This window comes from Grus americana, chromosome 14, assembly GCF_028858705.1.
Source record: "Grus americana isolate bGruAme1 chromosome 14, bGruAme1.mat, whole genome shotgun sequence".
Classification (NCBI taxonomy): Eukaryota; Metazoa; Chordata; class Aves; order Gruiformes; family Gruidae; genus Grus; species Grus americana.
In genome coordinates this window covers 759337-900058 of record NC_072865.1, presented here as the reverse complement: position 1 = coordinate 900058, position 140722 = coordinate 759337, and the positions used below count along the sequence as shown (strand labels likewise).

The window sequence follows — 140722 nt, the reverse complement described above, 5'->3', positions numbered from 1 at the left end:
TTCAAATATCAGTAAAAAAATGATCAGGCAACTGAAAGCCATTCCCCCTGTTTTGATCTTTCTTGACCCTAAAAACGTTAGAAAAAGGCTAAATACTTTGCCAATTTGGGACAAATTAGGCTGGTGTGCTCCACGTGGCCCACACAGACAGGCAGCATCGCAGAAGACTTGCTCATGACTGAGTGACATGTTTCTGCAAATACCATACATGCAACCCCCTGCAGTTTTACATATACACCATAACAAGCTCTTCTCCTGGGAAATGTTCCCATGTTTATTTTACTCCTCCAAGTAAAAAATGTAAATGTCATTTTTTCCCCTACTTCTTCTGTCTTTGCTTCTCTGTATTTTGCAGAGCATCTTGTCGCCGTGCTGTGTATCACGGCAGCACTGATCTGTAAGTATAATCCAGCCTGCTTCGCACGGGGTGCCAGCCTCAAAAACCACCGGATAATTCAGGGAAGAAACAGGCATCAGAGTGAGTGCTCTGGAAGAACTGAATTCCCACATGGCAGAGTGAGAAATCTTCTGGTTTGGAAAGCAAAAGCCTGGGTGCTGCCAGCACGCGCTCCGGGCGCAGGACGGTCCTGCTCCTGCTCCTCCTCCTCCTCCTCCTCGGCGGCAATCCCAGCTGTAAAGGCAGAGCTGGAATCCCAGAGCGGGGCGATGCAGGGAGAAGCTGGGCTTGGTGGAAATTTATAAAACCCACTAACCACCCACGTTTTGTCATCAGCATTCCCTCCCTTCGTCCCCTTTACCTCTTCTGAAGAAGAAAAGTGCCTTTCCCTTCAAACTCCCAGCCAGCCTACGAGCTCTGCTGAGATGGGAAAATACCCCACTGCAGCTCGTCCCCTCTGCAGCCATCCCCGGCTTATCTCCAACCCTTTTTGGAGCAGGTCCCTTCCTGGAAATGCATCCAGCACAGAGGCAGCGACACCAGCACCATGCGAGCCATCGCCGTCCCCACGCGTGGGCGGGTGCCTGGAGCCGGGCAGATGCCCCAGCTCCACTCGGGCGGTCGCTCTGCTGCTGCTGCAGGTCGAAGAAAAGCTTTCCTCCAGCTGCACAACCCCGTAACCCACTGGGGACTGTCTGAAGCGGGGCACTCCCATCTCCTGCAATTAATAATGGGCTTTCTGAAGTGATTTATTTCCATAGATTTGGTGTCAGCTCTGAAAAGATACAGTTTAAATTACTGCAGGTCTCCAAAGCATCACCCTGACAAAGCACCTCAGAGACCTGTTTAGATAAACTTTTCTACTTAAGCAGAAGGCTGGGTGGAGACTTGCTCCTCCAGATACCCTGGAATCACGGAGAACATCATGCATGTGCCCCCAAACCAGCGCAAAGGGGAGCGGTGACGACGCTGCCCTACACGTCCCCAAACTCCCCCCTGAGCTCCTCGTTTCACCGCCCTGGGGGAAGCACCATCCTGCAGCTCGCGCAAGAGAGCAGAGAGGGACCCAGGATCGGGCTTAACTGGCGGACAGCCAGTTAGCTGGGAAAAAACCCAAACTCATTAACTGAAAAAAAAAAAATGTCCCAAGCTGTCATGTTTAGGGGTCACAAGTGCTTTCAATCACAATCGCTTTCCGTCTCAGCAGGAGCGCACACAGCTCAGAAAGAGACCTGCTTATCAGTGAGGACAGCAGAGGTAAATCAATAAACGTCTGGGTCTTCATTAACTCTGGGACCGAGCCCTTTGGCGTCACCCGCGCAGCCACCAGCAGACCGCGGTGAGCCAGAGCATCCTCCGCGTTAAAGAACCGATCCTGGCAGTCGGCTCTGCCGAGCCCCAGGATGCGACAGGGAAACGAAGAAGCCAAATCCGAGCCGGGCTTCCACCGTGTGGTCCCCAATGTCACCCAACTCCTTATAGCCAGGCTGGCTACTGCTAAACAAAACCAATTTACAGAGACACGCTTTGGTGACCTCACAATATGCGTCATTGGCTCTACATCAAACACCATTTCCAGTTTGTTTTTCAAGGAAATCTTCCAAAGCGCATGCTTTCAACCCAATATGAGCAAGAAAACTTCTGAAATCTCGGGGACGTATCAGCAATGGGAAAACTACAACCCACAGGTTTGGAGCCAGTGCTACTTTTCACTTTCTTGAAGCGTGACAAGAAACAGCTCCTAGTTTCTGGTTCCGAGAAAAAAATTGATATTTTAACATTGGCAGCTTTCCGTGTGGCTGAGCTGCGTGACACGACACAACTCTGCGTAGTTATGAAAATGATGAACGAATACGAAATGGAAGGAGCAGCAAAAGTCATTTTCCCGTGGCCCCGAGATGAAACGGAAGCTAAACTGAAAAGGTGCACGAGGCACAGGTCTTGGGCACAGCGACAAACCTCCATCCAGGCCTGTGCACAGACAGAACGGGGGGTTATAATACATCCTTTAGAATATATCTTTTGTGAAGTGAGAGCTGTAATCCAGACACAAAAAAATCCAAACCCACGCATAGATAAAATCCAGTCTGCTCAAGCTGAAACCCCCACGACTTCCGCGTTGCTTTGCGCTCTCCTCCTATGACATCTGTGCTGGTAGCGCTTGTCCTGGAGACGGGGGGTGCTACCAATTTCACAGCTGTTTCGCACCTCTGGAATTTCCAGTCTGTATGAAACCAGAAGGGAGTAGAAAAGAAAACCTCCTTCAGCAGGGGTGTGGGAGCACGGGTACACGGAGGGGAAAACCTTCTGGAAGCTGCTAAAAGGTTTGTTTATAAAATCAGGAGGGTGTTCTGGTATGAACCCAGGCAGGCGTTCACTGAGGGTGATCTCCTGCCTAATCACACTGCTGTCGTTTTGCAGAGAAAGCTGCTGTGCTGCAGATTGCACCTCTCCATGGCAAGGGCTTTTGCAATGCAGCAAGCAAAAGATGAAGAAAAATGCTGCATCGCTCTGTCTTTTACACTCTCTCCATTATTTACTTACATCATGACTAATTTCTCTACTAGAAATGAAGTGTTGAACGCTATCAGGCCAGAACTTCCCTGTTGCTTGAAATTGCTTCTCAGCCACTCAAAAAGAGAAATTTCAGAAAGAATGGCTCCTACGGCCCAATCCATCGTCAGATGAGAACCCCACCGCTTAACCGTTATGTATCTTACCTAGGCAAATGGTAACACCTATCTGTTGTTTTCCTGATGCTGCAACGAAGGGACGGCTGGGCACGGAGATGTTTCTTGCAAGGCAGGTTGCCTACGTTTAAGAAAAACAAGAGAAAGAAACAACAAAAGGAAAAGGCAGCAGCAGGGCAGCACTAACCGCGTTGTTGTCGACACACCGAGGTACTCCCTCTCCTTGGTCAACCTTGTGGAGTTGAACACGAGAGGACTACTATATTTGCTTAAAAATACACTGAATTAGGACTCTGATCATTCAGAACACAGTGTTTTCTGATGTGGAATAACATGGGAATGGGGGGGGGGGATCAAACCCAATTTTTTCTTGTTAGATTTAGGGAAGTCTTTAAATGGCAAAGGTAACTGTACCCTTCGACACGGCCAAAGCGCCAGGCAGAGTGCAGAATTTCCCAGTAGCAATGGGACAGATAAACATTGAACTTTGAAATCCTGAACCGTCCCTACATTTCCCAGCTTTTTCCCATAGTGAAGTCTGCAGCACCTTTCAAAGCTGGAGCACGCACCGCAGAAGATTAATCAAAGATACAAATTAATTTGCTAAACAGATTATCTGTGTTTCATCCGTATTCTAGAGACACAGAAAACTTGGTATCCAGACTCATGAGAAAATTACAGATTTGAAACATCATGAAGAGCTTTACCAGTATAGCTGTGGTTGATTTTCACGGATGCAATTGTGCTAAAACCCTCCGCGTTGTCTCAGAAATTAGGAAACGCAGCATTCAGTGCAGGGGAGCAGCAGCAAGAGCACACAGCAGCACTATTAATAGCATCATTCCAGAGCAGAAATGTATGGAAATTCCCAGAAGAGAGCATGACAGAAATTCAGATCAAAAATGTGAGGTAATATTTGAATGCTATTGAAGAAAGACCTCATCCAGTGCCTTTGTGACAGAAAACAGTTCCTACAGTTCGATAAGAAGCTGAAGGCAGCACTGCAGGGCGCTCAGCGTTTTGGAGGTGCAGGTAACTCCCGACAGCTTCTCCTGGCTCCCCTCACACTCGGTGGAAAGTGTAACTTTCATTCTCAGCTATTTCTCTTTTTCAGAGTTCATAAGCACGCTCTTTTACTAAAAGTTAAAAGCAGCGCATGAATTTGGTGCTTTTTCTTGAGAGGATGAGGTGGGGTTTAAGCTGCAGGCATCTGTGACATTAGAAGGCAGTTAACTTCAGAAACCTTGGAGCAGTGCGAAACAGCTGCCAGCAAGAGAGGATGATTTATTCATGCTCTTACGCAATGAGGGAAGTTGTTCCTCTCCTTTCTCTCCACGCCGCGCAATCTGCCTTGACACTTGACCAGTCGAAAGTCCATTAAGAGGTGCTTCATTATTGATGCTGTAAATTGATTTGAGATTAAATTAATTATACATGCTCAGCCAAAAACTATTGCAGCATCCCATCAGCATCTCTCCTGGACGGTTTTCCTGCAGCTGCCAGCTCTCCAGAGACGACCACAGCCAGTCAGCGAGGACATACGTGTAAATAAGCCATTTGTTCCATACTGTAAATATCTTTTGTAATGCTTCGGTGTGTTGCGTTATTTTTAATATAGAGAAGTAATTGCACACAAAACTTTGTTCAGTGCTTGGCAGTATTTCGGACCATTAGACACAAAGCCTCGTGTAACAGTTGCCATTGTTTTGCTTTTATGTTCAAGATATTTTTCCGAGTGGTTGGGGGTTTGTTTGCATGGACTTTTTTTTCCTACTCTGAATCTGTTATTTGCCCCCAGCTGAGGTTAATAACAGTATTTTATCACATCACATGTACTCATCAGCCTAGGGAATACTCCCTGATTTGTTGTTTTTTCCCTCTTCTCTCCGATAAAATGCTCCATCAGTTCTGATGATGTAAAAAGTTTTTCAGAAGCCAAAATTGCAGTTAACGCATTATCACGCTTCCCATTCTCTAGGACGAAGTCTAAGTATTGATTCCAGTTATTCTTGCGACAGAAGATTTGCTTGAACTCCTGCTCAAGTCAAACAAAGGACGTCGTCCTGGCCCAGGACTTTTGTGAACAATTTCCAGCAAACTCCACAGGACTAATTAAATTTTTAAGGTCAAGACTTTTCCAATGGCCAGGTGGCGTTTCAAGCGGATACCATTTTTCCACAGAAAGAGTTTCTGCAGGAAAACGCTTCCTGCTTTACTGTAGGACGGCAGCCTGAGGAGCCACAAACATTGCCATGAAGTTCCTCCCGCAGAACGGCTCGGCCGCCTGCGCCGCCGCCTCCAGCCCGGCTCCCAGCCCGCGTGCCCCGGGAGCCCGGAGCTAAGCTCTCCTATCGAACCGCGGGCCGAACGGAGCAGCGTTAGCACGCAACCTTTTTGGACAGCGTGCAAATTTTCCGTAGCTACGTCTCTGCTCTCTGGGTCAGCCCCTCTCCTCCAGCTGCAGCGAACGGCCGCGGGCTGGAGCACACGCTGGGTGCGGAGGTGAGCCTCACCTTCTCGCAGGTAGGTCAAATTGGGCTTGATCAGGGCACGGTCGGCAAGTACCTGCGCGAGCAGCAATCCCTTTTTAGATAAAAGCGCGTATTTATGAGGGTGCCGTTCGTTAGCTGCCGTGCTTCTGCAAGAGGAGCACATACATTTCATTTTTCGATTACCTTTTTCTTTTCTGCGCAAAAATAGTCACCGATTTCAGTGAAATCTTCCACACAGATAAGACAATTTGCTACCGCCTTGTAGTGCTGGTAATCCTGAAACTGCTAAAAAGGGGAAAGAGAAAGAGCGAGGCAGTAATTGAGAAGAAAGCCCCTCCCGGCCCCACGGCCTCGTTAGTGGTACGCCACGCGAGGGCTGCGGGAAAAGCCGCCAGCAAGCTGAAAAACGAGTTTGTTAAAATCTGCGTACAACAAACAGTCCATATGAGGTATGATTTATAAAGTGTAGCAGCACTCTTGAAAAGGCTTTTAATTTCAGAAAACCCGCTGAAGCAGGAAAATCCGTGCTATTTAAGGAGTACAACAGCCCTATAGGCAGGAAAGCTCTCAGATAGGAGTAAAGGGGCTGTCTGGCACATTTGCATTTTGTAACTGCAAGTATAAGGGGCTGATGAGAATAAGAGCGGGGCAGGCAAGAAAATAGCAGAAGAGAGAATTTATATTCCATATAAATACCCCATAAGGTAAAGGATAAGCTGTGCAGGAAGAAAGGAAAATAAAAAAGGTAGCAGACAAGCGAGATCCCGCCTGCGCGAGGGCAGCAGCAGCCCTGGCTGAGCCTGCTCCGAAAGCCGCAGTTCATGTTGGCTGCTACATTATTTTTATTTAAAATTTTGTACTGTATTAGCTCCATCATTTCGCTAGAGAGAAAAGCACCGGAGAAATAGCGATAGTAACGTCCCACACGTAACCTGCATCTGTCTGTATTTCTAGAAGAATAACGTTAATGATTATTTCTGACAACCGGGTTGTTGAACAACTTCACCCGATGCATTTCCACGTAAATCTGGGGCAGGAGCAACGGTTCTGCCCAGCAGTGACTGACCCGTGTCTCCACACCACGTTCTGCCCAGGCGTGTGTGCATGGTTTATACTCCCACCCTGGGCAGGGTCGCTGCTATACACAACCGCTGCATCCTGGCAGCGTTCCCTTGCGGTTGCAAAAGCAGATTTCTTCGGCGTTACCTCCTGTAGATTATTAATCAAGAACTTCAATTGCAGCAGACACTCCAGTAAAATACATGGACAAATAAATTCCTTCCATCAATGAAAAGTGATTCATAACCACTTCTTGTTTGTATCCACAGTAATGGAAGAAGATGAAGTTCAGCTTTCTCCAAGTACTTTTTCCTAATGTTATGAGGCAAGTATATCGATAGCTACTTTCTACATTGAAAGTATAAACACAGAATAAGCAAAAAAAAAAATATCTGTTTTCAGAGTTCTTACTGGGATTTTAGTGAATTTTAAAAATCCCCATCTTTGAAATGATAAAATTACATTTCATGTTATTTTTTCAATTTGGAATGTTTTCAAGGGACCAGTTTCGTTTTTCTGTATTTTCCACAGTCCATCAAAAAATGCCATCAGAGCGATGCCAAAGTTTTATTCTGGATTTCAAAGCAACTGACTTGTAATCTCCATTGCACCACTGATCTATATCTCAGCAATTCAATTAATTTCCCCGTGTGTTTTCAGTCCTTTCAGTTGTATACCTTGCCTACTTTAATGTTAAAGTTTTCCAGAGCAGGGAATATCACTTATAGGATTTATGCAGCACCCAAAACATCGAGCCCCTTATCTACACACTAACACAATGCAAATGGCTTATTTCCAAATCTTTCGTATATTACAATGAAAAGAAGTTTTCAATAACGTATAGACAGCTGGGATGATTAAAGACTAACTCCTGGAGAAGGACAAACACTGCTTCTGTCTTAAGGGATGCATTTAGAAATTATAGCTCCCTTTGGCAGCTGCAAAGATACTGGAATCTATTATTCATCAATCAAGTTGTCATCACCTAGAAGATTAGATGGTGGCCCATGAGACATAGCCAATATAAGTTTACAAATTTTTCAAGAATAACTAATAAAATTAAGCTTAAGGAGGATTTGGTCAGGGAAGGGAAGATGAGGGCATGGGGGAGGGAAGGCACAGGAGGGGCAAATGACCTCATCACCGAGGCAGCAGGAGATACGGCGTGTCTCCGAGAGCAAGGCTTTATACGCGGGTCCATAAAACAGTCTCGCAAGTAAAACTCAAAAAAGCGTAGTTAAATAAAATTAACATAACGCGAGTATGAAGTGTGCTGAAAATCACCAAAGAGTGGTTATTAGCATCCCTGCGGAGACGAGAGGACAGCGAAGTGGAGCCCACGGCGTGCTCCTGCTCAGACTCAGGGGCTGGAGTGGAGAAGACACTGACGTAATTAATTCATGGGTGACAGCAAGCTGGGAGTGGCTGCAAGCGGTCCGGAGAACAGGACCGGAATTCAAAATTCCCTTGACAATGGTGGAAGCGCTAGGAAATCAGTAAGGTGAAATATTGTGAAGGTGGTGACAAAGAGTTATGCTTAGAAAGGAGGAATCAGCTGCGCAGCCAGAAGATGGAGAGCATCTGGCAAAGCAGCAGGATGGCAGGAAAGGCTCCTTTGACACCTGAATACACAAGAGCAGTTAACTAACAGAGTCTCGGCCGGCCACCCGATAAAGACTGGGAGAGGGCTTTTGGAGACCAGCTGCTTCAATAGGTCTGGAAACAAATCCCTGGTCGGTTGTCACCCAGATGAAGTACCTTTGCGACTGGGAATGTTGCATCAGTCCCTGGTGCCGGCTGTGCCCAAAGACATCCCTCTCCCCAAGCTCAGCGCTGCGTCCTGTTTACAAGAACTGGGGAACCAGCGATTTGGGACTGCTGGAACCAAACCACCCCCTGTGAACCGGAGGCTCTCACGCGCCCTCACGTTTTTCCCCTGGTAGTCCCTTGGGTGAGCCCAAAGTGGCTACTGATGCCTCCTTGTCCTAAAGCAACCGCAGGTGCCCTCATTTAACAGTGGAACAGAGGAAAAATGGGAGAAAAAGACTGCTAATAAGGTGTATTTTTAGCAAATAGGTAACAAAAGCATTTCAGATCATTTACTCTGAGTGTCCCATTATCAAAATATGTATAGTCATCTCTCAACCCTTAATACAGTTGAAATTATCTTACCTGTCCTCTCCATTATTCTTGGTGACAAGTGAACAGTATAAATGCCCCACAGCTCTAGGATAAATATATTTCCCATACAGATTAGGTTAGATGATATAGTGCTAACAAAGATATCCATGAAAAGAAAATAGACATGTTTATCTATAAAGATTTAGGTGAAGGAAGAAGCCATCAATCTGTCAAGAGTTATCAGTTTGTTTTTCTTGCCGCGTTACTACAGTTTTCTTTTAAAAATATCTACCCTTGCTACTCAGGAGATTATGCATGAATTGCAGCTGGAACACAGTTTTTTTCCTAAAAAATTGGGTATTTACCAAAAAGGCATCCATGTCCCAACTGCGGGAGAGCACCCTGACAAGGAAACAGTCTTCTCTTTGAAACTTTGATTTCCCTAATTAGGAAAGCTCTTACTATGCATTTACCAGCATTCCAGCACTTACCAAACTAAACAAGAGCGTGGCTTGAGAAAAGCTGTGCCGTACGTACGTATAAACACTTTGGTCTGGTTTTTGTTGTTGCTTGAGTGCTTCTTCACATTCTCTCTCCTCTTTATCCGAGGAGACATCTGGTGTTTCCTAACCGACTCAACGCTTTGTGATTCAGGCGGTACCAGCACCGGGCACTGCTCTTCACAGGACGGGTCACCCCGTGCACCAGGGGAAATGAGAAACCCAAAGCGGCCTCTTGGCTCTTCAGCCCCAAGACCACCGGCCCCGGAGGAGCCTCAGCCCAGGTCACCGTCCCCGACCGCGGGGCTCAGCACCCCTCGCGCACGTGCGATCCCAGAGACACCGAGGGGAAATGTCGCTGTCGCCTTACTATGCCCTACACCAGCTGAAATTTGAGACAGCCAAATCAGCAGAACACAGCGTAAAATTGTTTTAAAAGCTACAAAAAACCCCTTTTCTGCCAGCAACCTCTGCCCCTTTCAAGCCTGACAGAAATTTTAACCCCCTGGCATTTCATTAAGCTGAAAATAGGGAAAATTATTGTGCTTGCACAAAGATTGTCAGCTTGCATGGTGATGCTGCTGGCTATTTCAGTACTCAGCCTGAAGGACTCAAAAAAAAGGGACAATCCTCTGTGTCCCCTGAGGCACGGCACATCCCTGCCTGGAAAAACATGCCAGAGACCATGTTCGATGGGGGTGGAACTACAGGGAACTTTAAGGAGAGGGATCCAATTTCCAAACAGGAATTTGGCAGGACTGTGGACTTTAAAGGCTTCCAAAGCAGCAGAGCCATATCCCAGCCAACACGAAATACAAGGCGTTATTTCAGCCAGTCCACACTCTCTGTATGACCCCAGAGTCGTATCAGCAAATCTTTAGCATAATTTTTTTTTTTTTTTTTTTTTTTTTTTTGCTCTTTGCTGATATTGGTTCCATAAAGCCAGGCAGCTCTGCAAGACAACACCGCAGTCATCCACCACTAACTAAAGGATTAACCAAATTCTAAACACAGGGTGTTTCTGACTGATGACGTCTTACCTGGAAGGAGGCCAGCATGAGACTCAGCCTGAGCTTGCCAGTTAGGGAAGAGAAAAACATGGGCAACATTAAACAAGAATCTCACATTGCCACTGGTGGGAAAAAATTCATTCTTTTTATTGCATTATGCTGCTTAAAAATCTGCCTTTTTCTGCATATGTTAAGTAAGTGATAATTCACATCATGTTTTCTTTAATGAATGAGATAGCAGTGCCTTCTATTTCTACATAAATTAGAAGCATTTATACTCTAAACAACTGAACAGTTATTTGCTAAATTATAATGCTGCAGCTCTAGTCCAACTGATGTCAATAGGATTACTCATGTGAGTGATTACTTGTCAATGTAATTAAGGGGTCACTCGCTAATGGCAAATGAGACAGCGTTTGCAGAACACAGCTATAAAAGTCCCACAATGCTTTAAAGATGACAGCCAGCTTTCCACGGTTGTTTCCCACATTGATGCAGGGACATCTCCTGGCACAGCGGGTGCTGCCCTGGGAGCACCGCGAGCCCTTGGACACATGGTCCCCCCGTCCCTCCCCCCAGCAGCTGGGGGATCCAGCCCCGAGCACCGCTGTGCCGAGGTGCACGATATTCCCTCGGGAGAGGAAGGAGTCTACGGACACGGCGTGTGCAAAACAGCCCGTGCCGCTCTTCAGGTGGTTGTTAGAGATTTCTACATGGCCCAACGTTTATACGGTTACCTGTTTTGTACCTGCACGCCACACCGTGCACACAGAAGTCACTGTCAGCATCTCACAACGACCTCTGCCCACAGACACGATCTCCTTCTCCATCCTTCTCTGCAGTGCTGCAGCTGCGCACAGAAAACCTCAGCGGCAGGTTAGGAGAGAGTAACAAGTAATAAATATATTGAGAGATCTGAATGCAGGATTAATCACATACATTTGATTTTGGCCAGGACACGCCTTCTGCGGTGCACAGGAAATCAGACCGTACGGCCACATTTTACGCATCCTCTGCAGATGGAGCCCGTGGCGTTCCAGCACCCTGGCTCCACGCTGGGGCATTTGTTCAGCACTGACTCATAGCAGAAAGTGCCATCCTCAGTCACAAACAACTCCTCACAGCATCATGAAATTCCTATGAAATCTCGCATCCAAGTACTGGCCAACCTCCAACCAGCTTAGTCTGCAAGATCTGATAAGATCAGAGACTGAAGTGCAATAGCCCTAGGCGACAGGAAGTACAAAGAAGTATACACCTCAGTTCAGTGAATACTAATTCTACCAAAAAAATAAGTCAGAAAAATAGGAAAACAACATCTGCATCTCTCTATGAATACTCTAAGGTAACCCATAAATTATATGGCTACTCCAGAATAGACATGGGCATTAATTTATAGGGTGTGCTATATTGTTCTCCACCTCCCTGAGCACAGACAGATATTTTTTACATTAGTACTCACTGCCTGTGTTTTCCACAGCGACATATACAGGTTTGTCTCCCAGAAATTTCAGAATCCTTTCCTTTGTGATATCCTCGTGAATAGCTTTCGGAGACTTCACTGAGGACAAGCGGGATGTCACCGAGAAACTCAGTATGATATCCAGTCCTATCGGCAACCATTTGTACGTAGAATATTAAGTTTCTGTCTGAAAAATGGCTATTGTATTCAGATACTGCTAAGTTCCTGTAGCTCTCAGAGTATCTGCTCTTGCTTAAACTGGGCAACAACACTCCTAATTCTCATCCTTCAAAAGGCTTTGTGAAGGTGAAAGAAGGGATTTAAACATTTACACCTTTTCCTTACACAATAGCAATCGTAACGTTAAGCAATAAATGCAATGCTCCCTTTTGACAGAATGCCCCAATGTTCTCCAGCAGGAATAACAGGGAAGGATAACTGGAGTAACCAAGAAACAGCAGGAAGGCATCGGGACCGAGCTGCTTTCCACTGCAGAAGAGATGCCCATATTTTCAAAAACTACCAAGTTTTGAAGAGCCGGTGAGTAAAGCCTTAGGTCTCAGCCACGCACACGAACCAACAAGGCTCGTGAGAACTGCTCCCACTAAACAGGCAGAGTCTGTTCTTCATCCCTAGGCGACGCCAAGAGGTGTGCTCCCACACGAGTGGTTTCCCTCTCGGTGAGAACACAGACAGCACCGCACGAGCCACGGGGATGAGCCTGGACCTGCAGCAACCCCCGGGGTGACATGGGGAGCCAGGAGAGAAACCTTCACTCCACTCCATCGTGAGTCCCTTTTGTATCAGGGGAGCAGTTACAAACACCACCAATTCCTTCACGCCACTTAAAGTACCATGTGGGATTAGATACTCCACTGATAATTATGAGTTGATAAGCGGGTCCTGAACCTTTCTGTTATCCCACCACATGGCAAACTTGGCCAAGAGCAGCATTTGTTGGGCTCCCACTCGGGAAACACACACTCCCAGGCTGGCAAACACACACAAAAAGGGTTATGTGTCTGCAGACGACCAGGATTCAGTCAACAGCATGGACACTAGCACAACTTACCAAACTGATGGCTTAGAGGACCTCAGTTTGTCCACTGGCTTTTAAACCCACTTCATGATAAAACAGAATTCCTGCTGAGGCTGCTAACCTGGTTAGTACGCTTCTCCAGCTGCGCCTGCTTCGGAATGTGAAGGATGTTTCACTTGGTTTTCCCCTTTGTTTACCAAATAAAAAAATAATCCCTTTTAACTCAAAGGAACTTAATAATAGGCAGAGAGTGGACAAATCTTCACGCATTTAAGTATCCATTTGACAAAACAGAGATCAATTAGATCTGCCAATTTCCTCTGCAATTCTGCCTTTGGGGACCAGCAATAAGATGTGATTAAATGGCTTCCTTGCTGAAGACAAGCTCTCGTGGTCCTAATGCACAGCTGATACACAGAGAGGGACCTTCAAGCAGGATGTGAAGGTAGCTAGTGCAAAAGATACAGAAAAAGGTATCAAAGTCTTACTTGGTGAAACCCGAAGTGTATAGTTTCTCCTGCTAAGGGAGCTATTCTGAGAAAAAACCCACACAATTACAGAGGAGCAGTCTTCTGTAAGAAGAGAAAGCAATAGTTATTTACTTACACATTTCAGCATGTTAAAGCTGTTTTGGTGGCACCTGGGACTCTAGAAATGCTTTTCCACACCGGACGCTTAGAGATAGTCCCAGTCAACTCCAGGATTCAATTTACAGAAGTTATTAGGATGTTTGTGTACCATCAACGGCAACTTGCCCGTAGATCCACCCTATTAAGAGGGTAAGCCGGATGGAGCAGCAAGCAACCTGTTCAAAAGCTTATGGCAAGATGAATTAACAAGGAACACACTGAAGCGATAAGTGATTTCCCCACATTTTGAGAGAGCTGTGAATACTGTCCCATCAGCAAGCAGATGGAGTCATTCCTCCAACAGGTCCCTTTTGTCCTGTGATCCAGCAGGGACCTTGCGGTGGCTTTGATGCTCCCCAGCTCCCACCTGCTGGAGGTGGTGGATGGGTTTCACTGCTTTGCTTTCAACTCCTGAGCCGTGCTCACCTTCAGATGGTGAGCCTTTCGCTGGAGACCTTGCACCAATGCGTCAAGTAATTCCAACTTTCGCCAGAGCAGTGCTCTGACTTCATGACGGCAGTAAATGCGTTTGAAGTCTGCCACAGCCTTTTCGTCAATACCGTTCTCATCACCGCCAAGTCAAGTTAATAAGCTCAGTTCATCAGCCCTGTCCCTTCGACTGCTTCTTTCCTGAAGGGGAATATAATGCATTTAACATGTCAGATATTTAAAGGGTTCTTTCATGTGCAGCCTCAGTTCATCGCTAATAAAATACATTTTACTCTGCTGTTCTGTTCCCTGTGTGCTACATGCTGTATTGAATTAAGATACAGCTTCTCATCACTTTTTTTTTTTTTTTTTAGCTGGAAAGAGTCATCTGAAGATTCATTAAAGCCTTTGAGACTTCCAGTTGCCCTGTGTCAGATGCCATTAAACAAGCACCGTAACGAAGAGCAGCAAGTAGCACAGGCAGGCAGCGCTGGCGAGACCCGTGTGCTGACCCTCCTTTCTCCAGAGCAGAGGCAGGTCTTCAAACCTCCCGCCACGCGACGAACTTTTCTGGCCGCCTCCTTTCTGGCGAGGTGGAGAGCAAGCGGCTCGACCTCCACGGGGCAGATGTTGCGCTGCAGGAACAGTGTGGAGCAGCTGGCTTCAGAGACCAAACTGGTCCCATCTATCCTGCTTTTCCAAGAGGAATTGCTTCCCGAGATGAAAGCATCACCTACTGCCTTTCAGTCTTTGCCTCAGACAAGTTTTTTAGAAAGACACAAACTTCGAGATGTTTGTCCTAAGCAAAATGAACATCATTCATCACCTTTGAGAACCACCAATCACTAAAAGTTAATGCCTCCCAAAGCTTCTCGATTGCAAATGCCTTTCTAATACAAAGTTAAAAACAACCTCTGAAATGCAAATAACCCAGCAACCTACACAAGATGATTTATGCCATGCCATCTTTTTCATGCAAATAAATTAAAAGAAGCAAATGTAATTTAGGGTGAACTGCATTGTATAATAAAATAAAAGAATGACATTATGTCTGCAAAACTCTGAGTGCAATGAGTTGCTGCCATTGCTGCTGGAGGTTTAACCTTCCCAAACATGGAGAAAAAAGATTCTGATTTATTTAGGTTGATTCTGTATACAAGTCCTTTTATGGCTTCAGGCATGTCAGGAAAAGACATTTTAATTTCTTTATGTTGGTGTCATTTCAAGGGAAGGCAGAAAGTTTGATTCTCAGTCAACATTTGAAACAGCAACAGAGATTTAAGAGCCTCCTGTAAGAGCAAACCAACACCCCCCAGATCCCTGCACGAGCCCAGGGAGCACACGGTGCGTTCCTCGCACGCCAGGCTTCCACGGCGGCAAGTTCAGAGTCCGCTGGGGCCACCAACGGGGTTAGATTGTTTCTGATGAGAAACCATTAGAAATGCAACCTCAGAACAGGAAAGGTGTTTTGAACAGACAAGAACTGGAAGATGCTCCATGCTGAAGAAGTCAACAGCAACAAAAACTTACATTATACTAAGGCCAACATTTGGCAACTCTTTGTCCCACTAGCATTAATCACAACAGAGGAGACGGCTTTTTCTGTAGGGGCTGCTGGAGGCCAAACTCTGTAACAGTGAGGACTGGGAGCGCAGGGGAGCTGGTGCTGAGCCCCCTTCCCCTGCCGCCGGGCAGCAACCCCCGGGCAGAGCTGGGGCTCCTCGGGTGCACTGCATCTGGTGTGACTGCAGCTCCCTTCCTGTTACCTTATGGTTGATGTTAACATTTGGATTTTCGTTCTGCTCTATTAAACTTTATCAAATGGAGAGGAAAACTCCATTCTGATAAACTGAGCGGATAGGATCAAGCCAGATGGGGTAATTGCACTCTGTTCAGCACCCCCCCCAGCAGCAGCTTGCCCTTACAGCCACGCTGGCTGCTGTGCTCTGCAGCTCGCTTTCGCCTGGAAGCTAAATGGGAAAGGACTTAGAGATTTGTTTACTATCACTATGCAGGGAGTCAGGCAGGGTGTAAAAGTGCCCAGCTATAAATAACGGCAGGGAGGGGATGTCGGTCCCAGCACAAGGAGGAACGCTAACGCTCTCTCAAAGGGATGACTTGCACAGTGCATAAATCTGAGCCAAGTGATGCTGCTCTGAGCCCCGCTAATAGCAGAGAGCTTGTCCTAAGCTGCGGGCTGTCACCAGACACTCCAGCTCAAGGACACCCTGTTCAGGTACCCGCCACCCCAGCTTGAGTCGGGAGGGAAAAGGCTGCCAGAAGCCGAGGGATGACAGACAGCTTCTGCGCGGAACCTGGATGGAGCCACATAAATTGCCACTGGCAGCTTATAAAATCCAAGGATTGATCTACAAGGCTCTCCAAATTTCATTTTAAATCACAAATTTCATCCAAGTAAAGACATGGGCCTTAGGGATTTTTTAATTAATATTATATCAATTAAATTAATGCTAATATATATTAATAGCGGTAAGAAAAAACTGTACTATTAAAAAGCAACAGCTACTTATAAATGAACAGATCTTTTCTAAATCAGGGCCATTTCTCCTGGTAATAAGACCCTGTCAGGTAATCATAATCCTTACAGGGAAGTGCTTTGCCTTCACTGCTGTCCTCTAAGACAGTAAATCTGAGACAATCTGTCTGGTTCTTAAAATATAATTCCTCTTTACTAGAGCTGATCTTCTAAAATGGGCTGGAGGACGCGTCTTCTCATTCCTTCTTTTTCTCCACATTTTCACTGGCAAAGCCTCAAATCTGCTTAGGGTTGTTTTGTTCATCTCCCAGTATGCACGTCTTTGCAGGAAGGGGAAGTCTTCAAACAGAAAAATATCACAAGCATCAGCTAGGGACTGCAAAATCCCAAGCTCCAACTTGAATTCTGCCAAAGAGACAATGTGTGGCCTTGGGAAAAATCACCTCTCCTCCCTGCAGACTCTCCATCTGCTTCTCGCTAATAAAATGGGATTATAAAACTGCCCCATCCCAAAGGGCAGGTAAAATTTTGAAGGTGAAAATTGTGTTACAAGCATGATACATTATTATAACGCTGCAAAACCCCTTTCAGGGCTCTTTTCTATGCAGCGCGAAGCAGCCACATTTCAAAGTGAAAGCTGTGGACCGGCTTTTCCATTTGCACAGACTTCTTTCAGCAGGCAGCAGATTAAAGCTGAGAGGATAATCCATAGCAATTAATTTATTCAATGAATTTAGCCTCATTTTCTGTTCACAAAATGTCTGCAAGCCATTTACCATTTTTTTCGTGGTTTACTCATTATTCACAATTATTGCGGTGTAACTCTTGGTCTGTAAATTACTCCTGAACAATTAGCTGAGCGTATTTTAGAAGCTATTTGGGTTAGTTTCAATTTAATACACAGGGCACATTGTCTCTTTGTTCTCTGCTCACCATTGAGAATAAGAAAGGGCACGGACGTGGCCGGGATCCAAAGAGCCGCGTTCACCGCCTGCGCCCAGAACCGCCCCGGTCGCTCTCCAAAGGCTGGTCGGGTTCTGCAGGAGAGAAAACGGATTCCTGCTGGATGGTTATCCCTACACCGCTCCCCCACGCAGGGCTGTTTCCACCCCTTCATGGCTCACACGCCCTCCTTAGAAACATGCCTCCAGAAAAAAATACATTTTTTGAGAAGTTGAGGGGGTTTTTTTGTGTCTGGGAATATTTTCTTACATTGGTTTAAGTATATGTTTTTCAGAGGCATTTCCATCAGCATAGAGATTTACTGCAACTTTGACAAATTCCCTTCAGTTTTCACCAAAAAAAAAAAAAAAAAAAAGGATGACTCCTTCAAGGTATGTTACCCAAGAGAACGTGGAGAAGTGGTATTTTAACAAAAAATGGATGGGGTTACTGGCGGGTAAAGGAGTTGCTGGCAAAGTCCATGCAAGTTACCACCAGACTGGCTTCATATAGGTTCAGAGACATTTTAGCATTTTAATGTGCTATTGGCTTAGCAAATAAATAAATTACAAAGTGCAAAAAGAGCTTCTGGAAAATACATTAAGGCAATTTGCAAATAATTGCCGTGAGCTGGGCTATTATGACTTTGACTTCTGAAGTATAAAGTCTCCCAGAGATAATGATGATAATCATATTGAAAATAGTTGCCACCCTTTAATCTTCTAAGACAAAACAGAGATCTTTGGGAATTTGGGACCCTGTCACTCTAATTGAACATCTGACAGGAAAGTAATTAGAGTGGAAAGCGAAAGGGTCACCTGATTGCCCGTGCAGAATTCATCAGCTTCCGTTTGCCATCACACAGGGCAGCTAGCTCGTCTCCTGCACAGGTTTCTCATTTAAATAGCTTCGTTGCCAATAAAAAGGCTGTCAGACAGACTATTTCCAGAACAGATTTGGATCTCAGTAACTCGCACTGGGCACGTAAAGATTCACCATTCATTGTAAAGGCAGCTCAGGAAAAATGGCACCAACGCATTGGAACAAAAGTCATTTGCTGACAGTTCTGTTAAGATGCAGGATCGCTACCTCGAGTTTCATTTTTCTAAGGACAACAGAAATACATCAGAAATGGGCTGTGCAGAGGAAGTGCCACCATTTCCAGCAGACGTATCTTTCTGGCCTCCCTCAGCCCCTTTTCTCAAAGGGCAGTCGGCTTTTATGGCCCATTTCCGTCACCGGTTCAGGCAGGCAGCCAGGACGCTGGCAACTGCTGCCGCGAGGCAGGCGATGCTCGGACACCGATGCTCGGACGCCTGCATCGCATCCTCCAGGACCCCCCAGCCACTTCTGCAGGGACGGCATCGCTCAGAGCGTGGTCTCTGCACCAGCGATGGCCTGGAGATACGAGAAGGGTCCTTGGGAAAACTGCGGCAAGGCTCCTTGGCGAACAGAAAAGAGATTTAGGAAGAGAGGGAAAAATTGCAAACTGCTGCTGTTGTGTTAAGGGAGGCTCTCAGAGCAGGTTTAATTCAAGAGCCTTGGAAGTCAATGGAAAAATCCCACTGGCTTCAGAAAAAACCCCAGACCAAATCCACTACAACCTTTCAGAGCTCAGCGGATATCTGTCAGTCTAACACATGACACGGATGTGCAAAGAAATCAAAAGATCACCCATTCGGTTAATTCAGCAGCCACTCTCAGATGGTTAAAGAGAAAAGTAAGTACCAACTGACAGTCACAACATATTTTTTAACTTTAATTAGCGTGGAGTATGAAGGCGATTTCATCCATGATGTCTATCTTTGGGAAATAACTTAATTTTTTTTCAGTTGAAATGCCTGTATCCCATTATGTCCTCTCAACACAGAACCTTATTGCAACCTGGCTATTTCACGGGGATATTTCCTCTGCTTTTTATATATTCCTTTTAGGTTTTATTTCAGGCTGTATTAGAGAAGCTCCTAGAGGCTACTACCTATTCTTCTTGTTTAATGTATGAGCCTAATTCCCACAGAGAGCAACAAAACATTCTCCACCTCAGGATACAGGTCTCTTGGCGACCTGATCTAGTGGAAGATGTGCCTGCCCACGGCAGAGGGGTTGGAGTAGATGATCTGTGAAGGTCCCTCCCAACCCAAAGCACTCTGTGAGCCTATACTTCATCTGAATATGGTGATTTGGCAAAGCTGGCTCTCATTTCAGTTTAAACTTTTGGGAAAATAAAGGGCAGAGCCCAGGACCCACCACATGCTTAGTGCTGGAGGTGCGGGATAGAAACACGTTGGTACAACTGCACAGGCGTGACAGAGCCCACCGGGGACACAGTGGGAGCGTGACAGTCCAGAGAAAACAAGCTGCTGTGCCAGGGGCGAGGAAGGGCTGGGGCAGCCGCGTTGGGACGCCCATCCCACGGTAACTCACCCCAACAGTCTTCAGAAACTTCTTGTTCTCAGCCAACTCGCAGACATTCCGTCGATGTTGTTTAACGTAGGGTCATTGCTCGAGTCTAACAATAAAAAAGCCTCCCTGCATTTTCAGAGCTCTGGATGAAGTATAAAACCAAATTACCTAGAAAATGAAGCACTTTGAGAAAGTGAACTAAGGTAATTGAAAAATACGTTTGGTGCTCAGCCAGTGTAACATCTGGATTTTGAAATACAACTGATTCCTTATGTGAGGGTTAAGCTCGTATCAAAAAACCTATTTTTCTCCTTCAGATCATCTAAGAAGAGTAAAAGAAAACAAAAGAAAACTCAAGCCACACAGTGCCAGGGGAATGCAATGCAGTACAGATTATCGCTTCCCAAGTCTGTGTTCCATAACTGATTTAATTATATACTTGGATACAGGTCTCAATTAGCAAAACAATGAGACTTTCTATCTTTACTCATGATGAGATATTTTTCAGTCAAGTATTCTAAAAGTCTCTCCAACTTGCAACCAGTGTGTAGGACTACACATTCCTTAGTGCAGGTAACAAGACTCCTGTGATTATAATACGAAATACATAAATATGAAGACAGCGACAGCGATAAGCACTTCATCATGCAGGTACTTCTCTGCATGGTCCCCAGAGCCTTCCCGACTGCCCCTGCTACACTACGGCCTGCAGTTAATTCCTAGCATTAATTCCTTTTATTTCTACCCTGGTTAATCTGGCAAATCGATCTAGCTCGTTAATTCCCCAGCCTGGAAACCTGCCATGGTCCGTAACTCGGATCCAAGACCCATCCACCTTCCACCTGCAGTGAAAATTCCCACCTTCCACCCTAGAGATTGACTCTTAGCCATGTCTCAGTGAGGAACATGGTACCCCATGACCCGTTGTTCTCTTGATGAGACCCCAGGACTATGAGAGGCAGAAAATTCAGCCTTGTCTCCATTTGCTGGAGATCTCGTGCACGTGGGTCTGACAGAAACTTTCCTTGCCGGCGGGTGGGAGGTGTCGCTGCGTGCGGCACGGAGAGCTGGCTGCCTTTCCGTGAGCAGTGCAGGGACGCCATGGAAAGACTCTGGGAACTGAAGAGATCTCCACAGATCTAAGACATTCCTGTCATCTCCGTGCAGTTAGATTTTGTTTTTCCCTTAAGCCTAAACCTTATCACGTGGTATCGCCAGCATTTGAAAATTTACTTTTTCTTAGTATCATACCGTTACTCTCAACAATTCTGCCTGTGACATGCTGAATGGTTCCTCCAATCCTTGGTATTTTTAACCTTGAAACACTCAATGAGTTATACTTCCCCTCAAGTCATCATTTAGCCAGGCTATACATATTTAATTCTTTAATCTTTCCCTATAAATCCTATCCTAGCTTTAATCATTTTAGCTGCTCTTGGAATCATCTCCATCTCCTCAGAACTGGCACGATGAGTCGAGCCCCCAGTAGAGGCTGACAAGAGATGTACATCGAGAGACAACTGCAATTGCTCTGCAGCTTAATACCTGTAATCCATAATTATGTTGTACCTTCATTCAACTATCACTCTTAGAATTAGAAGTTAACCTACCATTAAAATCTTTTTTTTGAAGTCTGTGTTTCCCATGTGGTGCTCCTCCATTATAAGGATTTGATTACGTCCTCGATAGATCAGCAGGAAACTTGAGGAAGCAGCAGCGAGGCACCTCTCCCCTCTTTGCATCTCGGAGGACAAATAGCTGATCGGAGAGCTTGTCTGTAGGGATGGCAAACACTCCCCTGCAAGAGTCAGGTCAAGATAGTGAATTTTAATTCACTTCTACTAAATATCTTCAGGTTATTTTCCCCAAAAGTGGGCTGACAAACTTCATCTGCTTCAGTTCTTTGGCAGTAAAGTCACGGTACCAAATTTGTTGAGCCTTTCCTAACACCTACCAGCTCAGGATTGCAAGGGACCAGCCAAGGTTTATAAAACGTTGGCGTTGAAAGCACTGACAAGCCTTATGCTGTTCTAGAGGAAGGAAAGGCTGCAGGTTTTGATAGACAGATAGATAGATGGATACAGCCATAAATACGTTTAATTATGCAATGCCACATTTCTGAGTTTTTCATTCTGTTCTCCTCCCTTTTTGGAATAACAAAGACAAATTTGAAAACTTGAGTTAAATTACAATACAGGACCAAAACTATTCATTTGGACTATTCAAATGGATGATTTATTCTTCAGCAGATGTGGTCTTAACTATGCAGTACAGCTCAAGTGAAGCTATTAAAATCCTACACCAATTCACTGGTGTGTTGAAAATTAGCCAGCACAGAGCCCATAGCTGCACAGTATTATTACTTAATATATATGATTGATACAGCAGCTCACTGTTATCTGCGATCAAACACAATACCTAGTACAAGTATCGTCTGACATGGTTGTGCTAAAAAAAGTATTTAGGCGTTTGCTTTTAAGCTCTATTTTTATGGGGATTTTTTAATAAACAAGTCAGACATTACGCTGGGTTGTCAGGAAAGCCGCTGAACTTTGCATCTGAAACTAAAATAGAACTGATAAATGTTCCTCTCAAAGCCAGCTTATCTTACAAGACCCAAGGCATAAAACTTGAAAATGCAAAAAGCTGATAAGCTGCAAGAGAAACTAAGTCAAGAAATAGTTTTTGTCTAAAAGAATACACGATCAGAAGAAACAGACTATCCTGCCTTATGAATAAATGAATCAAACCTTTTTCAATCAAGGTCTTGAAGACCCACAGTCAGCGAGTTAGAATTGCCAGATGCAGTCTAGTACTTACTGATCCTTACATTTATACTCATACTACAGTAAACGTTCCACCGGTAGCAGTCACTTCCGATTTCACAGCATAAGCAAAAATGAACGGATTAATAATATTGCCAAGAAGGGTTCGGCCCCGAGCTGGCGTGAGGGCGGTCACGCCGTGGAGGCAGTGCTCACAAGGAATTGCTGTGGGCACACAGATGCGTGTCAGAAGCCCGCGGAGAACTCCCACGAGGTAACGATCAGGTCAAAACTATGCTGAACCAGATTTCCTAGCGATGCACATTGATCTGTATGCCATTATTAAACCCGGGAATGACTCATTGTCGCCAGTTACAACATATTAATATTCATTAAGATGCTTTTCTTTTTATCTCGTGTTTGCCAGACTAGTTTCACCTATAGCCATGAACTACAACAGGTGAGGACGGGAGATCTACCCCCCGTTGTTCAAACCCGAGGAGTAATACCTCTCACAGCAGAACGTGAAGGACCTAAAAGCACCATCTAAATAATTCAATACGGTTTGAAATCACCAGTACCTTTAAGGGAATTTTAAAAGCCACTCAATGTCCTGCTCTGAGCGCAGCAGACAATTTTTATGGATTTCTAAACCTTCACAGTATTAATTATTGCATGCGTCTACTGATGCCGAACGCCCCATCTATCACCGCACTGGAGTGCCCAGCACGGAGTCACTCCTGCCAACCCAGGTCCAGATGTCAGCCCAGCACCCGCTGGTTCATCTCACACCACTGGTGAACGCTCCTCGGACCTACGAGCTCAACACAACTGCCTGTCCTCTGCCTTGGAGGAGATGGAGGAGGACTGAGGGGTAAGCAAGGGTCGAGCTGAAGCACACAGGCTGGGTCCACTCGCCTGTGACTTGCTCAACCCGACAGAGATGTTATTATGCAAAATTAAAGAAGACTCACCTTGTGTATCTTCATGTATTTCATTAATCTTTTATGCCAAGTCTGCTGGAAAATGAATAAAGGTTTTTAATAAGAAGGTGGTAAGATCTTGTGCAGCGATAGCTCTTATAAATTGCTGCTGTTGTCTCTAGCACAGAACTTTGACACTGGCAGAGCAGGCGAATACTCACGGCAAGAACACCGATTTCACAAACATGCAATTTTATCAAATGACACAAATCAGCTAAATGACATGAAAATATATCTGGAGACTTCATAATGTCACCTTACATTCCTGATAGGATTTGACAGATACCAGCTGGAGAGAGCTGCTTTAAGCCGCACAGAATGCTATTACAGGGTAAGATTATTCTATCACTTTAATATCAGCTATTTTCTCATCTCTTTGGGGTTTTCTTTCCTTCTAATTTTACAACTGTTAAACTATCGATATGCTTTTACTATTCTAGTTAAAATTGCATCCCATTCTCAAATCAAAGTACATCTTTGTTACACACCGAGGGAGGAAGTGGAAGAATTCCAGTCCCATCACATCCGATGAAAGAATGGGAAGGAAAATAACTTGAAACCACTTTTCAGTATTTGGGTGGCTTTGACTGGAATATGACTGAGCATGAAAATTGTCTTCCGCTTCATTTTCAACCCTTTCTGAATCTTGTCTCCCATCTCGCCTCCTGCATGGGATCCCCTTCTCTCAGGTCAAGCTCATAGGAGTGAGCGGGGGTTTTAGTGCCACTAATCCGCGTATCTCCTGAGTACTCACACTCCTGCTGAAACCACCACCAGCTTTTCAGCAGCTCCTCAGAACCTTCCAGTGTTTTGCCACAGCATCCAAGACGTTTACGCCCTCATCGGATGAGCACAGAGAAGAGCCCTGGTCCTGCTCACCTGAACCTGCTGGGGCTGTCACCGACCTCAGGTGCAGAGCAGGAGCAGAGCGCAACGCGAGGCTGTCCAACACGTTCTCTCTTCAGGGCTCTACTCATGGCTAACGTGGCAGAGTTGAAAAGGCTTTTGAAAAAAATACAAAATCATCGTTTACCTTCTAAATACTACATTGGTTTCTGACACAAAAGTGTTCTGAACGTTCTTGGGGGGGGTCTCATTTTTCTGATATTTTTCCCCCCTTCTCCTTCTGCATTATCCATTGATAACTATTTTGCTCATCAGCAGCAGCTTCTCCATATTTCTTGGTGTTATAACATCCACAAGCTACATTTCCATACTTCAGCCAAATGTACTAATTACATCTAATTTACTAATTTGGATGCTCCGACTGCCATTAGGCAGGTAAATAAGTACCTGTAGAATCAGGACATTTAAGTGCATCTCCTTTCTGTCCTACCCTGTACGTATCCATTGCATCGCGAGGTGCAGTGCCTTCCTGGGACGCACGGAAGCCGTGCCCAGTTGTGCCCCGCAGAAGCGTTTCGCTAAAGCGAAGACTCAATGAGCATCCCGCAATGCGGTAATGTGCAATAATATCCGAGCCCAGCGTGAAGCAGCAGAACACAAGCCATTAGGGGAAAACAATCCCAAACGTTATCAGTTATCATGCTAGAATAAACTCATCCGCTTGTCCTTCCCCTTTTTCGAAGCAGCAGAGCAGGCAGTTCTGCACGTTGCGGGCTAAAAGCTGATCTTCGTGGCACGGGGCAGAGCGGGATGCGCGCACCACGGTGTGCCCGCAAAGATCGCCTTGCCCTGTCTGCAAAACACAGAAAGGCTCTTCCTGTGCATGCGGTGTGCTCGAGGCCAGGCTGCGCCTTGGTTTCAAGGGATAACAGAATTAAGATTATTCCGATTTAGATCAGAAAAAAAAGAATCCAAATTTTTCTCTTGCCACTTCTATTCAGTTTCATCACACACAAAGACCCCAGTATTTTTAAGAGCTTGACCCATTTTTATCATTAGTATCAAACTTGATCCGCAGCAAATGAAGTCAAATGAAAAAGTTTACACTAATTTCTTATTTGCTTAACAGCGCATTCAGCTCACCCCAAATGCCATGAGCCTAATTTTCCTAATAGTACTTTTTTTCTGTAAATTGCTTTAAAATAATGAGCTGAAATAAAACTTTTCCCATGAAGAGAAAAATTGGAATAAACAGAGATTTAATTGTGCATGCTAATTGTTTGTAGCAGTGCACTTAATGTCAAAGCAACTATTAGTTGATAAAATCTAAAATCTGGAAAAGGGAGTCAGCAAAAACAAAAAACTTGTAAAATTCAAGAATCAGTGTAAAACTTACTCTCTAAACACTAAACTAAGCTAAACTGAGGGGGGGAAACCACCAGGGCTGGGTTTTTCTGTGGTTCCATTGTGCTTCTCCTTACCTACGTTACTTTGGGAGAAAGTTAACCTTCACACAATGCGATTCTGAACGGCAACCATCGAGGGGATTAAGCGAAGTTTCCGACAAGCTGCTGCAGTCTGGAACAGCTCAAGATCTCATCAGACAAGCTGCTGCTCCCGCAGCGTGCCTGGTACCCGCCACCCAAAGAAACCCCCCGTGACGGGCTAGCCGTACCCCGCGGGGCTTCGAATCGCACGGGCTAAATTTGTGCGTCGGGAATACAGCGGCGGGACAGAGACGAGCGGGAAGGACAAGGGACGGAGGGTGCCGTGCCTCTGGCCATTCGTGTCCCCCCCAGCGGGGCCGGTCACTTCACCTCTCCGGTGGGCTCCCCCCCCCCGGCGCTCGGAGGGGATGCTGACAAGCAGGAATAACGCGTCAGCAGGGATGGCATCTGCCGAGCTACACGCTCACAGACCCCGGGAGCTGCCTGGACCCCCGGCCACGACCCCCCGCACCCCTCGTGCTGCGGAAGGTGTTTGCTGTGGGGAGGCTGGCCCTTTGCTCTGCTTGTTACTTGGCTTGAGCTTGCCCCGCTAATTAGTGCTTCCACACCAGCTCCGAGTACAGCACACGACAAGTGCTGCCTGAGACCTGAGGAGTAACTTGCCTTCCAGCTACTCCCTTACCCCACCTACTGCGCCAAGCAGAAGAGATGGGGTTGGCATGTTTTGAAGCAAACGAAAAACCAGCGCGGATCCTATTTGTATCTTCTAAGTTTAATACAACTTGATGTAAGGCTGAACTAGGTTAACATAAAACTAAAAATAGCTGCTCCTGTTATCAGGATTGTTCACTAATTTTGACACAAGCCAACATCTGTTTTTATTAGGAACTCACAGGGGTAATTTATCTAAATGAAACTGCAACACAAAATCAGTATTATGCAGCTGGGCCCGTGGCTTTCGCTGTTTTGAATCTTTACACAGCTTTCGAAGCCAAATAAAGAAATGCCAAACGCATCCTGAACTTTCCTGCTATCGCTTGCTGTGTCAAACATCGTCAGACGAGCAGAGCCTGCCTTTTCCGTCCAGACAAGCAGCACCCGGGTCCTCTTTAACCCTTTGCATCTGGATAGGCACCACATCAGACAGGCTTTACTGATGAAACCCTCCCAAAGAGACGGGGCAGATGTTGGATTTGAGAGCCCAGCTGTGGCTCCGTACGCAGGACGAGCTGTCCGTGGGGCAGATAGCGGGTGGTTTTAACCCCAGGTGACCAGGATGGGGGAGCCCCTGTTCTGCTCTGCTGCGGGGGTTCCTGCCGTGTCCTGCTCCCTCGAGGGGAGTGCTGACGGGGCTCAGGGGTCGCCCCTTCCATCATTTTGTGGAGGGGAGGTTTGGAGAGATTTCACCCAGATTAAAAGGGTGGGGGCACTGTAAAACGAACAAAACCATTTCATACCTTGGTACACTTTGTAAATTGTATTCTAGTGCCCAAGCCATCCCTATCAGCAGCATTATGCCAAAAACCATACTCTACCTTCTTGTACTTCCAGGGTCCGGCGCTCTCCATCTCTCATCTAGCTGATGACACGGGGAAGTCGCTCCGCTGCTTTCTGCTTCACACTCAAGTGGCTGCTCGATCAGAAACAGATGTGCAGCTGCTGGAGAGAGCAAAACACAAATAGAGGTTGCAGGGGAGAATATGTTTATTCAGTCATAAATATCCCCAGCAGCACCCTGGGGAAAGCAAGAACAACTGAAAATCACTTTGCTTTGCTGTGAAAAATGGAAGGCAACCGAAGCAGCGTAGCATTATGGGACCGAGGGGCTTTCTCCCCCTCTTTTCTTTGCACAAGTTATCTTTTTCAAATTGCATCACGCCTGTCATTTGGGTTTCCTGCGTTATCAATCACAGGCTGCAGTCTGTCTTTTCGAGATGGCACCTCTGGGTCACCCGGCTGCTGCCAGATCCATCACCCTTGCGGTGACTTCACCTCTCGAGAGGAACGAGCTGCTCGTGGTTCCACAGCCCGGCTACCCGGTGTCCGGCACTGCCCGCTCGGGGTGCTGTGGAGGGGCCGTGTCTCGGGAGGGTGCTGAGCTGAAGCCCGTGGGTGTGCACGCTCTCACCCACCTCCCAGAGGAGACCGACTTGGAGCCGAGTCCTGTGACAACACAGCCATGGCCTGAGGAGCTCTTATTAAGTACTCGGGGGGGAAAAGCCCCTAAAGTGCCCTTTCCTCCCTTTAGCTCTGATGTGACAAACCCAACGCTGACGTAACAGTGGAGACAGGCCAGCGCTGCGCAGCCCAGAGCTGGTGGCGTCGGTGCCGTCAGCTGTGCAGTACGAAGAGCTCTGCCTTACGTCTGGGATGAAGTTTTCCTCATAAACCTGAGCGCGTACGTAACTCGGTAAAGGCATTCCTATTTGGGAGTGCTTAAACGTAAATGTGAGCAATGCTTCAATTCCTGATGAAAGTGAGATATATTTTACATCTGTGCTGAAGTTCCAGGGAAGGAGGAACTTTGTACTCCCCTTTAATTGAGGCCAGACCTCAATTTGCGCACTTGTCAGAGAAGGGCTAGAACTGGAGCAGGTTTAGGAGCTCTGCCTAACCAAGACCTGTAAAAGTTTGGTCCTAAAGGGCCCCAACCTTCCTGTCAGCTCAGTCCCTGCACCCCTCAGAGCAGCCCGACAGCCTCCGCATCCTGCCCAGCAGCACCGGGGTCCCCGCGGGGCCACAGCAGCGCTGCACGCCCGCCCCGGGGCCAGGCGCCCGAGGGATGCACGGCCAAACCGCTGAGGCTGAGAACTGGCACCTCCAGCCTGTTCCTAATCTGCTGGGGGAGGAGGCGGCAGCTTTCCTCCAAAGGACAGAAGAAAGAACAAGCGTTTTATCTGCATCAGTTACTGGCACGGGGGCTTTTCCCTGCCTCTGTCCCAAAGCAGTACAGTCACTCAGGTCTCATTTAATTAAATTCATCTGAAATACTCACCTTGCACCAATTAGGTAAAACAACCTATAAAACCCCCTCCAAACAAGATAATTTGCTGTTTCAAGTCTGAATCATGTTGGCCTGAGAATACAGCGACTACAACAGCTACGCTAGAGATGTATGAAGGGATTTTAATTGCCTGAAACTCCGGTACTGCAGGACAGGGAGGGAGAAGCCTTTACAGTTATCTCACTGTTATAGATGAGCAGGGTGTCTGAGCTTGAAATGCTTCTACTTGATAAGGGGCTTAAAATAGTAATCAACTTTCCTTATTCAAATAGATCCCTGTTTTTCACTCCCGTGGTTTCTGCATGTACTCTGAGTCAGTAACTAGGTCACGGAGATAGAAGAAGCCGGGAGGAAAATAACTTTTGTATTCTGGGGATAATTCCTGCAGCCAGTTTCCCTGCCGTGCGGGGCTGCGGGCGTAAAGGTCGCTCCGGCTGCAGGAGGGACCCATGGCCAGCGCTGGCTGCAGCCGCCCGGGTCTTGGTGATAGGCACCAAAGGCAACTGCTCTCAGAGGAGCAGCTCCCACCCAGGAACGCCCCTGCGCTGAAGGAGGATGGATCTCATGTAGATTTGCATATGCGGTCCAAATCTAATCAGGAAACTCCAGTGCTTCTGTGGCATTCACCCCAGGGATTCAGGCTATAGGCAAAATAAGAGGCAACACCGAGATTCAGAGCTCTCCAGAAGCCAGGCTACTTGCAGGTGGTCTCCGTAACTTTGATAGTGATAAGAAACCAGCTGTGAAACCACTTTGTGCTTCCACTCTTCACAGGATCCAGCCAGACAGCCCGAATACTGCCATTTGGGACAGCGATGAGATGGGCTAGTTTTATAAGCTACGTCTACCGGTGATTAATAGATACTCAAGCAGTAATGCGCATACATAGAATCATAGAACCGTTTTGGTTGGAAAGAGGGGCACAGTCTGTATTCACCTATACATTTTCTAAACAGAGCTTCCGTTTTTATATTAGTTAACAAACACCATTTTTTCTGCGCCTCTGTTGGCGAGTACCTGTGAGAGCACAGCCCTGCACACACAGGCTGTTGATGTGGCCCGTCCCGGTGCGGGTGCCCCAGAGGAGCTGAGCTGGCCCTGCTCACCACGGCAGGATGCTCTCCTGGTCCCCCGGAGCATCCCCCCAGCTCCGGAGCACGCCTCCGCTTCCCACGGCTGAACCCCTCTGAGCCGGAATGCACACTACACCTTCAGAGAGCAACAAAATGAAGATGTTAATTATGAAAAGAGAAGCTGCCAGGATTATTAGAGATATGTCGAGCAAATTAGAAACTGTTATTCATGTGGAGAAAGGTTTAGCATATGCTTGGAATTTTTTCATCTATTCAAACCCAAGACTCTGATATATTGAGCTGCTTCTTGTCCCCATGATACCTACCTGTGGCAGGCATATCACAGCGAATCCCCACACTTCCAATTTATTTCTCTCTTCCAAAGGCACCTTTTTGGCACAATTACGCACTGAAATGCTGCCAACGATTCCCTCCAGTGTACGGTGACGACTGGGCTGTGGTTCTGAACGAGAAAGTTCTACAGATGGGTCCTTCAGATCACGTTAGCATCTCCTCACTGCTAGCCGACTTTGCCATATTGTAGTTTAATTAATAATAGCCTTCTCTGAAATGTATTCATTAAAACACCCAAAAAGCCCCAAAACATAATGCAACGTGGCAGATCCTCAGCAATTCACACTAACCTCACATGGAAGCAGTCACATTCCTGCTAAAGCAACGGAGAATTTCGATTATGCAAGTGGTGAGACTGTTAGTTTAGAGCTGAAAACGCAACCAGAGATCTTTATCTCAACAATTCCTGCGGAGCTGACTAGGTGGCTTGTGTGCGCGCCTGCGTAAGGGAAAGCACGCACGGGCTCCTCGGCTCTTCTCCGACTGCAAAACATTTTGAGCTCTCACTGTTTTTCAGGCATTTGCATACTTTCTCGAGCATTTAATTTCCAGTTCTTTCCTGAAACAAGCACGCTGTAGCTGTCACAAATCTGTACGCACACATAACCATGCAATCAACTTGTACGTACAACCAAGCAAGTGACTGCGTACGAGCCGTGTATGAGTAAGTGCACGCATACCGACAATATGCTTACACTAGTTATATTAATGCCTGGGTATTTCTAGGTAGGATGTTCCAAATGATTTGCAGTAAAACTGCAAAATAATATAATTTTATTCTTCATGGTCCCTACAGTGGGCTACCTATGATGATATTCAGATATACTGAATATTGAACGTAGATATCCTTTCAGATGCAAAAAATTTGCTCTGTGATGTGCTGGAGAAAGAGGGACAATGCGAGAGTGAGCAGGGACCCATTCAGGCAACAGACGTTTATAGGTCCAGAGAACGTGGGACTCTGTGAGCAAGAGACCCAAGAATCTGGCTGGCACCTGCCTGTCAAAACACAAGTGACTATTAAAGACCACAGCCTTGGAAAAAAGTGCTCCTGAAGCGAAGCTTTTAAAGACAGGCGATCAGCTCTGAAGCACAAAACGCCTGCAAGGTTGGCAATGTGTCAAACAGTTCTTATGTGACATTACCTTCACTATCCAGCTGCAATCCAGTGCAGGTATGCCGAATACAAACATGATGCAATCATTATACAGAGGCACAAAAATTTGCTTCCCCAAAACCCAAGTGAAGCTTGAAGCACATCAACTAGAAATGTCAAAGTCATGAATAAAACGAGGGGGGGAAAGGTTATCTTGAGGTAATTGTAGGCTTTTAATGAAAGGAGTCACGCTAGACTCAAAGCCATGTCACATCACACAGACATGTAAATAATACTGACAGATTAATGCTGAATCCATAAAAGAAATCAGACTCGCTCATTCAGAAGCTTTTAACACGCAGCTGTGGATAAACACTCGGTACATCACCTTTGGACCAAACCAAAGCACAGATGGATTGCAGTGAGTTGCAGGACATCGCTGACCTTTACATCATTTAATCTTTGAGTAAGTCAGTCCCTGTTACCCACAGCAAAGAACCTGAGCAGGCGCTCAGAACTCAGCAGAGTTTTCCACCAACTGCGGGTGGCAGCAGGATGAGCCCCACAGGTACAGACTCGGTCAGCAGCAACAGACGTGCTGTGCTCCTGGTACAGAGCTGGCGAGAAGAAGTCTGAATCCTTGCCTGGAGTTTATTTAGGGTGCTCAACACAAAGGCAGTTGGGATCTTTGCTTGTTTGATCCTTGCCTGGCTTGCTTCACTTAAAGCAATCCTAGGTCATAAGTAACGGTGCTGAAAGCGCAAATGCCTTTCTGCGTAGGAACAGCCGTCCTAAACCTCTGGAGCAGATGGACAGATAAAATAATTACATCTGACAACAAAACTAACGTGTCAGTCCCACAGAAAAATCTTGTACTTTGAAAAACATGCTTAAAACTTAAGCTTAAAAATCCACACACGCTCGAAACCCCATACTGTTTGAACTATGTTTGGTTTGCTTCCCTTTCCTCCTCTTCCCATTTTCCAAGTACTCTGTCCTCCCAGTTTCTAACGAGAAACCATCCAAACTGGAGTTATAAGTGCTAAATGTACAAACTTAGGCCTGCACCAAAATCAGAATTTTTTAATCAGGTGCCTCTCTTACTTGGCAGTCCAAATATAAAAATAAAACATTTATTTTTCCAAGTTTAACTGCACATTCTTGCTTTCTGCTGTTTGCCTGCATTAATTCAGCAGCGAGGTTCTCAGAGAAGAGCTCTGCCCTCAAGCTCTGATGGTGGCTTTCCATCTATTCCAACAACATACATCAAAATTTTATAAAAGCCATAAAATATGCTGCAGTCTACTTTTATCTTCTCTCTTTGAACATGCAAATAATTTGCCTCCATCTTACCCAAACACTCAATAACCGGTAACAGGAAAGAGCAGGATCATTTACTGGCTGGCGCTGGCAGAGGAAAGGGGAGAAGGGGCAGGGGGAGAGGAATGATGCCGCTGCTTTTGTGTGACCAGTGCTGCTGCTGAGGAGCCTCACTTCTCAGTCTTTTATCGCCCCGCACCTCTAGTCTCTCCATTTCTGAGAGGCAGAAAAACCTTCTGCACACGAGCTCCCGCTTGCCACCACGCTGCCGTTCCCAGCTCCGTGCCCCCCATGCCAGCATCCCTCCCCTTTTCCCTTCGCTCACCGAACAGCCTCTCCTCCCGGTCTGACCCATCTTACAGCACGCGTCTTGCTCGGGGACTTGGAGCAACGATCCAGACACAGAGAACATTACGGATCAGAAAGCGGCGCTGTCGAAGCCGGGCGGGTTTGCTGCCTTTGGGCAGGGCGCTCTCCCCACCGAGAGCACGGGCACCGGCCGACCCTCTGCAGCCCGGCTTCGGAAACACCAAGGTGAGCGAGACGCCCGAAAGGTCGGGGACACGCAGAACCCCCCAGAGAGGGCTCAGCCGTACCCTCGGTGTCTGCCTTCGCTCTGATCAGTACACGGCTGAGCGCCGTCTCCAGAGCCAGCAAGCAGTGCCGGGGCCTTGGGCAGCCACGTGCCAAGCCAGAGAGCACAGGGCTGCAGATGTTCTTCACTCGGTCTTGCTGCCCATAACCACGATGATCAATTAATGAACGGTAATTGACTTGGCACTGGAAAAGGACTTTAAAAGGACTGGGACTGGCTGTGCCTGCTGCTTGCCGGGTGTTACAGGACAGCGTTCGGGGGCAGAGCCTTCACCCGACAGGTCTGCGTGCGCACGGCCGCAGTCGGAGGGCTGTCGCATGTGTCCTCAGGAGTCAGCAGCGGAGCTGACGCGGGTGCCCACCTCCAGCACAGCAGCCACCCCAGACAGGTCTCTGCAAGGAGGGTCACGCAGCCCCGCAGAGCCCCTCGCAGCGAGGTCCCCGTCAGCCCCCGACCCTGCGCTCCACGGCGTGCGCGTACAGGCAGCCCGCGGCCGCACAGAGAGCCCAGGCTCAGCTTAATCTGCACGCAGAGGTATCCAAGAGTTAATTGATTTTTTGATTCTGTTGTCCTCTCTGAGGATCAGGCAAAGGAAACAGCGGAAGGCATATGGCGAGAGGGAGGCAGGCTGGCCGGCCAGAATACCCGTAGCAGATCCAGGCGCTCCATGGGCTTGCGTTTTCCAGAATTACTTTCACTGACTTTAATTAAGCTCTCCCCAGACTCACCAGCTTGGAGAGATTAAAGCAAGAGAGAGCACGCCAAAGAACTTGCGTACCACGTAGCTTTCCCTGTAAGCTTTTACAGTTCTGTAATTGAATTCACATACAAATGCATCACAATTGCGCTATGTGAAAAGCCACGCTGACCTACTTTCAAGCCAATTTTATGTACTCCATGGATGCTTTAAGTCACTTTATAAACAGAATCTTTTTTTTTTTGTCTTTGTTAGACAAATGTAACCTCTACTGGCAAAATCAGAAATCCCTCTTGTCCTGCAAAAGAGCCCATCTATTGAGAAGTATCACACGAGGTTTACTTACAAGAAATTATCTTGCATTTCCACATAATCTTAATCACTTGTTATTACTATGTACATAGCAGTTGGTTTTTTTAATTGCAGCAGCATGCAGCAGACAGGCTCCGAGTGCTGCAGGAGGCAGAGGTGCTGTGGGCTTCGCCCCCCAACACCACGAGCAGCGGGACCCCAGTCCTGCACGGTGCCAGCAGCACAAGGGGTCACAGCCAAAAGGCTCCTCTGCACCTCCCCACCGCCAGCCACAGCCTCCTAAAAACACACACCTAACCAGCCTTCAACCCTGAATCGCCAGAGCTGGGAGAGCTCTTCTGGTACCATTTAGTGTTTTCAGTCCTAAATGCCGGAGCTTTGGAATCACACCTGAACCTCAGCGTCTCTTTCTCTGCCTAACAAAGGGTGCAGCCTCATGAGCTGAAAGAGCAGGCGACCCTCTTCTAAACACATTCTTCTCAAAACATCCATGAAGCGTACATATGTGAATGTCCTCATTTTAAGAGTCTGATACGCAGTATTTGAATAATTCAACCTGGTCATGCTGCTTCCTCACGGCCACGAGAGGAACATCAGCAGGCTGGAGGAAGGATGCAGCCACCCCAGGCAGGCAGAAGCCTGTGTAACAGGGGAGGACACAATAAGCAGAGCCAGGAGGAAAACATTCAAGCAGATTTCCAGACAAGAACGACACTATGATGGAGCTTAAACTGCTTGCAAAATTGTATTGCCTTGATTCAGTTACCCACAAAAAACTTCTACTCAACACATCTAAGAAACCAAACTGGAGTAAATACACATTCTGGGAGGAAAAATACTAACAAACCCCCTTCCAGAACAAAGAGTCACTTTGAATGCGCCTTTTCCCATTGCCACTTTCATGTTACCTTTAGAGCTGTACAGTGTTCAGTTTGAAGACCAGAGCTCTCTACCAGCCTACCTCACCCAGGCTCTGCAAACGCTCTTCTCCCATCTCTGCTGCTGTCTGGACACGTGCAGAGGAAAGGGAACAACTCACACCGCTCTCATCTGGGGGCCCAAGAGCAGCGGTGAAGCCAGACCGTGCCACAGGATGGGAGGGATGCGCGAGGGATGCGCGAGGGATGCGCGAGGGATGCGCGAGGGATGCGCGAGGGATGCGCGAGGGATGCGCGAGGGATGCGCGAGGGATGCGCGAGCCGCAGCAGCACCAGCCTGCCGGGCAGGGACACTGCAAAAAGCAGCAGGACCCCACAGCTCACTGCCCACTTCCCAATGTACGTTAGGAGCTTCCTTTTATGCTTAAACCCGAACACCTGCCTGCAGCAGCCGGAGCTCTTTGACAGCAATTAGATAAGGTGGGTTGGGAAGCGAGTTAAATCCACTCACGCCCCAACCCCCCCCTCTCCTTCCCACCCCCCACTGCAATTTTAACAGGTGAGCTTTGTTATGCCATTTAAAAAGTGATAGACTGCTGGCTTTTTATCTTCCGTCTTAAATAAGTCAAAGCAAATCATAATTCTGTTGCCAAATAAATAAAATATTGAGACATGGAATAATTTTGAAGACCCCAAGAAACAAGCTATCTGTAAACAACTCGGGCAGAGCAGAAATCCAATATGCTTAGCTCCTAGAAGGCTAAACTTGCAAACTAATTACTACATGTAGTTACCCGTTTTGGAGGCTTTTGTTAGATGTGCATGTGTGTCTTTCCAGAACAGCACCACAGCTAAGCCAGGGGAGAAACAGGCGTCCTGCACCCAGTCCTCACTGGGTTTCATTTTTTGCTCCACTTCACAAGCAATAACTGTGGCATGATAAGGATTTGCAAAACAAACAGAAAGCTGCACAGTGCTTGTGTTTGGAAGCTCCGAGCATGAAAATCCATTTCAGGGCCTATCTCCCCCCTCACCGAGATAACCCCCCCGAGCGTGCCACATAAATCTCATACCGGCAGCATCAACAGCCCCGAGACTTGTTATTTTCTTGGCACAATTAGCACTCGGAGCACGGGCCCTGAGCGCCCCGTCCAGCTGCAGTTTGCATTCGCACACCTTCTCCTCCTCGTAGCTGAAGGAGGATGGGAATGGATATTGGATATAAAACCAAGCGGTTTCGTCCAGCAGCCTTTCCCCGTGGGACGCCACGAAGGGTTCCCTCTTCCATCCTCTTCTTTTGTCCCCTTTGAAAGGAAATGGTTCCCAGGGTGCAGGGTGAGCCGAGGGTCCCACAGGAGCCGGGGGGACACCCCCAGTTCAGGGGGTGCGCAGGGCAGAGCCCAGGGCTGGCTCCGGACTCGCCTGGCTTACCCCTCCGCCCGGGCACGTAATGTGGCGATGCCGGCCTGAATTTCAGCCAAAATGAAAATATTTTGAAATATTTTGGCAAAGCTATACCGTTGTGCGGGGGGGTGTTTTTCCTCAGGGCGGGGGACCTCCCCACGGAAAGTGGAAACCCATCAGCACCACTTCCATCAGAGAGCAGGTTTTTCACTGATCAGTGTTGATGGGAAATTCACCAGCAGCAGCATTTTTTAATATTTCGTTGAGCACTTTTCCTCGGGAACATACGCTATGTCACAGATACATATGCTTTAAAAATAATTACAAATAATATTTTTCACTATTTTCCCAACACTCTTCCTGGATGAGCAGAAGTACCACTCTCCTTCATTAGTAAGGCAAAACACTCTTCTGTGCATCTAAGACTGCTCCAAATCGCATCTTCCATGACCCTGGGAACACACGTTCTTCGCCCGTTGCTCTCTGGGCTGGGGGGCACCTCGGCGTTACGGATTGCTTACCCCCGCAGTGACAATGCAAGAACCGCTGGCTTCCAGGGCTCGCTGAGCCACACCGTGGTCATCTCCCCCCCCAGCCGCACCCAGGACAAGTTTCATTTCTAATGGGCACCACTCTGCTGGGATTTACACCAAGAAAAGCGTAGCACGCTTTCTGAGGGATGCTTCGTAGCAAACGCTATGCCATTTCATCCTTAGCAAACGCGCCGCAGCCCGTGTGTCCCAGGCAGGCTGCTCCCAGGCGCTCGGCTGCCCTGCAGAGTCCAAGAAAGAAGGTGGAACGAGACAACAGTAATTATCAGCCATCTTTTTTCTAAAGAAAGGTGCTGTTTTCCCGGGGAGGAGGTGCCTGGTGCACACAGACTGTTCCAAGCTCCACCACTGCTCCGCTGCTGGGCTTCCTCTGCCCTCCTCCTCCTCCTCCTCCTCCTCTGCCTGCGAGCGAGCCACGGTTCAGCCTGCTGGCAGCCCCCCGAAGCCGGCATAAAACCCACAGCAAGTGGAACAGCGCTGACCTGCCATACCACCGTCCACTCGGTACCGAAACACGTTCTAATAAGCAGCGGCTGCAGGAGGGTGAGCCGAGCCACGGCGCGAGCCCGCACCCCAGCAGGTCTGTGCCCCCCACGTGCAGCCCCGCGTCCGACCAAGGAGACCCAGGGTTGCTTACGACGGCTTTGCAGAACCCGCGCTGTTTCCCGCGAGGACAAACCAGGTGCAATGCTTCCCTCGGTCAGCAGAATCACGGCCGGAGCAGGGAGAGCCCCCACGACACAGAGCCGTCAGGAGCAGCCCTGCCACCACACCACGGTGACCACGCCACGGTGACCACGCCGAGGCACCACGCAGCTCTGGGGAGCGGCGATACCGGGTGCCGGGGTGGGATTTCTGCAGCGTGCACACTCACGCCCAGGACTAACACCCACCCTCCCACAGCCGCCCAGCAGACACCAGTGCTGGGTTGCTGCACATCTCGGGTGGGTTTGAGCTGGCACCGCGGGGCGGTGGGAAACGCAGGAGGGAGGGAGGGAGTTCCCAGCAGCGCAGCGTGCCGGGTGCTGCTCTGTTTCACTCCGCTCTCGCCGAAGCCCCGGCCCCAGCACCCATCGCGGGGGTCACCAGGGACCGACCAGGCAGTGTCTGCCCCGGCTGCTGCTCCCATCCCAGGCGGCTGCACCGACGGCCTCGCGCAGCAAAGCGCCCAGGCGTTTGTGTGCAGATGGGTGCACACGTGATTGACACAGCCCCGCTCAGCAAAGCACCCGAGTGCCAGCATTCACACCTGAGTGTTTTGCTGAGTGATTGCTTTTCCGTCCAAGAGAAGAAAATAGGTTCTTTCTACAGCGGGAGGAACCGGGGTACGGCTGCCGTAGGGAAAGGCTCTCTCCCACCGGCGATCCCTGCGGCCGTGGCCATTTCTGGCAGGCTGCGGTCGCTTCCAGCCGCGGACACCGAGGGCACTCTCCTCCACGAAACCTCGCAGGACTGCTCGCAGCCAGAAGGGCTGGTGCCCCACCAAGATTGCCATCTTCAAGGGTGAAGCAAATTTAACAAATATTTGTAAAATTTCTCCGTCATCAACAAGCCTTGCTAGCTAAGCACACCCTGGGGGAATAACACTGCTCTGCCCGGGTGAGAAGCCGTACTCGTTTAGACACTAAACTCGTTACCCTTCACCGCAACAAATTGCTTTATTCCAATACAGCCATCTAAAAGCACAGTTAGATTTTATGTTAATTACAGGTAGAGGAGACCGGACAAATACAGCGGAGGGGAAAGCCATTAAGAGACACTAAATACAAAAGATTCTTCTTGCTCTGCAAGTTTCAGGAGCTGAAACCGGTGAGAGGCGGGCGAGGATTTGGGGGAATGTCAGAGATCTGCTTTGTTTCTCCTCTCTGCATCCGCTCACGGCCGCTGCTGGAGATGGGTCCCGCACGGGGCCGGGGCGCGTCCCAGAAGGACCTCCCATGGTGGGACATGGACCCTCGAGCCAAGCGCCCGAAGGGTCTGCAGGGCAGCACGCCGGTCGCCTGCATCTCCATATACGCACACCTTGTTCAGGAGGAGAGCAGAATAAAGCTGTTTGCCTTAAAAACTTCAACATGGAATTTTATTTTCAGAACAATAAAGCCCCAAAGGAGAAAGAAGCAATTTTGTTAACATAAAATTACCCCTTTCAGTCAGAGCCTTTACCATTTTTTTAAAAAGCATATTGCTCTGTCTCTGCCCTGCCAATCTTCAGCTCTCCCTCTGTATTTCTAATAGGTCTAAACTAATTAAATTAATTTCCCAGAATAATAACCTCCCAGGGACGTACAACTAGATAATCCTTAACTCCTCATGAAGTTAGTTTCCTGCAGGGTTGGGGAGCAATTACAACTCATTAGTCATCTGTCGTACGAGGAGACGACAGGGTTTCATATTGATTGTTTTTCCAGGAGCACCATGAGACAAAGCAAGAGCGCGTGGGTGTCCGTGTTAACAAAAACTTTATGGGGAGATAGCATCAAGTAGATGCTTGATGTGCGAGAATATACGCAGCTCTTTAATCTTAATTTGCAAGGCGAATCCTCCCTCCCACGCAGGAGCGGGCGCGCAGCCTGCCTGCAGTGCCGCCGCTGTGATCCCCGTGGGGCAGGCGGGCTGGGGAGATGCCCCCAAACCAGGACCCAGGGCAGGTCCCCCCTAACCCGGCGGGTCGGGGGACACCACGGCCCTACGTCCTTGTGCATCCCACGTATCATCTGCTGCTAAAGCTCCTGCACGTCCCGACTGCGGGAAAGCTGCTAAAACCAGGGGGGTAACTGTCGCCACGATACCAGGGGAGCATCCCAGCACAAAATGTCTACCCAGAAGTTCGCAGGAGCAAAGAGACCGCTGAGTTTCCTCAGGAAACTCCACACAAGCCTCGGGAGATGGGTGAAAGCCACCGGTGACCGCCCCCAGGAGCAAAGCGCTGCTGGCGGGTCCCGCTGCTGGCTGGCTCTGCAGGTCACACGCCGGGTGATCACCCAGTAACTGCGCAGGAATACGGGTAAACCCAGCAACGTCACGCACGGTTATCACACTACCTATGTTGCGTACACGTGTACTGACACCAGCATAACACACGCTATACAGGACTATGTGGTGTTAGTACTGGCCAGTAACTTCCACCAACTGCCTGTGTATCTCTCAGGCTTTGCTTTCCACAGAGCAGGGTGGAATAGTTTAAATAAAATCCAAATTAGGCAGCAATTAGCTTTTTCTGGGCACGCAGCACAATGACAAGAACAGCAGTGGCTAAACTTTTTCAGCTGAAAGGTATTGACTGTATTTCCTGAAGCAGAGGTTCAAAATATTGATCCGGATACCTGGAAAACAGAGGAGTCCGCACCCATGAAACGTCAAACCGTAAGAGAGATATAACCCAGGTTCTCCAAACGCGGGTACTGCTGCTCTCAACACAGCGTTATTTCAGGTTGTGTTCCCTACGCTAGGTGCTGAATTCAGAGTTGCGTATAACGCCGTTCATGGACTGGCAGCAGCAGTAACCAGTTAGCCGGTCGGCTGGCAATAACAAGTTTCCTGCTGCATCTCCAGCTCGGGCAGGGGAAGGAAACTCCAAACCTCTTTAACCGGGAGCACAGGCAGGTTTCCAGCTGAAAAAAAATACGTTCAGGAAAACACCTGCTCCGGGTAGAGCCCGAGACTCTGGGACCGCAGCACACGCCACCAGGAACCCAGCGACCTTTGGGGGACACAGGTACGTCGGTATGCCCGGCTAGCTCCATAATTTACACCTGCAGACTTGATTGGAGCCCTTCATGTTCTATTTTTGAAGTGGATGTCGTATATGTTACAGTGCAATAAATTTGACGTTTCAAATGCCAACAAATGGCTACAAAATTGGCCCCTTGTGAATAATAGCCCAGCAGCATTTACATGTAATTATTTTGCCCAGGAATTTAATTTGCCAGACATAAAAGTTATGCTGAATGAAAGAGCACTGGATAATGATCTTTAAGCACAGGAAAGAGACAGCCGTTACTATAGGCACTGAAACACATGCCACTCTTCTCAAGCCATAAAGCAAACTCCCTGCGGCTAGGAGCATTTCTGCTACAAATTTAGAGAATGCGTTACGATGAATGGCAATACGCGTTTTGCAAAGGCTGTGAGTATGCAAATCATCAGTCACCGCACTGCCAGTGGTACGTGGTTATTTGTTACCCCCATATTAGTGCAAACCTGTGTCCCCCGGGGCCGAGGAGGAGCAGGAGGAAGAGGAGGAGGAGGAGGAAGAGGAGGAAGAGGAGGAGGAAGAGGAGGGGGGGTGCTGTGGCTGCGGAGGCTGGCGGTGCACGTCGGAGTTGAGGGTCCACACCAACACCACAAACGGCTACAACAGCGACAGCCAAAGCCAAAGGAAGGCGTTAGCCCATCGTTAGTGGAAGCCGCTGCCTGACGTACGCCCTGTTCCACCACGGTGATCTCGCTGGCTGCTCCTGGGGAGGGCGAGAAGAGCCCCTCGCTTTCGGCCACGCGCACTCGCCCGTGTGCTTGCTTTCGAAAAAGTGTCCTTCTCTTTTGTGGAGCACACAAGTCCTGTGTTGTAACCGACCTTTCTAAGAGTAGCGTGTTGTGAGCAGTTCCACGTGCATAGTTGAGATTCAAGCAACTACCAAGGGGTTTCCGGCAACTGTATTAGTCAAAATATAACTACTGTTAAATATAACTGTTATGAAACAAAAGATTGTCTTATCATCTTAAAAGACAAAAAAAACCAAAATGAAATTAAACAAAACAATACAGAATAAAAAACAAGGAGAATCTAATGTAGGGGATACAGTGCTAATCCCATATCTGGGAATAATATAGAATATCTGTTATATTTGTATAGATATATAGAATATAGAGTACCTGTTTCACCAAATTTTAAATATCGATCTGGGCTCAGCTCAAAATCAAACAAATCAATTTTAAAAAGTGAAAAACCCAAACAACGACCAAAAAAAAAAAAACCAAAACCCAAAGTTGTTCAGATAAGAAAATTCTAGGAATTTTTTTTTAATGACCCATCAAGGTAAAAGTTAATTTTCCCCTTTCGTGTAGCTCTCTGACACATCCTACCGCCACGGAGCAGCCCCCCCGTCCATCAGGCTCCCCCCGCGATACCGACACCGCGCCCGGCGCAGCCGCAGCCTGGGGAGGACTCGCAGGCGTTGGGTGGTCCGAGCCCGCGGGACGCCGGGCTGAGCCCCGCCGCCGGTGCCGCCTCCCCAGCTCAGCACTTACGGCCTTAAAACACGTAAACCTGCTACTTTCCTCAGCACATATGCATGTTAGAGGACACATTCTGGCACACTGAGGACCTGCACCCCAAGTAAACTGCTAAATTAGGTCTCTTAAAAGCTAATAACAGAGCTACAGGAAATCCCTAAATCCCAGGAAATCAGCCAGAGTTACACACAACTCCCCAAACACACGCCTATTTCCATCCCAAGGAGCACACAATAATCTGAAACAGGTAACGTGCAGCAAGAGGTTGTCTGTTTGTGAGTCACACTCAAAGCAGCGTTCGGGTGCGGTGTTATTTTTTGCATTTATTTGCATTCTGCGGTTTGAAGAAGATGCAAATCGAAACGCGCTGCAGGAACGTTGGATGTGCTGTCAGTGCTCACGTGCCAAACTGCGCCGGGGCAGAAAGAGGCACGTTACTAAGGGAACGTTCAGCAAAAATGGGCTACAGCATCTCTTCCCACTTTTGACACTAAAAACACTAAAGTGAAACTAGATTTGAGTGACAATTCCCAACATTTTAAGGCTAACTAGATAATTTATATCGCATGGCTGTACCTCAGGCTGTGCCAGAAGTGTCCGGATCCTGCAGCACACAGTACTGCGCTGACTTGCACAGGGTGCCCAGCGCCTAAGCGGGACCTACCAAGCTCCAGCCCACCCTTTCCAGACTGATACGTAGCTCTATTTAACAGCAAACCAACAGATTTTGCGTACCGGGGCTGCCCGGAACTATTGGCTTTGGATGACAGTAAGCGCTGACTGAATTTAAAGCAGATGGCATTTGAGAAATCTCATATCGTTTTCATCTTGATTTACTCCAATAAAGTTCTTACATAACTTTGACATTTAGTGGCTTAATCTAGGGAGAAACTTCCCTTTCCTTATCCTGTACTGTCTCTCTCTTTTTTTTTTTTTTTCTTTTTTGAGATTTAGAGTGAAATGTTGATCACGTCCTGTTGAAACAGATTAACTCCTCTAGTCATCAGGGAAAGGTAATCAATGGGGCGTGATGTGAGCTGTCTGACTGCCGCGTCTCGGCTCGGACGCGGTTCGGAAGCAGCGAAGCATCTGCAGGAGGGGAGGCTGCGGCCAGCAGCGCTGTCTGCTGCTCCGGACGGATGTGCGTTCGTTAGCACGGAGCCAAGGACAAGCCTGGAGCAGCTGGGGACTGGCAGGGAAAGTTATTTTCGCTAAGCAATACGAACCAAGTCGCTGCCCGTCCCTGAAACGCCTTTCGTCTCCTGGGGGAAGGAGAAACTGCCTTACCCTCCGCAGGATTTTTTCTGCGTTTGGACTGACCATGGGTGCTGCTTGCTCGGGTTTGATTTCCATGGGCTATTTGGCCTTTTATCTACCTACCTCCCTGCTTCAGCGCCTTCCTCAACCGTCCACATAAGGGAGTTTGAGTCCTGAGGGGCAGCTAGAGCAGCGACGTTCGAGAGCCAAACGGCAGCGGTTTGTGCTTGCTCTGGCCAGAAATCATACCAAACCCATCCACCGGCACTGCAATTCCTGTGGAGCGTCTGGATTGGAGTTTGCTCAGATACGACTACCCGCGTGGGCAGGCTGCTCTGCACCCACTCACAAACCACGGCCACAGCGAGCTGAGACCGGTTTTTGTTTGAGGCAAAGCTATGAAAGGAATTACGAAAGAGCTCAGGCTTAGAGGGAAGCAATGAAAGTGATGTTTCTTGGGACACTGTTCAGCATGGAGCGTGCAAGCCCAGGAACCTCAGGGCAACGTCCACGGACGCCTCACTGCTGGCCCACGGCAGAGCCTGGCCCCAGCCCCCACCCCGGCAGGACTTTGGGAAAGAGTTAACACAGCCCTCGGTAAGGCGGGTTTAGTAGGTACAACCCCCCCACCGTCATCGCCCTGGAATCTCCTTATTTCTCTACCAATCCGTGCACGTCTCCAGCTCCTTGCTTTAAATAATACAAATGGCCAAACTCGGCATCATTAGGGCCAGGATTTTACCCTTAATTGCTTAACCTAGGAGGTTGATGTCATTAGGGTCTCTGCAGGGTCAGTAGAGCGGGAGCAGATGCCTAACTCAGGTAACCTAAATCACCCTAAGTTACAGAACCTCGATGGGAGAGCCAGGACAATTGGCATCCTAACTTGGTCACACCACCCAGCCCGGAGCAGCCATCTACTTTAACCTCATCAGCTTCCTACCACGGACTGCTCCAAGGTGTGAAACTCTGCTTTGATCATCCAGTCTCTTCCCAGGAAAGATTTTCTCCTTTTGAAAGAAAAAAAAAGTCAGCCAAGAGGAGAATATTTGGATAAAATCTTCTTGGATTTTGAACTGGGACACATTTCTATCCAGAACAGATTTTATTTAATAGAGATTGTGCTAGTTAAACTAAGCTTAGCAAAGTACTTTACAATTCAATAAAAGCTGTAGAAAGACAGAAGCAAAGATAAATCATGGGATTATGCACAATGTGTAGAAATAGGATGCTGACAAGTATTCGGTTAGTAAGATTGCACTGGGTCTTGTGGGATCTTAAACCTGCGGACTTGATCAAAAGGACTAAATCCTGATGAACCCGGTTATAAGATATCAGAAATGAAAGCTTAATACTGTGCTTAATTTTGACATTTTTACCTTGGAAATCTTCCCATGTACTTTGCACAGCCAGAGCCAACCGCCTCGGAAAAGTTGTGAACCTCCATTAGATCTTTGTCAATAAATCTAGATGGAGAAATCTCTCAGGTCATTGGAGGAAGTGAAAGAAAAATTCTTTGTGGGTATGCTAAGTACTTCTCTGCAGCAGGATAACTAACTCCTCTCTTTATCTCTGCAGATACACAACAGGTTGTTCGTTATCTCCTTGATGATTTTTAACTAAGAAGAAGCCTCTCTAGTTTTTTCCATGCTGTAGATTGTGAATTCCACATTCCTTTGCTTATTTGCAAACGATAAAATAAGCAGCAAGGCCCAGTTTCGGCGGAGTAGCTGCAGGAAGGACAACCCCCACCGTAGCTGCTGCGCGTTGGGACGCGAAGTTCTGTTTCCATGAATATGTGCACGTACCCTTTACAACAGGCTTTCAGCCAATGTTTGTCCTCAGAGAACCGCACTGTTGACAAGTTTCTGGAGATCTCAGATGTAAAAGAAAAATAGATTAAAACCAATTTCAAGATAGAGTGAACATTTGCACAAAGTTTTTCCCATAAACCTCATATTTTTCATTGAATAGCGCATTTTACAATTTTTACCCCTCCTCATTATTCAAAATAATAAAGAAATACATAAGCTAATCTGCACGCCCATGAGAAATCAAAGCTACAGACATCAATCACGTTGCAGAAGATATTAAACCTTGAGTTGTTTGCTAGAACAACATCCCGTACGTCGGCGGATTTGTGGCGATACCTGCCTGGCGGAGATGGGGCTCGGTCACAATCAAGGCCTCTGAACAAATCATCCCAAACCATTTGCTTGTTTTTTCAAGCGACGTTATTTGTGTAGCAGAGAACACGTGCATGCTCTGACCCTTTCCTCTCCTTGGCAGAACCGCTGCCACCAGTCGACCGCAGCCCACGAGCCTGAAGCCCCTGGAGCTCGTCTCTCCGAGGGGCACCGGGGCTCAGCAATGCGCAGGAAGGGAAACGCAGCAGAAAAGCCAGCCCGTTTATTTCGGGCTTTTGGGGGGGGATTGTTAGTGTTCTCTGTATTCATTCGGACAGTTTTCTAGATTCCAGTCCCTCCAACCCCTCCTGACCTGCAGAAATGCAGAAAGCTGAGAGGGGCTGGTGCCAAGGGCAGGGAGTGACAGGCCAAGGGGAATGGCCTGAAGCTGCAGGAGGGGAGATGGAGATGGGATGTGAGGCAGAAATCCTTCCCTGTGAGGGTGCTGAGGCCCTGGCACAGGGTGCCCAGAGAAGCTGTGGCTGCCCCTGGCTCCCTGGCAGGGTTCAAGGCCAGGTTGGATGGGGCTTTGGGCAACCTGGGCTAGTGGAGGGTGTCCCTGCCCATGGCAGGGGTGGCACTGGGTGGGCTGTGGGGTCCCTGCCCACCCAAACCGGTCTGGGGTTCTGGGATTCTGAGCGTGCTCATTCCCAAATTTGGCACAGCGGACAAACGCGTGGCTGTCCTGTTTCATCCTGCAGCAGGACTGTAGGTAGGCTTTCCAAAACATCCAGCAGCAGTCTGTTTCTCGAAGTAATGTCAGGCATCCCACTGACATCAACAGAACATTAATTAAAGTCAGCATTGGACAGGTCTCCAAACCCAGCCCCAGTGTAACTGTTCTGCAGGTGACAGGGATTACGGAAATCAAAAACTTAACATAGCCAAAACATTTTCAAATCAAAACGTTGTAAAACTATTTAAATGTAGTTATGCTCATTTACACCAGGACATAGCCGATTATCCTAGAATACGAAAGCTTCAAACTAAATCTGTTAATTAAGGATATTAATTCCATTCTCCATCCTAGACAAGCAAATTAACATCCCTTATGGCATCCAGAAATTATCTGTTAAGTATAAAAGAGATTATAAACCCCACTGATGTTACCTCCCTACCTCATCTGCCGGGTGTTTGTTCGCCGCCGCCTCGCACCAGAGAAGCCTCTCGTGTACGGCACCCGTTAGCTGCGGGCTCAGAACAGTTTGGGGGATCAATCCTGCAACCCCGGCCATCTCTGGCTGAAAACCTCCCGCTCTGCCAGCGGTTGGGGCGGCACTGGCATTGCCCTCCTTGGAGCCCTCCCGCCTGAACGCACGCTAATGAGGTAAAACATTAATGACTGCAGAAAAAGCAGCTACCGTTTTGCCATTGTCTCCAGCCTAGAGGACTACTTTTTGTGGCACCAATCTGCAAGACCGCATCTTGCGTTTTCGGTGTCGTTCTCAGCCACCCATGTTGGGTGAGAGCAAGAAGCCCCGTGGCACTGCCAGCCCTCGCTGCCCGCAGACCTGCTCTGCTCACCCCGGCACGACAACACACAAACCACCAGCAACGCTTCTGCAGCACTTTACTTACCACGCTATAGGGGAAATGTATGCGCACCACCCCAAGGTAGGATAGAAACAGCCTTGTTTAAGTGGTACGTCGGTGTTAAGGTAAAAGCAAGCCACGTACTGCACGTGGCTCCAGGAGCCTGGTGGGGACAGAGCCTGGGACAGCACAGGGACGGCACAGGGACAGCACAGGGATGGAGCCGGGGGATGGCACAGGGACGGAGCCTGGGACGGCACAGGGATGGCACAGGGACAGAGCCTGGGGATGGCACAGGGACGGCACAGGGATGGCACAGGGATGGAGCAGGGACGGAGCCTGGGACGGCACAGGGACGGCACAGGGATGGAGCCTGGGGATGGCACAGGGACGGCACAGGGACGGCACAGGGATGGCACAGGGACGGCACAGGGATGGAGCCTGGGGATGGCACAGGGACGGCACAGGGATGGAGTCTGGGGATGGCACAGGGATGGCACAGGGATGGAGCGGGGATGGAGCCTGGGGATGGAGCCTGAGACGGCACAGGGATGGAGTCTGGGGATGGCACGGGGACGGCACAGGGATGGCACAGGGACGGCACAGGGATGGAGTCTGGGGATGGCACGGGGACGGCACAGGGATGGCACAGGGACGGCACAGGGATGGAGTCTGGGGATGGCACGGGGACGGCACAGGGATGGAGCAGGGATGGAGCAGGGATGGAGCCTGGGACGGCACAGTCCCTCTTCCCTTCCGCCCACGGCACCAGCCCGCAGCCACAAAGCACAAAGGAAACAGTGAAACAGGTATTTTCATTGCTATCCAACCATCTTCTTATTTCTAATGTATTATCCTGTGAATGTTGTACAGTATATTACAAGAGATTACCGAGAGTATTAGATTTTATGCAAATTACTCAACGAACCATTTATTCAACTAATTTTAACCCCTTTTCCTTTTTTAATTACCCACTAATAGAATTTGATTGCTATGGGTGCCTGTGGCTAATTCTTTTTAGTGAGCATTTCATGAGATTGCCTCTCAGGTGAGTTGTTCACAGCCAATTCACCTTAACTGTAAATTACTTGTGGCATGTGGCCTCTCAAAATACCCCCTCAGAGTATTCCTGTTGCAGGACTGGAGGAGTGAGGCTTTTACAAGTAAAAGGAATAAAATAGCAATGTTAGAAAAGCATGACGGCTATGCTTCAAAGCATTTGAAAGAAAACACAAGTAACATTTAAAAAAAACATAGAAAAGATCATATGCTAGTAAAACAAATTCGTATTTCCAATTTGATCAAACAACTGTGAATACATTTTAAACAATATTCACCCATCGCTATTGCTAAATGCTTTGTCCTCTAATTGTATGCTACATAGAATCAAAAGTAAATTCTTTCAGAAACGATCCCCTGCCTATTTGCAATGTGAATCTGTGGCCATACGGGTGGTACGTGGATGCGCAGTCAGCTGGCAGCGCTGCCGAAAAGTGCCCGTCGTTTTTCCAATCCGTGAAACTCTTGAACTGTCTTTTGCGAGCGGCAGATCACTCGCAGTAACTACCAAGTGCCGTGCGGAGCCCGGGTCCCCGGCTGCCCTCGCTCAGCGATCTCATTTTGCAGCGGCGGAACCACGCACGACGCCCGTTATCGGGCACCCGCCCGCGAGCTGCGCGTATCTCCTTCTACACCGCCGCGCGCGTGCCTTGGCAGCGATGCAACTGCAGAGCTCTTTTGTCAGGGAAAGGGAGAACTCTCCGCTGCGTCACTCGGTTTTTAAATCAGACACTTCTGCTTCCGTTCATGACAGCTAAGGAAGCTAAAAGCAGCACTTGTCTGTTGGATAGGCTGGAGTTGCACGCCACCTCCTCACAGCAGGAGCAGCCAGGTTTCGCGTGTGCAATGCGTGTCGGGAGCAGCCAGGTTTCGCGTGTGCAGTATTGGCCCGCAGGTGCTGCGCTCCCAAAAGCCAACGGTCCGTCCAAACGCATCTGCGACGGTCTGCAACAGCCTTCTGCAAGCGGGGCTCGGGGCTGCTCCGAGAGCTCGCTGCTAGAATGAATTTTATAGGCAGATGAAAACTCATTAGAAGAGAAAACAGATTGATATTGAGGCCACAGAAGGCTCTCATTATCCCAAGAAATACGAAGTTGGTGAGTTAAACCCATTCTGTCCTCCCACTGTTTGTGCTTCACCATCTACTTTCAACGCGCTCCCGGGTCCGAGCCGTGGAGGAGGCACAGAGCAAGGCTAACGGGTGCAGCGTGTTTGCTCCAGATGACTGCAGAATAGATAATTTGTCATTCGGGGCTTGGTACGAGAGCACCAGCAGCTGCTGCTTGCCGAAGCGGAGCTGGCAGCTCCCGGCCCCCTCCCCAGCCCCCCGCGCCGCTCTCCTCCCCTGGCCCCGGGCCCCTGGGCAGCCGGGCGTCCTCCGCTCCCCGTGGGAAAGGGGCACGGGGCAGAGCTGCAAACGGCTGCGTGTGCATCTGCACAGGCGAAAAACTCCCAGGCGTGAAATCTTCTACGTACGGATGGCTTCATTTTCTTTTATTTGCTTAAAGTAACAGCGTGGTTATTCCCAAAATGAGTTTAGGCAAGAAAAAAAGAAGAGAGAGAAGAAGAAAGAGAGAGAAGAAGAAGAAAAAAGTGGTGTCTGATAAAAAGATGGTATCTTTCCTTGAGACACTCTAGCAGCTGTGCTTTGGGGCAGAGAATTGAAATATTAGTCTCCATGAAACTAGTTATGGGCTATTAGTTACTGGTTAATGGGCTAAATTAGTCTCCATGAAAAATTACCCCATTTGACTTTATCATAAGCCTTTGGCCACATAATCACGCTTAGAGGAGAGAGATATCTATTAATTAATACTCGTTATTTTTGCCTCAGGTGGCGTTAATTTTGCCTGAGCTCAGGCAGTTGGTTTTCCAGTGTAATTATTCCCCACGGAACACGCACGTCCACGCCCGGGGCTCCCAGAGACACCCGAGTCCCCAGGTAGATTTTCTGCCGGCACCCGATATCGTTAATGCCCAGTTTGGGCCTTTTCAGGGCAGGATCCTTCATCTTCCCGCAGCCCCATCGCACGCAGGCTCCGTGCCGGTCGCATCCCCCTCCCACGCGGTTTGGCTGGTGGGGTGTCCCCCCCGCCCCAGATGCCTCCCCGGGCATCTCCCCGTCTTCACGCAGCGCTCGGGAAGGTCTCTGGGGTGGGCACGTCGGTACCGAGAGCCCGAGGGTCCCCCGCCTGCCACCAAAATTCACTGCATTTCCCTGGCGCTGGGGTGGGCGACACAAAACTGATTCAGTGCCCCGTGACGGTAACGACCGACGCTGTCAGCAGCGAATCCCAGGGCCTGGCAATAAAAGGCACCTTTAGAAGTTCATGGTTATTTTCAGGGGAAAAAAATATGAACATTAATACTAAGCATTGAGATAAACAGCTATGCTACATTTAAAAGGATGCTCTATTTATTCTAGGGATTTTTTAATTATAAAATCAATGAAGTGTTAATGATTGTAAGCATTACTTCAGCTCACTGGGAGTTCCAAAACAATTTTTTTTTTAGTCTATGGCATAAATTCATAAGTTGCTCAGTTTGACCAATTTGTCAAGACAATTTCCATTAGTAAACATGAATATTTAATGAAAGGGAAAACTGGCACGAGCAACTTCACTTAAGCGACTAATGACTTACTGGAAAGCAAGTAAGATACTTTAATATGCCACTTCTTTAAGTTTTTGCAGAGCATAACAACCCAAATATTTCAGTAAAACCCTTACTTTACTCTGTCTTTATTTTTCTGTGGATCTACCATTGCCATTGCAGATAGATATGAGCAAATCAGCTCAAAAATAAACACTTTTTTGGTTTAAACTGATCACTGCTTCTTGTTTACGCACGGCTTTCACGAGAAGACCTGAAAGTGTCTTCACCTCTTTCATCGTTAAATTAGATAATTTGTTTGCTTGTTTCTTTAAAGACAAGCACAAAGCCCTTGTGACTATAAAGCGCTTGTTGTTGATGTGTGTGGAAGGAGAGAAAAATACTGCCAGGCACTGAAAATCCAACTTAAGACCCAGGAGTTGTTGCGGAAGATCTTAAACCACAGCAGGCTACGGAGAGCAGGTAGCGGGTACCAGGCTCTCCGCTCTCCAGCCAGCCTTTGGTGCCGCATTCCCCTATGGAAACAGCATCAAAATCAGCCTTACTAAATACACCTCGGGGCATTTTAGAGAAAAATTCCAGCAGAAACAGAAACGCGGGCACTGGAGCAAGACTAATGATGGAGCCCTTTATACACGGAGACGAGCAGCGAACGCTGCCGGCCTTTCTGCACGTGCTGCTGTTTACTGTCGGCCGTGAACTTAACTGAGACCACAGCAAAGTGCTTTGACTTTCCCACTTTTTTTCCCATCGCCAGACCACGCTGCCACGCCGCAGCCTCCACACTGCGGTAAATCCCGCTTTCCTTCAGCCCGCAGGCTTCTCTGCCCGTGCTTCCGAGCGGTAGAGATTTGTTCTCACACGAAGCGTAAGAGCTGGTATCAAAACCTCTGGCTCTGCACGACCTGCTGACACTCTGCCTCTCTTCAGCAAGTCTGTGGGGTTTGGTTTTAGGGGTTCTTTGGTCTGAGATTGCAGCGCAGGCAGCGCACGCCCTGGCAGAGCCAAGCGCATCCATATGCACGGCGTCTGCGAAAAGTCGCAATTCTGATGAACACAATTATATCCGTTCGAGAAGGAAGTCAGCGTTCCTCCAGCAGCAGCTCTCTTCCCGACTGACCTCCCTCTGCTACAAATCTCTTTTGACAGGCGCTCACAATTACTAAAGTGAAAAGCTGTTTCCTTTACTCACTATCCCCGTAAAATACACTGACTCTCTTAATTACATGCTCGGGGCTTTTTCCAAAGGCTCTACCCAAGCATGTAGGCAATAACTCAAGCTCAGAGGCAAGGGACCACATAATAGAGCAAGAGCAGCACGGTCGGGTGGAAAACAAGCCACCCCACGTGCGCCAGGGCCAGGGGGCTCTGGTGGGGTGTGGGGGGGCTCTGGTGGGGCGGGGGGGGGCTCTGGTGGGGCCAGGCACCGGCTGCCCGGGGACACCCGCACACCCCAGCTGGAGCTTGCAGCACAGCGAGCGGTTTGCCACCCTGTTGCTGGACCCACGTTTCAGAGCCCCCAGCCAGCACGGTCACGCACAGCTCGTGTTTTCAGCCGGGTCAAAGCCAGTGGGCTGGCCGACGGGACCGAGGACACGGGGACCCGAACTCCTGCCAGCCTCATCTGTGGCTCGCGGCACGGAGCATCTCCTCTCTGCAGGTGCAGGTCCCCTCCAGCAGCACCGCCACGCCGGTCTGCTGGAAAGTAAAAAATTAATTCAGTGATTTTCACAGCCCCGTCTGCTGCATCGGTGTGTCCTTGGCTCCTCGAGAGGTGGTGAAGCTGGTAAAAGCCAAGCCACCTTCCCCACCAATGTCTGGGACCACCTGAGGACAACCGCTTTACCGCGAAGCTGAAGGTGATCTGAATGTTATTGACAAGAAAGGCACCAATCGATCCATTTTATATCAGAAGGAAGAGATAACTGCTGTTAGCCAGGGCTCACTGAAGATGAAACATTTTTGTTTGTTTAAAGAAATGCCTGACTGAACTGAAAATCTTAATAGATAATCTCTGTTGAGCATTTTTTATGCAGTAATTCGAGAACATCAAAAGCACGCTAGCCAACCCAATTTTACGTGAATTTGATATGGATTTACTCACGGCAGAGTTTGTTTGAAGTCTGCAACAAGACACCTTTATGCTCTTTCACCCCAAAGCATCCTTCTTCCATCTCACAAGGTAGATTAGGAAAAAAAAAAAAAAAAGTAAGCAAAACCAAATAAGAAAAACTAAGAAGCTATTAAAAAGTATTCCTTTGAAAAGCACAAAGTACAAGAAAAGATGGCTGCTTTTCCATACGCTGCCTGTGGTCTACCCAAGCCATTTACAAATTCTGGTGATAATACTTAACTATGATAGTCATCAGGAAACAGAAAATATAGAAAACATTTTAAATCTCTGCATAGGAATTGAAACACTGTCTTTGGAGCAAAACACTAGCTGGGACTGTCTCTGATGCCAGGAGCCAGGGAGAAGCTAAAGAGCAAAGGACAAGACGACCTTTGAAATATCAGAGCTATAAACTTGGATGGCGTTTCTGCAGAAGTTTTGAAAGATGGCAGAGCTGGTTTGAGCGCTTTCCAGCCTGTAACGGGGACTTTGAGGCAGAAGCTTTCACACCAAGTGGTTCTCTGGGGCTCTTGGGCAGGTTTTCAGTGAACACACTCTTTTAAAATACCTTGCTAAAATGCTTTCCACTTCCAAACACTCAGGCTGGAATATCTTTTCCCGCAGTGCCTCAGAGCTACTGATTCGCTATGCACCGGCGGGAGCAGGATGAGCCCTCAGTTTTCCTACCAGGGAGAGCTCGGCACCTCCCCGCCGTCAGCATCCGCCTCCTCCTGCCGGAGACCCTGCCAAAATCGGGGAAGAACAGACACACGGAACATGTTCCCCAGTTCCCTGCAGAAGATGAAAGTGAAGAACTGCTTTTCCTGTGTTATTCCACTAAGACCCATGCCCATATTACCTAGAGATCCAGTGACCTTCCATAGTATTTTCTTCCTTATCGCTCAACGCTCAGCACAAAAAGGGTTTATATCTGCATACATTGCACTAACGGGATCAACTTAAACCTTTCACCCTCCTAACGGCACAGCTCGGAGCACGGAGAAAGCGCATACGGACATCCACATATTGACAGAGAAGAGAAATCAAAACTTGTCCTTCTGCTGCCAGTGCACGTCCAGAGTCGTGACACCGTTCTCCTCTCACTGCTTAAATTAATTTGAGGATAGCTGGGGAGGGAGCGAGGAAGGAAACAGAAGCAATTTCCCTGGAGCACAGAACCACCTCGTCTGGTTGGTGATCACGGGTCACCAGAGTCATCCATCTTTTCAAAGAAATCTGGGTCAGTTTAGGCTTGTCTTGGGGCGAGCGAGCCTGCCTGGGTACACGGCAGCCGGCACGTTCCCCGGGTAAGGGGGGCTTGTGTCGGACCCGCGTTCTGCAGAGAGCAACGTCAGCCCTCATTGCAAACCTCTGCCTAGAAGTTCACGCAGCAAAATAAAATAAAGAAAACCCAAACCCTCTTGAAGTCAGTACTGTTCACTTCAGCGTGGCCGGACAATCACTCAAAAAGGGCAGGCTCCCTGAATTTCACCACGGTTTGTTGTGGGCTTTTTTCCTGCTGAGGAATCGATATAAGAATGATCCATTGGGCAAGTCACCAAAAAATGGCACAGCGTTGGATGATTTTCAGCAGCTGGAAGATGCCTTCCTTCTCGCCTGCAGCCTCTCCATCGGCAGTCCTGCAGTGACGCTCCGCACGCGCAGGACGGAGAAGAAATTCATTGACTCCGGGCCTCGAGTAGCCACTTGCTGCTGGATGATGTTCACGTGCTGGTTGGGAATTGTTTGGTTGTTTGAACAAACAGCGGGAAATTTGCAACATCAAGTTGCTCTTCTCACGAGGTTGTTGGAAACTCGGGACAACTCCAAAGGTATTTCGTGCTCTTCCGTTCACGCCGCGCATCGCACCCCTCAGGCACACGACACACCCACGGCCGCTTCCGTCATGGCCAGGTTTCGCGTCGCACGGTGGCGCAGGGACGACGGCGGGAGCGGGACACTGCCAGAGCGACACTCGGCGAGCCCTGGCGTGGGGTGTTCAGTGCTGCTCGTTACTGGGAACCAGGGATCTATTTTTGATCTTCAGCCTAGAGAGAAGTAAATTCATCCCACGTTGAAAGAGAGGGGAGGGTAAAAATAATTGCAATTTCTTTGCCCCGGGCAGAAACTGCAGTGAGCGGTAACGGACCCGCTGCGGGGAGGCACGCAGTCGGCGCTGGAGGGGACCGGGCAGCCCGAGCCCCTCGGCCAGCAGAAACCTCCACGTCCAAGTGTGCCCTGGAGAAGCCCCGCAGGGACCCAGCCCAAGCCCTGCAGAGCAACCTTCCGCTTCTAACAGCAGCTTCACAGCGTTTCATCAGACTGCAAAGCATCAGTCAACCCAAATGAACTTTAACTTTGCTCCTCTGAGAATTCAGAAACAAGCTTATTTTACAAGTGCTAGAAATAAAAAGAAATTTCACGGCTCTCCCAAGACCACTTCCCAGTGCATCTGAGGACCTTGTGCAGAACCACCAGCCCTCATCAACTGCACTGGCTGCTTCCATAGTTAACCCACGGGTGTTTAAATCTTGGGTCAAACCGGAAGAACACAACTTCTCTGAACCATAAAACAAAGTCTTGATTAAAAAACCCAGATGCAGAGTATTTTTTAATACCAGTTCTCACCTCCTTCAGAGCAAGATGGTTATGAGAGAGATGGAAGAAGGAAAAAAAGCGAGGGGGGGGAAGCATCCTCAGAATTGCACTCAGCAGACCTAGACCACATCCTAGTCCTGATTTCACAGCAGAGTATCTTCCCTGTCATATATCGCTCAGTATTCATAACTTCAAATCATCGATTTCTTAACAGCAGGCTCTTCTGGTAGAAAAGCAGCGTGACGTGGACAGCACACTTTGGTCATGAATGGTGTGTAGAGCCAGCACAAACGGGAGCGAAAGCCGGGCTTTGGTTAGCAGCCAGCTGAGAGTAACTGGACGGAGCAGACGTAATTACAAAACATCTCATGCAAGAAGTGGAAACTACATTTATATTTTCAGAGAACACAGAGCAGGGGAGAGCATTTGTGACCACGTAACCCCACTGCTGAAATTACCCCCTTCTGCAGATGAGTGATGCAGCCAACTGGAGCTGCTACTTCCAATTTTTTTTATTAAGAAAATGCTCGGTCTCTTGGGAATCGTGCAAAGAAAGACGTTTTAGGCCGGAGAACTCATAAATAGTCCTGGCTTTCTGCAAGGCATCGACAGCCTCACTCAGTGTTTTTGTAAGTCAGCACGCATGGGTGGGCACCAGCGACTCGGTGTGCCTCCAGCACGTAGTTAGCAGTCACCTTGCGCCGTGCCTCCTAGAGCAGTCCTTTGTGCAGCTGCAACATTAAAAAAAAGCCTTTCCTGGACCTGCTTACCATGAATGCCCTGGAGACAGCTGAGTTAGTGGAAGTGCAGGCTGCTGTCGTCACACCGTAAGTCGCTCAGGACGGAGTCGCCTGCCTGCATTTCCCCAGCGAGCTCTTTACATCTCTCCGAGCCGATGGATTTTCAGTCGGTTGTCTGGGGGATGAGTCCACATTCCCCAGCCTCGGGTGAGCTGATCCAAACTGCGCAGCGGCCCCTCCGCACCTCCTCAGGAAACGCAGTCTATGGCACTGAGGACTAAGTGGACCTTGTTCTGCTCACTAAAATTGTTTTTAAAGATGCACCTTATCTACAGATTCGGATTTAGGAGCGATTGCCGGGTGCCGAGCACAGCAGTTACCACGAAACCAAGGAAACGGGAAAGAAAACTAAAGGAAATAAGGATGGAGAGGGAGGAGGACTGAGGCGTCTTGGAACAAGATGGAAGAAAGAAAAAAAGATCAGTAGGAAGTAGACTGGACTAATGATTTTAGAATTCTGTACCTAACACTACCCAAAGTTTTTTTAGAGTTATTTATTTAACTCTACCATCATGTTTTCCTCCAAGTCCATTCCCCCTAAAATCAACAGAAATAGCTAGGTCCTAACAACTTTTCACTGAGTTCCCTGCAGTTCTGTGAGTCACAGTCAAAATTCTGTTTGGAGCGTGTACTTTGGGTTTAACTTTATTACCAGAGAATGATAAAATTAAAAAATAACTTCTTTTCTGGTCAGAGAGTTTATTGCTGTTTCTTTTCTATTTCATTCTGAATTTCATTTTTTCAGTACATTCTTCTTCTGGAGCAACTATTCACAGAGATGGTATAAGCAGGGTGCTCGGACAACAGCTTTCCAGTACAGGGACTTTATTTGGAAGGCTATAAAACCCTAAGAACTAATAAAATATTCTAGGCTCCCCAAGGCAAAGCACGTGCGAGATAAGAAGGGTGACCCCGGAATGGATTATAAACACACACCGTGCATCAAGTTTCTCCATGTTCCCCTCGCCCACCCCACCCACTTCCTAGCACCAACTAAGATAAAATCCAAAAATAGCTTCGAGCGTACTTGGAAGTTTAATGAAGAGCTGAGGAGCGCTGCTCCCCGTGCAGCACGGCCAGCCGCAGCGCAGATTAGAGACGCTCGCTCCCAGGCGGGCGCGTTATCACGGCGCCTTCGTTTGCGCCTTCATTTGCGCCTTCGTTTGCGCCTTCGTTTACCTCGCCGCGATGCGCTTCCCCGGGGAGGGCTGGGGCAGGTGTGAAGCAAGGTCAGAGCAGAAGCTGCGCGGAGCGGGGGGAGCACGTGAACGAGCCCTGTGGACGCGGAGCGGGGCTGTAACAGCGATATCGCCAGGAATTCTCATGGCAGGTCAGCACAGCGGCAGCCAGCTCAAATCCACCCCAGCGCGGGAAGGATGCGTACCTGCACTGAAGGGCAGGTGTGAAACACCACTGGGGTTCCTTGCACATCCACACCCACACAAACACTTCGATTTAACGTGCACAAGTAAAGCTTTGCTTTCCATTCATTTGCACGATAAACATCTTCACCAGTTACCCACTGTGCTTACACTAATCACCTGAAGCCATCAGATTTTATGCAGGGTTCCTGTCAGATCTCATAAAGTAAATCGGGCTGGATCAGACGCTTGGATGAAAAGCCTCCTTACGATACACCCTGGTGCTAAAATAACGGAATCGGCTGCAATCCTTCCTTCTAAATGGGCAGAGCAGCAGCTAATTCTCAGCTGAGTCTGCCTCTCCGGTACTGTCCACTCATTTTCTTCACAGATCCCACGAGAAGGCTATTGGTTTCCCTCATTTGCTTGTTTTTGCTGTTTACCAAAATTCCAGTTCCCTGCTGGTTTCATCCTTCCTCCCGACGCTCCCGTCCCAAGATGCTTTCACATTCAGAAACGGCCACGTTTCAGGAGTCGATGCACTTTTCTTCTGTGCTTTTTACGTATGTCAGAGAGAGACTTAGCACAAAAAGCTGTGAACTAAAGTTTCAGTAATGCCTCAAGGCCGTTGTACGCAGCCATCGGGAAGATTGCTACCAAGGACGGAGCCGCACGCGAAGCAGAGCAGCCAGCAGCCTCTTCCCTCCTCTGCCCTTTCTTTCCCCAGCCCTGGGTGCAGCTCACCACTCCTGGGGGCTGCTGGCTGTGGGTCTGAGAGCACCCACGGACCCCCGGCTGTGGGTCCGACAGCACCCATGGACCCCCGGCTACTGGCCTGGCCCTGACCCTGACGGCGGGACTCGCACAAGAGGGGTGGGTGCTTCACAGCACCCCGCTTCAGAAGGTGCGCAGGAGCAAGGGGGATGTCACAGGAAAGCCCACCAGCAGGACACCACACCTCGCCCTCTGCCCGCCACCCTCCAGCGTCTGTGAGCATCACCCCCGTGAAAGTCACCTGCGCAGAGGGGCAGCGGCTCGGCCACGGCTGCGTCCGTCTGCCCACGTGAAGACGGGTCGGGGCTTTGGGCAGAGCCGCGCACAGCTGAGGTTGGTCTCGCTCAGCCAGCTCCCCGGAAAGCGCTGCGCTCCGGGCTCCCGCAGCAGGCAGCTGGGGAAGGAACGGCCAGGGAACAGCCTGTCTATCAGTGTTGTGCAGTTTGCAGACAGAATAGAGACGGGAAATCAAAAGAAAAAGAAAGCAACCACCGGACCAGACAAAATGGATAGACTTTGTCCCGCTACTTTATCTCGGCAGGCTCAGAGAAACCCTGTAGTATCTCGCGGCTTCCACCCCAGGAGCCGCACCGCATCCCCAGCACAACGTTCACACGCGCTACGCCGAGCAGCAAACGTGAAGTCGGGTTCTGAAAATCCGAACGCCCTCGTCCTCCGTCACTCTCCCCAGCCGCCCTGAGGCAATCATTTATTTCAAGATGATCAACTTTCTGCCACGGCAGCAGCCCCATACAGTTCTGAATGCTCTGTGCAAATGTTTCTTTATTAATGAAATTAAACATCAGAGACACGTGCTGTCAGGATAAATTGATACAGTAAGCGCTTCTTTAGCCTGAGTCTGATAAATCACGTGCAACACTCAGAACAAGATTTGTAAGGGTTTATTAAAGCCTCGGCTACTTTTCAATTCCCAGGCTCTGATCCAATGAGGTTGAAACTAGTATCTCATCAAAATTAATTAGAAGTGCTGAACTATTTCATGATGAATTCATTTCATACTTGAAAATATACACAAAAACAACCAGACTGGAATGACCTCTAGCCATACATATAAAAAAAAATTAAAATTACTCTGGAAACATATGGAATAAAATTATTTTTATCATTGACTATGACCTATAGTGACAGCTATAGTAACCTTACACACCTAAAATTTTAACACGAAATAGTTTTGAAAAGGATGCAGACAGCAGCAATTAAAAGTTTAGTTTTACTACTCAGGAGGAGTTTGGTTTACTTCATAATAGCCAGCCTTGTCTGTTCTCTGCGGTACCCTCTTAAGAAAAGCATAAAAAAATCTTTTCTTTTTAAAATTTTGTTTTTGAAACTTTTTCTCCTGATTAAAATAGCTTCTCTCTAAGGATAACAATTTTTTTTTTTTTAACTTCTCGTGAAAATAAACAAAAGCAGAGAAGCAAAATACGTTGGTTCTGGAGTTTCTGAAATGACTTTCACAGTATGCTGCAGAATCAGCCTCTAGCGGTGGAATTTGTGTTTTCAGTGCTGACCAGCTGTGAAGATCACCCTGCTCTGCAAAGGTGAGCCCCAGCAGCAGCCAAGCACTTACCTTTGTTTTCAGAGCAAGTCGTTTGTCACCACACCACAGAAGAGGAGAAAACAGGCACGAACAGCCAGGCAATAAATTCACCTTCTCAGTTCATTACAAAGCTCCTTCACCTGATCCAAAACATCCAGCTAAAGACCACCTTACATAAACGCGTCGTTGCACATCATTACTGTTCTTTCCTGGACTCGGGACGTTTCGTCTATTTAAAATATTTTAGAGAGGCATCACAAGGGTTGTATAGCCGCGGCACTTCGGCGTGCAGCTCAGCGGTACAGAGAGCAGCCCGCGCCGGTGCTTCAAACCTCTGACCCGGCGTTTCGGAGACAGACAGAAAAAAGAGCGCAGAGACTTTCAGTGCTTTGCTCCAACACCCTCCTGAGCGCCCCACACACCTCCTCCGCTGTGCTCAGGATCGCTTCCCTCTGGAAAGCGCTGGCTCGTTAAGGGCACAATTCCCCAGAAACGCTCGTCAGAGCGAGAGGGTTCAGCGATGAGGTGGGGGTGTTATTGTCATTCCCTCGAAGGAGCTCCGGCAGCTCTGCCTTCCCCGCCAGCGCTGGGAGAAGTTCGGGAGCGGACCTCTGAGCATTGCCGCTGCTCCGTTACAAAAAGGCTCAGGCGCTGACAAAATACAAGATACAAAATCCGAGGCAGACTGGAGGGGAATTCTGCCAGGGGAGCAGGAGCAAGCCCCGGGGAGGAGAGGAGGTCAGATCACCAGAGGGGCAGAACACGCGTCTAGGGCAGCGTTAAATGAGCGTAACCAAGCGTGGAAATGGGCCTTTTGCTGCTTCAGGGTTTGCCTGCAGCCGGAGGGCTTCTGGTTATGTCTGCAACGGCAAATTCCTGCCCCAAAGCCGGTAGGATCATCAAAAGCCTCCAAACCCCAAATCTCAGCTTGCAGGAGACATCACACGTGGTCCAAGGCACAAACGTGCTTTGCCACCTCTGAGCCAGGGCGTGCCGCAGCACCCATCTCCCTGCGACTCGCCTCCCCCAGCGCTCACCGGACAACTGCAAGGGGGGTTAAACGCCTCTCTTCATTTTCGGGAGAAGGTCAGGCTTTCCGTACAGCTGAGCTGTGGGACTCCTCGCAGCCAGGCTGCCGCTGGCAGGAGAGGCCGGAGCGGTGGGGGGCACAAAGCGGACCTGCTTTGGCGGTGGGTGCGAACCCCCCTGAGCTCCACCTGAAGCCATCCGAGGGAACCACTGACCACGTCTCCACCTTCCTCTGCCCCATCCCAGGTGATACAACGCAGCAAGACAGCGCCTGCCACACCACCCCGCGGCAGGGTGCTCAGCACCCACTCGCCTCTGCTCTGCACCAGCCCGCTCACCGGACCTGTTTTCCCCGGCCTGGAGCGTTCCCTTCACGCAGGGCTGCCGTGCAGCGGCAGTGCGTGCACGGATGTTTAACGTCCAGCCCAGCCGTCCGCACGGACCACGCGCCTCCATCAGCCCGCGGAACAGAGCTGCACGCCGCTCAGGGAAGCTGGGGGCACTCGCCCCCAGGTTTATTAGGGTTTCAGTGTCACGCGCTTCTAAAAAGCCCGACGTCATCATCTGTGAGTTCATTACAGTCTCCTCGGCAATTGATTTGCCCAATTTTCAATGAAATCCATGAGAAGTTCTGCCAAGAGTGATTTTTCCCTTCTTACAGCACACCACCAGAGCACACAACCCTCCTCGTGGATGGATCTGTTCTGGATCCCGTCCAGATTAACAACCCAGGTTAATTGCCCGGCTGCACTCCAGATCTCCTCCAACAAGCCCTTACAGGCACACCGCTACAGTCGGCATCACAGTCACCCCACGGCCGCCGGCCCGGAGCTGAGGGCACTCAAGCACCAGGACGGACCCTCGGCCACACCGGCCGCAGCAGCCAGGGCACCTCGGACACCCGCACCGGCAGAGGAGCAGCGGAGCAGATCTCCACAACAGCGTTTGCCTCCCGTCTCCGGAAGGACCAAGAGGCGCTCTCAAGCAGCTTGATTAAGTGCCGCGGCGTTAACGATATGCACGCCGTGGCCAAGGGTAAGAGAGAGACTGCTAAAATTGTGACAAGAGAAATAACACTGACGGGTTTCAGCTGAAGGTCCCCATCCATCTCGAACATATGGTACGGAGGTGTACAAACAAGACCACGCTATTCTCCGAGCACGGCTGTCGTCTAAAGCCTTTCGCTTGCGCGCGCGCGGAGGAGGAAACAAACGGCGCTGGCGGGGACGGGGCAGCCAGTGCCACCCCCGGGAAGGCACCGGTGTCTTCCCCCACCCCGCAGAGGCTGACCCCCCTCTGCAGCCGTCTGGAGAGCCTCGGCCCCGGCCCACGGGGGGAAATGCAGCAGCGTCAAACCCGGCAGCGGGTGGGAAGTGCCACAGGACGGGACCCGCTCCCCCCCCCCAGCACGGGCATGGTCTGCAACGGGAAGATCTGGGACTCGGCGGCTGCACGCTGCTAGCACTTCCTATACCTGAACTCTTAAAATACAGCCTGAAAAGTGAAAGGCGGTGTTTAAAAATAGTTTTAATGGGTGTAAGGTAGAGAATGGATGTGACAGGACAAAGAGCCTTAAAGTTACGCAAACGCCATTTTCTCTAGTGTAAAATCTACCAGAAGACATCGGATCATTGTAAAACCTCCCAAGGAACAGAACATGATGCACCCCAGGTAGAACTTAAATTCACTTTCTTCCCCAGACAGCTGGCAAGTTTATTCACAGAAGGTGACATTCACACTCTGCAAAGGACCAGCAAAATAGAGGATAAGTGGCAGGGAGCAACGTTAATGATTTCTGCAGACCCCCAATTTTCACCCAAGCAACAGAAATGGCAAACAAAACACAGGCATGGGTTGGTACACGGGCTCTGCACGGTTATCTGCTAACTGTGGCGACCGATAGTTATTTCTGCAGGGAGCAAATGCGTTCATGACATTGAAAGCTGCATATTGGCGTGCCATGATTCATTCTTCCTCCATTGCACCTGCAATATTTGGACTTCTACCAAAAGCTGTGCTTTTGTAGAAGTTTGGGAGAGGGTTAATTTCACTTTTTCCCATTGAAAGTCACGTTTCCCTCCTCCCCGTCTCAAAAACAAAAGATTAATTAAAGCAGCATTGATTTTCCATTCCCTATATTAGCTCCTGTTTGATCTGAAAGCTTAATAAACTATTTCTGGCATACAATGAAACATTGTGAGTTAAATTCAGATGAGAGTTTGCAAGCAGTGTCTTTCTTAATTATAATCAAAATGCTTACATAGGAAAATACTAGCGTCCGCATACAATTTCAGTATCAGTGAGGAGTCCATGGAAATGCAGTAAGAGCGGCTTATCTTGACTGCAAGTTTGCCAGCCCACTCATCCATCGGCGTTTCTGCACCAGCGTGGAAACGCCGTCGCTACGTGGAGCCCGTACAAAGGTGACGTTCTGCATTTAACCAGCTGCCTCCTAAGACGACGCGTCTCCTTTCACCCAAGATTCCCCGGTTTTCACCTTTTCTGCCAAGGGCCAACAACAGCACATCCAAGAGGACGTGGCACGACGTGCCGTGCTCCTGCACTGCCGGCTCCCTCGCTTCCTCCTCCCTGTCCGTGGAACCACCGAACGCCCTTACGGTTAATCAGTGCTGTTAATCATTATGGATTCGTTCCGGAGTAGAAAAGAATTCAAGGGTTATGCCTCATGATAGTGTTCAGGTTCGGCTGTACCAGGGTTGTAACCTGAAGCGTTACAACTACGACGTTCTACTAATGTAGAAAGAAATCCCCACCAGGAAAGCATCAGAAACACAATACATACCTAAACGTGTGTAGTAACTAAAGAAACATTAAAAAAATAGAAAATTCCATTTCAAGATGTATTTATAATTCGTTTTCAAAAATAATAACTCTTTAATCTATATTTGAGCCCTAAATGTTTTTTGAAAGCGAGCACAAAAGAAACAGGAATATAGTGAAGCCAAAGCCTGATTTTCAATTCGAAAGTACTTTGGGGAACAATTTTCCTGCTATCTGCTGCAGCTTTGGGCATGTTATTTTGTTATTAGTTCAGGAACTTCTCTCTTTTTTATGCACGCGATTGTTCAGCAAATTACAGTATTTTAAGTTGTCATCCGAAGCTACCGGCACGCTGATTTCTGGTATGCTGAATCTGAAACTCCTCTCACACACCACAGAGACCCGTTCTGGAGCCACTCCACAACACGAGCGCAAACGCCATCAGCGCACCGTACAGACTGAAATGACTCGCCGTTACGGGGCCCACGGAACCCCTGTAACCAGGCTCCGTTCGTGCCGCAAGTCCCGACAGCTCCCCGGCGCCCTGGCGAGGGGAGGACGGGGGTCGGACCCCCGGGGGTGGGGGGGTTCACAGGCAAGGCTGCTGTGGCCGGGGGTTTGCCCGAGGCGATGCTCTCCAAGCACTCTCGTTTCCCTTTATGAACGTCCTCTTTCCCTATTTCTGAGTCCCTTCACTTTTCCACGTGAAAAACGGGCTCTCGAGCCCTTCTTGCTGGCCACGCTGCGCCGTCTTCTCATCGTCATGAAAGTTTTTGAAGCTTCGTAGAGGATGTGTAAGCTGAATATTATGATCTCACCTTTTTATTCTTGCTGAATATTTAAAGGTTTTTAGCTCCCTTAAAATAAATCTTTTCCAATTGGAAGGACAGAGGGCTACTGTTTCCATAACAACCACTCCTCAGAAAATTTTCTTTTGGTAAATACAGCAGAATTAACTGCATCGTTTTAATGTTTAATCCTATTCTGTTGGACATGTATGGAAAAAGGGAAACTTTAGTTCACCTTGCCTCTCTACCATCTGTCTCACTGACCGAAACACAGCTCCTTTCGCACAACCGAGAGACAGTAAAAGAAAAGCCCCCGTGAACTCATTCATTATGCTGTTAAGCAAGCTGATAGGCACCACTGGAAAAGAAATAAGATTGAAAATTGCCGATGCATCTTCCATCACTGCAATTTCCACAAGGTTAGAAAAAGTCACGTTGGATAAAATCTTGGGAGTGCTAAGGTAATGGGCTGGGTAATACATGCAAAAAGGCATTCTCCATTCTGTATTAGGTGCAGAGAAACTAGAAATGAGTGCTCCTGGCAGAAAACCTAAAATAAGGTACGATTTCCCTGATTTGGAGAGGAGAGGAGACAGCTCGAGGGGCCTCGCACCCCGTGCAACCTGTCTCGCGGGCGTGAAAATCATTCGTACCCTTCTCATCACAGAAAACCGAAATAGCTTGTTGGAAGAATGGCTGCAGGGGTGAGGGCGTCTCACTCGGTATCACAGGAGCTGAACTGAAACGCGTGCAATGCAGCAGGCTCGCGGAGCTTGGGAAGACGCCGTTTAACTTCGAGCGGCTGGAGCTCGGGCGCATCCCGTAGCGGCGGTGGGAGCTGTCGCCTCGGCTGCTGACGGCCGCCGCCGCAGACCTGATGCCCCGTGTGCCGTACTGGATACGGCAGCAAAAATAAAAAAAGGTGTCATTAATGTTCTTTTTAAATCCTTCCAGGTCATTTCTAGGATGTTTCTGTGTCTTTGTACATTCGCTCCCAGGCATCCTTCACTGGGCAGATCACGGCCAGAAATGCCTACACATAAGACAAATATTTACTACAGACGACCTATAGAAACCAACGCCAGACGCCTGCCGGAGCATTCACACGTACTGAAACCCAGCACGGAGATCTCAGTCTTTCCATCCAGAAATGGAAGAGCACCTGACCTGCTAATCAGATCAAAACTGCTCAGATCTCAAATTAAGTCCCCACGTACGAATGAACTACGAAATTGGAATTCTCAGGTTAAAAGTTTTCACACAAAACTCAGTAAATTGTTTCCACCAACTACAGTTGAAAAAAACCCTTAAGCTGCTTTTTGCATATTAGACCTTGTACATTTCTGCCCATTTTTAATAAGAAGAGCTCCGCACAAACTGTAGTACATAGAGCAGGTAGAATATATTTACCGTATGTAAATACTTTAGTATGGGCTTTTAATAAAATTCACTGCCATGCTACTCTGACCTTTTTTTCTACTACAAAAAAAAAACCCCAAAAACCCAAACACCAAACCAAAAACCACACACACAAAAAAACCACCTTGGCTTTAGCCTCAGAAAAGATAAAAAAGCATCTCTGTCCTTACTGAGTGGAGAGAGTACTGCATAACGACCTGAGAAGAAAGAGAATTACAATTCATCCGGTTTTTAACCTCTCAGAATAGTAAATTTGAAGATCTGACTTGCAACCTCAATTGAAAAGCTTCTTCGAAGCTCCTGATAAAGAAAACATTTCATAAAGGCCATTTCTTCCTCAAGATGGCTCAGCACCACTTACGCAACCCAAGACACGATTCAGGTTGTGCCAGAACATCGCTGAACGTTATCCTGGGCCACTCAACTTGAGCGGAGCCTGGGTATTGTAACCTACACGCAGACGCCCGTACCGCTGCGTTATCGCATGGAAAAGGGAGCAGAGAAAAAAAGAAATCAAGAGGCGGGTACCCAGTGAAAGAAATGCAATAAAGCAATTAGGCTTTCCGAAGTTAAAAGCTATAGAAATATTGTTATGGCAAACACTGATAAACCATAGAAGAAGATCAAAGGATGTGCCCATCATGTTGAAAGCTGTCAAAAGGAAGAATAAAAACCACTGTACGAGCGGGTTCTTCCATGCTGCTTTTGGAGTACGTCACTGACCACTAACCAACTTGTTGTAGGACACATTGATAAATCCTGCTTTGAAAGGACCTGGCCCTACCCAGCCGTTGCTTGATGAAACACAACTCACCTAGCTGAAGGCAGTTATTTTCCTAGAAGTTTTCGAGGGAAATCTGTTCTGGAATTAGGTGAAAACAAAAAGCTATTCTTTTCTCTCCCGCAGCACCTTTTTTTGCTGCAGCTTCTCGTTCCCAGCATTAAGTGCACTTTCCATATCGAAGGCAAGAGGCCGATCTGGCTGCCTTGCACACGTGAAGGGCTTTTTTCTTTTAACAGGCGCGCGAGAGGGTTCAGAGGACAGTGTAATCAAGGAAATACCAACACAACAGGCTCCCTCGGTGAAAGCCGCCGGTGTGTAGCAATACCTGGTGGTGTCTGCAAAGTAATAAGCAGTGGAAAGAGTTATTCAAGCTAAGAGAAATGTAAATTGCTGAATTTGGACTTATTGTGCCATAAAGCAAACCTCAGCACAGTAGACGAGCGGGGAAGAGCGAGCCGCACCAAAAGTTAGAAGACACGCAAGAGTAAGGCGTGCTATGCCATGCTCCTGAAGGCTGACACTTTTACCAGCCAGCTCTGGCTTTTTACTTGATGTTTCAATATCAATGCTCGCAATGTTCCTCTGTCACTTGAGCACCTTAAAACACCACTCAGTAATTATAAGCAAGAAAAGTCTCATGGAAGGAAAGTGTCCAACTTTTCTAGAGGATTCCAGCACTCCCTTTGCACAAACGCGTTCCAAGGAGCCGTTCAAAGCCTCGGGTGCCAGCACCAGGGTGAAAGAGGAACCTGCCCAGTGATGGGAGCAGGACCTCTGTCCTGCTCCAGCCTCGCACCTCTGCAGCGTGCAGTAACCTCAGCCCTGGGAGCCTGAGGTCGTTCCTGTTTTCCTTCCCGCGCCCTGGCACAAGCAGTCCCGCAGCCACTGCCCGGCGACCCGGGTTAAGAGAAGCCCTTGGCTGTGAAGGTGGGAGCATCCCGAAGAGCAGTTCCTTCTCCAGATTCACTTGGCCGAGATAAATTAGGCAAAACACATCAATACGCATCAAAAGAAACAAATCATTTCACAGACAGTCCTATTTACGTGGCTCGCTAACTGAAGAAAATGTGAATTAAGAGGGCTATGCAAAGGGCAGGGGAACGTGTCGTACCATGGTCCCATGTCATTGCATCACGCTGAACTGTTCATTCGATTTCCCTCCCTGCCTCCCCCCCCCCCCAAAAAAAAAAGCGTTGATAAGGTTTATACTGTTCAACAGTAACTTCCAAAAACCTGGGCTCCACCACCACTCCCAAACAGCTGCAGCGTGACGCAAAAAACAGCCAAGATTTTACCTGCCTGTGATTTTACAGATGAATTATGAGATTCCTGACAGTTAGGAGTTGTTTGTTTTGGAAGAAAAAGCTAAGGAAACAGTCTAGTGGCTTTTAGCTACCCCAGAAGTGCCGCCGTGTAATTCAGCCGATGCCCTGAGGGAGCCAGAACCCGGCTGGACAGGGGCACCCAGGTCAGGGGGAAGGGAACCCCAGACAGACGCGTTGCTGGCTGGGAAGAGGAAGACATTTAAGGAGTAACTATCAGAACCATTAAGGAGTTACAAGGAAAAACGTTTTTTTGAAAGGCACCAGTGTAATAACTCCCTGGCACAACTCCAGCGGGACGGAGGCTTCTCACAAGGCGACGTTTGGGGGGAAAACAGGAAAGGGTCAGCGCTAAGGATGGGAGCCTGAATTCTGCAAAACAGACAAAGCGATCTCTTGGGAAGTGCTGCCATCCCTTGAGGAACTGAATTCCTCCCGCTTTTCGTAACACACATGCAAATTAAAAACAACTAAATGTGTATAAAGAGTTTGATTTATCAAGGGTCTAGGAAGTGGGGAATAGCAGTGAATCCGAGACGCTGTAAATCAGCTGTCACAAACTTGGCTCAAACCATCTATGAGAAATTCAATTCCAGTTCGCTAATGCCATTATTAAGTAGTTTGGCAACACGATGTTACAGGGATCGAAAACGCGTTGTGTAATTGATGATTTTACACCGACAATACATCAAAGCAGCAGGGACGGGGAATGCTCCGCAGCAGGGTTCGCCCCTTCGCTTTGCAAACGCGGGGATCCACGCCAGCAATGAGCACCAACGATAGCATGGTAAGGCATCTTCTTAAAACTGTTTGATCAAAAGGAAGCAGCACAACTTTTATACAACTACAGTTGCAGTAATAAGAAACCAAAAGCACATCCACCAGCCTGACGGCTTCATTAAACTGAAAAGTCACGTATCCATTCCCTACTGACACAGCTGCATGTAAGAAAGTCTTAAATTTTACTGGTGTTTCATTGCATACATCCCATTGCAGGCTACATTTTGTGTCTACTCAATTATACATCTAGCTGAAAGGAGAGAAATCAGGGTTTTCTAATTTTATTTTGGGAGAGGATCCAGCTGTAGTGCTTTGTATCTCCTTTTTGTGCTCACACACACTCACACACACACGAGTTGTTTCCCAGGAATGCCATCACTTTCAGCAATAGCCAAAGTCACCTCAAGATAACAACCTGGGACAGCAAAGGCATTCTGAGTGCTCCAGTGATTGGGACGTGCTTTGTTTGAGCCACACAGGCTTCATTATTCCAGCATAATCATGGATGATATCATTTCGATATCGAACGGTCTGTCAGCAAGGAAAGAAAGGTTGTTGGATCTCTGTGAAAATTGCCTTGCAGTCTCGGCACCTCTGAACCCTGGCGTAAGTAAAAGCTGTGCCATGGCTGGGGACTAGGGTGATGTTTCCATTCCCTTCAAAATCTTTCCTGCTTGTGTAGCAAGATTAGGACAGACCACGCGTTCGGAAGGGTTTTTCACACGTGGGCAGAAAGGGTCAGTTATTCCTTGGGATGGACCCATGTCCTGGACACACTTCTCAACCAGGGTCATCAAGCACCAGCCCCATCTGCAGCCAGCGATGAAACAGAACCGGCTTTCAATGCAACTGGGAAAATGTTATTATTGACCAAGGCACAGTTTGAGTTGCTCACCAGGACCTTCCCACCGCACGCGCTGCCGGCACCTGCCCTCGCCGCAGTGGCCCCCGGGGATGATGGAGGCTCAGTTCCCTGCAACGCGTCACAGGGGACAGCTCGAGCAGCTCCACTCGTCGCCTGGTGCCATTCACCCTGGGCTTTCTGCAACAGTAAAGTTCCAGTTTAAAAGCTTCAGAAGAGCTGGGCTGTGAGGAGATCTGCCTAAAGGGCTTTTCTCCGTGACTCACTCATTCGGTTTCCTGACAAGATCACTGGAGGCTGGGAGATGTCAAATCTGAAGAATTCAAAAGAATATTGAAAACAGCTCAAAATCGGGGCTGGTGAAAGTATGAGCATGGGCAGGAATTCTGCAATTTCAGCATTTCAGCACGTTGGTATTTAACTAAAATTATACATGGATAACTTTAGAAGCCAAAATGTTATCCTGGCACTGCAGTTCCACATTTTCATTCGCTCCCGAAGACAGAGAAAGAGAAAACGCACATCACGGAGGAAAGTTCTGCAGCACAAACCACCCACCGGAGCTTTGGTCCCTCAAGCCTTGCTGGACGGCGTCAGCAGTTCCTGCGTACGTTCGTGACTATGTGCAAAACCACGCTGCCGGTTGTATGTTCTACGCTCAAGCTGTTGGCCCATGCTAAGAGTTCAGGAATCTGATTAAACGTCGATTCATAGAAAACGAATACAGATTTAACGTCACATTGTAAAGTCACTTGCAATGTTTTCTGTTAAACAAGCGTGTGCTTTCAAACTCCTGATGTGCACTGTTTTCAAGTCTGAGTCTATACTAAGTTCAAGAGACTTCTGTCATAAAATTAAAATTAATTCTGTATGCTGCAGCCCTTGAGAGATGCAACATCTTTGGTTTAGAAAATTGTTAAATGCTAGCGTGCACGATTACAGGCTAACAAACACGGTGACCAGCTGCCTATCGATATCTTGCAGTTGTGCATAACATGTAAACAGGAATATGCTTAAATTAATCTCAAAATTATTATTACGCTGTTATGGCATAGAAGGCATAGAAATAATGCAGATGGTATCATGCTGCATTAAACAGTTAAGGTCATACTAATGGCAACAGTTTCTTTCCTAGGAGTCATGGAATACTTGACATGAAACAGAATGATCCAGTGAGAGAAGAAATTGTGCCTTATGGATGTGGGAAATTGCATGCTCCATCTATTTTTTTTTCTTTATTTGTTCTCCTTTATGGGAGGATTTTGTAGACTACTGTTCACTTGACTGACAAGTATATATATGCACAGTTAACCTTCTTATTAGTTAAACATCTCCTCGGGGAAGTCTAAAATCCTTCAGTAATGACCAGCATGTATACTTTCTAATGCAGTTGATGGGGTTTGCCTTAAGAAAGGCTCAGGGCTAAAATGAGCTCAAGTAGCATATTACTTAGAAATCCTTCTTTGCTTTACTAGTACAGGCTTAAAAAAGGTTTTAGTGAGCTCAGACTTAACCCTCTTGCTGCTAACTACAGGCACGTTCACTGTCATGTCCTCAATGGCACACAGGTGAATATTGCGCATTAAAAATACCATACAGGGTATTTCTGTAGGTGTCTAAATTTGTCCTCTGAGCTAATTTGGCTTCCTAAGTCACAAATGTACCGTTAAGTGAAAGCTGTTTGATAACATGGTTCAAATACATTCAGGATACAGTTTCCAGATCTCCTTTTTCAAACAAACGCAGAAAACACGAGGCAGTGAGGTTTGAAGACTTCACGCATCTTGAATTGCAATGGGAAATACAGCCATTCTTTCAGAGAGCTGCACGATGACTCTCATGAAAACTTCAAAATACAGTTTATTTAGAAAACAGCCTCTCGCATACAACTTTTGTATCTGCTTTTCATTGCTTTTCGTTGTAATTATTGCTTTGACTGAAAACAGAGGACCAGACTTCAGCCTTGGAATCCAGCATCAAGAAATAGGTGTACCACGTATTGTTTAACACATATTTAAGTATCTGTGAGAACTAAGTGAAGATAAAATACATTGACTAAAGATATAGAAACCGGTCATGGTTTAGAGCTAAACATGTGAGAGGTGAAGGTAGGTTTTAATTTTGCTTCCTGGGAAATCTATTCATACCATTTCAGACAAAAAAAGGATGACATTTTTATATGTGAAGAAGTGAGCAGCTCTCTAGTTAGTGACTGTGGAAAGCAAAGTGATACCACACGCAAAGGTACTGTTTCAGATAAGGAATCAGCACAAGATGAAGGTTTCAGAAAAAAAAAACCAAACCCATTTATCTGTGATTTATCAAATGTAGACAAGGTCAAGACTTTATAGCACTTGCCCTCAGTATAAACAGGGAACTCTTCTCTCTGGTTGGCACATGCAGCGATTCCCTCATTTGATCTTAAGTTGTACATACTCAAATTTAAGAGTTCTGTTTAAGGATTGCTTACCTACGTCACGTACAAAAGAATAACAGCTAGTTATACCTAGAAGGGAACAGGAAGATGACAGACGGTTCAGGTGATTTCCAACTTTGCCATATAGCATTGGGAATAGAAGACAGACGACTCAGTGACAGGCCTGTGTACCATGGGAACAAAGTGTTTCTTCCAGTCTGACTACCTAAGAAACGCTGGGGGGTTGTGCATGTTGCAGAACATACAGAGGGAAAAAAAGCGGAGGTAACACAATTAGGGTCAAGCACGCAAGAAACTATTTTAATTTTTCTATCTCTTATGTAGAACCATTCAAGGTCCGAGATACAGTAGGAAGATAACACTACCAAATACAGCGCCTAACAGAATCAAAAGAACTCGCTCTCCATCCTTTTAAGAGGCCATAAGAATTGGTTTTCTTCACAATTAATTGCACTGGGCTGCGCTCGTATTTCCAGCCCAGTTGGGAGGAAAAACGTTGAGAAAAATGAAGGTGTCTTTGACCTTCATCTTCTCAGAAGGACAGAGATGGCGCAGCTGTCTATTCCTGTTCCATCCTAATTTCCATGGCATTGCACTGCTCATTTGGGAAACATGAAAAATATGGTTGAGTCAATTCCTCTGAGTTATTCTGGAGGAGTCGGGCTCCTGGTAAGATGGAAGGTGATTGAAATTCTATGGCTCCACTTTTTAGGTTATTGAAAACAGAAAACTGTCAGCTGCATAGTAGTGAAAACAGTACAATAACTTGGCAGAATATATTAGAGCCCATTATTTTGCTGCTATTATTTATTGTACATTTTTAACCCTTCATATTCACGCAGGAGATGGTTCCAGAGTCAGAGCTCACGTGAGCGCACGCGCACAAAGCCATTCCTGCAGAGCCACCCCACCCTCCGACAGCACCGACCCCACCGCTTTGCACTTCACCTCGGTGTTCCTCAAAATCAAAACTACAGAGGGGAAACTGTGAAAGCTTGAGGAACTTGGCGACCCCTCACAGAAAGTCAGACATGATTTCAGATCATTTCACATCCTACACAGCTCCTGTCTAGGAGGAAAAGGCAGCAGGAGGAAGGGTCCAGTGTTCCACGTTTGGAAAAAGGTTTCAAAACACAAATTCCGGAGGGTACTAAGAGGACACAAGACAGTGGTCCAGGCTGAGGTCAGAGGACTGGGACAGGTCCACCACGCAGGGTGGTCTCTGGGTGACGTTATGACAGCTGAACGTCACGTCGCCCAAGGACACTCAGATCCCTGGTTTCACACTCCTGCTCCAGCTCACCATCCCTGCACGGGGTGACGCATTCGGTGTCTCAGCTTGTTCCAGCCTAGCGTGGCAGGGATCGAACCTTTTGGCCATCAAACGTACCAGAGGAAGCCTCCTCCAGCTCCGGCGAAACCGAGCTCAGACACGCGTGTGCACACGAGTGCGTGTCCAGCCCCGTGGGGACAGCACCAGTGCCCAGGAGGTTTCCTGCATTACGGAGCGATCGCACCACGTCTGTGCAGTGCCTCTTCCTCTGAAGTATTCGTTCACTTTCGGGAATCAAAATTTTCAGAGCTCCGAGTCCTCTGGGGTTGGCTTACTGGTTACACGTGAGGGCTATACAATCCACCCACCTCTGCTCACTGCCCCTCGGAGCTCCGTTCCCTGCCCGCTCCAAGCCGTACGTCATTAATAACTGAGACCCAACCCTTTAAAGCTTCAGTTAAGGGATTTTGTTTTCCTATGACCTTTTTCTGCTCTTACAGCCAGGATTGCAAACCTCAATATGCAGTTCTGCATGTAGCTGAAAATGCCCCATCGTTTATTATCTTCATTTTAATACACTTTCAATACGAACCTTGCCTGAGAACTGATCAGAGAGTCTGAGCTGCTACAGCTGAAAGTATGTAGGTGAAATCAGTTTAAATTACAGGTGCAGCATGGATTTGTGTTCCTCCAACTAATTTCAATTAGGAAATTAGTCGTCATGATGTAGCGAAAAAAACCAAAACAAAACAGTATTTTATAACACAAAGTCCAAAAGAGACTATGTTAAGGTATCAACCTAGGATCTGGGAAAGCTGTGGTCAAGTTTTAGCCCTCCCACAGTCTTTCATACGCCGGTGCAAGTCACTGTGCCTCTCCATGCCTCAGTTTTCCATCCATAAGATGGAGATAACGGATCCACCCTCCTTGGACTTGCTGTGGGAGCACCCAGGAAGGCCAAAGCAAGAAGCTACAGAAACAGCAAATTAAATACAAGAAGCTAGAACTTTCATTTGCTATGTTATTTAGGTTAAAAGTGCTTTACAAGTTTTCATCTGAGAGATGAAAAGAAGTGGAATTTGACTACTGTATTAAATTTCATCTCATGTTCCATTTCTGTGGCTCTTCTTCCTCTCCCTCCAAGACTGGCAGTACACTCAAAATAGTAATCCATACTATATGAAGTATTTACAGCTATCCAGTCAACTATAACAGAACAAAATTATCTGTCAGCAGAGGTGGCAGCGATATATTTTGTCAAGTTTCCAAGCTATTTGAAGATCACAGAGATTTAAAACATGTGGTATTTGTTCTCCTTAAATGAACGCGAACATGGAGAGCCGATCCTGCCTCTGATCACGACTCTCACATCGAAAGTTGCTGCTCCTGAAGGCAAAGAACAGCTCTGGTGACGGGGACCTCGCTTCATAAGGGAAGATGTTTTGCAAGCTCCCCACACAGAGAAAGCAAGATTTCACTGTTGGAAATAACTCAAGTTCCATCTATCACGCTCCTGCTTTAGGGCTGACGGGTGGGAGACAGACTCATCGTCGTCTTCCCTCGAGCTAGGCAGTCAATCAGCTTCCAGCGAGCTGGCCAAGTAGCCGTACAGCTGGAAAAATGAAGTGATGTTGTCAGATAGATGAACTCTCCTACACCTTTTAAATACCCACTGCCAGTGATGACTAATACAAAAACCTCTTCCCCAGCGCCTGGGAAAGCCTTGACGTGCCGCAGCCTCGGAGCTCTGCGGGACGAGATCTCCCCCGGCGTTCACCACCAAGACCCCTCCTGGTGCAGGAGACGACCAGGAGCACCAAAGGTCCTGCTACAGCTATATTGACCAGCACGATTTGAAATGAGTGACTGTTTGGGGGTACATTCATTTACATCTGCAGCCTGGGTTGAGCCAATCCTTCCCAATTTCTGAGCCAGGACCAAAACTGCCCGTTTTGTGCTTCCCATCTCTTAAGTCTGGTCCAGCACCCTGTGCTGTGATGGTTGGAAACCACCTAGAAACTGCTCTGACTTGGCCCTCTCTGGCTTTGACTGCAGTTTTGGGAGGACCCTGTGCAGGAGGCGAAGGGACGGGACCGCTCGGTCAGGAACGAGCAACGTGGGGAAGGGTGCTGGAGCTCTGGTGCCCAAAGCCTTCAGTGCCACAGCCACCCCCAGGCACTGCAGGCATTACCTGGAGAACAGGGACGGGTTTGATCCGTCCCCAAGTTCAGCAAAGTCTCAGGCAGAACTCATGGAAGATGACTGGGTGCTGATAAATTCAAACCTGCCCCCCCGTTTCATACTTAGCTGTTGTCACAGCAAATAGCCCACCACTGTGGTTTCAGCCGTTCCCCTGTACTGGAAGGAAACTGTTCTGGCCGCGACGCCAGCGAGCGGATAAAACAAAGGTGCATTTACATAGAAAAAGCACACTGACCAAACGAGACAAATCGATTAATTACATCTTGGAATTAAGACAAGCTTTTTAACGTATTTTTCATAAGCAAAAAGCCAGCTCTGAAGTAATGCTCCCAGAACACGCAAGGCAGACGGCTGCTGCAACCCATTTCAGCAAGCAGCTTTTTGAGATATTCGCATTATACGGCGCACACGTTCCGTCTGCAGCTCTCCTATTCCCCACGCAGGCTCTGACTGTTTGTTCAAGTAAAACCTGAACCTGACCTTGAAAACCGCAGGCAAAAGTGAAACGTTATGTAACTAGTGACAGCTAAAATTAAACAAATATTACAGAAGGAGAGGTAAGACGTGCATCACAAAGAAAGGCAAGGTCTTCCACTAAACACGAATTTGAAGCGGCAGCACTCCCCAGGTAAGGCCTGCTGTTGGCTGTACGCATTTGCAATTACAAATACCAATGATATTAACAGTGACGGAATTAAAAAAACCTATTTACTCAATTATTGGGCCACCCAAACCTCATCCAGGCAAACACAAGTTAATGTTGAAACACCAGGAACCAAACTTAGGCAGAGAGGATAATTAAAATTGCTAGATTGTGATGAGTACCTTTGTTTGAACATGATTTTGCAAGAGCTGAACTATGCCATGATTTATTGTCCATAACCAGATAAAGACAACAATGTGAAAATAAACGTATTAGCGATGCTTTCGGGGAGGTGGAGGTGTTGCGTTTTGTAAGTCAGCAGTTTTCTCAGAAACCGTAAGATCCGGTTTACTACCACTCTGCTTCGGAGCACTCGCCTCGCTGCTCTGACTCATAAATAATTATGAAGCCTTGGGAACACCGACTTTTGTTGCAGCCAGCTGGTTTTATTTATGAGCAAGTCAGGCGCCAGTCAGCGTGCGCACACTGAAACGAGCTCATCGCTACGAGGAGACGCCAGGTCCCTGGACAGCGGAGGGGCAACGCGTTAACACCACACGGGGCCGGTCCTTACCGGCTCACCCCGCATGGCTTTTACCCTCGCCCCAGAAAGCCAGACGGCATTTTGCATCCCCACGGCCTCTTGCCACGGTGCCTTTAGCACTCGTGCTTGCAGACGCACGCGCGCCGCGGCGAGGGAAGGAGGAAGCTCTCTCCAGGGGAGGCAAGCTGCACTGCTGGGCTGGCGTCAGACAGCATCGCTCCCGTCACGTCCCATGCCGTGAAGCACGGCACGGGTGGGGGGAGGAGGGGAAAGCGACACCGAGAAGCAGCAGCTGGGGATGAGGAGCTGCAGCCCCTGTTCGAAGCGCTGTGCTGCAAGCAAGGCTGGCTTTCTGCGGTGGCCGTAAGACAGGTGAGTAAATGAAGCAGAGTTTCTTAATAAAGGAAATGATTTTTTTTATCATTTGGAAACACTTGCGTGCCGTTTGGGTTTGCTTTTTTGTTTGTTTGGGCTATTAAATACGTAAGGTTTCTGCCCTGTGAGGACAAGCAGCCTCGTCCACCCACATCTAAACGCCTTCAGACCAGGGCAGTGATCCAGTTCACACACCTGCTCACACCTGCACTAAGTCCTGAAAATGAATACCCGTGGGGGTTTAAGTGACCCACACATCATATCCCGGGACCCGCCTCCCAGAGAAGCACTTCCAAGGCAGTAGAAAAAGCCGCCCAGAGTAACCAGCTCCTTGTTTCCAGGCACGAAGCAGCCCGTGGGCTGAGATCTCAGGACCGTGACCAGGCACGGTGACCGGGCGATGCTGTCCGTGAGGGACCGGGGACCATGGGCCGGGGGGGCATCCCTCCAGGGGACACTGCTCCCGCATCGACCTCAGCTCCCCGGGGCCAGGGGCCTCGCACAGCTCGGCGATGGAAGTCCCTCCTGCTTCAGTTCACCTCGCGCTCAGCTGTGACAGCAACCGTCTGAAGAATTACAGCTGTACGAATCAAAGCAGCGCACGATCTTTAATCGATCATTTGTCCTTTTTAAGCTTGTAACTCCTGAACCAGCGCTTGCAACCAGCCCGTTCACACAGAGGAGAAGCACACAGGCGCTTACACACTTAAAAGGTGCCAAAAGCTGAACATGAGAGCCAAAGCAGCCCGTCTTTCTGTTACAAGGACTGAAATTCGTCTAGGCTTTACCTTCCCTCTAATAACCAACATTTGATATTCACTGGGCTTTTCCTAGGTCTCTGAAGTGTGATTATATATGACAAAGTGCACTGAGATTCTTGTTTAACTTGGTTAATTTGCCATTTCAGACCTTACAGGGGAGGCTGCGTGGAGACAGACAGTGAATAGCCAGCCATAAGGAACTAATTACACCGAGAAGAAAAACTGCACCCTAGGGAAGTGCTACCAACCATTACGGGAAATAGTCGTGCAGCTGAACGGGCTTCCTCGACTCTTTCTTAAACCTGGAAGAGAGATGCATACCTCACACTAACATGTTTTCCACCTTAGCACACCTGTGTCTGTTGAAACACGGATGGTCCCAAGGAAGGGCTTCCACTTTAACAGCGCTATCAAGTTTTCCTTCTTTCTGAAGGCTGCATATAGAGATCATCGTACACTGAAGCACAAAATGAAGGGCCCGTTGCTGCAACAGAAAGGCCAGATTCGTTTGTTCCCTCGCTGCCGAGCCTGCAGAAGTGTGTAAGGGCACTGCAAAGTCTTGGCAGCACACAAAGTGTGTAAAGGTTTACAGCTCTCTCCATTACTCCAACAGAAATACACCACAAGCAGCACAGGTGCAGAGGATTTTGGGGGTTTGTGCATTTTTTTGACAAGCCGATGCCATCATTGCAGGCCCTTGGGGGAGCATATCCCTTTCTGACATTACTGGCTGATAATGTTCCTAGAATCCTTCAAGAACACGATGCTCTAAGGAGCTGTGGTACCTCGGGACTGACTGTCTTCACTTCCAATGAAGTTACAATGCGCTCAGCGAGACCGTGGGCAGTTCCCTTTCTCGCAGCCTTTGCACTGCTGTCTCTGCGACCGCTCTTTTCCCTCTAGCGACGTTGCGTGGCTTTCCGCTGCACGCATCCCGGCCACGACCGTCACCTCGTTCAGTTCCGACCTGCTCTCTGGACAGAGCTCGGTGGGAACCAGCCTTCCTGTCCTGCACCCGAGAGCTTCGACCTGCGTTCGCAGCATCCCAGCGGACTCTCACTGAAGCCACGCTATTTACTGCCAGAGCTTCCAGGCTGCTTCCCGCATCTGTTCTCTTGCCGAGACCAGTAAGTAGCCTGCACTGCACTGCCAGGGAAAAGCTAGCGTTAAAGGGCAATCATACTGCAAAGCAGAAAACATGCTCTTAAATATGCCCATAACTGCATTCACCTGCGTTGTTTGAAGGCAGAGTGTTATCCTGACAGTTCAAAATGACTGAAAAAGTGTCCAGACCTACTCACAAACCCAGACAAATTAATCCAAAATGAAAGAACAGAAAGTGCAGCTCCTCAAGTCAAAAGGGGTATTTTTGGGAATACTCTGAAGAGTGGCATACCTTTACGGTAGATGAAATAACAGACTCCAACAGAAGTTGTTTTATACCTCTGGATTGTGGATGATGGCATAAATATTCATGAAGCATTCAATGAATCAATGCATCATGAACAGCAGCAGAACTAATTGTGTCAGTAACTAAAGGTGTGTTTTATTGCACCTACATCAGAGAAGCTTCACTGCCGCTGATCGTGCTGTGACAGGACACCGCTGCCCACAGAAGATGCAGCGACCACGCTGCAGCCACCAGCATCACAGATTTTTATATTCATCATCATCGCTGCACGTTAAAGCTGTCAGGCCCAATACTATTAAAATTAGTAAAGCTCTAAAAGATACTCTTGAAATGTCCATGCTGCCACATTCACTTGAAGATCACCTACATTGGATATTGCATTTCAGAACATAAAATACACCTGGAATCCTTTGAGTACATTACGAGGTATTCGCGTTCTCTGTCCAGCGAGAAAGGCCATCCACGGGGAAGCATGATTTTTCACTTTACTCAGACGTGTAATTTACTTCAAGCCAGGCAACCAGGTGATAGGTAAGCCTTATACCAGGAGCTGCCTTAATAATATTAGTGGTCAAATTCCCAAGGAAGAGAAATGCTTCCAAGGAAAATGCTAATAGGACCTTGTGACCCACCAGCTACTCAAAAATTAAAGAGATTTTCATAAGCGCAGCTACTTGGAAAATAATTTTTAGACAGAATCGGTTCTCTTAAGGCCCTTGCATTCTTTCAGTCAAGAACAAAAACCCCCAAACCGTCCCTGGGTCATGACACCAAGCAGAGCAAAACCACAAGTTTGAGCCTTACTTGACGCGTGCAGTTCTGATTTCAGCTGCGACCGACCGACCGCTCAGCTTCCGCTGCCGCAAGCAAACCGGCAGCTTGCAGAGAGGCCAGGGCAGTCAGCTCGGAAATACCTCGGGTCACCCAGCCAGACCGAACAGCCCTTTCTGGAAGGGAGCAGCCGGTCACAGTGGCCACCCGTAGCTCAAGAGCGCAGTGCCAGGGCTCTACCGCACTGGAAGAGTTCGGTCTGCAATAGAGGAATCGACCGATGGCCACGGAGCATCACCAGCTTTATACCTCAGAAAAGGAAAAAAGTACGTGTGTAGCAAAAGCGATTGAAAGACACTCAGATAATTAATAGTTTTTAGGGCCTTTCCTAAAGGCTAAGATAATCTTTCGGTGCTTGTTGAAATATTGCAAGTAGTTTGTACTATAACCGCACTGGGTCATGTTTAGCAATAACCGTTGCATACTCAAAACGCAGTATTTACTCAATTAATGCTGTCCCCATGACTTCCAGTTTTTTGCACCCAGGAGACCCGAGGAAAGCCATATCTGTACCAGGTTCTGAAGACGTGAAGAAATGCACATCTAAAACAGCAAACAATAACAAAAGGAACCAAGATTGGCTTCCAAGGGGGGAACGAGCCAAATTTCCACTGGGAAAATGTTAATGTGCGGGCTGCTTAATTGAAATTAAGAGATACCCTCCTGATTTTCTCCATCTAAAGAACGGGCATTTTGCCTCCAAAGCCCATATTCTGGAAGGCTGCTGACATGTTCTCAGAGGCATATCAATTTGTGCAGTGCACGTGGCATTCGGAGACGCGGCTTTTCTGTAAGCAACGTACCAAAGGCACCGACAGAGCAAAGCTCACGTACAGCTATTTGGAGGACGCAGCTTGTACTACACATTGCGGGGGGAACGATGATACGCCAAGGTCTGCGGCAGTGGGGTACACCATACACACAAAGGCTGCGCGTATACCGTATAGGAAAATGTAAGCTCTGGTTTCTTGATTTTAGTGAAAAGAAAAATAATATCCACACAGGTGCGGCAGGTTTCCACATTACATTTCGATGTGTATTTTTTTTACTTCTCTACACCAGGTCCCATCATTTGAAAAATGGGAGCAAGAGTAAAGGAGCAGAGCGAGGGAAGGAGGGAGCAGAGCCGGTCCTGCTCGCCAGCCTCGTGCCCCAGCAGGCTCTGCTGCCGCTTCACCAGCTCCTAAAGACCGAGTCAAGCTAAACCCACGACCGGGTGCTCTCGCTTCTAAAAGGCACGCACGAGCCTGGCAGTACGCTGCCGAGAGACCAGACCACGGGCTCCGAGGCAGGATAAACCCCTCACCCTGCAGAGAGGGTTGATTCTGTATCTACGTTAGAAGGAAGCTGCATCGAAAAACCATCGCAGCACGCACGAGGCAACAGTAGCATCCTGACCACCCGCAGCTCTCCAGCAATCAGGACAATTTGCAAACAAAGATACCTCCTCTCTCGCCACATGGATCCCAGGCACGGCTCCTTCCCCACGCCCCAAACCCCAGCCCACGCCTTGGCAGGAGGCGCGATGCAATCGGAGACGGGCTGCACGCCGACAGCTGCTGCGGTGCTCGCTGCCCAGCACCCCGCCTGCCACGAACGGACCGGAGCTCGAGAAATGCTGACATGTCAGGGGGATGGAGTTCGTATCAAGCTGTCCAACAAGGAAACGCCCGGCTTGCTTGAGCGATCTTCCCTCCCTGCTCAGCGTAACTGCGTGCCACAGCGCGCCAAGGGACCGTGAGCTCAGCTAACGCCTGTGCGTGCCCTAACCTGTGCACAAGAAAGTCAAACTCATGCTGCCACCATTTGCGTATTAGAGGATAAACCAACCAGCCCGTGCCCCACTTCTGAAGTGTCAGCTATGGACCACAGGGAAAAATAAATAATAAAAAAACCCCAACTCACAACCACCACGTTCTCGTGTGAATGCTGGTAGTTAAAAAAAATAATAAATTAATTCGTACTGCTAACAGCTAGGCTTTGGGGTTTTTTGGCTGCTGCTTCTGAATAAAGTCCTAGCGGGATCTGAAGAGATGCAGACAGGGATGACAAGCCCGAGCACAGCCGCAGCAGAGCTCCAGCGAGAGCTTAATGAGGCCCAGGATCCCCTGGCTTACAGCGAACTGCGGAAGGACGGACACGGTGCAGCGACAACAAATCACAAGTGCCAGAGGAAGTAAACAGGGAATTCATTGATTGCTGTTTCTTATAATACAGGAATAAGGAGGCATGAAATGAAGTGACACGTAGGAAGTTAAACTAACAGATGGAGAGCCTTTTAACACTGCACATAGACAAACTGCACAGAAGCGATAACATAAATTTATGGAAACAACGGCCATCAAAGGCTAATCAACGCAGAGAGAAATTCCAGCTCAGGAGCTCCCAGAACCACGACTTCCCAGGCCAGAAGGCGACACCGAGAGGGTCCCGCAGCCCCCGCCTCGCCCAGCCGTCCGGAGATGCCGGTGGCACGGCAGGACGGCGGCTCCAGCATCACCCCCAGCACGGTCCTGGTCCTCCCCAAGAGCCCGGAGGGAGGCGTCCGTCAGCGGCGTGGCACTTACAGACACACCACCGATACTGGGGTCAGAGCAGAAAGCAAGGATTTTAAAAATCAAATTATTCTTGCATTGTGAGAAAGAGCAGTCAGCGAGTCCCCTATCTGCTCACCCCGCGGCACGAGACGCGGATGGGGGTTTATTCATTTCTAGCGGGGCACGGACAGCCCGGAGATGGGACGAAGCTGCCCGGGACAGGGCAGCCCCTCGGACGCAGGGCAGGGGGAGCAGAGGGACAGCCCAGCTCGCAGAGGCAGCTAAGAGAGAAGGAAAACCTGATTTCACGTGTATAGATATACTCTAATTAGAACTCCATGTTCGCGGGCACAACGGACGGCACCGACCGGTTTTGTTTCATCTCCACGGGAAACGAGCGTTCCCTCTTTGCTCGGGCCGGGGCGGATGCGGCTGCGGGGATCGGCGACATCCCCAGCCTCCCGGCGCGCGTGCGGGAAAAGACGCTCCCTGCCCGTGCGCCGGCCTGGCCACGGGAAAACAGCAACGTTTACTGACGGTCTGCACCAAAACTGCTTTCCACTGGAAAATGTTACTGTATTAAAACCGCTTTTAAATAACCAGCTGACAACATTTCATTAAACACTGTCAAAAGTGTCAAAACAAGGCATTTTAGTATTAGTTTTCGATTTCCACATTTCTTATTATTTTTAATACATGACACAGATTCAGCACAGAAAGAAAACATTTTGATTGATCTTAGATTTTCAAAATTTCCCTTCAATTCAGCATTTAAATTTAATGCCAAAATACCAGGTTTCTGACCCTGTTTGAGACCCTTTTTGGAAGCGCACGTGAGCTAGAATTAACCAGAAACAGGACTTTTAATAACACCTTCTCCCTTCCCTGCTCGGTACCATCTGTCCTTGCCGCGACCTGCCCCACGCCGCAAATCCTTGCCTTGTGCGGCGTCCAGGCTGCCTCTAGACCAGCTGAGACTTGAAGGCAGGGATTATTCCCGTTTCAAAACAAACCTGCGCATGTGAGAGATCCATTAGATTTTTCACCAGTCTTAAAACCAAGAATGAAACAAACAAACAAAAAAACCCCAAAAAACCCCCCCAACCCACCAATATGTGCTGCCAGCAGCTCTCCAGACCCTGCTCCCTGAGCTATGCAGGTAGGCCACTTTGGTCACAGAGAGCCCATGAAGATTTAATTCAAGCTTTTTCTGTAATGAAGATTAATGGCTTCTTTAGTTATAGTTCTGCATTTAAAAAAAAAAAATAATCAAAGTCTTACTCTGAGAATGACCTCAAGAATTGCGCTTTTCCAGCCTGCCCTAAATTAAAGGGTCTTTTTCAAGAGACTACTTGGACGAATTAAAAGATCATTTCAAATATAAACCTTTCTTCCACATCACAAAAGCAAGGCAAAAAGAAATCATATTCTGTTCTTTCCCAGTAATTGCACAAGGGCTCAATATTAACCTGCTCAGTGAAATTCAATCATCTGATCGCCAGGTAACGCTGAACAGACCAGGTCGTTCTTTCTGGGGGACATTTTCCTGCAAGTGAAACAAAGGCGCGTCTATCCCATATGCATTCCTTGCTCACGCGCTTCGAGCTCTCGCTGAAATTGCATGCTTAATGGGATTTTGAACGATCACCCGCTACTGCTGGAAATAACCCCAGCTCACAGCCGTGCTTTGACAAAGCCTGTTCTTACAGGGGAAAGCTGTGATCACTGGGCATTAACAAGGGGTTTTATGGAAGGAAAGTGGAAAACTGAAGGCAGAAGAATTGCTATTTAATTCATGATCTTCTGGGGCCTCGGTTACAGTAATATTAAAAAGCAGAATAATCTTCCAATAAAGAAAAAAAATGTAAAAATTTCAAAGCGATAGGAATTCTTCCTGAAAGAACAAAATAAAGAGATCATTACAGTCTAAAGCAGCAACAAGTGCAGAAGAACCACAAAATGAAATAGCAAAAAAAGTCCTACTCAAAATGGCAGAATTTTCTGCTGCCTCTGGAGAAGGCAGTCCATGGCTCGCTGCCCGGCGCGGCATCCTCCCGGCCCGGCGCGGCATCCTCCCAGCCCAGCCCGGCGGGCGTCAGCTGGAACCGGCTCCACTTGAAACGGGAGCGAGCAAACGAGACGCCGTGGTGCAAAGGTGCTTCTGCGAGCAGGAGCACAGGATGCCCGCACCGGGGAACCCTCTGGTTGTCAGTCTGTCTTCAGCCGTATTATCCTGCGACCTGCTGCCGTTACCTCCGTTTGCCTCCTGTTACCGGGTATTTGCCTCTGCCTGTGCCCAAGAGACGGGGCAGGACCCCTTCTCAGTGGCAACGTCTGTTCGAGCGGAGGTCTGCCGCCTTCTCCATACAGCTCACGCCGCAGGCAGCATCGTACCGACGGGTACCAACGAAGTCGACGGTCTGCGCTGCGGGGACCAAAAATAACTATTCCAATCATACAGCCGAGGAACCAAGCGCGAAGGAGCTGGTTTTCACCGGGGGCTCAATTTATCTTTCACCCTTCACATACACAAAGAGCAGAAGAGCTGCTCTGGTCTGCGAACCCTGCGCCCTGGCACGGCCACGCGTCCGGATGCTCCGCGTGATGCTGGAGGGGGCTGGGGGGACGACCCAAAAAGTCAGCACGAAGCTCATTGACCCAGGCCACACAGCAAGAGGACGAGAAGTGGAAACGCGATTCAGAAGCTCCAATTACTCCGTCACAGGTAACAACCGCAGCAAGACGAACCCAGGAGGAGCTTTGCCTTAGCTCCGGCTCGCGGGGGCTTACGATCGCGTGAGCCTCACGGACGCGCGGTTCCCTCCTCCCGCAGGGTAAGGCCTGACAACACGTGCCAGGCGTGACCCGGAGGCTCCCGCGGTGTTGGTACTCACACGCAAAACGGGGGTGAGCAGCAAATAGCTTATCAAGAAATTCACGTGTTATTTTTTTAACCAAAGGAAGGAACCCACTGGCTAAGAACGGCTGCCTTTCCCTTCCTCCCACCAGCGTTACAGAACACCAGCAATTATAATATGTTTATGTGAGTGCCATACAGAAAATGAATTCATTTACTCGCACTGCAGGAGAGGTTTGTTGCTGTTTTCGGGGGGGGGGGGGGGGGCTTTAAGAATGAGCTATTTTGTCCTGGTTTGCTTTTAAGGTGCAATGCACCACCAACTTAAGAGCTTAGAGACTTGCTCTCAGGAAGATAATTATGGCTGCAGGTTTCATATTTACCGGTTTGCCAGCTGGGTGTTGGAGACCATGCTGGGGGGCAGCAAAAGGTAAAGCTGGGTTTGGCCTTTTTCAAACCCGTTCTTTGTTCACCTTCAGCTGATCTACAGCTCCAGCAAAACAGAAATCCCAAACGCCGCAGCACAAGCGATCTGTTGGTGACGCCTGAAAAAGACATTTCAAATCATCCAGCAAATCCCGCAGCCTTCTCCAGCTAACGAAGGCGATAGCCGCCACCGGTGACATCAGAGACCTGCGCTGCTCACGCTCCTGATCTCCCGCGTGAAAAAACAATCACGCACAAGTGCTGTCCGTTGGCATCACACCAAGACCGGCCCCATCTCTGAGCAACCAACGTCTCTGGGGTCTGGCCTCGCCTCGTTAAGCGAGAAGCGCTCCTTCTGCCCATCAATGCGATCGGAAGGAGGAAGTTCTCGAACCTCATCTGTCTGGAAAAAAAGGACCAAACAGCAACTGCCGCGTTCGGAGCACTGCCACGGTGTTAACTACTCATGTCTCGCCGCGAGCGGGGAAGGGGCGAACGCTCCTCTGTTGCGCAACTGGAAGAAGCTGAGCCGCTGGTGCTCGGGGACTCGCTCGGCGCCAAATCACAGAGCGATGGGTACGACCAAGCCCAGCGCTGGCTCATAATTACTCATGACCCTCATTTCTGCTCCTTTTTTGAGGCTGCGCCCCCCCTTGCTGAGTCCTCAGCCCAGGGCGGCTGTCCCGCTCCCCGAGCTCGATCCTTGCTCAGGAAGAGGATTTACATCCTTCCCACCAAACTCACCCTCCCAGCTGGGACTGGACACTGCTCTGCTCCTCGGAACCTCGCCCCGCTCGCTGCAGCCGGACAGCTGGGGATCCCACTGCTTCAGCAATCACCGTAAACGAAGCAGAATTTCATTACCAGGCAACTACGTTGCTTTTTTCTTGTTTGTTGTGTTTTAAACTCCAAGCGGAGAATCTCACTGCAGTAATACAATAAAAATGATAAATTCTCTTTTGATGTTTTGGGACACGGAATATCGCTACTGCGTTGACACTGGCACAAGCGATATGATCAGACGAAGTACTACTGCTTTAATTAACATGGTATTTTCCTTATGCTTTTTATAGGTAGGAAGTTAATGAACCTTGGATTACGAATGAAACACCGATGAGAAACCGGAGGCACAGCAGCCTTGGGTTACAGCAGATACCTGCCTGGCAAAGCCTTTTTCTGAGCCGTGCTTCCTTTCCCTGTACGGAACATATATCACAGCGCTCCACCAGCTGGGACGTCGGGTTTTGCTTTTTTCTTCGGCAGTCTTAGCTCGGACGGGAACGCAGCCCCAGACCTCACGGCGTTTCCAAAGCGCCAACCAGCAATGTGCGGCTGAAGCGTCGGTGCAGCGCGGGAGCGAGCCGTGCAGACCCCGAGCTCCGCGTCCTTTTGCCAGAGCCCCCCAGCAAGTCTGATTAAGGTGGGACAGAGGAACCCGCTTTAGGAAAGGGAAGAGCAACTCCTCCTTACAGTCCGCAAGGCAAAAGCCTCGTCCGGGAGGTTGATTCCCAACGAGGCAGCAGGACAGACCCCGCAGCACCAACCGGTGCCGGTGCCGGGGGGGGGCTGCACCCGTGGGCTGAACGGGGGGGGTTGTTCCAGCCCCAGTGCTGACACATGCCTACGGTTTTATTGCTGCGTGAATCTGCCACAACTGCACCACGCTCCCCATGGCAAATACACATGAGGCCGTACATAAAACCAGAGGTAAATACCAAATCCTTTTCCTTCCCCGCTTAGCCATGGCAGGTCACAGACGCAGCTTGCAGGGATGGGGCCGCACGTCCCGTCCCGTGACTGCAGGGAGAAGAGAGCAGCAGGCCGCCAGCACCCGTCATCCCCCACCGGGGACGGCTCTAAGCCTGGCTCAAACTCCGGCTCTCACGTTGGATCAGAAAGGAGGCGGCCAGCCGCTGCACCCCCAAGAACCGTGGGAGCACGAGCGTTTTGGGTCACACCCAGCTCCAGGTACCGACTTCACCCGCTCAGGACCGGCCGTCCTGGCTGCAAAACGCCTGCGAGCACCAGGAGCCCGAGCAGCAGCGAAGCAGCTGCAGCATCCCCGCTCCCACCGCAGACGTCGCCCGCTCCCCGCACGCCCGCCCGGCGCAAAACTGCAGCTCTGGGGCAGCGCCTTACCTGGATCCATAACCCGAAACGGCAAAGCAATAGAGGCTGCATCTACTGATGCTATCGAGGCGGGTAGAGCTCCTGAACCTCATGTAAATACATTATTGATTTTTTTCTTCCTCCAGATGGTGCAATTCAGAAAAATTGTTTTTAAATTATGCCTTGCAGAAACAGAGAAGTGCAGCTAATAACAGGCATATTTCAGGTGAACGCTGACCTCCTTTTCTTCCCCATCAAGCTAAAGCATCCAAAGCACTGCGAGCACTTTGTATAAATTACCTGCAGCCCATGAACTTGAACAGAAGGCACTCTAATTGGAACTACAGCACCGCAACCTCTTACCTACTGCTCGTTTATGTTTCCAGCAGGATTCAAAGATGGCTACAGAAAACAACCCAGATTAATTGCAATGTTCAGTACAATTCTTTTCCTTCCTTTTAAAGCCAAATAGCAAAGTGCACCTAGGAAAAATTAATTTGACTGATGAGCCCAACTTATTTCTGCTTTAAAATGGGCAGAGCGACTTCAGCAAACAACGGGGAAAACCAGGCAGGAGCCGCAGCCAGGTCCCGACGGCGCGGTGGGACCCGCAGGGCTCTGCTGCAGCATCCTCTCCGCCCAGAGGGTCGCTGGCCCCAAGGTGCCAAACGTGGGTTTTAATGAGCCATTAGTTAAGAGTTCTGAGTTTTGTCACCAGGAGTTGGTTTAAAACCAACAGGTGGGAAGCGCGGCGGGGCTCCGCAGAGCCCAGGCTGCTGTGCTCGGGGGGGCAGGGGATGGATGGCCTCCGCCAGAACCGCAAGCTGAAAAACGAGTAACAACTGCGTCAGCGTTTCCGCGTTGTGAAACGCTGCGGCAGCTCCTGGCCCTTCCCACCAAAGGCGATGGAAAGATCCCGGCTCCTCCAGCAGCACGTCAGAGCTCAGCGAAAGGCACAAGCCCCTTCCCCAGCCGCCCGTTGCCCCTTTGGGAAGTAAGGTGGGACGAGCAGCGCAGCCGGTATTGCTGCTTCGCTGCCGAAACCCGCTCGGGGGCACTGACTCGACCCCTGAGGATATTGAAGGAGATCGTAACAGATTTTGTGCTCAGTTCGCTTCTAAATTTTTAGGTACCTGGAAGAAATACTCATTTTTGGCCAACTGACTTTTTTCCAAAGTGCATCACTTCTATCAAAAATATTGACATTCAGCCAGAAAACGGGGACTCGGACCCTCTTTTTTTTAATCTTTATAACTGAAGTTTTCCTGGAAGACAAATGCCACCGGGGATACGGAAAACCTCAGCAGCCCGGAGAATCCGGGAAGGTTACATCAGGCAGTGACAGCTGGGCTGCGGGGAAAAACACGTACACGTCTGCGTGCACAGAAAGGGCACCTCATCCTCAGCACAGCAGTCCCCGTACCTCAAGAGTCGCCATCTGAGGTCACAGAGCAGTCCGTCCCCGTTCAGGCTCACGCTCTCATGACCGCCACAACCGAGACCCTCGCAGGGAAAACGGGTCTGAGCTTTTCCCCAAACGTTTTGCCCGGGGGAAGCCGGGGGCTGCGCTGCCTTGGTCCCAGAGCCCCCCACAACAGAGCCGCAGACTCCGTGGCCACGATGACCCCGCAGTAACAACTGTGGGGACGGGTGACCCCGCGCTAACTGTGGGGACGGATTCCATCAGCGACCACAGAGCGATCTTACAGAGGAAAACAAATCAGTTTTGTGTACGCACCTGGGTATTTGTTTTAGCCAATTTCAAACCCAGGATTCTTTACATATTGAAAGTGTGTTCCCAGAAATCCACCTCCTCTCAGAAAACCTGACCAAACGTTCCCACACCCAGCTCTCAGCAAGTCCAGGCTGGGCCACTTCAGGAAGGAGGGATGAATTTTGAAACCGCAGCTCCTTAACCAAAGCACCCTCCACGAGCATCTCTGCGTGAGCCGGCGCAGGTCTGAACTCACCCGGGGAGGCAAAGCAAAGCGAATTCACCACCCGCTGCCTTTCTCGTCAAGGCAGACAGACGCTAATGGGCCAGCCTCAGAAAAATTAAGACTTAACTTTTTGGCAGTTTTCCCAGAACTTTAAAAAAAACGCTGTAAAGTAGGTCCCTGTACCATATGGAATTTCCCAGGTATTTGCATTTTCTAGTACAAGGCCAAACACTGAGGGGGAATAATTTACGCTGTGGGTGAAAAACGGGCTCGGGGTTGTCTTAAAACACAAAACGCGGCTTCTGGCTGGCGGCGTGCTCGGGGAGCCCTCCCCGGTGCCGGAGCATCCCGCCGCCGACACGCCACCCTCGCACGCCGCGTGAGGCTCCCGGACAGCCACCCCTTCCTTCCGGCTCACCCGGGCGGCACTTCTCGGTCATTTGGGCAACGGGCTGGGACCCCGCTGGCCCGGGGCAAACCGAGGGGCCGGTACCCGGGAGCTGAGCCCCGCACAGCACTTCTGCAGCAGCGCGGCCCCCGGGAGCCCCCCGCTCGGGACGAAGGTGCCGTACCGGCAGCTCTCCGCCTGCGTGCACAGGGACACCCGGTGCGATACGGGCACTTGCCATGGCTGGTGGTTACAGCCCCAAACGATCCCCCCCAGACCTCTTCTCCGGGAGCTCTTAGCGTCTGTGGCTACGACCCTGCGGCCTTTGTTTTATGAAATAAGAGAAACTGCTAGCGGGAGTTTCTTGTAACATAATAAAGCTAAAAATTCTAAATTAAGTCAAAGACTAAAGAAAAAATTAAATAAAATCCACTTTTTTTTTTTTTAAATAGCAATTGTTAGTAATTTGCTGCTGTGCCTTTGAATACAATCACAGTAGTCTCTCCTGGTGGTTCAAACTCAGTTGGTGTAGTAGGAAGAACTTACCTGTATTTAAACACACTTCTCTGCCTGGTAGAAGAGTTTTAGTCGTGCTGGGTTGTTATTAATTACCACCCTGGATTACTTTACATTTCCTCCTGGTGAAGGGCAACTCGTGGGTCTCTGCATCGCCTGCAGAGAAAAGCAGCTGTAGCCTCGCTCTTGACAGGTAGAGGGGAATTTATGGGGCTTTCAGACCAAAATATATTACGTTTATTGTTAATGAAATTTATTCTAGTATTTTATTTATAGTGCACTGACTCAGGGCCTTGACAGCCTTTACGCAACAGTTTTTATCTGACCGGTTTTAAATATTTAAAAACTCTTTTCAAAAGCATTAAGGCAGCAAAAACTAAATAGGGGGAAGGAAAGTAAAGTTTGCTTATAAACCTCATACAGAAAGTTGGTTTAAGTCCACTTTAGCAGGAATTAGGCTATTCAGGTTTTCCCTCATCTCCAGAGTAACGCTTCCCTTTACGATACGTATTAGCAAGCACAGGCTGGGGCAGACGTGCGTTTTGGTAGAGTCAGTCTGACGTGATTTGTAACGGCTGCTAATTGCCCCCCAAAGGAAGGGTTGTAATAACGACCAGCTCCCAGGGCAGGGAGCCGGCAGCCGTCCCCGCGCCTTGGTGGGAAACACGGACTCGCACGAGGAGAACAATCTGCGTTTCGAGGCTCAGAGCCCTAACGCCACTTGTTTCTCCCACTGCTTTCCCCATCTCCAGGACAGGGAGGGGGCTCAGCCCCCCGAGGTGCGTAACCTCCACCTCCATCATCCCTCCGGCACGGACCACGCGCAGGAACAGCCCGCCGCAGAATTTGGCCATCCCTTCATTACAAAACGCCTAAGAGCAGAGACTCCTACCTGAGCCGGCGCCGGGAGCCCCGAGCACCCGGGGGGGGTGGACGAGCGGGAGCCCCCCCAGCAGCACCCTCCTGCCAGGACAGGACCAGGGCCCGGAGATCCTCGTTAGCCAGCAGCAGCCCATCAGTTAATTTAGGGGATTAAATTAGATTGGTGGGCGGGACAAGGGTGCTGCTCCCAGCAGCCATCACCCTCAGCCTAAGCACCCACCCAGCACCAAGCGGGGAGCCCCAGGGCATGGGGGGGGAGTACAAAACTCTGCCCCCTCCCCTGGGCAGGCGTGTCATGGGTAACCCCTAAACCAACTCGTCTGATGGACCGCTGCCCCTTCCCGAGCCAGCTGCGGGAGCTACAGCCACACAAATACACGCAACTCTTTTGTAAATGAGATTCATTACCGTTTGATCGATTTTCTGTGCATAAATATTTGCAGAAGCTCTTTATCTTCTTTCTCAGAGCCGCATCCTTCTCCCCAAACGCTCAGCCAGCCTGCTTTTTTTCGTATTAACCATGAAGAAAATGCTGTAGGCTTAAAAAATAAAAAACACCAAAGTGTAACGACGTGAGAAGTGTTATTAGCCCAGCACGCGCACCCGGCAGCGCCTCATTACGGGCACGCCGCGCTGTACCCGGCGAGGAGGGAAGTTGCGCATGAGATACCGCGTTACAGCTCCATTTGGCCCCAAGAAGTAAGCAGTGGGGTCATTAAACCATTCGTTTGTGTCAGGGCTTGGGCACACAGCAAGCATGAGACTCCAGAGCTGCAACACGCAGCCACATTGCTGGGAATTATGCTGGGACTAGGCAGGATTTCTGGAAAAGTGCCATTTTTAGGGGCAAAACCTGAGAACACGTAGACTCCCCCCACCCCCCAGCTTGTCCGATGCTCTGCGTGCCTAAGGACGGAGCGGAGCCATTACGCGAAGCTTCCCCAGCCTCAGCCCCTGCACGTTGCAGGCGTTCGGGGGGGCTGAGGCTGGCGCGGGGCTGCACGCCGAGCCCCGACTGCCTGTCCCCGACCTCAAAGCCCTTTTCTGTCGGCAAACAGCAAGGAAAGAAGAGCCAGCGTCCGGTCAGATGATCAAAATTGGCTTTGTGCCCCCTGTGACGTACAAGGGTGGCAGGGCGATGATTGCCTGGTACAAGGATAACGTTGCTTTTAACCAGGAAAGAGCTTAATGCCGCGTATCCGCAAGGGATGCTCCCGGCGACAGGCGAACGGCCCGGGGGGCACCCCGGCCAGAGACCCATGCTCCGGCACCCGCGGGCATCCTGCCGCTCACGATCGTTACGGATAGTGTAAGGAGCCCAAATAAAACACCCCAAAGTTACATAAAGATACAGATCAGGAAGGGTGTTTGTTCAGCTTTAAAAAGAAATAACAACATGAAAAAGCCTTTTCTATAAAAGCACATTTTGTTCAATGTCCTGCTTTTGTAAGACTACGCCACAACAGAACTGAGTCATCTCGTGGCATTATACCACCATTTGATCTAATTTTCCTAATACTCCCCCCCATCTGTTCCATCCCCGCAGGACAAATTCCCACTCTGAGAGTGAAGGACAGAAAGAAATGCAATAGGCACAGATTATTGTATTTTAGTCTTAAACTTCATCTCGTTATTCAAATGCAGCAGCCAGCAAAAGGATGAAATAGCCGGGAAAAAGGTGCCACGGTGGGATGGCTGGGCTCAGGGAGGAACCAGCAGCAGGTCGGGATCCACGGCAGCCCCGTGCAGGGGCAGGGGATGCCCAGGGAGCTCGGCCGTCCCCAGCACGGGGGTCCTGCCGTGGGACCCGGCACCGCCGCAGCCACGGCCACTCCAGTTGGGTCGGGCAGCAGGATCGTTCCGGAGGCGCTTTGCAGCTGGGAGATGAACCGCTGCTGCGTTACTGACCGGTGACTTGCTGGTTTGGTGCCGAGGGGGGACGCGAGCTGGGCGGCCACGGTCCCCACGGGGACGCGTCCCCAGCCCGGCTGGTGTCGGCACTTCGGATGGGGCTGCAGACCAGGGAGAGCTCGCGGAGAGGCTGGAAATATTCAGAAAAAGAAAAGACGGCCGGTACTCAAGGCATCTGACGACGGTGAGCCCTCCAGGCCGCTACAAAGGTCTAACAGGAGGCGAGAGCTGCGAGTGAAGGTAAAGCGCTTCCAGCAGCCAGGGGACAGGAGCAGCTGGGTGAGCGGGGTGCCGTCCTCCCCTCCAGCCACTTTAAATCGAGCGTTTTTCTGAAGCGTGCTCTCAGCCCAGCCTGGCCTTGCAGCAGGAACTCGCCCAGGGAGGTGCCCAGCCCGCGGTACCGCGAGGGTCCGACCCGATGCCCCCGCGCGCTCTGCTCCCTCGGCCACGGCAGCTGCAAAGCCCGGAGCGGGGGACAACTGAAATGCATTTTTCAGGACTTTGAAAATGAGATCTTTGCCTTTTCTTCCCCCCCCAAATACACATATCGTGGGCCTGGCGCCCATCGCTTCCTTGCACTCGCACTGCTCTGGCTACTCTACCTTCAATACCCGGGTTTGGTTTTCCTCCTGCTAACGAAGCCAACGCTCCCTGGATCGCCAGGTCCCTCCTGGGCCCCCGCCATCGGCCACGGCACGGCCGCACGGCACAGAGCTGCCGAGGCGGAGGGATGGACGGTGACGCCGCGCTGGGAGGTACCAGCCCAGACAACTCACTTTGCTCGTGCTCTGCAGCAATATTTACTCCTCTGTCCGTAGGAATCCATTTGGTTCTCATCTCGTCACGGAGCACAACCAGCACCATCCTTCCAACTGTCCGGGCTCCTGGAGACCCAGCAGTGAAGCCAGGACACGCGGGTTAAGCGTCCCTGCCACCGAAGCAGGGGAATAGATTTGTCCTGTCTATTCTCTTTAATTTTTGAAGCAAACAATTCATCCCCGCTGCTGTGCCAGTCACCTTGGGCTGTCTATTAAATTCCCAGTAACCTGAGGGAGGGCTGCAAAGGCGGCAGCAGGCTTTTCTGCCGCCCGCGGCATTACTCAGCTCCACGTGTCACACGCTCACCCGAACGGCCAAGGATCACCCTCCGCCTCGGAGGTTAAAAGCTTTTCCATTAGCAACTTTGTTGGATGCATTTTGTAAAAAAGATAAAGCACTATAAGAAAATAAAAGCCTTGTCATTTACCTCTGCAGATAATTCAGGGCTGATAATGAGAACGAATCAATCAAGGCAGAGCAATTGGATTGCAAGGTCTTTCCGAGCGGTATCAATGGGAAAAGCATATAAATCCCTGGCACTTTAACAGCCTCTCTGCATCGTTTGCACAAGACCGAGACTGCCAAAGGGAGTCCAGTCTACTCCTCTGGTTGGAGACTCGCTGGTGTTTAAAACAAACGAGAGCTGAAGCAAAAGTAAGTGCAAAATAGGTGTGAGGGAATTCTACAGAGAAATCGGAGGATACGCCACCAAAACAGAACATTTGTGCTCAGAGACCAGGTCCACGCACCGCAGGCACGCCGCCTTCTAACGCGTGTGAGGACAGCTGCCCAGCTCGGATCCGAGCGAGAGGGACTTGGGCGGGAGCTGAGAACGGGGACAGTGCAGGCGCTGAGAGCTCTGTGGGGCTGGGAGCCTGAAAGCACGAGGGCAGCCTCGCTGCATCCCGCGGGTGCCAAGGGGCGAGGGGCTGCCACGGCCGCACGTCCTCCAGCCCCAGCAGCGGGCAGAGCCCCGTCCCAGGGTTTGGCTGGTAACAGAACCCCAAAACTAAAGCTCTGCAGCTTTACAGATGCTCTCGAGCGTCTGCTCCCCAACCAAGGAACTGTCACCCTGGGAGGGGGAGCAGGAGGAGGAGGACGTGGGGGTGCTCTGCAGGCTCCTGGCAGCCCAGCAGCACCCGGCGGGTTCCCACGTGCCGCCCTCCGGCACTGAAAGCCAACCCATGTTCCTAGAAATCCAGCTGGAGCCTTTGGGTACATAAACACTCCTTCAAACCCGCCCTTACGAAGCAAGTGTGGATGGAGACTCCCAAGCGAGGAAGGCGATTCCTCCTGCCCCCCGCGCAGGGCACCCCGGAGCACCCCGGCTCACGGCAGCAGGCACATGGGGTGATCCATGGTGAGAGCGGCAGCTCCACGCCTGGAAACGTGCCGGTGCTTTGAAGAACAAAACATTTGATTCCCGCACAAAGCAGAGCCAGTCCCTGACATTTGGAACAATTTCTATTTCACACAAGTGGCGTCTGGCGGTTTTAAAAAAAAAAAAAAAAAAAAAAATCAGTGGAAATGTACTGTCTCTTCCCCCAATGACAGTGTTAGTGACCTAAGATTACAGTGATGTCCCTTCAAATGTCAGAAACATTTACAACACTTTCTGTTTACAAGGCAACAGCAAATGTGACGGTTTTTTCAACGCTCTGCTCTGAACCGCGTCCTGCCTCCCGATGGCAACGTCCCTGCCACGAGCCTTTCCTAATTGATCGTGGGAGCAAATGAAATTATTTTCTCTTTGAAAGGATCCAATCACAGGCATTCTTTATTTCCTTTGAAAATATAATGGCACATTTTTTAGAAGGAAAATACTGTCCACCGCGTATTCAGCACTTTTAAAACTTGATATCTAAAGAGGACGAAATACCATTGCCAGTCCGCCCAGCCCGTTTATCTGGGCACTCTGTTTCTTCAGCTAACGCAAACTAACGCATAACAGCATCAGATGGATTTAGAGTGTTCTGCCTCTAATTGGCCTCTTGTCTGCGCCTGGCTCTTGCTTGCCGGCCTTGGCTGGGTTAGGCTCTCGGCCAAACCAGGTTTCCAGCTGGTAGCTAAGGTGAGCGGTTTATTCACTGAAAAAACCCACAACAAAGCTTCAGTCAAAGTCAAGAAAAAGATTTTGACTGCATAAACAGCCTCGAGGCAAGCTCCCAAGAAACAGCAAATGAGCGGAAAATTAAAAAGCCCCAAACCCAGGGGTGTGACTGCAGGTGACCACCCCCGCAGGCATCCCGGAGCAGCCGGACCGAGCCGAGCAGCCGGGAGATGCACTGGGCGCCCGCAGCCCCACGCTCGGGGGCACAGGGGGGTCCGACCCACGCTCGGCAGCCTCCGGAGCACGGGGGCTCCTCTGTCCCCACCCTCAGGGAAAGGGACTGTGCAATGTGGAGCGGGGGGCTCTGCCGTCTCTGCCAGCCCCAGCTGGGTGCTGGGTGTCGCGGCTGGGCAGGCTGCGAGTTTTACCCCAGGGTCCTTTCCCCGCGGGGCGAGCGCGCGTCCAGCTGCAAAGGTAACTAGAAAGGCAGCTTTCCCCAGGCCCCGTTATCGCTCCAAACGAGGCAGCTGATTAATATTAAAGCAGATAAGTGCTCTAAATCTTGCCACTCTTACTGAAATGTTTGTGCCGTTAGTGGGACAAACATGAAGCAGCATTCACAAAACAAGAAATTAACACAGCAAAAAATAACACGTGCCTGAAAGCTGGGAACAAAGAGTTTTAAAACGATGGGTTTGGATCACAGCAAAACTACCAGGACTTTCATTCGTTCGTGTACTCGGAGGTGCCGGCTGGTCAGGATGGAAGCGAGCGGCAGGCTGGGCAGGGCAGGCTCCCAGCTGTGTTTGAACAGCGGCAGCACCGGCAGGCGGGCGCTCGGCAGCTCCCAGCCCCGTGTCCTGCTGTCACCCTGTCGCACAGCACCGCAGCCATGACGGGTCCCTGTCCTGGGCTGGTTCCTCCCTCCCGGCCAGGGTTCACACGGGCTCACACCAGGGCCAGGCGATTCACAGACTCACGGAATTGTCGTGGTTGGAAAAGACCTTTACGGCCACCGAGTCCAACCGCTAACCCAGCACTGCCAAGCCCACCACTAAACCATGTCCCCGTGCACGTCTACACATCTTCTCAATCCCTCCAGGGATGGTGACTCCACCACTTCCCTGGGCAGCCTGTTCCAGGGATTGACAACCCTTTGGGTGAAGAAATTGTCCCTAATACCCAATCTGTTCCACCGCTCTGCCCATACTCCCTGGCCTCACAACAAGCACCTTGGTCCCAGGTAAAATCTTAACTTTCCTGTTTCTGGCACCTGCTTTTGGGGGTGGGGAGGACACAGATGCTTCCTATCCTAATTCCAAAATCCAGAGTGACGCAAGAATAAAAACGTCAGTCCTAAAATTGTACACAGCATTTCAAATGGAAGCAATTTGATAATTTCCTCGGGCACACAAAGCAGCAACTCAATAAAAATAAATATGCTAATGAATGTATTTAGTCTTGGCCATTACATTTCATAAATATTTACTGTTCAGCATTCAGAGTCCAAATTCACAAGAACCAGTTCACAACCAAACTAAGAAAGATGAAGGAAAGTATTTCATTCCACTGTGCCAAGACAAAGCACGGTCATTTCCCCAGGACCGTGCCATGGTTCTTCATCACAAGGCACGGCCCAGCGTCCCCAAACCCACAGCACCAGCCACGGAACCAAAGGTTCGTGCATTCACGCTACCGGGGAGCTGGCACGTGGCCACAGCCTGTGGCTGGGCTGTTTGGTAGAACGTTCATTCAGCTTCAGAACAGGGTAGCCGAGACCAGGAAGAGTGAAATCAGCAGGACCACAACCCTCAGGCATAGCATAAGGAAGAGTCCGCCAAGAGTTTACATCACACTTGAGAAAATATAACACAACTCATCATGAAAAATGCAAAGCCGATCATTTTGCTTTAGGGCAATCAAATAACTGGTTCAAATCTCCACAAAAAAACAAACACTGGCTTTAATGGGGCTATTTGTGAAATGTGGTACTACCCTAACCCAGTGCAGGGCAGCAAAGATAGTTTGTGCATATCTGAACTTTAAATGAAAAGTTTAAAATAAAACTCTCTTGATGTGCTGTGTGGAACAAAAGGAGGAAAGAGGATGAGACACTCTTTGTTGGGAACTTTACTTGCCCCTTCCAATTCCCCTCTAAGTTTCTTCTTCTATTCAGAAGAGGAGAAATACTTTCTGAAAGAATCCAAATATATGCAAAACTTGTATCGAGGCATGTCTTTACAGCTGAAAACACTCATGCTGGCAGGGCTATAACAACCAAACATTTCCCACACAGCAATCGGAACTGAAGTAATGAGTGACTCGAGCAGGGCACAGTGACAGAGCTGAGCTCCACCTCTGTAGGACGAAGCCTCCCCAAGACGGACACAGGGGCTGCGCTGGCACCTCCCCAGACGGGTCACAGAGCGCTGGCTGACAGGCAAGGGCGTCTTCACCGCAGCAAGGGCTGTTTCCGTTGTGCTGCGCTGTGTTCCCTTACCGAGTTCTCAGTCTCTAGAGCTTCCAGCACCAATTCACAGGAAGATGCTGTTTCCAGGCTTACACTTGTTCCTCCCTGATTTTCATGATCAACATTTCCTTAGGTAGTACAATTCCTTAATCTTTTTTAAGAGATTTGCAGTCTGTGGTCTTCTTCTCTTCCACCTGTGCATATTAAATGTTCTTTCCCCAATAGAATTGTACCAGTAAAGTTCAGACAACAGCCATGGAATTCCGATGGCGATGAAGATATGTGGTTCCAAGGAAACTCTAAGCGAATACATTTTCTCCTGCAAAAGAGAAAATTGGTTTTAGAAGAACATTTATTAGGAGGTAATCAATAGCCATTTGCTCTTGTTCTGAAGCTAATTTAAGAGCTGACCAAATCTTCCCTCCACAGATGACCCCTGAAGATACTTCTTCTGAGTAAAAATCCTTAGATAGAACCAACATGTAATTTTACTAGGACTACCCCACTCATGATGTATTAACAGAGAGATGAAAATGAAATACAGGACACAGAAGTTGTCTTAATCAACATACTATGCAGAAATTCTGGAATAGTATTAAGCCTAATGCTGCAGTAGATCATCATTTTTCTTGAAAACTCCACAAAAGTTGTCTGCTATTTATAATGGACAAAACCACACATTGATTTGTGGAACTACAAGGAGCACAACATGCAATAGGTATCACAAACTCTGAACAATTTTTCTTATCTATAGATGGATGTTGCACTTACAGCTGCTCATTAAGAGCACGATCACCCACACTGCTCCTGAAGAAGTGTCTCCATTATTTTAATACCCTGGAAAAAAAGCACAAATAAAATACCAGTTTTACGCACAACTGAAGTATTTCATACATTAGAAAGGGTACCCCACAACGTCCCGGTAAAGCCTTAACAGAAAATACTCACATTTTACGGTCCCGCCTAACTCAGGGCAGCTCTCCCCACTGCCCGGGAGGCACAAGTAGCGCTTACGGCACAGGGCCGAACCCGGAGGGGACAGAGGACCCTTAGCAGCTTGCAAGCTCTTCCAGGTCAAGGCTGCACGAAGCCAGGGCACTTGATCAGGTCACGCTGAGCTTCTTGCAGCGGGGCAGCCAGCTGAAAACTGGGGGAAGCTCTCGACCAAGTGCTCTTCCCATGTCAGGGCTACGGGTGCTCCACAGCCAGATTCTTCTCTACTTTGAAAGGAATTTAAGTTCAAGATTCAGTACAAAGTGAGAGAAAAGTGTCATATTTAGTGAAAAGCAAAACCCACTCACTTTAGATAAGAAAACTTAAGCCATCCCTTCCTCCTCCCCTTTTTGGCTCTGCCTGTGCACTGAAATTGTAGTAATCTGCCAACCCTGCCTCTCATGCTTGGTCAGCTCTTGTGCACTGAAGCAAGCCTGGAGCTTTGCTGTAACTTGTGTGGGACCAAGGCTTACCCCAGTATGCTCTCTGTTTGTCAAGATAAAAGAAAAAGATTTCTCAGTTTGAGCCACTGTGAGAGGAGGAAAAAAACCCACCCCAATTAACTTTAACAAATAGATCAAGAGAATTTCTTTTCACATCCCTCCAAAAAATTGGACAAGATATTTTATATCTATGAAAACCAGTTCATCTTCCATGCCTATTCTTTGTAGAAGGCAATAAGCTGACTACCTTAGTCTATCAGTCTAAACTAGACATGCCACTGTTTACAGAATAAAGCACTAATTGACATAAGTGAAGACTCAGAAGTTTGCCTAGGGAATTTAAAAATGTTACTTATTGAATCAATTATGTTCACAGTGTGACAACTGCTTTTTCTTTTATTTCTCCTCATAGCACTGCAGACTTTCAGGCAAAATGGTGTTGAGGAAGAAAAGGGGAATGAGCAGGGACTCCATTAAGTGAATAAAATACGAAAGGGCAGGTACAAGTCATTACCCAGTATCTTTTCAGCAAGGAACAACTAAATCAAAACCTAATCAATATATTTCTTTCAACTAAAGTTCAAACACTTAAATCTCAGCCCCAGGAGATCAGGCTTAAAGGAGCTAAATTTACACTGCTCAGAGTGCAACGATGCACTTGAAATGCAGAACAAACACTGCCTACCCATTAAACTCTGCACCTCTACAGCTGCCGTTTAAAAGCTTTGCTGACGGACAAGCCATAGTGTTCTTTTGCAAAGGTGGAGCTACTCCGCTACTGTAAGAAGCTATCCTGCCTAAGCGTCCGCGCTCTCCTACCCTTGTCGGTGTAATACCCCAACGCACGCCAACGGATGGGAGCCCCGCAGACTCCCAGCTCAGGAACAGCTATGGGTGACCTGTCGGGTCCCCGGCTCAGGAACGGCGGCGGTGCCCCGTGTAGCGCAGCCCGTGCACTGAAGCCTCCGAGGACACGCTGCCCCAGCGGCGGGGCGGCAGGGTCAGGAGGAAACGCCACGTGGCAGCCTGAGCGGTTTCCAGCACCGCAGGCTTGTTGAGCAGCCCATGGCTGTAGCAGGAATACCAGACCGGCTCCCAGCTGATAGGGACAGAGAGAACACACCGCGTCTGCAACGCGCTCCACATCTTTACCGAACGCTGTACATTTTAAATAAGAGGTTAGGTGATGTACGGGAAAAGTATAACTGCCCTGTTTGAATGTGATGAAGGCAGTGCATATTACAGTGCACACCGCATTCCCGTTGCCAGGACAAAAGCAGGGCAGCATTTTAACAGAATAGCGGAAAATTTTATGCTGTCTCTGAAAAGAGCAGCTAATACCTTTCATTCCTCTCGTAACCATGACAAAACATGTTTCAGTTAAATATTTGTTATTTGAGCTCAGCTCCATCCTTTAACAAGCACTACATCACAGCCTTTAATTTCCATCTCCTTATATATTCGAGTCAAGCAAAAGGAATCTAAAAAGGAAACCAAGAAGTGAAAACGACAGAAATGTTACAATGTTTAAGAGTCAATGGATAAAACATCTACCAATGTAACAAAATTTCTTGCTACAAATGCTCCTTTATTGCATGGCCTCTTTGTCAACTGTACCGCTTCACCCTGGCAGGGACCATCATAACTTAGACATGTACAAACTAATTAGGCCACTTTTTAAACAAATTTTAAAAACACACACCCCCAAGGCTGACTTCAGGGGCCACCACCACCCCTCCCCACAGGAAACCTCTCCCAGACTGTGCGTGCAGAGCCGGAGCATCCTTTCCCCTCTGCGAAGGGAGCCAGGCTCTTGCCAACAGACCCAGGACGGGCTGTTCTGGTAGCTGGGATTTACCAGCATATCTGCTCGGCCTTTTGAATTATTCAGGAGGAAAGTATTATTGGCCATAATGTGGGTGCACATCATTCATTGATATCTTTGCTGAACAGGTAAGGAAAAATAGTCATAAATGCTGTAATTTCTACCCAAATGCACTATGACTTCTACAAACAAAAGCAGGGCAGGAGAACTTTATCTCCTATAATTTTGTTCAGAGTTGGAATAAAATAAGAGAAATGTGACAAATACGAGGAGCCATAAAACGCCACTGTCATTCTGTTAGATATTAAAAAAACCCTACCCACAGAACAGGCTCATCTCTCAGTTACAAAATAATGATTAAAAAGAGCTGTGCCTTTGGCGGCCATGAATAGTTTCATGAATAGTAACTTCTCCCTCTCTTTCTATACAATAGACATTTAATATTGACTGTGTGAACACATGAGCTTTGTTGTAGTTACTCACAAAATCTAATATCCATACAGTATCTTCCTGCTCTCCATGTAGCTCATCCCCTGTCCTCCATCTCCTCTGCCCCCTCCCACCGTCTCCTTCCTCCCTTGTCTCTCCACGCAGGGGGATGGAGAAGCGGGCTGCTGCCAGGACCGAGGAGATCCAGCAGGAATCGCGCTCTGGCTTTGACAGTAACGCCCTTACGTACTCCCACCAGTCCCACCAGGTGCCAGAAAAGCCGTGCCCGTTTGGTCAGGCCATGAGGAAGGATGCACATCAGGTACAGGAAGGTTAAGAAGTAAAGGGAAGCTCAGAGAATGTTTATCAAGCATTGTCACTCACGCAACATATGTTTTAAAACTTTAAATGCCATCCATGTATGGCCGTTTATTACATTTGGGTAAGATGTACCTCAAAACCACCCTATGGCCAAGCCCCAGAAGGATCCTGCTCTAACAGCGCAGAAGCCCTGATGTGCAGATGCAGCTCCTGCCTCAGGGCGACGGAGGTTTTGGAGGCAGGGGGAAACCAGGCGAGACGGTACGTTTATACCAGAGCTGGTGCGCTGTATTTTTCTTTTTCACAGATCTGCAGATATAGCCAAAATTGCAAAAGGATTCCTAATGCAGCACTGTAGAGACACTGTGAGCCAGTTTGTTTTATCTGCTAGCTCTGTGCTGCTGTAATCCAGCAAGGCGCGTTCCAGCACTCCCGGTCACTGCTTGCACTAGCACAGCTGTCTCCTTTTGTCTCTTTTTTCTGTTAAAGCCACAACAAAAAGATCCTATTGTTATCAAGAATAAGCAAATGGATAAATGGCCATGCCCTTTGAAACATGTTTCCATCTACAGCTCTTGGGGCACAAATTCCAAAATCAGCTTCTGAAGCACAAACGAGAGGTCGGGGCCATCGGCCCCTGTGCCAGCGGAGAGGAGAGGGTCCGACGGGACCGTGGGTGCTGCCCGGGCTCCACGCTCTAACACCCACCCACTTCAGTGGGAGAAGAGACGGGACACTACTAAGGCCACTTAAAACCAAAACCAAAACCCAAAACAAAGCAAAACTTAACAGTATTAGCCACTCGGTCCCCATGAATAATTAAAGGATGACATAAGGCATGATCTGAACTGTGGACATCCAAGTTCATCTGAAAAACAAATTCCTCCATCAGATAACCAAAAAATGATAAATAATGGTAAACATAGGCTCATTATAGCTTTGCAGTATATAGGAGTCATGAGCCCAGCAATGAAAACACCACGCTGTCAGGCACTTACATACGCTTTCATTCATCTGAAACGATACAAACTGGAGGGGTGGGGGGGAAGAAGGAAAAAAAAAAAAAGCAAAAAAACCCTCTTACTTTCACATTAAATAGGTTTAATTAAATATTCCTTCCAGAGCTCTTACTCCTTTTTCAGCAGGTGTAAACTTTAAACAGCCTGCACAGCACAACCTGAACCCCCAAATCTCTTCAAGGCACAAACTTCCAGAGAACAAGACTTCCACAAAACTTCATTTCCCAGTGAACGCTTCGGGAGATGTTGCTGTTAATGCTAGTTTATCAATATGAGATGACTCGCAGAAACGAGAGGGCTTTGAACGCTACCTCCCCTGGGATGCTCTGCTGGATAGCTGGGTAGCTTTTATCCTCTTTCATAATTCTTACTGAAAGACACAACTACTGAAGTGTACGGAACTGCTACAGGGAGATTGACTGTGGCTACTGTAAATACATCAAGCTGCCAAAAAAAATTCTGACATTACTGGAGAAAAATGCGTGACGTGATATAAATTCATGTTGACTACTTTTGACTATTTCAGTGTAAAGGTGCTATAGAAACGCAAATTATTATTACAGCATTAGCTGGTACAATGAGGCATTAGGAAGAAGAACTGTTGCAATGCCTGGGGGAAATCAGGAATAAGAATGAATTACAGAAACTGATACAGTTATATATGCCGTGTTTTAAAACGTATTTGAAATAAAACTATTACCATAATAAAACTAAATCCATTTTTCTTCTGCTTATTCTCTGTAGACAAAAGAAAAGGTCAAATATTTTTCCAGCAATTAAAAGACGTAAAGAATCCAGACTTAAAACATCAATTTAGTTTTGAGCCCAGATGATCTGGTGATTTGAAAAAATTAGAATATAATTCAGGGAAGAAATTAAAGCAATAAATGACTTACCTTCTTCACACCTGGTTTTAAAAAGGATTGAGCAAAAGCTTCCAACACACAGCTGAGCAAACCTGCCCCCGTACCTGCTATTCTGCCTTTCTGCGTGAAGTCTGTCTGAAGAAACAGGAACGTAACACCCTTTGGTCCTCTGTGCACTTAGTATGCATGAAGTGTAAACTCTACGTCAGAAAGTTGGTGTTTGATACCCAAGTAAGGAATTCATCTGTTGCATTCATACATGTTGTATGACAAAGGCAAACGTAACGAATGCAGGAACATCGGTGTAACGAGAGGTTTGTAACGACCACCTCCCACAGTCAGCGCCGCTGAAGGTCCGGCTGGACGCTGCTTCGGGACAGCAAGATCTGGAGAGGACACGACAGCTGTCTCCAGAACCACAAAAGCCAGAGTGAAATACGCTTCTATGATTTTAGAGGGTCCTCAGGACATCATCGCAGCCATGGAGCACAGAGGCAGGGGTAACAGTGAGGAGGGGGCTCCCACTCCTGTCCCCGCAGCCTGCACATGGACCCGGCACCTCCCCAGCCCTCGGCGGGCCACGACCATTCGTTATTTCTGTCAATGCAATTCGGTACGAAGGCAAACGGTGGAGTTCAAGCGAAGGAGCTGGAGAAGGTGAGAAGTTCCCCCCAACCACAGGATGGGTGTCAGCAGTAACCATCCACCATTGGGAATTACTTCTTCATTTTGCAGTTTCACCGTTGTAGGGGACGAACAAGGGAGGCTCAAGGAAAATGCAGATCTCTGATTGATTTCCGTAGCACGCAGCTGGCAATGCCGCATCATTACAACACAGTCACAGGGAGAAGTCTATTAATGAGATCCAACTACTAAATTATTGACTAGTTAAGTACAGCAAATTTGGTCTAATTGTTTTCATGATGGGAGTTTAATTAAAGTGTCTTTAGTATAAAAAGTCTAGCAATATTCTTGTTCAGATAGTGTCAGGGAGAGTTTCCAAAGCCTGCATGGCTTTCAAAACTAAATTAAAAGTTACATCCAGTGCAAGGCTCTTCAAAAGAAGGAGCTTTTGTACTGGAGATCTTTCTAATTCCCATCTCCAGCTGACAAGCACTGCTCGTGCGTCACAGGCATCTCTCCGCATCAGGGAGACACCTTCCCACGCTGCGCCCACCACGCTGCGAGAGCCTGCAGCTCCCTCGGGCCGTCCGAAATGAGGGAAAGCTCTGGGTGAGCAAGGGAATCCAACGGCCACTGAGGGATACAAAATGAAACAGCAAAGAAACGCTCCTGGCAGGGAGGGGGAAACAGTCAAACCAAAACACTGAGGGACGGGACATGACACTGGAGACAAAATTCAAGCTACATAGGGATTCTCCACTGTGGAAAGACAGGTATAACCTGCCCAGACACATGGAAATCTGCCTGTACACAACTTCAACATAAATCCAGGCAGGCAGAGGGGAGTTTTGCCACTGACCTTCCCCTTTGGTTTGGCACTGTGCACAGACAGCTCCTCCCAGAGCCCTCCCCGTCAACACGGATGCTGCCCAGCTCAGCTGGGGGAAGGCAAGCTCAAACCTCACGTATGCGGCGCACGCTTTTGGGCTGAGCACAAGTGAATTGCTCTAGAAATTGTCACTAACCCAAGCACGTACACGTGCAAGTGGAGGAGAGCAGCTGACGAGAGTCACGCTGGTTTGATATACCGGCGGTCAAAGCCGTGAGCCACGGAGCCCTCCAGAGGCTCCGCATCCCACCGGCAGTGCCGGCAAACACCGGGGCAGTGCCAGCAAGCCGCCCCGGACACTCTGCAGGCAAACACCGCTCAGGTCTGGACCCAGCCAGCCTGCGGCCATGCCTTCCCCGTGGGGACCAACTGGTGTCTCTGGATTTTAGACAGCAAGATGAGATGCTTGTCTATAACAGCAATTAAAGCACAGAAACCAAGTAAAAAGTGTCATGAAGGAGTTCAGCCAAGAGGATAACACAGGTGCTTTCTGGCCTCTGAATATACAGATATGCCTCATCATGCCTTTTTCAACGGTTTATCATTTATTTATGGTAATGTTTGTTTGCTACTAGATCTTTTCAGACATTTATATGCTCTGCTTGGAAGCGCCCACAATAATTCACTCTGCAAGAATATGCAGCAGTTGGCATCACCGTGTTCACATTTATTTAGGACAAAATAACCACCTGACATTAAGAGGAAGAAGTATGCTGTGGTTAAACTGACCGTTTGGGACTAAGCAAGCATCACTTTGATTGCCCCAGCTCCATCAGGGACATCAGGAAGGTCAGTCTCCCTTCCCTGACTTGCAGTTCTCTAGCTGAAAATCATAAAGGATGTAACTGCCAATCTCAAACTGGGTAAACTAACCCGCACCCTGTGGTGGCTTAGACCCTAAACGTCTAAGCCACCGGTCCCTGCAGGGACTGGATTTGTGGTTTAAGTTTCTACAGCATATTGCTCTCCGAAGTAGCTGGGCTGAAGTCAGCACAGACAGTTATAACTTCATCTGACAGGGGTAGAAATATTCTAGATTCCCATCAGCATCGTCCCACCACGCATGTCTGGGACCAGGCTGCAGCTCCTCAAAGCAGCAGCTCTGTCACTGACCCCACCAGCAAGAGACCTCCCTGCAGGGGCACAGAGCGGGGCCGTGGGTACCGCGGCTGTACCGCAGCCCGGGGAATGCCTGCAGGGCAGCCGCACCGCCCTGGCACCTCCGGAGCCCCCAGCTCCCCGCTAGGTTGGGTGCAGGCAGCGCCCAGCACGGAGCCCACCGCACACCCGTGAGGTGCGGGGAGAGGCGAAGGCGGTCAGCCTGCTCAGGCGGCTGACCAAGATGCATGCCAGCAAAGCGGCGCTCTGCTTTACCAGCATCCTTAACAATGTCATGTTAAAGCTGATTAAACAAACAAACAACCCGCTACAACACACACACGGTGCCTGACTGAGGTGCAGAATTTTCTCATTCTCCTCACGCTTTCAGTGCCCTGAAGAGTTTCAGGAGGTTGCTAGTGAAACCTGCCCAGCAGTGCTTAGTAGGAGAGAAAGACAAGTTTCTGTCTGTACTCAGGTTACCATCACTCTGGTAACGTTGTTCTCTCTTTAGGGACATAATGTACAATTTTACCACTAAGCAGGATCACTTGAGTCTCCTCATTGTGTGTTTTCTTATTTCTCTCCAGTGAAATAGTATGCTGCTAATGTTATGCCCTTTGCATAATTTCTTCGTCTATTCAAATGTAAATGTCACTGTACGTACACTACACACAGCTGAAATTTCATGCCTCTTTTGCCAGCCAGCATTTGTTAGGTCTGATTACCTCCACAAGATCCCTGAAGAGGTGACAGCGGTGTGCACAGGCACACCCGGGTATCCTTGAACCTACATGGCCCAGGCAGCACGGCCGAGGTCCTGCAGCTTGCTATTGCAGCTGCAAACCTGCACGAGTGCCCGCGGTCCCTCCAGAGCCCCCGTCGCCCCGGCAGGCATCGAAACCTGTGTGCGTGACCCTGCTGAGGCTGCAATCGCCCTCGGGCAGCCCAGCTACGCCTCGGCCTTCCCAACCGCCACAGGATGCTTTAAGGTAAGAGTGAGCGGAGGTGACACTGAGCTCGGACCACTCCCCTGCACACGTCTGCAGGAGCGGCATGCTGAGGACAGTGTCTTTCCTAAGCTGGAACTGAAAAGCCTTGAAAACGGGGCATGAGTGAGTGACCAGTTGCAGTAGTTAAGAGTTTCCACACCAACAGGACCAACATCTACAGTTGCAATGCAACTCTGATGCAGAGGAAGCCACAGTAAGGACAGAGGGTCCCAGCAAACTTTTGAAATAGTTTAAAAAGCCAGAGGAACATGTCCTCGAACAGTAACATCCCAGCACGGGGCTTTCACAAATGCCTAAGCCACAAGGAATTTAATTTCATCTGAAGTTGGTGGGTTTTTTCTTAATCATCCTTAGAGCTTTCCAAAGTCACATGGACCTTGCTGGACAACCCTGCCACACTTCCCAGGGAACATCACAAGGCAAAAGTAACGACTAATTACAAGAGACACTAGAACAAAGTACAAATTAATGGGGTTGACATCAGCTGGAAATAAATATTTTTTTAAAGATGGCCACATGTATCACATACCTGCTCATTTCAATGCTATGGGAATTAGAAATTCCACTCTGATCCGGCCATAAATGTGCATAAAGACATTTCTAAGCTCCACTCTGTGCAACCACAAGTGTGTGTTCTCCCAGGCAAAGTCCCACGTCAGCTTACATCTTTGGGGCACAGCAGGCCAGACACCGGAGAAAGAAAATTATTTGGGAACAAGCATACTCCATGCCAATGGCTGGCAAGTAGGAGGGAGCTGATAATTTTTAAATTGGTAGACACAAGAGCAAAACGAACTCTCTGTCTCTACGCCTGCTGTGTGGGAACAGCGGAGCAGCCTTCCATGACTGCAGAGCAGCACACAGAAAATTAATTTCCAGCAATTATTTGTGCTCTGGCCAGAGAACCTAACCTCACACCTGAACAAGCCAGAGGAAAGCTACAGGACATCTCCAGCTGCTGCTTCAAATGCATTGAAGACATACAAAGAAATTACTATTCGGACCCCTCTCATTCCAAGCATTCAAAAGGCAACAGAAATCCCATTTTCAGGGCCGTGGGCCTGCAGTAGCAGCCCTGAGTCAGCACTGGGACACTGCTGCACTGAAGCCAGCACTCACCAGTTCGGATTCTCCAAGCTCTCTCTGAAGACAGACTCCTCGCTCAGAGATGCATACCACGTCCACGTAAGACAATGAGTTTTCCTAGCCATGTTTCTTTTCTGCATATTAAGCCAAGATTCCTCTTCCAAGTAGATGTTGGGCACTTTTAAGACACTGACCTGGGAAATAGAAGAATTACTCATTACTAGAATCATTTCTCAGTATTTTGAAAGTATTACTAGCCTCTGAAATGGCTGTACTTTCACCGTGGCCCAGGTAACATTTTAAAACAGCTTCACTTTTTCCAGCTACAAAAGGTAAAAGCCCATCACTGCCTGTAAAACAACCACCATCACCAGTTACATCTCGGTGTGCTCAAGGCTACAATTTTGTCCATTCAACTTAAATATAAAATCAGTTCCTGGAGAATTTTTTTTTCTCTTAACTTCTCTTTAAAAGTAACTTCTCTAATTAAAAAAAGTCATTAGGAAATGTGACCCTTTTAAACAAGATAAACCACGGTGAAGCACTAAGCTTTTGCAACTTGACTAAATTTCTCAAAAAGTATTTACCTTTCCTAAAATGTGAGGAATTACATTCTGGCACGTTGCAATTCTTCTCCAGTGAATAATCCCCATAGACAAATCTGATGATCAAAGAAAATCAGAAGGGAAGAGTTACAGCAGCAAATATTACCAATTTTTTAATAAAACCAAAGTAGTTGGAAGACTTCACAGCACAGCAAATGTGCAAGCAGAAATGCTGGCAAATTCACAGTGCACGGGGGTGGGGGTGGTTTTCATTTGGGGTTTTTTAAGTATAACCCAGTACTTCTGCTGCTTTGCCAGAGAGAGGGCTGTAAATCAGGCTGCTCCGGGCATTCTGTGCTGTGCCTCGGGAGGAGGGCATCTGCGCCCAGCACTGCAATCCAGCCCCCTTACCCAGCGTGCGGTACACCCACGTTACCAGCATTTACACAGGGGCTCCTGGGCAGCAGAGCCCGCAGGCGGTGCCGATGCCCGGCTCCGTGGGTGCACACAGGTCTCCCTCCCACAACCCACGCGGGGTCTGGCAGGACCCCCTGGAGAACCCTGCTCCTGGTGGCACCAGGAGGATGATGACTGGGGCGAGGGAAAACCTCGGGTGACTGGCTACCAGACCAACATACAGACCTAAGTTTTAATTTATTTCTATGCCCACCCCAATTTATATTCTCAGGCTCATTCTCTGGGCAAACACATGGTGTACGAGACTTACAGAACAGTCCTGTCTCACCACACATTTATTTCTGTATGGAGTTGGACCCAGTGACAAGGACAGAACTATCTATTAGGAAACAAATTACAGTTATTTAGTGTCTCAAAAAAATGGCTGGCTTTTAGAATCACTTTGCCTTTTAATATTTAATGACCCAGATCAAGAACAGAACACTACCGAATGAGAAGCCAACTGGCAGGCAGCCCGGGTTAAAGACTTCTCCGGGATAAAAGAGTACCTTCTCGAACCGCTGCATTTGGTGAGATCTGTGCAATGAAAACTTCATGGGGTTTGGTTTCTAGAACTCTAACAAAGACATCACATTAATAATATGGAGCATCTCCATGCAACGTAGAGCAGAAAAGCATTCTGCGGGAAGAGCGGTTTACTGCATTTGAAGAAAACAGCAACGGCAGCACTAATGCTCGGCTTTCTTGAAGCTCAGGGCAACCTCACTAACAACTTGCTTAGAAAGACAGCATAAGCCTGGAATTATGAGCCACCGTTAAACGTGAGCTGCAAGACAGAAGACATCTCCAAATGTACGATAAAGAGCATTCACAAGCATTTGGGAATAAATTTTTAAAGTCCACAAATTCTTATCTCATCCTAAATGAGTATTTGATCACCGTTCCCATATTTGGAAAAAGCTGGTTATTTCCATGCAAAGTCCTACGGTACTTGTTTCCCATATGGTGGCATAACTGTTTAATACACCTCTGCACAGGCACATTCCTTTAAGTCCCTAATTGCAACCATTTCCTGCAAGCTCAGCAACTGGAAATCAAAAATCCACATGGTGTCAGCAGACCTGATCTGACAACTGTGCTCTGACCCGAGCAGATTTACTTTCCCATCCATACAACTGGGAAATGGTAACACCTGATTTCTGGTATTTCAGGAATTCTGATTGATAAATTGAGAGACTGAGGACCTGCGATCGCTTTCTGACTGTCAGCATCCTACAAGGCCACCACACAAGTCTCTGATGGATGGAACAGCCTCCTCACCTGGAAGTGAAACAGCGAGCGATCACTCCGAAGGCAGGGATCAGGAAAGGCAAGCAGTGCGATGCCTGTGCAGCGCCTGAGGCTCAACCCACACCGCTCACTGTGCTTCCTTCCAGGGGCCTTGCGTCTGATCTGAGAGCTCTGAAGATGGAAACCATCACAGGAACGCCAAGGAACTGCACAACAAACGAACGTACTACAGAGAAACCAGGCACAATGTATCTAACAGCCTCAGAAAAACCTGAAAATTCAAATACTTAATGCAGCCAAAACACACACTTGGGTGGGGAGGGGCTAATATTTTCTTTGTCTTGCTTATACAATGTCCAGCACGAGGAATCCCAGGCATGCCCACAGTGCCCAGCTTCTACTGGAATACAACAACTATTACATAATTAATTATAAAAGTTATGAAAAATTTTAATTAGCTCTGTAAGAAAATTCAGGCAGCTTACCTGTTTTCTCTTCTACTGTTTCTACAGTGGTGACATGGGACTCCATGGGACTAGGATACTGGGATAAAAGTGCATAGGGTAAAGATTACCACTTCTCACACAGGTAAAAGAAAACTGCTAGCTGTCATTTGTCAAGTCAGAAGCATCGAGCTTCTCTCAACAGGCATGAACTGCCTGGTATTAACAATCTGCAGTCTCCATTCAAGTTAGCAGAAAGGAAGAATTTAGTAAGATTAGCTTAGTAAGTACGACTAGAAAACAAACAGAAAACCCACAGTACTGCTACAAGAAAAATCACTTGAAGGGAAGATGTTTGCTCTTACCGCAGACATCTTCCACACACCCTCCACAGCACAAAAACGAAGACCCGAGCTCTTGACCTGTATCACGTTTTTCAAACGAGGGCTAAGCAGAGCTTTCGGCAGCGTGGCAGCTCCACGGGCCAAAGCCCCCAGTGCTGCACTCCGCAGAGAACGACGGCATCCGAGTTTCTGCAGCAAGCGCATCCCTTGCCACCGCTGCTGAGCACGTTCGGCCACACAACCTGTCTCCTCAAGCAAGAAGCTGGAAAGGAACAGCACAGCGTCACCTGAATGCAGGCTCCGGTACGTAACATTTCCCTGCCCTGCCAAAGCTGCTAGGAGAGTGTGACAGCAGGACGCCATTCGGGATCGCAGCGTGGGTCCGCCCTGGCAAGAGGGCACGCGCTTTCGCTCAGGGGCTGGCCTGCAGCCAGGGCAAGGGGACAAGGGACTGTCACTGCCTGTTCCTGTGCCGGGTCACCCCACTTGCCTTGGGCTGTACGGACGAGTCACTTCAAGGCTGGAAGAAAGAGATTCTTACTTCAAGACCGCCACTGAAAAGGAATTATGCCAAAATTGTATAGGTTGGCTGTAGGGCAACATCCTATGTAAGAAATGTATGCACAAGAACAGGACTTCTAAGGATGAGTAGTCTATTTTGGAACGTACAAAACTCCTCTAGCTAGAAATGAGATACAGAGGGCTGCAAGGGCCTTACTCTCCATTGCAAAAAGCAATCAACATTCACCTGAATAATGAACTCTAAACTGGAAAGTGCAAGATAATTTCTTTAACTCAAATAATATTCAAAAGTTACCATAACTTCCATGATAATACAAATGCCAGACCGAAGAAATACTGACCATCAGAATGACATTAAACAAAATATAAACCTTTAGGAAAGGTGGGGAAATTGCATTTTAAGGCTAACTCAGTTTAGGTAATGCAATTATGATGTATAGTAATAGGTGCTCCACAAATCTGATATAAAAGAAATCTTGGGTTCTAAGCTAAAAAGGTCGACAACTCCAGAACATGCTGTTCTATAATCCAGCTCTACTATTTTTTTCTTACTGCAGAATAAAAGTTGATTTTAAAAGTGCAAGGTTTTCAAGTCCTGTTCTATACAGAAATTGGAGGCTTCTCCACAACGTGCTGCTTTGAAATGGCAGTAGTGGCATAATTATATTATCGATGTAACTTACACTCTGTAAGGCCCAATCGTGTGAAACAGAGAGCCATTTACATAAATCTTGCACTAAATAGCAGGCTCTATTACCCCAGTATTTAAACAGAAATAGACTCAATTTCCTACACAGCACAGTAAAAGAAATAACATTACAAGTCTACACGCAGATATAATGGCTAGGAGAGTCTAACAGCCACAAAAACAGTGTTTCCAGCCAGCCACAGCCTCCCTGCAAGGTTTCCATTCCCCAGGGACGCCAAAGCTAGCAGCAGCAGAGAACAAAGCGAGCCCAGCCTGGCCGGTATTTCAGCCCAGCAGTAACTCAACCCCGACCCCCCCAGCACCAAAGGCACAGCAGTCCGAAGGGCTCCCGGTAGCCCCTGGGCTTCAGCCCTGCCCTGCGGTCTCCTTGCCCCCGAGCACAAATGCGAGCTGCCCTGCGTCACCTCTCCTGCTCAGGAAGAGGCAGGCGCTGCCATCCCTTCCAGAAGTCACACTGACAGATCCTCGTCCCCAACTCCTCCTGTCGGGCCACAGGACAGAGCAAGGACTTCCCGAATTTGGAATGGCCTGAAGAGAGGTGGCTACTACAGCGCTGCGCACGCCCGAACACCGAGGCTCACCACACACTGCTCAGAGAGCACAACGGCCGGCCGTGCCGCAGAGAGCACCCCTGCGCCAGGAGAGAGGGCTCGGGGTGCTGAGACAGGGACAGGCGGCAGGCCTGCTCTCGCCGAGTGTCCCTGGCAGCTCAAGGCACAGCCACCGTCCCCTCAGCCTGAGCCTGCAAAGCAGCACCGGGGGGTGCCGGGGCTGGCCAGGAGCACGGCGCTGCCACCTGAGAGCAATTCTGGGCAGAATCCGGCCGGGTGTCGAAGGGCAGCTTTCCTGCCTGCTGTTAGGCAGCCCAACCAGCCTAAACCTGACAGCGGCCGAAATCCCAGGGCAGAAGCGACATCCCCGAGCACCCAAGGCCCTCCCCACACCGCCGGTGCCTGGCGAGGAGGGAATGCCATCTTGTGGTCCAGCCTGCAAACGCCTGGGCCCGCTCCTGGCCACAGCCCCGAACCTGGCGATGCCGAGGTGCCGAAGGGTCCCACCGGGAGGGTGCCGACACCACCCCTCGCCATTCTGGAAGGGCAGGAGCAGAGCAGACCCCGCTTACTCGATGCAGGAGCAAATCCCACCCCTCTGCCTGCTTAGGCACCATCTTCACGCCTTGCCGTCGTCAAACCCTTCGTGACGGCAGCCAACACGTCTCCTGCATCTCGGACCGCACCTGGGGAAGTACACCTTCAACGCTGTTAACGCGGATGCTATACTTTTATGAAAAAGAAACAATTATTCAGCCAAAGTGTGCATGCTTGTTTAAAAAAAAAATAAATCATTCCTGTAGTAAATTTCTTTCCAGATTGATTTTCTTATTTTAAAGACATTTCTCCTCCATCAGACTAAGAGGATCCCAAAGAAATCGGTAACAGCAGAAGCCCTGAAGCTGACTTTGCCTTTAAGCTATCCATAGCTTCAAAATGACTTTTTTCTACCCTGGCTGCCGGTCACGAGTGTTTCCTGAAGACGTCAGATGCGGAGCTGCAGCGCGGTACCAGCAAACAGCACCGAGACTCCCATGCCCAGAAACCCCTTGGCACCCCAGCACAGGGACGCCAGCGGTCACCGGGTCCCCCCTCCTTTCACTCCTGCTGGAATTGCAGCACTCCATTCTCCGCTTGCAAAAACCCAATGATTAAAATCAGATAGAGAATTCCTCTGCTCTCATTCGGTCTTCCTGCAAACAGATTGATTGTTTTCTACAAATGACAACAGGCAGAATTGATTGCATCGGTCATTGTTCCGAATCCAGGGAATGAAGACCCCCACATACCTTTCCTAACTGGAATGTGTACAATCATTTATCAAAAGCAGCAGTTCCTAACCACAGCAATGTTTCTTAGAAGTTATTTGAAGGAAATAGCAGGCCTCTAAAAAAGGCACTGTGTTTAGCAGCAGAGAGAAATCACTGCAGGTTACACATAATGATTTGTATAAAAACGAAATATTTCAAAGCAACGAAGGGCTGGTTTTACATGCAAGATCAAATGGAGCCCACATAAATCAAAATGACAGCTTCAAAGGCTTGCAAAAAATAATAATATTTAAATTCATAAATATTCTGATTCTTTCTTTTTAACTGCAGGGAAATGAAGCAGTGACAGTGCGAAATCAGCTAAACCCTTCCAGATTCCTCCACTTTGTTATTGGTTTGGAAGGGAGGTGGTTGCGAATAAACATAAATTTAAAAAAGGAAAAAAAAAGAAAAAGTCTAGCAAAACCACTGCACAGAATACTTGCTGTGATACAGATCGATAAATACAAAAGCCTTTCACGTACAGATACGCTTATTTCAAATACAAATCAATTTGTCATACTTGAACTGAATGTTTGATTTATGGTTCACGGGCTCACTTTAAAACGACACCTGCACTAACCTAAAGCCACCCCAACAGACACTGCAGTCCCTTCTAGCAGGCTCGCGCCCCAAGGCAAGACTCCCTTCGGCTCCGCATCCACGACAGCATCACAACCGGCTTTCCTACAGCCCCAGTAATGCCGCGGCTGCGAGAGCCCTGCAATGCTTCTCACCTGCGATCCAACTCCAGGACTTGGACCGTGTTTCTCTAGAAACGCATGGCAAAGGCAGAATAATATTTTCTAGCATATTTCTGAACCAACATACAGGAATATATACCCCAATATCTGATGTAGCAGGCAGTCCATCTGATTACCACCTGTTTCTTACTGATTCTACCTACTGAAAGCGGAGGGCACATCTCTGCGGTAAGAGCACGTTTCTGGAGTAGCTGGGTGTATTTTTGCTGCTGAGCACAGCGGTGCTTTAAACCTAAACCTGAGAGATGCACGAGAAGGAGAGGGGTCCAAAACAAAACAAAACAAATCCAAAAAGCCCCCACTGATGCCTTCCATGGTCCAAGTGACGCCTGTGCTCCATCCTCAGGGATCCGCTGCAGCCGATACGTGCGGTGCCCGGGAAGAGGCAACACGTGGGATTGCTGTGAGCCAGGAGATGTCTCGGCACAAACATACCCTTGAAGAACCCCAACTGCTTTGGCTTTAGTCTCCTCCGAGAGCATGCCTGGTTGCACCTTCCCACCCTATTTTGCAACACAACAACATTCAAAGGTTCAACTTGCAGAGTCACAGCAGAAAGAACAAGAGCAGGAGCCCTGAAGTCAACTTTAACTATGGCATTTATGAGTAACTATGGCAATTATTTTTTCAATCATATCAAATTTCTGGTTAAAAGCGTGTGAGGCACTTTGCTGCCACATACAAATGAGGATTATTTTAACCTTTCTGCTCTGTGCTTCTGGCTGTCATAATTAGCCTCACTATTCACCTCCAACTGCCCTTCTCAAGTCATATGGAAGTATACTACAGAATACAGTTTCCATTTGCATTTCTACTCTGCTTCAAATCTTTCACAATGAAAAGCACTAACGCTGCTTCTCCTCTCACCTCTAATTGCCAAACACTCACGAAAATCAGCAAAATGTGGCCCTGCCTTCTCTTTCCCAAGTTTGTTCAGAGTTTTCAGAGGAGCATTCCAGAGCACATCCATGGTTAGCCATAGTGTGGCAGTCTAAACTACATGGTTAGCAAATTTGACCGCTCAGGCTTGCCAAAGATATAGCTCAGGATTTCTGCAGCAGGGCAAGAGAAGAAGATATTTGGGGTTTGGTTTTTGTTTTGTTTTGTTTTTTAAAGAAAACCTTAAATGCATCTTTGCACAGTCCTATTCTAGGGCAAAAAAAAGAACAGCTGTAGATGGGTAACAGACACAGAAGAGAAACAGAAAGACTCCAGACTAAGCATCCTTGCCTGTATTTACTGTCCAAAGTTCTGGTGCTTCTGCTTGTGAGGGAATTTTGGGTTTTTCCTTTTAAAAAGAATTTCATATACACGACAGTTTGGTTTTCAGCGCAGGCCATGACACCACTACAGGGATCCAATTCCATTTTGTACTGAGCCATCAAACACCAGAAAAAAAAACGGGCAGTCAACTAAAACAGAAATACGCTACCACATCTTTTACATCAATGTATCTCATCAGTCATTTCCTCATGGGATGGACACTGGAGACGAGAAGCTGACCCCGCCAAGACGGTGGGCAGAAGCCTGGTGACTTCAGCAAGCCCAAAGTAGTCTTTACAGGCTTTCAGCAAACAGGAAATACTTGTTATTTCTCAGAAGTGCAACATACCATCTTCCACTCCTAGACTAACCCAGAAAGCCAATCCAGTTTTTAAGGATCTGACAATTTTTAATAAAAGGTTACTTAGCAAGAGGCGTTCTCTGCCTCCCAGCACCCGCGAGGGCAGCAGCAGGAGCGAGGCCGCACACCGCAGGTCGTCGTGCCACCACCGATGGATTAGTTGCCAGGACCGCCTCAGCTGCAAGCGAGCGCACGGGGCCCTGCTGCGCCGAGCAGTGATGCCCCGGGCACCACACCACAGCAGAACACCGGGCAGGTTCAGCCACAGGACACAGCCCCGTGTCCAGCCCGGTGCCGCTCTGCAGCAGTCGCACAGCCGCCCGGGTGCCAGAGCCGGCCACATGTCCCACAAGCGGGGACACCGCGGGTTCCTCTTGGCACCGCCATGGTCAGAGCCGGAGCTCTGCTAACAGGAGATGGAGAACTGGCAGCTGGCCGAGACAAAAAAACAAAAAATCCCTCCTTGTGCTTTAAGTTGGTTGCATCAAGGATGAATTTAGCTCACAGTCAACATTTGTTTAAACATCTTGTCCTGCTGAGAACAGTCGCAAACCCATGGGGTTTTGTGCCAAGGAAATGCCGTGCGCTATACAGCTGCTCACTTCTATCATTAAATACACGCGGCCAAAACAAATACAATGGAGCCCGCTCTACTCTTCACCTTGGTGTTCACAAAAACCAGACACTGCTAGAGGGCGAACGCACGGCATCAGCTTGTATAAAGATTAGAATTCATCCCCATTTCTGTGCTACTGTTCAAAGGAAAATGACAACAAAAAGGACAGTTTTGATGCACAGCTTGGGTCTGAGAGACAGCACTGCTCAGAAGGAAAATTTCACAGGATGCTGTTTTGCTAGGAACAGATGCAACACAGAAATGCTGTTTATCTGCCATTAACACAGCCTTCCGCCACTGCCAAACATTTCCACTTTAAAGCCTACTTAAAAGTCGAATGGCCAAAAGCCATACTGCACCAAGCAGTGACGCTGGGGCTAGCATTCTGCAAGGACAGAAAACCAGAACTCACTTCTGCTGACCCCATCCTTCTTTGAATCAGACCCCAGCCACCACAGCAGAATCCCTGGAAGGGCCCGTGGTGCCATCCCGGCTGTGCACATCCCTTGCGCCACAGGGCAGCCGTGCCGTACCCCCGCCGAGTTCATCGCAGCTCACAGACCGGCACACCACGCCTGTGGAGCACCGCCTGTGGTAGCAGGCAGGATCTGGCAGCTCTGTTTACTGCATCAAAGTCCCTCTGGGATGTTTCGGTGCTCTGCGAGCAGCAGTCAGGCTGTTTCTAGCCAAGAAGAATGGCCACCCGCTTTCCACCGTGGCCACGGCACTGCCCGGCCTGTCCCCCACGCCGGGGCCAGCACTGCCCCGCTGGAAGTCACCACGGGCGAGGCTGCTGGACCAGCCCGGGCACCCCGGGGTGCCAGGCAGCACAAGGGTGACTGCTCTGCTCCGGAGACTCATACACTACCGACACACAACTAGCACCTCAGGCACAGAAACGCAAGTTTTCATCTCGGCAAGGAAAAAACTCTGACAAAGAGGAACCCCAAGCTTTCAGCTGCAGGCAGGGCCGGCACCCCCACAAGGCCCCAGAGCGGGACCCGCAGGGCCAGGGCAGGGCCATGGAGCCAGGCTGCCACGGCAGCGGTGGGACCACGGCAGCACGGCAGGTTTCGGGGCCCTGGTCCCGCTCCGGCACGTTACCCGCGCCGGTTCTGTCTCCCACGGGCAAGATTCACGGTTTTCCTCACAGTGACCGCGCAAACAGGACCGGAGAAAGGCTGCTGAAGAGACAACGGGGGCAGCGCCAGCGGTTACCGCTGGAAGTGGAGTTAAACAGCACGGCTTCGCAGCGGGCACAGCCCACAGCCGGGCCCCGCCGCCGCCATGAGGCGCTGCTGCTCCTGTGCTGTTCCTGTGCTGCTCCTGCCCCTGTGCCCCTGCCCCGGCCGGCAGCGCCCCGGCAGGGCGGGGGGCGGCGGGCCGGCCCGGTTACCTTGCGGAGGTGTCCGGCCGCCACCTGCTCGAAGGGGTCGCGGCACACGCGGTGCACCTCCACCGTCACCCCATGGCGGGCTCCGACCCAGGGCCCGGCCCGGCCCCGCTTCTGCCCGCTCCGCCCCGCCACCATCTTGTGTGCGGCCGCTGTGGCCGCCGCCCCTCGCTCCGACGTGCCCTGGAGAGCCAGGCCGGGCCGGGGACCGTCCCGCTGGAGGAGGCCGCCGGGCTGCGGGGGGGTTTTGCGGATCAGCAGCAGCCACCAGGCCGGGCCCTGCACAGGTCGCGGGCCAGAGGCCGCAGGTGGGCCCTGGGAAGGACGGGAGCACTTCAGCTGCAGCCCCCGGCCCTGGCCCTGCGGCGTTGGTGCCTCACAGCAGTGCTGGGCCACAGCCCTGGTCAGATTTGTGCCCCTTTAAGCAGACAACAGAACCGGACTGGGCAAAGCGTGGACGCGGGCAGCGCCGACTGCGAGGGCTGCAGCCGGGGTCACCTCGGCCTTCGCAGCGTGCCCTGCACCGCCGGCTGGGCCCAGTGTGGGCTGACGGGAAAGATGCTGGCTGTTAAAAATAGCCCATTGCCTCAACAATAGCCTCACCGTGATGCTTTAGGAAGGCTCAAACCTCTTTTTCACGTAAAATAAGAGAGCATTTATTGGGTAAATCGAGTCAGTGTATTACCAAAAATAAACTGAGTGCATTTAAAGCCCGGGGAGCAAATCCTCCTCGCTCACAGCCCATCCCTAACGCCGCACACGGACGAGCTCTGTGCTCCCGGGTCCGCTGGGGCAGGTGCCCGCCGGGCCGGGACTCCGGACTTGGTGAGGGAAGAGCGCGGCGCCTTGCCGCAGGCATCGCCTCCGTGACGTGCCGGGAGAGATGGGAATAGCTGACGCAGCCAGGAGGAGTAATAGTGGTTGAGAAACATCGTAATTACTGAAGAACAATAAACATTGATTTTAGAAATGCGTATTTGCATCTAGTTTTATTGTAAACATTTCGCCTGGTTGTTTTTTCCTTATCTTAGGCCAGCAAACTTTTCAACAAGCCCAACAAACGATGAGATCAAACAGGTCCAATTTGAGGGAAGAGATCCGCTTGACAACAATTTCTGATTTGTGAGGTCTCATCTGCCCTCAGTGAATACCCCAAGGACTACATTTTTGTGTTGCAGATCCTGATACGATAAATGAAGCCAATCAAATATCTGCTATAGATTTATGCACTTTTTTTGAAAAATAGACGCTCAGTACCCACTGAACAATTTCCGCAGGCGACATACGGAAGTCTAAGCTAAAACGGCATTATTTCTCATCAGTTAAGTATTGCAGAGACATCTTATAACCTACCATAGGAAAACAGAAACTTGGCCATAAATTACCCTGTCCAGGCTTGCAACCTCAGCATGAAGAACACGTGGGCAGTCTCTCAACTCATCAGAGTCTCAGAGGTAATATGCGAGTTAAGGCCGCATTAACATTACTTGTGAATATAAAATGTAATAAGTTAATGCTTTGGGAAAAAATACTGTTTCCCCTGTTTGCCTCAGCCTCTTGAAGCCCCTGTGTTGTGTGCCACCAGTGGCAGCCTGCGGAGTATCCCACATCATTGCTTCACCTCAGCTAATTAGAGTTTACCTTCTGCAGATTACATCATGGGATTAATATTAAGCAACAGAAGTCCTGCTCACCACCAGCCTGATCCTGAAAAGTGCTGAGCATCGTACAGGGGAATTTGAGTTCAGCACTTCCTCATAAGTAGGCTAAAAACTTAATAACTTCTGTTTATAATAATAAATAATTGTGCATTTTTTATAGCTCCAGGTTTGGGAAGGGTTTTCAATTTCTTCCCATAAATCAGACCCCAAAGGAATCATTGTGTCCACTAAAGCAGATGCAAGAATCGGCAGAATCTTCAGGAAATGCTTGTGACACGGCAGGGCAAGTATGGAGTTAGCTACAACAGACAGTGTCGTTTTAGAGCGCTCAGCAAGTTCAAACCTCGGGGAGGCACCGCTCTGCTGGTGGACAGACAGACAGACTTTACACCCTGACACCTTACCGACGTGCCCAAACGGCACCTACTTCTGCAGCTTTTACTGGTGCTACTGGAGTGCCTGGTGGGTCGGGACCAGCAGTGCCGAGCACCAAACACCTAACAGGGGCAGCACCAGCAAAATTCGGCTGAGTTCCAGGTGGCAGAGACATTTACGCAGGTGCTGAACTGCGAGTGCTGATCATGTCCTCTGTGCTGGGGGGATGTTGCCCTGCAGACCCTGGGGGCTGGCCCGATTCAAGTTAGACAGGCGTGTGTAGCAGCCAAGGGGGACAGTCGGTAGCAGAGGTGCGGTATTCACGTTTACGGTGAGATATGTATAGCGTGCCTTTCCCATCTTGTAAAAACTTGTCGTGATAGTGGGGCTGCTTGAAGGTTAAATAAGTTTTCAACAAAGCATTGGTGGGTGCTGGTAGCCTGCTGCAGGGATGGCGGTCCCGATCAGGCAGCACAGATCTGGCAGGGCTGCAGGCCGCTCTCGTTGCAAGCTGGACACCGGAGAGCCCTGTAGGACTCTCTGAATCTGTTTGCCAGCATCGAAAACTTGCTTCCGTGGCACAGTGAGCAAGGAGCAGAGCCTGACCCTTTACACTGGGAACAGCCGTGTTCAGCATCTCCTTCCTGAAAGAGACAATCATGACACAAATGTTACTGGCTATCAGACACCAAAGTCAGTAACATTCTTGAAATTCTGTCTTCCGGTCTTTTAAGTAATTGTTGCTCCTGACATGCCACTTGGCCAATAATATTCAGTTCCTTACGGCAAGATCTTCAAGAAAAAGGCTCCCATATATTTGGGGATACTTCTAGAAAACGAGAAGTTAATGTGACTGGGCTTCTAACACAATACTTTCAGATTCATCTTTCTCCTCCTGCAAGGGTCTGCACAGCTCCAGCCCTCTTCCTGTTGTTTCTTAACACATCCACCTTCTCAGCCCTGTATCCTCAGGTCTGAGCCATGCTTCATTACTTCAAGCGCTTCTCTTCGCCCTGTCCCCCCCCAGATCCCTCATCCCAGCTTCTTTCAAGCTGTCCCTTGTGCCTGCGACTCTCTCGCAGGGTGCAGGCAGCCTCTTTCAAGTCCCACCTTAAAATTCAGTGCTTCCACAGAGCCCAGAAATTATTAAATATCTGCAACAGGAAGAATGTAGCATGGCGTAGGTGCATTCTTTTGATGTCAGGTTCAGAGCCCTGCATCGTTCCTCCGCAGCAGTTTTACTTTACATGGCACTATAGGATGAGGTTTTAACTGAGATATGGGGAGCTGCTGCCAGGTATGCTTCATATTGGTGGCTGCTTATGAATTTGATACTCCAAATGAATGGGCTTCTCAGAAGAATAACCTTCCTGTGGTTTGGTCATCTTTAAATAAATGTTCATAATACCAGTGTATAGAAATTCCAAAATTACTCTAAAAAAATCATAGGTTTAGGGCCTTTGAGTTTTACTTTTTGTTCCCAAGCATCAAGGAGAGCAGTACTTTGCTGAGTTCCTCCAAGGGCAACACAGTTCTCTGGAACGGTGCCTTCCAGGAGCTGCCGTCCATCTCCACAGTGTGATCCCCCCACGAGGACGACTGGAGGATGGCCATCAGTGACCTGCTGGGGGTCCTTGTCCACATAGATTCCCCCAAAGGCCAGAAGTGGTGGTTTGATGGCTCAGACAGGTGTCTGCCAGTAGATGGGATGAATCTGGGCTTTTACGTTAAAGCCCTCTTTCTGAAAATCAAGTTTATTTCAAAACTGACAAAGCCCCAAATTCCTACTTAGTTCCTCAGGGCTGTTTTCGGTTTTGATGGGGTCTCTGTGCAAGTGAGCCATAAGCCAGGCTTGTGGCCGCAGAAGGACCAAGGTGACCTGCACTCAGCACAGGTCAGGCTCAGATCTGCAAAACTGTAAGGCTTCGTATTGCCCCCGCATGACAACATTACATTTTGTGGGATCAAATTATGGTCAGACTAATTGGGATTCTGACCAACAAAGACTAACCCGTGAGAAAACACAGGGAAGGCACGATCTTATTTCAGCTGATATTGCAGTGTTAGCCTCCGGCAGTCTCAGCCACAGAGCAGCTGTGTTTAGCCTTGCCAGGCTGGAGAAACCCCGGCCTGCTCTTATGCCACTGGGAGACGGTGACAGAGGATGGACCCAAGCCAAGCTACGGGAACATCAGTGGTCTCCAGGGGAAGAATCAAGTGGGAGACACGAGCACCTGGAAACAGAACAGCTGTCCCCAGAGCGCACACTGTACTGCAGCGCTGATCGGTTATCTCCCGAGTGGGAAGAGGAACAAAGTGATGCTTTTAATCCAAATGTAGTGAAGTGCCAGACACACACAGAGATGGGGCTTGGGTGGGAATACTCAGTGGTCTGACCAGGGCTGTAAGACCCAAAAGCCTTAGGGGGAAAAAAAGCACTTTCCATTTTCTCTTACCTGCATATACTGGTTGCAGACAACCTTTTTTCCCACATCTTTTTTATGTCCACCACCAAACTTTTCTTTCCTTTCCCGGTATATGAAGGCCCAGTCATTTATTCCCTCTGTCTGGATGATTCTCCTCATGAGCTCTTTCTGGTCCATTGGTGCACGGATGATTTTCAGGTTATTAGTGTAGATGATGATCTTGCCAAAATCTAGAATTGGGGAAGCCTGTAGAAGGATCTTATCAGTGTCTCGCCCGTATAAATGTACCCTACAAACAGTGATGATCCCTGGGCTTCCAGAAGAACATCCCCTCCGCCCGGCCATCAGCTCGGCTGGCTCTGCTGCACAAGCCAGCTCCCCAGCACCACCAAGCAGAACGGCGGTGGAGAGGCAGCCTCATGGGCTGCAGGATCACACCAAGGCTTTGGGTCAGATCTTTGGAGCCTCGCTTTAACGTCACATTCTGGATGGGGAAGGCTTTCTGCAGTGTAAATTCTCATTCCAGCCCATGTGCAAGGGAAAAAGAAGGCACAGTTCTAAGAGCAGTGGTGTTGGCACGTATGGAAAAGCAACCTCCGCACTGGAGACTGCCCGACGTTTCTTTGGAAATGTGGAGAGGGGTTCTCATGGCTTTGGCCAGAAGCAGAAATTCCCCATGATGGTGACCTATTCTGTAGCCTTTGATGGGGTTTTTCAGATTTAAAAGAAAGCTTTTTTTTTGTAGTTTATTAATGCTGGCAAAAGGGTCAGATGATAAAAAACCTCATTATCTAATGCTAAATTGTGTTCCTAGCAGGGAGGAGCCAGTCTAAATAACCATCTCCAGGCACACTTGAATTTGTGTTCTTTTCTAATGATTTTAAAGCTAAACTTGGGATGGTCAAACATTCCTCTGAGAGCAGCATTTTGCTTACCTGGCCCCTCTTTCCCTTTGCGCTAGGTATCATGTGGCAGTTACCAGAGCCTATTGCTTTACACTCTTCATGTTTTGCTCTGTTTAAGTATCTGTGCCAAGAAGCGATGCCAAAGGAGATGTTCTCCTAAGAAAACACCCTGCCAGGGCTGCACGGGCTGGTGGCCCTCCTGGCAACTGGTGCCTGTGTCTCTATGGGGAGTAGCGGGGAGAGGGAGGCGGGTGAGCCCAAATCTTTACCACTGCAGAAGGCTTTAAAAGCCTCGTATTTGTTACACAGACACGGTGTCTCCAAATACCAAATGCCTGTTGACACAAAACAAAACTGGTACTGGATAGCGTGATTACTCGAGGTATTTATGGTTGGGGAAACTGGGGAATGGAGATGAGCGTAGCCCAAGAATGCAGAACAAATTAACGGTACGGATAAGATCACATTAGTGCTCTGTCTTTGGGCAGGAGAGATTCATCGTGGTTTGGTATTTTCAGTTAAACTGCATGTCCAGCGTATCAACTAAATATAGTTCAACTGTCGGCCACCTGGGTTTCCCATACGCAACTTTGATTAGCGCCAAGATTTAACAGACTTTTCATGTATTCAAGTCAAGGCCATAAAAAGTATTTTATACTTTTTAAAGTATTTCAGTCTCTTTAGTCGTGTGCCAGAGTGACACCTCTTATTTACCCAAAGACCAGAAGGGATGACGACACAGCGTCCTGGGTGTCACAGTGGTTGGTGTACTTGAGTGACCTCACATTTCTCTGGAGAGACGCAATTCTTCACCTCCTGGAAGCAGCTGGGTCATCGCCACCAAGCAGGGCCGCAGGGCTGGGGTGGTGTGCGAGGGGGGGCAGACAACGGGCTGACTTTTTGGTGATGCTAACGGCTCCTTGTTCCGTCTGACCTGGCTTGGAACGAGCCATCTCGCAGGGAAAGCCCTGGTACCGCCTCGGCCAGCTCACCTCACACTGTCCTCCTTTTTGTCACCTTTTCTCTGAGCAGACTCACCTTTAGTCTCACAAGTCTGCTGATTATATCAACGTAACTAACTCCCGTTAGAGCTTGCGTATCTGTGACGTGGCTGTGTCATCAATAGTGCCGCCATGCCGCCATTGCTATATGAATTGTTTACTTGGTACATCTAGGTTTGATAAAACCAAAGAGCAGTAAAAGATACATAAATCGAATTCAACATAGTCCTTGTGTATTGATCAATTTAACATATAGTACACATGTACTGGCTTTTTATTAGGAGTAAAGAGACACTTCTATATCAATGGCACTAATTACACGTTAACTAAGTATCCAGTGAAACTAAGCTGGGATTTTCAAAGTAGCCAAAGGGAAATTCTTATTTGCCAGAGGATGTGGGTGCCTCGCTCGCGGCTCACTGGCACGCTGCCGGTGGCACTAACCTTTTTGCCAGCTCAAGTCATGCAACTTTAATGTTTTAAATATAACTAATTAAGATAATATCCACCTTACATTTGACTGCTTTAGGATTACTATGTATAGATATTGATATATATGGAAATGTTATTTCTTATTCTGCAAAATGGACGGATGTAAATCGACCCAGCGAGATGGAGCCCAGCTAGCAGATGCTGTTTGCTCGCTGACTGCGCTGCTGCAAAACACACGGCCCCTGCCACCTGCAGAGTAAGCAGGATACAGACTTTGGGGGATAAAGGCTGAAGATTTACAGTCACCCTTTTAAAACCCTGGACTGACAGAACTGAGTTTCATCTGAATGCTGTTCCAGCCAGAGACTCCTGTTACCGTATTACTCCAGAAATGGTTTATTGGGAGGCTGGTTGCCAAGCAGCTTGCCAGCCCTGGGCTGGACGTTACTTACCCTGCAGTGGCTGTCGCTTGAGGGGTAGTCGCTGAGGAGAGGCGCGTTACTGGTGAGACCGTATTTCTTATCCTCTTTGAATATGCTGATCCGCTGGGCAGTCAGCTTGGCTGGCGAGTAAAACCTGTTTTCTGGCGATTCCCCTGCCCCGCAGAAATGGTCCCCTGGCTCGAAGCTGTGGCGGAGACGCCGCCGAGAGTGCTCTTTGGCTGGGGGCTCGAGCTCCTGCCCATCCTCGTAGACTTGTTTTAACACTCGACCGCTGTAAGCTGACGATATTTTGAACCTCACCTTGCGGGGCCTTCCCTCATGCCGCTGACTGAGTTTCTTCTGGTGCTCTTCCATTATTAGGATTTCAAGCTGCAGGTCCTGGAGATCAACCCCAAGAGCTTTGGGTCCAAAAGAAAACTCTCCCCAGTGTCCCCCAGCCATGCAATGTATAATTCAAGGTTTCTAGTAGTTCCTCTCATCTTACAGCAAAACCGACACCGTGGTATTAAATATTGATAGACATTCACAAAGAGAAAATATCGATGGCAGCGAAGCGTAAGGCAGGTTGGTGAACGGTGGGCAGGCTGGCTTACCACGAGGGGAAAGGAGCTAGCTTGGGGAGGACGGGATTAAATAGGAAACTCTGCCCGTGCTCTAAAACCATGGAAATGTTTCTGCTATGCGCTGTGATAAGAACTACCCCAAATACACCATCCCAGCAGCTTTTCACAGTTTTCTGACAAGGTGAGAAGTTAAAAAGACAAGTTCACAGAAAAAGCAATCCAGCTTCACAAATAGCAAGTGTGAATAATTCCTCTTCCATTCTCGCTCTGAAACCCTGAGAGTACAAAGCTCCATTTCATTTTAATCCAAATATGTTCCTCTACAGGTTGGTGGAGATCTAATTAAGATTTTCTCCCTCTTTAGCTTTCAATTCCTGTTTGTCATTCTTGCTGGCTTTCAGGGCCTTTTGACCGTTCCGGATTTGCTTTTCATTTCTAACACCTCCCGAGAGCCACCGGCCCGACGCCCCGCTCATCCGCAGCCCTCGCGTGCCCACGAGCACGAAGCGCAGCTGCGCCCATCCGGCCGTTCTCTTCCCAGGAGCCACGGCAGTGAGGGGCAGAGCGGCAGGGCCGCAGGAGGAGGAGGGGAGGCCTCAGCGCCGGGCAGGTCCAGGCTCCGCACAGCAGCAGCTCTGCAATTGCTGCAGTGCCAGGCCAAGGGGAATGGGTTTAAGCTGCAGGAGGGGAGATGGAGATGGGATGTGAGGCAGAAATCCTTCCCTGTGAGGGTGCTGAGGCCCTGGCACAGGGTGCCCAGAGAAGCTGTGGCTGCCCCTGGCTCCCTGGCAGGGTTCAAGGCCAGGTTGGATGGGGCTTTGGGCAACCTGGGCTAGTGGAGGGTGTCCCTGCCCATGGCAGGGGTGGCACTGGGTGGGCTGTGGGGTCCCTGCCCACCCAAACCAGTCTGACTTCAACTCCTCGGCATTCACCCAAAGCTCCATCCCAACGGTGGTGAGCAATGACCCAAGTCACCTCCCCCCGCCAGCCCGTCGACAGAGATCCCCGCCGGTGACCCCAAAACCGATGCCTTCCTGCCGCATGCTTTGCCACCCCGTTAAAGCAGGGGTGTGTGCCCACCCCCAGCTGGGCACTTTGGGCTTGTCCTTCCTTTTGAGGGAAATAACAAAGAGTGTGTTTAGTACAAAATGCATCAGAGTAACTTCTGTCTGGGCATTAAACATCTCCCGCTACCTCCTTGTATCCAGCACACACAACGGGAGTTAAAAATCTCTCTTCTTTCAAGTTCCAAGATTTCAGTAAATTTCCACTTTTAAATGCAGTTTCATTGAGTGGGACTTAAACTAAGCTTTCTGCCTACATCCTGCCAAGGCTATCTTCTTTTAATTCAAACCCAGAGCTTTTAAAGCTTAATGTTCTCAATAGATTGATGATGTTTATTAAAAGTTCGTGCAGTCATGGGACAGCAGCTTAGACGGCTGTATACTGATAATGCACAATACAGACCTTCCAGCCAACAGAACAGTCTTCCTGCGCTGAGAGTGGTTTCTGTCGTGGCAGACGTTGCTCTTGCAGGTTCCTTGGGACGCTGGGAGCCTCGTCGTAAGTACACGTAAAAGATGTATATTCCACCAAGGGAACGTGCATGAACACGCCTGGGTAAACATCCAGCCGCAGATACGCCCTTTTCATTTCCAAAGCACTATTACAATGCTCGTGTCAGTCTCCCACCCTATCTCAAACAGGAGGATCTCACATTATATGAAAACTTTGATTTGCATGAATCAAACTCAGCTCTTACTGCATTTACTTGAGAAGCTTGATCCGCCCCTTTCTCTTGTAAGTCCTGTGTGAATCAGGCCTCAGTGTTACTGCTTGTTCAAAAGTACACCAGCGGTCTTAATTTGACACAAATCATACTCTGTAAGGTACCTTGATTGGAGTTCATTTTCTTTTGATTAAGGGAACAATCAAACAGGAAACAAAGTTCAAAGCAGCAATGAGAGAACACAGCGCGAGCACCACTGCCACCGTCTGCGCTTGCACGACGAGCAAAGCGACTTCCCATCCTTACAGTTACTTACTGTGCTGTCACACCACCAATCCACCCCGGCCCTGTAATTTTCACGTCAGAACAATCCCGGCCTCTGCAGCGTATCAGCTGGATTTGCCATCTCACAACCCGCCACGGCTGCCGGCGCAGGGGCTGCGGTTGGGGTGAAATTCAGCCTCCTGCAGCAGCACGAAGCCCCGCAGCCACACGTTCCCCGTGCAAGGCCAGGGTCGGCACACCGAGGCTGCTGTTCGGGTTGGTGCAGAGGGATTCCACGCTCAGATACACATGCACTACTTATGTCACCGTACAGATAAATCATGCAAAGAAAAGATTTCTGAACAGCCTTGCTGCATTTCGTAGCTGTTCTGAACAACTCAGGCCAAGCTTTCCACGTGACGCATCCCAACAGGGACTTTCCGGGTGGTGTTTTCCGAGGCCGTCTGCAAAGCCGTACCTGCCCCGCTCCAGCCGCGGAGCGTTACAGTGCGGGGCGAAGGATGGATGGGCTGCGAGGAGCTTGACGCTGCCTGCTACAGCCCTGCCAGCACAGCAGCATTCACGCGGCTCATGTGTCAGCGTGGGCTTGTTCCCCACAGCTAGCATAAGCCTTACTAAAAATACAACAATAATCATTTTGCATACAGCAGTGAAATCATTAAGTTTCATGATCTAGAGCATCACTGCACGATGTTTTACTTCAGACTCTTTTCCACTGTAGTTTAATGACATCTGTCTTTCAAGCACGGGGCCTCTCTCCACCCTCCTCCCCATGTCAGGAAATACGAAGCGACTGCTGGAAGTGTGCTGGAGGCTCTGCGGAACAAAGAGAGACAGTCCTTGCCCTAAGGAGCGTAACACGTTGGTTTAGATCTATTGCAGTGAATCAGGGTACACACAAAGTAGGACAGAAAGAAAAGCTGTAGCAAACCAGACTGTAACGCTCTGAAGGCAAGTTTTGCTGAAAAATGTTTTTTGTGTTTTGCTTCCTTAGAGCAAGCACTACCATCCTCCTCCTCCTCGTGAGGGCACAGGGTAGGCAATGGATCCGGATGGGGAAGAGCGTTATGGTTTCAACTGCAGCAACACCCAAATGCTTCAGACCTGGCCCCTGCTCACATTATTCTGAGCACACACGGTGTCTTGACGCAAGGTCTGTGGGCGACTGCTGGAGAAGAGACAAAGGGGCCCGAGCCAGCACTAGAGACACAAAGAAGGGCCAGAGGTCATGGATAAGAGGTCAGATATGAGGGAAGCAAAGGAGCAAGGTAGAAGCTTGAACACAAGGACACAAGCGTTAACCTTGCTTCAGCGTGGGAGTAGCAAGCAGAAAGGTTCAGGTCAGCAGGTCAGGAAGATAATTTTAGCTGACAATTTAAAGGAGTTGGAGTGGGCAATACCTCTTCTCTGTTGATGGTTTTTACCTCCTGATGTGTTTAGAGAGAGCAGTCATATCCCTCTCAGCCTTCAGCCCACTGGGCTTAGCAAGCTCGTTGGCTAATGACTCAGGCGTCGAGACAAGTCACTGAAAGCAGAAAAACCAACAACGTAAGAAGCATCAGCCAGAGCCCCAGCACAGGACCAGGTGGTTTGTCCAAGCCAGAGCTGGGTTTTGGCTCTTCGGACTCGATTCCGTGTTTGCTCTTCAGTCCGATTTTCAGGCTGCCCTCCACCACCTCCCGCTCCCCTCTGAGCTGCGGAGTTGCCATCAGGAGGTTTCAGATGCGTTTGTGCTCCGGGAACAGGTCAGCCCTGCTGCGCCAGCACTGGGGGTCCATGCAGGGACCCGCTCCTCTCCCACCGCCCCCACGGGGGGCCAGGCAGGCTGGTGCCGCTGCCGGCAGGACGGTTGTTCACAGCACAGTGCCAGCAAACCGGGAACGTTTCCCAACGCACTACGTGACAATCGCAAAGAGCAGGGCCTGGGATCCCAGAAGGGCATTTGCAGGCAGCACGGTTGCCGCTCCGCCTGGCCTGACAGCCTGCGTTTGGATTTCATCATTCATTACAAAATGCGAGTTTTCCATACATTGAACAGCCTGAGCGCAGCTTCCTGATAACAGCATCCTCTCCGTAGGTACAGAGACTTGCTGCCTTTAACCTGCCAGCCACAAGGATTTGCCACCCAGCAGGCAGAACGGCCACAACGGCTCCTTGTCACGCAAGAAGAGTTGCCAGAAGCTGATCTTGGCCTCTCCTTGCCTTGGGGATTAAAAAAAAAAAAAAAAAAGAGGAAAGAATCCTCATATTTCTGAACTCATAAAATAAACAAGAAAAGAGAAGTTACTTGCTTTTTAACCAAACTTGCTGCCAGCACAGACTGAGGTCCGTGTGCCAGCCACGCTCCCACGCTGGTGGGGCCAGATGTGAGGATGGGCTGGCAGCAGCTGGACCAGGCACGGGGAGAGGTGACTCCATCTGCACATGGGACACCCCACCACTGACGTAAGACTGCCTAGGAAGTTCCCTGGCTACAGGAGTCCTGTACCACCCACAGTGCCACAGCAGATGCTCGATGAAGGGAGTGACTGAGACCAGACTGCTTCACCCACCAGCCTGAGGAAGACATCGATGAGGCTGATGCCTGACTGCAGCACTCGTTTCTTTACCCCAGTACAGCGTGTGGGATTAGACTGGGACCTGGAACGAGCGCATACTGCATTTGCCCGGTGCACAGACTGAGCTCCCCAGCCAGGGACCTCCACTGTCGCTGGCTCCCCCTGTTTCACCCAAGCACCCCTCTGTATCGTGAGCCGACCACGTGGTTGCTCCAGCCAGGCTTCCATTCCAGTAAACAGGGTCTGCACCGCCACAGCCTTATAGCGTCAGGAGATACTTTTATTTGCCAAGGTATACTTGTAGCTGCACATGCCAGCATTCTGCAAATTACTGCTCTATTTTTCTATTCAGCAGCATCAAGAAGGTCTTAGCTGAGATTGTTTTGTACTGAGGGGCTTACTAACCAGTCTGCATGAGACAAGACAGGCAAAGGTCTGCTTCTAGCTGTCTCCCATTTATCTCTGCAGGCAGCTCATGACATTTGTAATCTTCTATCTGACATTAAAAAAAATCATTTTTTAAATGAGTGATTTAAGAAGTCTGAAGAATTTTCTAAATCAGAGCTGCCCCAGCCAGATCTGGCTGAACGCACAGGTCGCACGGTGCTCAGTGCTAGCTATATAGTGTTCCTCACTTGAGCTAGGTTCACCACAGAATCCAGGGTGGCAGTGGCCTCGAGGTACCTAATGCAGCCTCCTGCTCAAAGCAGTCTGTTCACTATTCTCTGTTCTACAGATATTCGTAGCAGTGAGTTTGTTTCTTATCATTAGCAGAAAATAGGCACAACATAGCAACACACGTGAACTGAAAGGGGTGGTACCAGTGCAAGCAATCGCCCTAATTACCTTAACACAGTTTCAAAATCCTGGAGAACATTGCAAGAGTCACTCTGCCTTGAACACAAGTGTGAGCTCCAACGTTCACCTCAGGAGGCGCTGAGCTTTCTCTCCACTTGGTAAGCGTCAGCATCGCTGAAGTCCACAGCCATCTTCATCCTCTGCCAGAGATCCGCATAAAAATCCTTGAAGCAAGGCAGGCAACTTTGTTCCTGCTGTGAAATACACGGGCAAGCAGGGATCCTGCTGAAGTCCAAAGGAGCCAAAGCAGGGTTCCCCCCCCGCCAGGGCACACCAGCGGCTCCTGCAGCCAAGGGACCCGTGCTGCTCCTGCCGAGGGTCGGTGGGCGCAGCCCCAGCGCTCCCGCTCTCCTCTGGGCGGGGGCTGCTGCTCAGGACCAGGCTGCTCCCAAAGGTGCCTGTTCACTCGCTAATGAGCATCAGTTGCAATCAGGTGCTGACCCCTCACCAGCAGCCCTTGGCAAGCACCCCTACCATGGGGTTTCTTCAGCATCTCTCACCCTGCATCCAAACTTCTGCTACAAACGGGGCTGAAGCCCGTTGTCAACACACCCCTTCCAGGCTAAGGGACTGGGGCAGGGCAGAAACGAAGCCATTGGTATTGTGGTAAAAACTAGTAGTTTTATGCATACAGCAGCTAAAGAAAGCCTGATTTCATATGGATTTAGCTCATGGTTAGATTCTCTGATGGCTGTTAAGATGCAAACATCCTCTCCTGTTTGCAGCACACTTAACATCTCTCTCCTGTGGGGAGTCGTGAGCATCTAGTTAGATTTGAAATACGGTGTGAAGTCACGTTGCATCATCTCCCTTCACGAAGGGACTAACAGAGTTTCCTTCTTTTGTGCTCAGCCTCCCTGTCACAAAAGTCACAGGATATTTAAAATTCGGGGTGCTTTTACTCTTTGCTGAGCTGGATTCACATGTTACGAGGGTGCACAGACGGAGCTACACACACCCCTTCACACACACTGCGAGTTCGTAAGGCTCCGCTTTTCTAGGAAGCCAAGCCAAGGTCTCCTCTTGCTGCCCGGCCTCACGCACAAGGCAGGGCCCGCCGTGCATTCCTGGAGGCTGGAGTCAGTGGGAGTGGAGGACACCAGCACCTCCCGGAGCGGCGCGCAGGCTCCCTGATGAAAGCCAGCTTACCTAGCACCCACCTTAGCCCTAGAGACTCTTACACAGGGAGGTAAGAGTCCTAAGTAAGCATAAAAATCTTGAAGTCACAAAGAAACAAAAACCAGGAAAAAGCGCTTCAAAGAGGGAAATTCCCAAGGGTTGAGTTTTACCTACAGAGGCAAACCTCCCTCGGCTCCTCCTGAGAGCAGCCACACAGCCTGAAACCAGAGCTCAGAAGAACACACATGCACAGGGGGGCAACGACAGCAACCACAGCACGGCACAGTGAGCACCAACAGCAGCACAGCGGCTGCAGCCAGGGAGAGGAGCCATGAAGGGAGATGGACAGCTCTGGATAAACACCACCTCACACCAGAGGTGAGCACATAAGGAGCGCTCATGCTCTATACCACAGCTGAGATTCAGCTCCCAGACACAGAAACTACTCTGCCAGCATGGAGTAACTCTGCCGCAAGGACTCTGACTCCACCGTGCCCTTCTACTACACCCTTCTCTGCTGGGCTCCCAAGCAGCCTGCATCCTGCTCTCCCAACCTCCTTCCATGAGGAGCACCGCTCTGCAAGCGGCAGCTGTTGGAGAAGCAAACTCAAGCTGCCAGCCCCAAATCAGCACATGGTCAAACAAAGCAGCAGCAAACAGCTAAACCAATGTTCCTTAATGCCATAAAGCAGAGGTACATTTGCAGCAGCCTGCCAACCACTTACCCCTCCATGCCCCCCTCAACCCCAGAGCTCTCTGAGCAGCAGTATTTATAACCCGGTCGGCTTCACTGCCTGAGCTATGGGCCCTGCTCCGGGCTGCAGCACTCGCTGTTGGGTAGAAGCACCTGGGAACACTCAAAGGTGATGCATCGTTGCAAGCAGTGTTGTTATTTGCATCTGTGTTTAATCAGTAACTGAAGCCTGACATTTTCTGTGGTCGGACCTGTGTGAAGAACAGCTGAGAAGTGCTCGAAGCAGCTTTCAAAGGTCTGTTAGGCTGGTGCTCAGTGCTGCTGCTTGGAAACCCTTATTTCTTCTTGTCTTAAGAAATGAAAATTGCATCCCCGCAGATTCAGCCCGTATGGGGCAAACCCCAGTGGAGCAGGATTCAGTGTTTGTTGTTCTGTGGTTCTTCACTGCACCGTAGGGAAAAAAGGAGGAAAGTGCCAGCAAGCAGAGCGACAAAGCCATGGTGGGAGTGTGGCGTGCAGCCTGGCAGCAGCGAGCTCTTCAGCCTGGCCCAGCTTTGGGGGGGGCAGCGGCTTCTGGGGGGGACACGGTCTCGCAGGCAGCCCCAGCCCCAAACTGGGGTTCCGTGAGCAGGGCTGCCCGGTGCCCTTCCCGCCCCAGGACGACGCTCCAGCGCCAGGCCGTGCAGCAGCCTGCCCAAAGGCGCTTGTCTCCCCTTGAAGCCCCTCACCCACGCAGACGGTGCTCAGGGCGTCTGTCCTCGGGACGGGCGGCAGTGTCACCCGCTCACGGCGCGGTGCCTGAGCTCAGACCTCGCTGCTGCTCGCTTGGAGCTGCCAAAGCCTCTGCTGGCTCTGGCCCAAAAATCTCACAAGCCTGGTGTCAGCTTTCATCACCTCCGTTCCCCTCCTGGGCTGAGCCCTCGGTGCAGAGCCCCGGAGGCAGCAGGAGGAGGAGGAGGAGGAGGAGGAGGAGGAAGAGGTCCGGGTGACTGCCCCGGGCGCAGGGAGGACGGTGTCCATCCACTCACTGCTGCTCAGCCCGGCTCCACTGCCAGCTACTTCTAATGATACATCAACAAACTCATAACAATCTGTCTTAAGGAAAATCAGTGAATAAATTTAATTTAAAAATACTTCTCTATTTCTGGATAGTCACCACTCTGCTCCAGCTACTTCAGAATCGGCTGAAGCCTTCGTGTTACCCAACAGCAAGACTGTACGAGGCTGTTAGGGGCAAAACACAGCATTTGACTCTCTGTAAGGTTAATAAGCAGCTCTCTGAACCACTCTTCTTACACAGGCGTAGATGGCTTCTCAGTGTTTGGCTTTTACCCACCAGCCGGTGCGTACCTGGCGACAGGTAAGAAGGTGAAAGACAGACGTAACGTCCAGCGGCCGGTGGGCAGGTCCCTGCGGCGTGCCCCTCCGCAGGGTGAGCAGCGGGGCGGCAGGAGCCGGGAGCAGCGGCCGCTGGCTGCCCGCCCGCCCGGGACGTAGCAGAGGGCACCGGGCACTGGTTTGAGAGGTGGAAGATTTTAGGGAGGTTTTTGCTCTGCTGGCTGCAGGTCCCCGTGCTGTGCACATCCCCGCAGATTCGCACTGGCCTAATTACGTCTTCAAGCACACGCAACGTATTTACTAAATGTGCAGGCTTGTCTAAATTAGCATCAGACCACGCGTACAAAACCCACCGCAGCAGCTGTGCGCAGCCGCGTGCCGCAGCCCATGGCACGCTGTCCGCGGGGGAGCTGAGCGGCAGAGCCAGCGGCCCCGATCCGGGGGGGCACCGCTCCCCGCCCTGGCCCTCGGAGTCCGGAGGCTCGGGCAGGACCCGCCGTTCGCCCCGCTTCAGCGGCAGCACTGGGCCTTGTGCTTGTGGGTGGGTAGGAGGACAAGCTGTTAGCTTCAGATCTATAATTTGTAGCAGCTTGTAAGAGGCACCCCCTCTCCCTGCCCTCCAGGAGCTAAAAACAGCCCGAAAGGTCCCTCTTCCCTGGAGGAGGAGGCGTGTGGCATCCACTCGCGAGATGCAGAGCAGCAGAGGCGGTTTATAGCCCCCCGGGAAGCGCGGCCGTGCCCGTGCCCTCTCTTAGCGCACGCTCCCGTCCGTCACAGTGCTGTAGCGTTCGTTTATCGCAGCCCGGTGCCCCTGCGGCGCTCGGGGGGACACGGGGTCCCTGATGTCCGCAGGGTCGGTCACCCGAGCACTGGGCTGCGTGGTGGGATGAAGGACGGGGCGAGGAGGACAGCACCAGAGCACACGAGGCAAGGGGTAATGGAGAGAAGCTGCTCACACTGTGCCCCGTTGTTATTTCGAGCGGGGAGCCCGGCGGGACACAGAAACGAGAGCCGCCCCACCACCGCTGCCGAAGGGAACTTCTCGGGAGGCTGTGGGCAGACCCGCACGGGATGTGGGTCCTGCTGGAGAGCCACCTCGCACAGCCTGCCCGCCGGCAGCCAGCCGGGAGCACATGGCGTCCCCGAGGCGCAGCAGCCCTGCCGGAGCGGCTCCCTAGGAGGAGCGGAGACGCAGCTGCTCGAACGTCTCCGCAGTTTCAGGCAGGAGACTGAAGGTCGCGGAGCTCCCTGAGGGTTGTCCTTCTGGTGGGCCAAAGGAAACCTGCTCGGTGTGACAGAGCAGACGCTTCAAAATGACTTTGGCTGTAGGGACCAACTGTTCGTTTGTTTTGCCGCAGCAGGGTTTTCACGAGCGGTTTTCCCATGTTTCGTTGCCCTTCAACGAAAGGGAAATGAGTGGAGTTTTCCACGTAACACCACCTTATCTTCCAGTAACTGTGCCCGGGCAGCCATAGGAAGAGCGAGGACATCTGTTCGCATTGTAAGGACGCACCCGGTCTGCCGGGCCGTGCGCGAGGCAGAGCTGGTCACGGAGGTTATTGGACGTAGGCTCCCTGCTCTGCCACTGATTGCTTTTACGACCTTGAAGAGTCACCCCACCTCTGTGCTTCCCCCTCTTTAAACGGCAGTAATTACATCCACCTTCATGGAGTTCTTTGTGATCTGAAGGGATTAAATGCAAAGCCTGTTTCTATGCTCGTGTCCGTGACCACCAGAACTGGCAACAGCCAGCGCTGCTAAACCAGGTGAAGTTCAAAGCTGGTAAAGGCAGCACCTGCTCACCAGTGCCGCGGTGCGTTGGATGCTCACAGCCCCGAGCCCGTGCCCAAAGCGGCAGGAGCTGCGCACGCTCCGGTGAACACAGAGATCCGTCTGATTTTCTCCTGGAGAAACCAAGCGGAGGAAGGTTTGGAGGAGGTGGGGGGAGACCGCGGCTCTCACAAGGCACGTGCCGTGGCAGCCTGCAGAAAACAAACCTAACGCTGCTCACGGCAGCACACCTCGCCAGGCCGGGGAGCTGGCAGCAAGACGCTCGGCTGTAACCCCCGTGCTCTCAGGAGCGACACAGGTCCTTTCCGATCGTGCGCCGTGTGCTGATAACGGCCAGGCTTCTCCTCGGAGGAGCACGTGGGTGAGTTCCTGCAAGGCTGGGCACGCTCAGCCCGTCCCCGGCGCTGATGGGGTCCAGGTGGACAGAACCGCTCGCTCGACAGCGAGGATCCTGTGAGACGATGGGCACAAAGAGTATTTGCTGTTTGGTTTGGGATCCATTTGAGCTCTTTCCTGAGTCGACTCTGGAGGTGGGGGAAGCCGAAGGACGCGGCTCCCTGGGGAGACACGTGTGCGCAGCCGCTCGGCACCGAAGCAAGGACGGGCTCATCGGAACACAACAACTGTTCCTGCTCTCAGCGTTGTTTCCCAGTTTCCAGCTTCATGGCAAACCGCTTTGATTAAAAGACTCTCGTAATCCATATTTCAGCGGTTTCATTGCTTCGGTACAAGGCATCCCTCCGCCAGTGAGCCGAAGAGGGCTCCTGCAGACAAGCGGGACCGGGGCGGCAGCAGGCGACGCGCGGCCGTGCCGGGGCAGGAACCTTCAGCAGCACCAGTGCTGCCTGCTGCGTCCTCCAGACCAGGCACCCCGCTGCATCCAGCCTGGAGTTAATTACAACATCGGCATCAAACAGAGACTTTTCAAATGAAAGGGAAGGACTAGCAGCTTTCTAGCTCTGCCTTTATTTTTTAACCCAGTTACGAGACGCATTGCAAGGGAGAGACGGTGGCAGATAATAAAGTTCAACGGGATGGTCTGAGTGGTAAGTGGAGAACCAGGAAAGCCTCACATCCCGATCCCAAACTGGACATTGATATGCTGTGTGGCCTCGTCTCCTGGTTTTCTCCATGTAAAGTGGGGGTGATGCTTAGCCCGAGGGGCGTTCCACAGATGAATTAGCATTTGGAACGTGCTTTGAAGATTTAAAGTGTTATATAAATGCTAAGTGTTAGCATCATCGGCTTCTATATTGCAGCAGAACCCGGAGACTGCAATCAAGATCAGAGCCTCGCCGTACCCGGCAATTTAGAAAGTCCTGGTTGGAAAAAGCCCCTGTCCCTGCCCCGGCGGCCTGCAGCCTCGTGCCCCGGGCAGGCAGGGTGGGCTGGGATCGCGGTCGGCTTCAAGGGAAGGGGCTGCCCAGAGCTTTGGCACCCGGCGGCGTTCTCAGGAGAGGAGCAGCACAGCTGGGAGCCTGGCGTGCTCCCCGCAGCCGCACCGTCACTGAAGAGGGGTAAGACCCAGCCCCGCAGGGAGCCCAGAGAGCTGCTGCTGCTTGGACCGGCCGCCTTGCAGGCGCGGTGCTCTCAGGACCCCCGGATCGCCCCGGACCCCTCGAGCACTCAGCACCGCTGGATCCCCCGGCCCGGGCCCTGCCGAGGTGTCCCACGAGGCGGCCGGGCGCTCGGGCCGCTCCTTTCCCTGGGGAATTCGCTGGGAACCGTGTGCTGCAAAATGCAGGCGCTTCTCCCAGCAGGGTGTCAGTCCCGCCCGTTGTTTTGGTAGGACAATAAAGCAGACTGGCCTTAAAGTTGAGGAAAAATTGAAGTACTCCCAAACCAGATTTGATTGGAGATTAGCATTACCTGGCGTGCACAAAACCAGCCGGTCAACTTCATTTCCACCACTTGTCCACTGCAAGATATTCCATACTTCTGTTTCCTTTCTAATCAGATGAAAATGCAACAGGAGTGTTAATCACAGAGCACAAATAGGGAAGAATATGTAAAAAAGAAAAACAACCTTCAAAACCTTTTTTTTCAATATAGTTTATGTCACGCATTACATTTAAAAACGCCAGTAGATGAGATGATGTTATTTGCAACATCATTCATTAAAAAGTGTGTACTCAGTCAGCCAAGCACAAATCAACATACGACTACAAAGAAATACCGAAGTA

The 140722-nt window shown here is 49.4% G+C and overlaps 2 protein-coding genes and 1 long non-coding RNA gene across 3 annotated transcripts; all 3 read right to left on the bottom strand.

Annotated features, from left to right (window-relative positions):
• Positions 1-27269: 27269 nt before the first annotated feature.
• PRELID2 (PRELI domain containing 2) lies at positions 27270-120410 on the bottom strand. Its single transcript, XM_054842007.1, has 5 exons — positions 120365-120410; positions 110421-110494; positions 109867-110027; positions 29734-29925; positions 27270-27371 (listed from the first exon to the last, which is right to left on the bottom strand). The coding sequence occupies exons 2-5, from the start codon at positions 110484-110486 to the stop codon at positions 27335-27337; spliced, it is 456 nt and encodes a 151-aa protein (XP_054697982.1). The 5' UTR covers positions 110487-110494; positions 120365-120410; the 3' UTR covers positions 27270-27334.
• On the bottom strand, positions 98217-101620 carry LOC129212858 (uncharacterized). Its single transcript, XR_008579298.1, has 3 exons — positions 101483-101620; positions 100176-100444; positions 98217-100064 (listed from the first exon to the last, which is right to left on the bottom strand). It is a non-coding gene; the product is annotated as an uncharacterized LOC129212858 (long non-coding RNA).
• A 1499-nt stretch (positions 120411-121909) lies between the features above and the next one.
• Positions 121910-129624, bottom strand: GRXCR2 (glutaredoxin and cysteine rich domain containing 2). The gene is made up of 3 exons (XM_054842006.1): positions 127614-129624; positions 124854-125069; positions 121910-123041 (listed from the first exon to the last, which is right to left on the bottom strand). The coding sequence occupies exons 1-3, from the start codon at positions 128043-128045 to the stop codon at positions 122862-122864; spliced, it is 828 nt and encodes a 275-aa protein (XP_054697981.1). The 5' UTR covers positions 128046-129624; the 3' UTR covers positions 121910-122861.
• Between the last annotated feature and the right edge of the window lie 11098 nt (positions 129625-140722).

What these genes read in the sequence shown, in the direction of transcription:
- PRELID2 (XM_054842007.1), bottom strand. Translation starts at nt 110,486, where the DNA reads ATGGGGATTATTCACTGGAGAAGAATTGCAACGTGCCAGAATGTAATT. An exon ending in AGCTTGGAGAATCCGAACTG is followed by an intron (nt 29,926 to 109,866) that starts GTGAGTGCTGGC and finishes TGCTCTCTGAAG; the next exon opens with GTGTAGTGTGCATTCCGGCT. An exon ending in GCAGGGCTGTGCTCTCACAG is followed by an intron (nt 27,372 to 29,733) that starts GTACTCGCCAAC and finishes TGCTCTCTCCAG; the next exon opens with CAGCTGCACATCTGTTTCTG.
- GRXCR2 (XM_054842006.1), bottom strand. Translation starts at nt 128,045, where the DNA reads ATGGCTGGGGGACACTGGGGAGAGTTTTCTTTTGGACCCAAAGCTCTT. An exon ending in CAAGCGACAGCCACTGCAGG is followed by an intron (nt 125,070 to 127,613) that starts GTAAGTAACGTC and finishes ATCCTTCTACAG; the next exon opens with GCTTCCCCAATTCTAGATTT. An exon ending in TCTGCAACCAGTATATGCAG is followed by an intron (nt 123,042 to 124,853) that starts GTAAGAGAAAAT and finishes TGTCTCTTTCAG; the next exon opens with GAAGGAGATGCTGAACACGG.